Source organism: Pan paniscus, chromosome 20 (assembly GCF_029289425.2).
Source record: "Pan paniscus chromosome 20, NHGRI_mPanPan1-v2.0_pri, whole genome shotgun sequence".
Taxonomy (NCBI): domain Eukaryota; kingdom Metazoa; phylum Chordata; class Mammalia; order Primates; family Hominidae; genus Pan; species Pan paniscus.
Genome location: NC_073269.2, coordinates 8266719 through 8379292, shown reverse-complemented (window position 1 = coordinate 8379292; position 112574 = coordinate 8266719). Strand labels below are relative to the sequence as shown.

The 112574-nt window shown below is 54.3% G+C and overlaps 4 protein-coding genes across 9 annotated transcripts in view; 2 read left to right on the top strand and 2 right to left on the bottom strand.

Moving 5' to 3' along the window:
- The window catches only part of EEF2 (eukaryotic translation elongation factor 2), a 9509-nt gene extending 3531 nt beyond the window's left edge, over positions 1–5978 (top strand). The window contains exons 6-15 of the mRNA XM_003819267.6: positions 1–82; positions 587–700; positions 1060–1198; positions 1330–1525; positions 1973–2231; positions 2605–2712; positions 3861–4214; positions 4424–4606; positions 4687–4819; positions 5287–5978. The exon at positions 1–82 is cut by the window's left edge and continues 24 nt beyond it. Coding sequence (XP_003819315.1) covers positions 1–82; positions 587–700; positions 1060–1198; positions 1330–1525; positions 1973–2231; positions 2605–2712; positions 3861–4214; positions 4424–4606; positions 4687–4819; positions 5287–5480 — 1762 coding nt within the window. The 3' untranslated portion in view covers positions 5481–5978. The remainder of the gene's footprint in view (positions 83–586; positions 701–1059; positions 1199–1329; positions 1526–1972; positions 2232–2604; positions 2713–3860; positions 4215–4423; positions 4607–4686; positions 4820–5286) is intronic.
- A 3810-nt stretch (positions 5979–9788) lies between these two features.
- DAPK3 (death associated protein kinase 3) lies at positions 9789–21775 on the top strand. Of its 3 annotated transcripts, none has more exons than XM_034944589.3 (9): positions 9789–9915; positions 11109–11264; positions 15225–15585; positions 15847–15976; positions 16299–16347; positions 16549–16575; positions 19068–19220; positions 20108–20153; positions 20576–21775. In XM_034944589.3, the coding sequence occupies exons 2-9, from the start codon at positions 11203–11205 to the stop codon at positions 21110–21112; spliced, it is 1365 nt and encodes a 454-aa protein (XP_034800480.1). In that variant the 5' UTR covers positions 9789–9915; positions 11109–11202; the 3' UTR covers positions 21113–21775. The 3 variants fall into 3 exon arrangements, with proteins under 3 accessions (XP_034800480.1, XP_034800481.1, XP_003819316.1); XM_003819268.4 differs by having other exon boundaries at positions 9837–10016; XM_034944590.2 differs by lacking the exon at positions 16549–16575 and having other exon boundaries at positions 9800–9915.
- Positions 21776–38148: 16373 nt separating this feature from the next.
- On the bottom strand, positions 38149–48406 carry NMRK2 (nicotinamide riboside kinase 2). Of its 4 annotated transcripts, none has more exons than XM_034945597.3 (7): positions 48085–48404; positions 45091–45181; positions 44468–44516; positions 43504–43660; positions 42316–42387; positions 41127–41233; positions 38149–40225 (listed from the first exon to the last, which is right to left on the bottom strand). In XM_034945597.3, the coding sequence occupies exons 1-7, from the start codon at positions 48108–48110 to the stop codon at positions 40035–40037; spliced, it is 693 nt and encodes a 230-aa protein (XP_034801488.1). In that variant the 5' UTR covers positions 48111–48404; the 3' UTR covers positions 38149–40034. The 4 variants fall into 4 exon arrangements, with proteins under 4 accessions (XP_034801488.1, XP_034801489.1, XP_034801490.1 ...); XM_034945598.3 differs by having other exon boundaries at positions 47962–48090; XM_034945599.3 differs by lacking the exon at positions 42316–42387 and having other exon boundaries at positions 48085–48406.
- Positions 48407–53829: 5423 nt separating this feature from the next.
- On the bottom strand, positions 53830–101566 carry ATCAY (ATCAY kinesin light chain interacting caytaxin). Its single transcript, XM_008972621.5, has 13 exons — positions 101204–101566; positions 96355–96472; positions 79645–79703; positions 76517–76738; positions 74252–74437; positions 73801–73903; positions 72291–72422; positions 71038–71124; positions 68076–68174; positions 64164–64199; positions 63072–63143; positions 61155–61187; positions 53830–57332 (listed from the first exon to the last, which is right to left on the bottom strand). The coding sequence occupies exons 2-13, from the start codon at positions 96429–96431 to the stop codon at positions 57323–57325; spliced, it is 1116 nt and encodes a 371-aa protein (XP_008970869.3). The 5' UTR covers positions 96432–96472; positions 101204–101566; the 3' UTR covers positions 53830–57322.
- Between the last annotated feature and the right edge of the window lie 11008 nt (positions 101567–112574).

Genomic DNA, 112574 nt, shown 5'->3' with positions numbered 1-112574 from the left:
GTTCAGCAAGTCAGCCACCAGCCCCGAAGGGAAGAAGCTGCCACGCACCTTCTGCCAGCTGATCCTGGACCCCATCTTCAAGGTGAGTGAGGGCTGCGCCAGGCACCCCGCCGATGCGACTATTGGCCCTTGGCCCTGTGGGCTCCGGCCGGTAGCCTGTCAGCTGACTGGGCCCATCTCCTTGTGGGGCAGATGCGAAATGGGAGGAGGCACAGCTCCTAACTGAGGTGGAGTCAGGGCTCCTCTCTTAAGATCTGGACTGCATAGCCAGAGCCTTGGGACCTCTCCTGCATTGAGGGGGTTGAATAACTTGTGGCTTTGGTGACAGGTGGCGGTTCAGTGCTTTTAAGTCAGAACTTGGGTCCTTGTCTGAGTCAGAGTGGGCTTTTTCCTCTGCTCCACCACGAGGTTTCCTCCAGCTCCCGATCCGCTCAGCTGGCTGGGCCCGTGGTAGGCAGGCCAGGCCTGCTCCTGCTCCCGTGATGCGTACCCCTGCGCTGACCTGAGTCTCCCAAGCAGGAAGCAGTGCCAGGCTTCCTCCTGCTGTTCCCAAATGGGCTTTCTTGTTTCTTGGTGGGGAATGTAGGTGTTTGATGCGATCATGAATTTCAAGAAAGAGGAGACAGCAAAACTGATAGAGAAACTGGACATCAAACTGGACAGTGAGGACAAGGACAAAGAAGGCAAACCCCTGCTGAAGGTGCGGCCTGGGCCCAGCCCTCGGGGTGGAGGGAACACAGGCTGCTGCTTCCGGATGCTCTGACAGCCCAGGCCTGGGGGCTGAAGTCCTCAGCTGGGCAGGGACAGCTGCTGCCCCTTTCGCTTTAGACTCTGGGTGCTGCTGGAGACACATCCCAGCAGCCAGCCCCATCCGGGACAGGTGTGGGTGAGGGCCTTGGCAGGAGTGTGCATGGCCTTTGCCGCCTTCCAGAAGGGACTGTGCTTTGGAGAACGTTAGTCCTGACTTTGGTTTCCTTGGCTTCAAGAGAGGAAGCGTGTACGGGGCGGGGCCATCCTGGGCTCCCCAGGTGTCTTATGCGCCGCTCTCTGCCCCCGCAGGCTGTGATGCGCCGCTGGCTGCCCGCCGGAGACGCCTTGTTGCAGATGATCACCATCCACCTGCCCTCCCCTGTGACGGCCCAGAAGTACCGCTGCGAGCTCCTGTACGAGGGGCCCCCGGACGACGAGGCTGCCATGGGTACGTGGTCCCGGCGGCCGGGCCCTGAGTTGCAGCCGGATGACTTCCTGTTCCCCAAGGTTGTGGGTTGCAGGGTTCCAGAAGGCTGAGCTGCACTGGAATAAAGCTTGCGGGTTTTCTCTGTCCCTCAGGCATTAAAAGCTGTGACCCCAAAGGCCCTCTTATGATGTATATTTCCAAAATGGTGCCAACCTCCGACAAAGGTCGGTTCTACGCCTTTGGACGAGTCTTCTCGGGGCTGGTCTCCACTGGCCTGAAGGTCAGGATCATGGGGCCCAACTATACCCCTGGGAAGAAGGAGGACCTCTACCTGAAGCCAATCCAGAGGTGAGCAGCTGGGTGATGGGCAGGCCCCTTGGCACTGCTGCGGGCTCTGTCCTGCTCCAAGTCTTGGGCTCCTCAGTCAGGAGCTAGAAGTAAGGAGCATAGAAGGAATATAGGGTGACACTTGTGCCAGCCACAACTTTTGTTCTTAGCCCAGTGAGGGCGTTCCTGGAGAAGCTCCAAGCCCCAGGGCACAGCAGACCCCCGCTCATCTGTGTCCCTGGGCACAGGTGGGTGGCGGCTGTCGACCCATACCCAGGGAGGAGGGCAGTGATTCCGAAGAGGATGTTTCCTGGCAGCCCCGACGCGGCAGTCAGGGCCTCGTGGAAGCCACCAGTCTGCCCTGGGACCTGGCAGGAGGGCCACCAACTCCGGGAGGGACCTGCCCTGGCCCTCCAGGGTCCAGCACAACCATCCCTGCGGCCTGCTGCCGCCTTCTGCTTCTTCCAGAACGATCTTGATGATGGGCCGCTACGTGGAGCCCATCGAGGATGTGCCTTGTGGGAACATTGTGGGCCTGGTGGGCGTGGACCAGTTCCTGGTGAAGACGGGCACCATCACCACCTTCGAGCATGCGCACAACATGCGGGTGATGAAGTTCAGCGTCAGCCCTGTTGTCAGAGTGGCCGTGGAGGCCAAGAACCCGGCTGACCTGCCCAAGCTGGTGGAGGGGCTGAAGCGGCTGGCCAAGTCCGACCCCATGGTGCAGGTGGGCACGGAGTGCACCTGCTGGGAGCAGACACCCTGAGGGGGGACGGCTTGTGTCCTCCTGAGTTGTGGCTGTGTGGGTTGCTGTGGTTGTTGGATTGGGGTGACTGGTCATGAAAGGAGGGGTTCTTGGCTGTGGCCGTAAATGGAGACTCCCGCCCAGGCAGCCACCACCCTCTCCTAGGCTGCTCTGCGCGTGTTCACTGTAGCTTGTGGGACTTACATTTCTTCAGGAGTTTGTGCTGGTCCCAGTTTCCTGGCACCTTACCTGAAATCTTGTTCTGGCGGGGTCCCTAGCTAAAGGGAAGCTGGGAGCCTGGTCCTGCCTGTTCCGAGCTGCCTACCCCTTTGGTGCTGACCCGCGTCCCTTTCAGTGCATCATCGAGGAGTCGGGAGAGCACATCATCGCGGGCGCCGGCGAGCTGCACCTGGAGATCTGCCTGAAGGACCTGGAGGAGGACCACGCCTGCATCCCCATCAAGGTGAGGCGCCAGTGACCAGCCGTCCCCACGCCCCACCCCCGACACCTGCCCTCTGCTTTAAAGCTGAGCTGTGCTAGGCTCTGCAGGCGCCTAGACTTGATCTTGGTCTTGGTCTCAGTTTCTTCAAATTTCTTCTTTGCAGTCTTCCACAGGCATGCGGGGCTGTTTTTTTGTTGTTGTTTTTCTGAGATAGTCTCGCTGTGTCATCCAGACTGGAGTGCAGTGGCGTGATCTCGGCTCGCTAGAACCTCCACCTCCTGGGTTCAAGCGATTCTCTTGCCTCACTCAGCTTCCTGAGTAACTGGGACTACAGGCGCCTGCTACCACGCCCGGCTAATTTTTTTTTGTATTTTTAGTAGAGGCGGGGTTTCACTGTGTTAGTAAGTCAAGATGGTCTCGATCTCCTGACCTCGTGATCCCCCTGCCTCGGCCTCCCAAAGTGCTGGGATTACAGGTGTGAGCCACCATGCCTGGCCCAAGGCTATTTTTTTTTTTTTTGAGACAAGAGTCTTGCTCTGTTGCTCAGGCTGGATGGAGTGCAATGGCGTGATCTTGGCTCACTGCAAGCTCTGCCTCCCAGGTTCACGCCGTTCTCCTGCCTCAGCCTCCCGAGTAGCTGGGACTTCAGGCGCCTGCCATCGTGCCCGGCTAATTTTTTGTATTTTTAGTAGAGATGGGGTTTCACCATGTTAGCCAGGATGGTCTGGATCTCCTGACCTCGTGATCCACCTGCCTCGGCCCCCCAAAGTGCTGGGATTACAGGCGTGAGCCACCATGCCCGGCCTCCGGGGCAGTTTTTGAGTTACTCGAGACAGCTCATCCTGCTGTCTTCTGTCCACAAACACACAAATGCTCTGGAGGGGTGGGGACAGGCCTGCTCCAGACCTTGTTTCTTTCCTGTTAATGCTTAAAATTCCACAAGCCCGTGGTTTCTGCACCGGAGAGCTCAGTGGAGCCCCTGCTCCTTGTCCTTGTCTGGAGTGAGATGCGCTTGGCGCTGCAACACTGACTCCGTTTCGTTCTGATTGACGTGGCTCTACCAGGCTGTATGAGGTCCGCCTTGCTAGGAAAAGCTTTTAAGGATGCCTCTGTGTGTAAGGTCACCTCTTTCTCCAGGCAAGAGTGGGACTTACCTCTTCTTTTTGCAGAAATCTGACCCGGTCGTCTCGTACCGCGAGACGGTCAGTGAAGAGTCGAACGTGCTCTGCCTCTCCAAGTCCCCCAACAAGCACAACCGGCTGTACATGAAGGCGCGGCCCTTCCCCGACGGCCTGGCCGAGGACATCGATAAAGGCGAGGTGTCCGCCCGTCAGGAGCTCAAGCAGCGGGCGCGCTACCTGGCCGAGAAGTACGAGTGGGACGTGGCTGAGGCCCGCAAGATCTGGTGCTTTGGGCCCGACGGCACCGGCCCCAACATCCTCACCGACATCACCAAGGGTGTGCAGTACCTCAACGAGATCAAGGACAGTGTGGTGGCCGGCTTCCAGTGGGCCACCAAGGAGGTGAGGCACGGCTCAGCATGTGCAGACCACACCCGTTTCCAGGCTCTAGAGGGACCTCATGGTCCTGCCTCCCGAGACAGAAACCCTAATGGGGCCAAGGCGGGCAAGGCCCCAGGTCCCCCTGGTGGAGACCTGCAGGACTTGGCAGGTGGAGGGCAAGCAGCCGAGGTGCGTCCGGCCCTTGACAGTGGCTCTTCCCCCTCCCCCAGGGCGCGCTGTGTGAGGAGAACATGCGGGGTGTGCGCTTCGACGTCCATGACGTCACCCTGCACGCCGACGCCATCCACCGCGGAGGGGGCCAGATCATCCCCACAGCGCGGCGCTGCCTCTACGCCAGTGTGCTGACCGCCCAGCCACGCCTCATGGAGCCCATCTACCTTGTGGAGATCCAGGTGAGGTCTACCCGCCCACCGCTGACCCTGCCACCGTCCTGCCCAGCGGCCACTGACAGGTTTTCTTTCCCTTCTGGCAGTGTCCGGAGCAGGTGGTCGGTGGCATCTACGGGGTTTTGAACAGGAAGCGGGGCCACGTGTTCGAGGAGTCCCAGGTGGCCGGCACCCCCATGTTTGTTGTCAAGGCCTATCTGCCCGTCAACGAGTCCTTTGGTGAGTGCCTGCCCGGTGTGGCCTGCAGAGCCTGGCAGGCTGGTTTGGGGGACAGAAGCCCAGTTAAGCTTAGCAGGGTGTTAAAGGAGGCGTCCTGATGGGAGCAGGTGATGGATTTAGCAGGTGGCCCAGTTTCTGAGAGCTTGTGGAGCCCCTAAATCACTGAATTCCTAGGGGAGGGGCTCTCCTATCCCCAGTGTGAGAAGGGCTCTGGGCCTGGAGCTCTGAAGGCCTACGCCCTGGGCCAGTAGAGCAGCCAAGCTGTAGCACAGGGTTGTCCCAAATGAGCATCGGCATGAGGCCCATGAGTGGCCTGCTAGGCCCTTCGTGAAGTGCTGGGCACCAGGCCGAGTGTCTGGTCTGCAGGGTGACTCAGGCTGAGGAACTAGCCTGAGCTCCTGACAGGACTTTCCTTCTGCCCTGCCACCTTCTTGATGGCCCAGTGAGCGTCTCGCTTCCCTCTGTAGGCTTCACCGCTGACCTGAGGTCCAACACCGGCGGCCAGGCGTTCCCCCAGTGTGTGTTTGACCACTGGCAGATCCTGCCCGGAGACCCCTTCGACAACAGCAGCCGCCCCAGCCAGGTGGTGGCGGAGACCCGCAAGCGCAAGGGCCTGAAAGAAGGCATCCCTGCCCTGGACAACTTCCTGGACAAATTGTAGGCGGCCCTTCCTGCAGCGCCTGCCGCCCCGGGGACTCGCAGCACCCACAGTACCACGTCCTCGAATTCTCAGACGACACCTGGAGACTGTCCCGACACAGCGACGCTCCCCTGAGAGGTTTCTGGGGCCCGCTGCGTGCCATCACTCAACCATAACACTTGATGCCGTTTCTTTCGATATTTATTTCCAGAGTTCAGAGGCAGCAGACACGCCCTCTTAGTAGGGACTTACTGGGCCGGTCGGGGAGGGGGAGGCGGGATGGGACACCCAACACTTTTTCCATTTCTTCAGAGGGAAACTCAGATGTCCAAACTAATTTTAACAAACGCATTAAGAGGTTTATTTGGGTACATGGCCCGCAGTGGCTTTTGCCCCAGAAAGGGGAAAGGAACACGCGGGTAGATGATTTCTAGCAGGCAGGAAGTCCTGTGCGGTGTCACCATGAGCACCTCCAGCTGTACTAGTGCCATTGGAATAATAAATTTGATAAGGTGGTGACTCTGTTCTGCATTTTTCACGGTGTCTTCGCAGGGGAGCCGGGCTGCCCAGTACTGGGCTCCCTGGAGCCTAGAAGGGGACCCGGGCCCTAGTTAGGTGCAGCCTGGGGCTGCCTCAGTGTTAGGTGGAATGTTCTGGAGTGGTGGGAATGCCCTACCCCTGTGTCATTCAGAGAAGCAGCTGCCAGCTGCGCGGGTCTGCAGAGCATTTGAAGTAGGATCAGTGCGGCAAGGAATTACGAGATGTCACTTTGAACGCATTTGGATGGCCCTGTGGAGCGAGGGGCTCCGGATTGAACTTCGCAGGTTTCAGCAACTTTCCGAATTGCTGACGAGCTCACAAGTTCTATCTGCCATCAGGATTTTCTGTGGTCACCCCAGTCCTGACTAGTTTGCTAGAAACCCATTTGCTTGCTGTTAAACTTTTTTTTTTTTTTTTTGAGATGGAGTCTCACTGTTTGCTAGGCTGGAGTGGAATGGCACCATCTCTGCTCGCTGCAACCTCCACCTCCCGGGTTCAAGCAATTCTGCCTCGGGCTCCTGGGTAGCTGGGATTACATGCGTGTGTTACCACGCCTAGCTAATTTTTATATTTTTAGTAGAGATGAGGTTTCACCATGTTGGCCTGGATGATCTTGATCACTCGACCTTGTGATCCGCCCGCCTTGGCCTCCCAAAGCGTTGGGATTGTACCACTGTGCCCGGCCTTGTAAACACTTTTTTAGAGGCAGAGTCTTGCTGTCTCCCAGATGAGTGTAGTCAGCTCACTGCATCTTCCACCTCCTGGACTCTCCTGCCTCAGCCTGCCAGGTAGCTGGGACTCCAGGCATGTGCCACCGTGCCCAGCTAATTTTTATTTTGAGACAGAATTTTGCTTGGCCTGGTTGGTCTCGAACTCCTGACCTCAAGTGATCTGCCCGCCTCGGCCTCCCAAAGTGCTGGGAATTATAGGCGTGAGCCACTGTGCTGACCTAATTTTTACTTTTTTTGTAGTAATGGGGTCTCATTATGTTGCCCAGGCTGGTCTCCTTCCCGGGCTCAAGCGATCCTTCTGCCTCAGCCTCCCAAAGTGCTGGGGTTTCAGGTGTGAGCGCCACACCCAGCCTCATTTGTTTTTCTAAATAGTGCCTAAGATGTGAGGAGGCCTAATCTTGTCAGTGCTGATAAGGTTAACATGATCATTTTCCGCCTTTTTGTCTGTCCTCAGGAGGCAGGTGGGGACTGTGAAGTAGAGCTGTGGGGTTCTTGGCAAAGGTGGGGGCCACTCTGGCCCTGCATTGTCAAGGCCAAGCCTCAGCTGAGGTTTTGCCCACATGTAGGTATGCCTGAGGTTTGGTTTGGCTGTCGCATTTGAATTGGGGCTGTAACTGACGCTGTTTCCAGCAGTCAGGGTAACGGATTACTGTGTTTCGAGAATCTCACTCTATCGCCCAGGATGGAGTGCAGTGTTGTGATCTCGGCTCACTATAGCCTCTGCCTCCGGGTTCAAGTGCTCAAGCAATTCTTGTGCTTCAGCCTCCCGAGTAGCTGGAATTACAGGCGCCTATCACCATGTCTGTGTAATTTTTGTATATTTAGGTGAGATGGGGTTTCACCATGTTGGCCAGGCTGGTCTCAAGCTCTTGACTGTAAGAGATCAGCCCGCCTCAGCCTCCCAAAGTGCTGGGGTTGCAGGTGTGAGCCACCATACCGGGTCCTATTCTTTTTTAGTAGTGCAAACGTTAAGATGGTATGTGGAAGCTGAATTTTTTTTTTTTTTTGAGACAGAGTCTTTGCTCTGTCACCCAGGCTGGAGTGCAGTGGCTCAATCTTGGCTCACTGCAAGCTCCGCCTCCCGGGTTCACGCCATTCTCCTGCCTCAGCCTCCCGAGTAGCCGGGACTACAGGCACCCGCCACCACGCCCGGCTAATTTTTTGTATTTATTAGTAGAGACAGGGTTTCACCGTGTTAGCCAGGATGGTCTTGATCTCCTGACCTCGTGATCTGCCCACCGTGGCCTCCCAAAATGCTGGAATTACAGGCGTTAGCCACCATGCCCTGCCACTTTTTTTTCTTTGAGACGGAGTCTCCCTCCGTCACTCCGGCTGTAGTATAGTGGCATGATCTCGGCTCGCTGCAACCTCCACCTCCTGGGTTCAAGCAATTCTCCTGCGCCAGCCTCCCGAGTAGCTGGGATTACAGGCATGTGCCACCAGGCCTGGCTAACTTTTGTATTTTTAGTACAGACAGGGTTTCACCATGTTGAGCAGGCTGGTCTCAAACTCCTACCTCAAGTGATCTGCCCGCCTTGGCTGCCCAAGCTGTTGGGATTACGGGCGTGAGTCACCACACCTGGCCAACCCATTGTACGTTGAAAATGTAAATAAAAAATATAAAGGCCGGCTTGTGGCTCACGTCTGTAATGAGAGGCCGAGGCCGGCGGATCACAGATATTGAGACCATCCTGGCCAACATGGTGAAACCCTGCGTCTACTAAAAATACAAAAATCAGCTGGGAGTGGTGGCGTGCACCTGTAGTCCCAGCTACTCGGGAGGCTGAGGCAGGAGAATCGCTTGAACCCAGGAGGCAGAGATTGCAGCGAGCCCAGATCTCACCACTGCGCTCCAGCCTGGACGATAGGAGGAGACTGTCTCAAAAAAAAAAAAAAAAAAAGGCTGGGCAAGGTGGCTCATGCCTGTAATTCCTGCACTTTGGGAGGCCGAGGCGGGCGGATCAGGAGGTCAGGAGATCGAGACCATCCTGGCTAACACGGTGAAACCCTGTCTCTACTAATAAATACAAAAAATTAGCTGGGCGTGGTGACGGGCGCCTGTAGTCCCAGCTATTCGGGAGGCTGAGGCAGGATAATGGCGTGAACCTGGGAGGTGGAGCTTGCAGTGAGCCGAGATTGTGCCAGTGTACTCCAGCCTGGGTGACAGAGCGAGACTCCGTCTCAAAATAATAAATGAATTTAGGCCAGGCGCAATGGCTCACGCCTGTAATCCCAGCACTTTGGAAAGCTGAGGTGCCGGATCACCTGAGCTTAGGAGTTCGAGACCAGCCTGGGCAACATGGTGAAACCCCGTCTCTACTAAAAATACAAAAATTAGCTGGGCGTGGTGATGGGCACCTGTAATCCCAGCTACTTGGGAGGCTGAGGCACGAGAATCGTTTGAACCCGGGAGGTGGAGGTTGCAGTGAGCTGGATACCGCCGCTGCACTCCCGCCTGGGTGACAGTGAGACCCTGTCTCAAAAAATAAAATTAAAAAAAAACAAACCTGATACCTCCCAGTGTTGTCAGTTGGCACATACTATGTCTCAATAAAATGCTTGCTGTTATCCTCTATTTTGAGACGAAGAGGGACCCTGTGAATGACAACCCCAGATTGACCTCATTTGCATTTTAAGTATTTAGAATGTGGGTAACAATTTTTAGTGGAGGAAACTGCCACATAGGGACTAAAGCAGTCCCAGGGTCCACTCCAGGAGCTGCCATGCGCGCTCAGCCACAGGTGAGCCATCCACTCGCCCAACCGGTGCTCCAGGAAGGCAGGAAGCGGGATGCAGGGCTTCAGCCTCGCTTCTCGCAGCTTCAGCACCAGGGTCAGAGGAGAGGCGGGCGGGGCGATGAAGGGACCGGAAGTCGGCCTTTTTTCCGTCCGCTTGACCAGCGTCGACTGCAGCCAATGAAATTAGGGATGGCGAGTGTTCAGCCAATGGTGAGGCTGCATCCGGGTGTGGGTGCCGAAAAGGCAGCTGGGGGCGGGACGTCGAGGTGCGGCACGAGCGGCGGGCGGACCGGCCAATAGGCGGAGGGGTTCGTTTCCCGGGGGTGGGCACTGGCGGGCGCGGTGACGTCGGCGCAGGCGCGTCGCGGCGGCAGGGGCGCGGGGCTTCTGGAGGAGGCGGCGTTGGCCAGCGCGGCGGCGCCGGCCGTAGGCTCCGGGCTGCGGAGGGTAAAGAGCGGGCTCGGGCCGAGGCTGGAGGGCTGGGTGGGGCCAGGGCGGCGCTTCGGGGGCCCGCGGAGGACGAGGGAGGGAGAGAATCTGAGGAGCTGGTAGGTTTGGGGACCCATCTGGGTGACCGGGCCGGGGAAAGGGCTCGGCCGGGCGTGCGAGGGGCGTAGCGGCCCCAGGGATGCTGGAGCGGAGCCTTAGGGATGGGCAAGGCCTTGGGGGCGGGGGGAGGTTCTGCAAAGGGAGCCACTGGGGTCTGCCTAGGGGCTTGTGCGGAGATTGCGGGCGAGAAGGGGCAGAGGACGGTGGAGGAGACTCAGATGGGACCCTTTTTGGAGGCCCGTTTTGGGGGGTAGGGGAGACGGCGGTTGGGGGACTTTGATACATGGAGCGTGGAGGAAGAGGTTAATCTTGCGAGGACAGTGGAGGTCAGCGGGGGAGGGAGGCAAAGTGGGCTTTCAGGAGCGTGGAAGGCGTCGTCCGGTTCCTGGAAAATTCAGAATTGGAGGGAGTCAGAGATGGTTGGGGGTGGGCGGGGGTGTTCCATCGATGAGGGTCTTAAGAGACCTGCCGAGGGCAAGGACCAGCAGGGGTTAAGGTAGTAACTTGGGAATTTTGATCGGCATGGCAGCACTTTGGGAGGCCTGGGACGATCGCTTGAGCCTTGGAGTTCCAGGCTGCAGTGAGCCATGATTGCACCACTGCACTCCAGCCAGGGCGACAGAGCGAGACTCCTTCTCAAAACAACAACAACAACAACAACAAAAGAAGTAGACTTGAGAACTTCGTTAAGACATTGGCCAGGGAGTAAGGTAGCCCTGGGATTTGAGGTTGAGGAGAACGTGCAGGAATGGTGGGGGATTTTGGCTGAGCAGGTTGAGAGAAGTCTAGGAGTGAGAGGCAAAAAAAGACGCAGGCAGCGTCAGGGAAATCAGAATTATGTGTCTGGAGAGAGTTTTGCGGGGTAAAGGTGGCCCAGTGGGGCTGTTACCAACCTTTTGAGTGGTTATGGGGCTCTAAGAGGTGACATGACAGGACCCAGCCCAGTAAACACAGCACCTCTTTTTGTCGAGTTTGGAGCTTCAGAGTGGAGAGGTGGGAGGCTTGTGTTTGCTGGACAGGTCTGTCCATTAATCTAGGAGAAAAAGGTGGTGTCTCAGTTCCTCACTTCTGTCTTTCCCTGTCTTCTCCAGGGTTGCCATTAGGGGACTCCTGAGGTCCTATCTCCAGGCTGCGGTGACTGCACTTTCCCTGGAGTGGAAGCTGCTGGAAGGCGGACCGGCCGCCATGTCCACGTTCAGGCAGGAGAACGTGGAGGACCATTATGAGATGGGGGAGGAGCTGGGCAGGTGAGCTGTCTGCCCGCACGGCTGGGCTCCAGGGATAGGAGAGAGGCGCTGTGGGGTTTTCTGAACAGCACCTCTCCTTTCCTGTTCTTTATCCTGTATGCCGAGAAGGAATGAGTCAGTATCATGCGGTGGGGGAACGAATTTGGGCCGTGGAGTCAGACAGCCCCGGCTGTGAATTCCTGCTTGGGAATCCTCTGTGTGTTTCCTGTGGGGAGAAAAGTAATTGAGCCGTTACAGCAGCCAAGACCGTGCCTGGCATGGGGCACCAGAGCAACAGATGCCAGCTGCTTTTGTTATTAAAAGATCTGTCTTCTGCCTGGGCAACATAGCAAGACTCCATCTCTACAAAAAATAAAAATGAAAAAAAATTAACCAGGTGTGGTAGCTCATGCCTGTAGTCCCAGCTACTAGGGAAGCTGAGACGGGAGGATGGCTTGAGCCCAGGAGTTGCAGGAGGCTGCAGTGAGCTATGATCGTGCCACTGCACTGTAGCCTGGGCAACAGAGTGAAACCCCATTTATTTAAAAAAAAAAAATCTCCCTGTGTTAATTCTCTTTTGTGGGAGGCACTTTAGTTTTTTTGCCCAGCTCTTGGATGTTTAAAGTGGGGGGAGGGAGGGGCGTATCTCCCAGCTGGGCCCAAACCTCGGTCAATTGTTTAACACGCTTGTGGGAAAAAGCAGAGGTTTCCTCTTCCAGGGAGGCAGCTGATTTCCTGCCTGTCTGGGCCTTGGAGGGTCCCCCTGGGGCCCCACCCCCTCCAGACTAGCCAGGCATCACTAGGCCCTGCCTCCTTTTGTAGAGCCTCCAGCCTTATTTGGTGAGTTTGCTACTGGCCAGCCTCCCTGGAGCCGCCCCGTGATGTCACCAGAAGGGAATGTAAATAAGTGAGCTCTGTGTCAGGCTAGGGAGAGTGCTGCAGGCTCTTTTGGGATCCTGAGGTCCCTCCTTCAGGAATTTCCTCGTTAGTGGCAGAGAAGGCATGCTCCCTCCTCCCCCTTCTCATGCTTCAGTGTTGACCCCTCCTGCTAGGGGTCGTTTGGCAAAAGTCAGCAAAATTCAGCCAAATTGATTATGTCTATTTCTTTTAACTCGCCGATTTCACCTCTAGGAATTAATTCATTGGAAAACTGTACATACATGGATGGAATGACTTAAGACTGGGGTAGTTGCTAGAACGTTTACCAGAATAACAGCCTTTTTTTTTTTCCTTGACACTATCTCATTCTGTCGCCCAGGCTGGAGTGCAGTGATGCGATCTCGACTCACTGCAGCCTCGGCCTCCAGCCTAGCCTCCCGAGTAGCTGGGATTACAGGAGCCCGCCACCACCCCTGGCTAATTTTTGTATTTTTAGTAGAGACAGGATTTCACCATGTTGGCCAGGCTGGATGTGAACTCCTGACCTCAAATGATCTGCCTGCCTCTGCCTCCCAAAGTGCTGGGATTACAGGTGTGAGCCACTGTGCCTGGCCCCAGCCCACACTTTTTTTTTGAGACGGAGTCTTGTAGTGTCGCCCGGGCTGGAGTGCAATGGCGCAATCTCAGCTCACTGCAACCTCCATCTCCCAGGTTCAAGCGATTCTCCTTGCCTCAGCCTCCCGAGTAGCTGGGATTATAGATGCCTGCCAGCACGCCCGGCTAATGTTTTTGTATTTTTAGTAGAGACGTGGCTTTCACTATGTTGGCCAGGCTAGTCTTGAACTCCTGACATCGTGATCTGCGCGCTTTTGCCTCCCAAAGTGCTGGGATTACAGGCGTGAGCCACTGTGCCCGGCTTCCCAGCCCGCATTTTTAAACATCATGAACCCTATCAGTAGAAATCGTCGGTGTGTAGGCCACGCTTGGGTCGTGTCTGGGTTGTGGCAGGCACTTAGGAAGTGGTTTGGGAGTGACACCTGAGACCATCACTGAGGAGGGCTTGCTGTGCCCCCACCTGCGCTGGGGGCTGGGGAAGTTACAGAGAAGCGAAGAGGGTAGGCTCGGCTCTTGGGGAGTTTCTTTCCCGGCTGGGGAGATGAGGCACCTTTTACGTGTCCCGTAGAGGAACTGAGAGCCTGCCAGTGGCCTTGCCTCTAAGGAGCAAGTCTGTGGCCAGCGAGACCGGGGGCTGTCTGGAGGTGGGCGGCTGTGGTCTGCTGTTGCTGTAGGAGGACTCAGTGGTAGAACCTGAAATCCTGTTGGCAACAGCAAAACAGGGAAAGGCATGGTTTACAGAACCAGGTTGTCCGGGTGTGCAGCGGCCGCAGGTGTGACTGGGTGCTGGTGCATATGGTGCCCTGTGTCCCCGGGGCCGAAGTCCACTCCAGCATGGAGGAGGCGCCCTGGCAGAGTGAATGACGGGGCTTATGTGCCACCCGCAGCGCCCAGTGGCTCCCCTCTCCTGGCCTGGTCTGTTCTTAGGCAGCCTTCTTAGGTAGCCTTCTACGTGGTGGCCCCTGCCGCGAGCCCGGATCCAAGCCCAGCAGAGGGAGAGAGAGATCTTCTCTTCCCAGCAGGCGTTCAGAGCCCTGTGGACTGGACCGGTCTCTTTGGTCTGGAAGGCGTGGTTTTCTGCTTGCCCAGGTCCAGTCATGTCCCCTTCCACCCCTTTCCTGGGCCACTGAGTCCCACAGACTGAGAGTGAGCGGTGAAGGCTGCCCTGGGACAGCTGGGTCTGTTAGCAGGAGACAGGGTGGAGCCGGGAGGTAGGCACGCAGGAACCCGGTACCCAGCACCAGGTGTCCGCTTCCTGTTAGAGCACCTGGGCTCTGGAGCCTGCAGCACCTGCTTTGAAGGTTTGAATCCTCCCGCCACTGACTGACTGCATGACCTCGGGCTAGTTGCTTTCCTTTTCTCAGCCTTGGTTTCTTTAAAATGCGGATACTGGCCAGATGTAGCGGCTCCACCTGTACTGCCAACACTTGGGGAGGGGGAGTGGGAGGATCTCTTGAGGCCAGGAGTTCCAAAGCAGCCTGGGCAATACGGCAAGACCCTGTCTCTACAAAAAATAAATAAATTAGGTGTGGTAGTGTGTTCCTGTAGTCCCACCTACTTGGGAGGGATCGCTTGAGCCCAGGAGTTCGAGACCAGCGTGGGCAACATAGTGAGACCTCATCCTTACAAAAAGAAAAAAAAAATTAACTGGGTGTGGTGGTGTGTGCCTGTAGTCCCAGCTGCTTGAGAGGCTGAGGCAGGAGGATTGCCCGAGCCCAGGAGGTCAAGGCTGCAGTGAGCCATGATTGAACCACTGCACTCCAGCCTGAGCAACAGAGCCAGACCCTGTCTCAAGACAAAACAAAACAAAAACAAACAAAAAAAGCGGGTCTGGCACTTGCCTTGCATTTTTTATTTTTTTGAGGCAGGATCTTGCTACATTGCCCAGGCTAGAGTACAGTGGCACGATCTCAGTTCACTGCAACCTCTGCCTCCTGGGTTCAAGCGATTCTCCTGCCTCAGCCTCCCAAGTAGCTGGGATTACAGGCACCCGCCACCACGCCCAGCTAATTTTTTGTATTTTTGGTAGAGACAGGGTTTCACCATGTCGGCCAGGCTGCTCTTGAACTCCTCAGCTCAAGTTATCTGCCCTCCTCGAACTCCCAAAGTGCTGGGATTACAGGCGTGAGCCACCGCGCCTGGCCCCCTCAGTTCCCTCTTGATATGCATTGAACTGTTCATTCTTTCACTTTTCAAAAATACGCCGGTGCCATGGTGTTAACGTGTGGCTCTGCACTTGCCTCCACACACCTGCTGGGCATAGCCCTGGGAGGGGTGGGAACGCTGCGTCTGATGGTGCGGGGCGCTAAGGAATTGCTCTCTGAGAAGGCGCAGAGTCTGCACCCCCGCAGTGGCTGGCTCATGTCCTTCAAGTGCCTGGTGCAGGGCCGCGCCCAAGAGGAGCAAGTGGAGGTGACGGGGAGCCAGCCACCCCCACTTACTCCCTCCGCCTCCTCCACCCCCACTCACTCCCTCCCCCTCCTCCAGCGGCCAGTTTGCCATCGTGCGGAAGTGCCGGCAGAAGGGCACGGGCAAGGAGTACGCAGCCAAGTTCATCAAGAAGCGCCGCCTGTCATCCAGCCGGCGTGGGGTGAGCCGGGAGGAGATCGAGCGGGAGGTGAACATCCTGCGGGAGATCCGGCACCCCAACATCATCACCCTGCACGACATCTTCGAGAACAAGACGGACGTGGTCCTCATCCTGGAGCTGGTCTCTGGCGGGGAGCTCTTTGACTTCCTGGCAGAGAAGGAGTCGCTGACGGAGGACGAGGCCACCCAGTTCCTCAAGCAGATCCTGGACGGCGTTCACTACCTGCATTCTAAGCGCATCGCACACTTTGACCTGAAGGTGAGCCCTGTAGGGCCCTGTGGGGCCGGCCTGGCCAGTGTGGGGGTGGGGATGGGGCGGGGAAGAGCCTGGAAGGCACCTCCTGCGCGTGGGGGTGAGGTTGAGGGAGCGTGAGGGTGAGGTTGGGGGGAGCGTGAGGGTGAGGTTTGGGGAGCGTGGGGGTGAGGGTGGGGGGAGCGTGAGGGTGGTGAGGTTTGGGGAGCGTGGGGGTGAGGGTGGGGGAGGCCCGTGCTTTCCCTGCTGAGCCTCCTCCCACCCCAGCCGGAAAACATCATGCTGCTGGACAAGAACGTGCCCAACCCACGAATCAAGCTCATCGACTTCGGCATCGCGCACAAGATCGAGGCGGGGAACGAGTTCAAGAACATCTTTGGCACCCCAGAGTTTGTGGGTGAGGCCCTGCCCAGTGGGCAGCCCCGGCCTGGGGAGGGTGGTCTGGGGCTGCCTGCTGGGCGTGGGGTGGGTCATGCCCGGTGCTGGGTGCCGCGTCCTTGGCCCTGAAGCCACCCCTCTTGGGCCGGGCATTGCAGGAGGTCTGGGCCTCCATTTGGTGCGGCCCCGCCATCCTACCCGTCAGGCCCTGAGGGCCAGCTCTGCCGCATTCATGCCCCCAAGGGCTGCGACGTGAGAACCTTGACCCCATGCCTGTGTCTTGAGCCTCTTCCTTGGCCAGCATGTCCCCAGTGCCTGACCCACATCTCCCTGTTCTGCAGCCCCAGAGATTGTGAACTATGAGCCGCTGGGCCTGGAGGCGGACATGTGGTGAGTGTACCACCTGCTCCCGCCGGGCCTCCCTGCTGTCCTGGAGCACAGGCCAGTGCTGCAGCTGGGGATGAAGCGGGGCCTTGCTGCTGTTGGGGTATGGGGGGACCGTTGCCCTAGAACAGGGGCGCTGGACGCCATGGTCCTGGGAGGGTGGGCGGCCCCACGCTGCGCTGACCCTTGCCTCTTGTCTGTCCCCAGGAGCATCGGTGTCATCACCTACATCCTGTGAGTACCTGGCGGGGGCCCCCTCGGCTGTGCAACACAGCTGGCGTGGGTCCCCGGCTCCGTGTGTCTCATGCGGACACCAGGGGTCCCCAGCCTGGCTGTGACCCATCGTGGGTGCTCAGGGGATACCGGGTGAACGGATGAGTGATTCTCTGTGGCTGCTGTCACAGAGGCTTCTGGAGAGTTCTGAAGGCAGGACACTCACAGAGCGGCTGAGCAGGCCCTGGGTTGGGGGTCGTGTGTGCTCCCGTCCCTCTGGCTGCTAGGGAGCCCAGCCTCCTCTCGAAGTGCAAGGAAGGGGTCCGACCCCACGCTGGGTTTTGGCTCCTGTCCCTGGGCCACACGTGGGCCTGCTGTTGTTTATTATTTTTATTTGTTGAGACGGGGTCTTACTCTCTTGCCCAGGCTGGAGTGCTGTCCTAGCTCACTGCAGCCTCCACCTCCCAGACTTAAGCAATCCTCCCACCTCAGCCTCCTGAGTACCTGGGACTACATGTGCACACAACCATGCTCTCATGCTCAGCTTTTTTTTTTTTTTTTGGATGGAGTTTCGCTCTTGTCCAGGTTGGAGTGCAGTGGTGCGATCGCGGCTGCTCACTGCAACCCCCACCTCCCAGGTTCAAGCGATTCTCCTGCCTCAGTCTCCTGAGTAGCTGGGATTACAGGCGCTCACCACCACGCCCGGCTAATTTTTGTATTTTTAGTAGAGACGGGGTTTCACCATGTTGATCAAGGCTGGTTTTGAACTCCTGACCTCAGGTGATCTGCCTGCCTCGGCTTCCCAAAGTGCTGGGATTACAGGCGTGGGCCGCTGCACCCAGCTGGCTAATTTTTTTTTTTTTTTTTTTTTGAGACAGAGTTTCGCTCTTGTTGCCCAGGCTGGATGGAGTGCCAAGGCCCCGTCTCAGCTCAGGCTCACTGCAACCTCTGCCTCCCGGGTTCAAGTGATTCCCATGCCTCAGCCTCCCAAGTAGCTGGGATTACAGGTGCCTGCCACCATGCCTGGCTAATTATTTGTATTTTTAGTAGAGACGATGTTTCACCATATCGGTCAGGCTGGTCTTGAACTCCAGACCTCAAGTGATCCGGCCACCTTGGCCTCCCAGAATGCTGGGATGACGGGTGTGAGCCACCGTGCCCAGCTGGCTAATTTTTAAAAGTTTTTGTAGAGGTGGAGTTTCACTATATTGCCCAGCCATATTGAATGGGCATAGCTCATTCAGTAAGCAAGGAAATAAACAATGGCGTGGGCCCAGCCCGCTGTAGCGCATGAGCGGACCCAAAGGCTTCAGGAGATGGGCTAGACCGTTTGTATTCTTTTTAAATGTTCAGATAATTCAGACTTACAAAGGAGCAACAGAAACAGCACAGACGCCCCCTGCGGCTTCCTCCTCCTTCAGTTTACATTTTTCATGAACACGAACGTTATGAACACCAAGACGTTAGCCTTGGTGCTACGCTAATCACAAAAGTGCTAGATGGGCCGGGCGCGGTGGCTCACGCCTGTAATCTCAGCACTTTGGGAGGCTGAGGAGGGCAGATCACGAGGTCAGGGGATTGAGACCATCCTGGCTAACACGATGAAACCACGTCTCTACTAAAAATACAAAAATTAGCTGGGTGTGGCAGCGGGTGCCTGTAGTCCCAGCTACTCAGGAGGCTGAGGCAGGAGAATGGCGTGAACCCAGGAGATGGAGTTTGCAGTGAGCCGAGATCGCGCCACTGCACTCCATCCTGGGTGACAGAGCGAGACTCCGTCTCTAAAAAATTTAAAAAATTTTAAAAAGTGCCAGAGGTGGTTAGACACCCCCGTTTTCCACTCCTGTCCTCTCTGAGGTCCCCACACGGCATTTAGCCGTTCAGCTCCTTCGCCGCCTCCAGTCTGAGGCTGTTCCTCTGTCTGGCTTTCGTGACCTTGACCCTGACGAGCGCTCACGGGTCAGGTGTTTTGCAGAAGGCGTCTGAGTCCATGTTTAGTCTCGTGCGCTGTCACGATCAGACGATCAGACGGGGCTTCAGTGTCTGCTCAAAACCCCAGGGATGATGCTGTGTCACCCTCCCAGCGTCAGGCTGGGAGGAGACGCTGTTGGGGCCTCTCGCTGCCGGGCTGTTGACCTTGATCCTTTGGCTAAGGTGTTGGCTCGGGCTCCCCACTGCAGTTACCCTCCCCTCGGCGTTACTGAGCACTGGGGGCTTTCGGGCTCTGCGTCTGCACAGATACTTCGAGTCTCCAAGGAGACTTCTGCCTGTTCATTTCTGCTGCTGTCAGTGGTGGGGTGGGGGGGTGGATTTTGAATGCCTCTTGGGTGGTGGCTGGGATCGTTGCAGGAAGGTTCTAAGGGCTCAGGAGTGTGAGTGGCCCAGGCACCTGCCGTCAGCCTGTCTTCTGTGCTCCGCCTGTCGTGGGCAGGACAGAGTTGGGGGCAGCTGGAGAGGTGGCGCGGTCGTGGTGGGAGCCCAGGACCCCACTGAGCCCCATGCCTGTCTCGCAGCCTGAGCGGTGCATCCCCGTTCCTGGGCGAGACCAAGCAGGAGACGCTCACCAACATCTCAGCCGTGAACTACGACTTCGACGAGGAGTACTTCAGCAACACCAGCGAGCTGGCCAAGGACTTCATTCGCCGGCTGCTCGTCAAAGATCCCAAGTACGAGGGGTCGGCAGGGGGCACGGGGTGGGACATGGGACACAGGCCCACTCCACCCACAGAGGCTCCAGAGGACTCTCCTCCCAGCGCCACCTCCCTGCGGCTGGGGATCAGACATTGCTTACCCCTTGGGCTGGAGAGAGTAAACTGATAAACTGATGGCCCAAGTTGGCTATTGCCATGGTTTTTTTTTTTTTTTTTTTTTTTTTTGAGACGGAGTCTTGCTCTGTCTCCCAGGCTGGAGTGCAGTGCAGTGGCGTGATCTCGGCTCACTGCAGCCTCTGCCTCCCGGGTTCAGGCTATTCTCCTGAGTTAGCCTCCCGAGTAGCTGGGATTATAGACGCCTGCCACCACGCCTGGCTAATTTTTGTATTTTTAGTAGAGACAGGGCTTCATTCACCATGTTGCCCAGGCTTGTCTTGAACTCCTGACCTCCAGTGATTTGCCTGCCTTGGTCTCCCAAAGTGCTGGGATTGCGGGCGTGAGACACCGTGTCTGGCTGCTTGCTGTGTTTTTAGCAAACTTTTAATTAGTTGCCGGTGTGTAAAGTAAGGATCCATGTAAAATTCCAGGTCACTTGTTTTCCTGTAAACACTTAGAATTCTGGCAGTGCTGAGCCCTCACTCGTAGGCCTCCCCGGGCCTCCCTGGCCGCCCAGTCCCTCTCTCGGGCGCCTGGGTTTGCGACTCCAGCCTGAGGTCTCAGCTCTCTCCACCACCCCTCAGAAAACCCCACGCTCCCTGCAGTACCCTTGTTCAGCTTCTGTGGTTGGCTGAGCAGAGGCTGGGGGGCGACTTTAGGGCTTTTGGGGGTCCCGGGAGTCAGTTGTTTACGGGAGGACGGGACAGATGGTGCAGGTGAAACTAACCAGAGCGGGGGTCTTCCAGACGGAGAATGACCATTGCCCAGAGCCTGGAACATTCCTGGATTAAGGTAAGTGGGGAGGTGGGGGAGCTCCCTGGGCTTCCCGCCTTGGCCTTCTCGCTGGGGTCCGGGGGGTCTTCAGCATTTAAGGCTTGTGGATGTGACAACCCCCAGTGGCTGGGGAGGGTCCCCAGAGGAGTGAGCCTGGGTGGCGGGGGTTGGGTCCTGGGCGTGGGATGTCCAGCACCCGACAGACCTGGTGGCATCCTTGGCTGATGTGTGTCCAACGGGGCTGAGACTCCCCGGGCCAAGGCCGCAGCGTTTTTCTCGAGTGAGCACTCTCGGCTTTGCGTCGGGCTGGGCAGTCTCCGTCACGAGGCGTTGCCTCTGCTGCCGGATGAGCCCCTGAACCTCAGTTCACACTGGCAGGTGGGGGCTGGCGGGGCTGGGTGGCATCGCGGGGACCCCGCTCAGGCTTCCCTCCCTCCTAGGCGATCCGGCGGCGGAACGTGCGTGGTGAGGACAGCGGCCGCAAGCCCGAGCGGCGGCGCCTGAAGACCACGCGTCTGAAGGAGTACACCATCAAGTCGCACTCCAGCTTGCCGCCCAACAACAGCTACGCCGACTTCGAGCGCTTCTCCAAGGTGCTGGAGGAGGCGGCGGCCGCCGAGGAGGGCCTGCGCGAGCTGCAGCGCAGCCGGCGGCTCTGCCACGAGGACGTGGAGGCGCTGGCCGCCATCTACGAGGAGAAGGAGGCCTGGTACCGCGAGGAGAGCGACAGCCTGGGCCAGGACCTGCGGAGGCTACGGCAGGAGCTGCTCAAGACCGAGGCGCTCAAGCGGCAGGCGCAGGAGGAGGCCAAGGGCGCGCTGCTGGGGACCAGCGGCCTCAAGCGCCGCTTCAGCCGCCTGGAGAACCGCTACGAGGCGCTGGCCAAGCAAGTAGCCTCCGAGATGCGCTTCGTGCAGGACCTCGTGCGCGCCCTGGAGCAGGAGAAGCTGCAGGGCGTGGAGTGCGGGCTGCGCTAGGCGCAGTGGGGTGGGCCAGGCCCCAGGACAACCGGAGCTCGGCCTGCGGTGGGGGCGCTTCCTGTGGACGCTGCGCCTCCCATCGCCCCGGTGCCTGTCCTTGCCCAGCGCCACCAGGCTGGAGGCGGAGTGGGAGGAGCTGGAGCCAGGCCCGTAAGTTCGCAGGCAGGGGTGGGTGTGGGACGGGGCTGCTTCTCTACACAGCCTCCACGCTGGTCTTCACCTTCACCCCTGCATCGTCGGTGACCCTGGGACCCTCCAGGCAGCGTGGCCTGTGGCACCGTGAGGGTTGGGACCCAGAATGGGACCGGCCACCGAGGCGCAGAGGCGGCCCGAATGCAGCCCTGGTTCAGGCCCGGAGGAGGGTTTGCGGGCAGTTCCACGGGCAATTCGGCGGGGTGCTGCCTGTTGATGCCATTAGCCCAGAAGGAGGTCGTGGGATGGGGAGGGTGGGATGGACGGCGGACAGGCAGTCCCCACGCTGCTGGGTGGCGCCGGGCTTGGTGGGGTCTTCCACTGTGTGCCCTTCTCGCCGAGGCCGGTCCCCCGGGTGTGGGGTCCCCTGCTGCGGACTCCTCCGCGAGCCCCATCGTCGCGCCTGTGCACGCCTAGGCAAGAGCGGCCCTCTGCAGCCAAGAGAAATAAAATACTGGCTTCCAGATACGCGGGTGTTGTGTGCCTCAGGCCTTGGCAGGGGACAGCCAGCCCTTGGCCACGGGGGATATGCCCTCCGGGGCGTTCATGTTTCTCTCTGTGTTCCCTGCCTGCCGCTGTGCTCAGGAAGGAGGGGACAAACCGGGGGTCCTCGCAGACCTTCACGGTGTCCTGGGAGCTGCCGGATCTTGGTCTCAGCTGCCCCGAGTGTTTTGATTGCAATGAGGTGGAAGCTCTGGGCAGCTGAGGTGGATCAGAAGCGTTTCCTGTCCCCTTGCGCCTTACGGGATGCTGCTGTGTCCCACGTGGGAGCCCCTGCCCCGTCTGGAGCCACATGCAGGTGGCCCTGGAGGGGGAGCGGCTTAGCTCAGCTGCTAGGGCTCACAGGTGGTTTCAGAGAGGGGCCCCGACCCTGCCCATCCTCCCTGGAGGAAGTTTTTTTGCTTTTTTTTTTTTTTTTTTTTGAGACCGAGTCTGGCCCTGTTGCCCAGGCTGGAGTGCAGTGGTGCGATCTTGGCTCGCTGTAACCTCGGTCTCCTGGACTCAAGCGGGTCTCCTGTCTCAGCCTCCCAGGTGTCTGGGATTACAGGCATACACCACCACACGTGGCTAATTTTTTTTGAGGTGGAGTTTTGCTCTTGTTGCCCAGGCTGGAGTGCAGTGGTGCGATCTAAACTCACTACAACCTCTGCCTCCCAGGTTCAAGCGATTCTCCTCCCTCAGCCTCCTGAGTAGCTGGAATTACAGGCACCTGCCACCACACCCAGCTGATTTTTTGTATTTTTAGTAGAGACGGGGTTTCGCCACGTTGGCCAGGCTGGTCTCGAACTCCTGACTTCAGGTGATCCACCCGTCTCGGCCACCCAAAGTGTTGGGATTACAGGCGTGAGCCACTGCACCTGGCCTGCTATGTGTACTTTAACCATAATAAAAACATATTTCAAGCTGGGCATGGTGGCTCATGCCTGTAATCCCAGTGCTTTGGGAGGTGGAGGCAGAGAATCACTTGAGCCCAGGAGTTCGAGACCAGCCTGGCAAACATAGCGAGACCTTATCTCTACAAATAACAATAATAATAATAATAATAATACATCTAGTATATCCAATCTGGTTAATCGTCGCAGCCTTCAGTACTCCCTACCAGACCCCCTAGGGCTTCTCATCCCCTAGTACACAAAGCATCAAGCCTTGGCCTCTCGGAGGCCTCTGGGATCCCACCGGAGGCCAGGACCATCACCCCCTCAGCCCCCAGAAGACCAGGAGGCCCCTCAGGTCAGCCCCTCTGGTCAGTCAAGGAAATTGAGGTCCACGGAAGCACAGCAGGGCCCAAACTCACACTCCCAGCCCTTTTCCTGGAACCAGCAGAACATGAACCCTGCTGGGGAGGGGCGGACCAGCTACACCAGGAGACCAGGACCCCCGGCGGCTCCCATTGCTGGGAGCATGCAACCACACTCTGGCCCAGCCTTCCTCAGTGGGGTGACCCCGAGCCCCGAGTCCCCAGCCCCGTCTCTGGCCTTCTTCTGGGCATCTGAGATGGGGCTGGTACCCGTGGAGTGCTCAGTCTTGTCAAGGACACCCCAGAATCCACGTTGGGTGGCAGTGGTGTGCAGCAGCTTCAGGGGCTCACAATTCTACCGGATTCCCACTCCACAGCAGTGTGAGGCTGAGTTCCACTGGCAGAGGGTCAGATGGGGGCACCCTGTCCCCCACTCAGGGTGTCCGGTGAGAGCTCAATTGGTGTCCTCCACAAAAATACTGAATTCCTAACACCTGGTACCAGGGAATAGGACCTTATTTGGAAATAGGGTAGATGTAATTAGGATGCAGATGTGGAGGTAGTTAGAATGACATCATGCTGAAGTAGGGTGGGCCCTAGTCCTTATAAAATGACTGCATGGGGGCTGGGTATGTACGGTGGCTCACGGCTGTAATCCCAGCACTTTGGGAGGCCGAAGTAGGTGGATCACCTGAGGTCAGGAGTTCGAGACCAGCCTCACCAATATAGTGAAACCCCGTCACTACTAAAAATACAAAAATTAGCTGGGCGTGGTGGCAGGTGCTTGTAATCCCAGCTACTCAGGAGGCCAAGGCAGGAGAATTGCTTGAACCTGGGAGGGGGAGGTTGCAGTGATCCGAGATCATGCCACTGCACTCCAGCCTGGGCGACAGTGAGACTCTGTCTCAAAAAAGAAAGAAAAGACTATGTGGGGGCTGGGCGCGGTATGTTGGCTCACAGCTGTAATCCCAGCACTTTGGGAGACTGAGACAGAAAGATCACTTGAGCCCGGGAGTTCAAGACCAGCCTGGGCAACATAGTGAGACCCCCGTTTCTACAAAAAAATACAAAAATTAGCTGGGCGTGGTGGCACACGTCTGTAGTCCCAGTTATTTGGGAAGCTGAGGTGGGAGGATCGCTTGAGCCTGGGAGGTTGAGGCTGCTGTGAGCTATGATCGTGCCACTGCACTCCAGCCTGGACAACAAAGTGAATCCCTGTCCCCCCACCCCCTGAGAAAGGCCATGTGAAGATGGAGGTAGAGGCCGGGCGTGGTGGCTCACACGTGTAATCCCAGCATTTTGGGAGGCCAAGCTGGGTGGCTCACAAGGTCAGGAGTTCGAGACCAGCCTGGCCAATATGGTGAAACCTCGTCCCTACTAAAAATACAAAAATTAGCCGGGTGTGATGGCAGGCTACTTGGGAGACTGAGGCAGGAGAATCACTTGAACCCGGGAGGTGGAGGTTGCAGTGAGTTGAGATCGTGCCACTGCACTCCAGCCTGGGTGACAAAGCGAGCCTCTGTCTCAAAAAAAAAAAAAAAAAAAGATGGAGGCAGAGATTGGAGCGGTGCGGCCAAGGAGCCAAGGACCACTGGCCACCACCGGAATCTGGAGGGGTAGGAGGGAGCCTGGCTCTGCTGGCACCTTCCTTCTGGCCTCCTTACCTCTGGAGCTCTGAGAGCCTCTTGAGTAGCGTGGTGTCTGGCTCACACGGGCATATCATGACCTGCCCTGTGACTATACCTGGCACTGGCAGGTCCCTGGCAGTTTCCAGCCCTCAGCTCCCACAGGCTGGGATGGTCACTGGTCTGATTTCTAGGTCAAGAAAACACCCATGGCCCGCCCTGGGGCAAGCCGTGGTCTCACCGCCCCTGCAGAATCTGGCCTGTTGAATTCAGCTTTCAGGAGGGGCGGCAGCTGGAAGCCCTGCCGGGAGGCTCCGTGTATGGGCAGACAGCCTCTTGGTCATGCCAGTAGCCAAGGAGTGGCTGGGATGGAGTGAGGCAGAGAGGAGTGGGGGGGCTCGGGGTCCGTCTGGTGGGAGCAAGTTTTCTTCTTTTTTTTTTTTTGAGACAGAACGAGTCTCCTGCCTCAGCCTCCTGAGTAGCGCTGGGATTACAGGCGCCCGCCATGACGCCCGGCTACTTTTTGTATTTTTAGTAGAGATGGGGTTTCACCATGTTGGCCAGGCTGGTCTCGAACTCCTGACCTCAGGTGATCTGCCCGCCTCAGCCTCCTAAAGTGCTGGGATTACAGGCGTGAGCCACTGCATCCAGCCGGTGGGAGCAAGTTTTCAAAGACATCCCTGGGACAGGGCTCAGCGCCAGGGAGAGCCAGTGAGGGCTTGGTGTGTTTCTTGCCTGGTGCCCATCCCTGTGCATCCAGCGATGACTGCAGCTGCCTGCGTCCTGGGCGTCCGTGCTGCTGCTCTTGGGCAGGGTTGTAGCGTGCGGGTCCCCCCTCGCCTCCCCCCACCCCCGCAGCTGCTGGGCCAGGCGTGACCTCCAGGACAAGGCAAGCTGGGTTCAGGCCATAGCTTGGCTGTGACTCAACCCTGGGGCATCAGAGAAAGGTCATGGGGCTGGTTGAACACAGAGCCTCAGGTGCTGGACAGGTAAGATAGACGTCGCGGGGGAGGGAACACCCCACACCACGCAGGGTCCCCCGCAACTCCGGGCTGCGCTCAGGAACACAGCACACAGCCAGGGACCGTGGGAGGCAGGCTTTGCAGTAATGAGAGGGTGAGGGGGCCTCCGCTTCCCCAGAGAAGAGGTGATCGGCCTGTTGAGAAAATTTCAGGCCGGGTGCGGTGGCTCACGCCTGTCATCTCAGCACTGTGGGAGGCTGAGGCGGGAGGATTGCTTGGGCCCGAGAGTTGCAGGCCAGACTGGGCAACCTGGGGAGACCCTGTGTCTACAAAAAATTAGAACATTAGCTGGGTGTGGTGGCTCATGCCTGCAATCCCAGCTACTCAGGAAGCTGAGGCAGGAGGATCACTTGAGCCCAGGCGGTCAAGGCTGCAGTGAGCTGTGATTATATCACTGCACTGCAGCCTGGGTGACAGAGTGAGACCTTGTCAGAAAAGAAAAGAAAAGAAAGAAAAGAAGAGAAGAGAAAAAGAGGAGGCGAGGGGAAGAGAGGGGAGGAGAGGGCAAGGGAGGGGTGGAAGAAAAGAAAAAAGAAGGCTGGGCACAGTGCCTCATGCCTGTAATCCCAGCACTTTGGGAGGCCGAGGTGGGCAGATCACCTGAGGTCGGGAGTTTGAGACCAGCCTGACCAACATGGAGAAACCTTGTCTCTAGTAAAAATAAAAAATTTAGCTGGGCATGGTGGTGCATGCCTGTAACCCCAGCTATTCGGGAGGCTGAGGCAGGAGAATCGCTTGAACCCGGGAAGTGGAGGTTGTGGTAAGCTGCAATTGCACCACTGCACTATAGCCTGGGCAACAAGAGCAAAACTGTCTCAAAAAAAAAAAAAAAAAAAAAACCAGAACCGGCACTTTGGGAGGCCGAGGCGGGTGGATCACCTGAGGTCAGAAGTTCGAGACCAGCCTGAACAACATGGTGAAACTCTTGTCTCTAATAAAAATACAAAAAATTAGCCAGGTGTGGTGGCGGGCGCCTATAATCCCAGCTACTCCAGAGGCTGAGGCAGGAGAATCACTTGAATCCAGGAGGCGGAGGTTGTAGTGAGCCGAGGTTGCACCACTGCACTCTAGCCTGGGCGACAGAGCCAGACTCCATCAAAAAAAAAAGAAAGAGGCCGGGCGCGGTGGCTCACGCCTGCAATCCAAGAACATTGGGAGGTCGAGGCGGGTGGATCACAGGGTCAGGAGATTGGGACCGACCTGGCTAACAGGGTGAAATCCGGTTTCTACTAAAAATACAAAAAATTAGCCAGGCGTGGTGGTGGGCGCCTGAAGTCCCAGCTACTCAGGAGGCTGAGGTAGGAGAATCGTTCTGAACCCGGGAGGCAGAGGTTGCAGTGAGCCGCGGTTGTGCTGCTGCACTCCAGCCTGGGCAACAGAGTGAGACTCTCTCCAAAAGAAGAGAAAGGGAGAAGAGAAAAGCAGAAGAGTTCCAGGGTTAGCAGGGGACAGAAGTGACTCAAGGAGAAGCAGGACCCTGCCCAGCCCCCTCTGAGGATGGAGGACTCTTTGCCTAGGGGACGCACCTGCAGGAGCAGAGGAGGCCATTGGGGACCTCCCGGTTTCCCCAGGCTGAGCAAAGGCAGCACAGGACACAGAACACGCATTTGAGGCTTTGCGCCGCAGCTTGGATTTAGTTACACACTGTCTGCAAAATGTGTCCTGGGTTGAAGCACATCCTGGCTGCGCTCCTGGTAAATGGTGCTGCCTCTCTGCCATTTCCCCCTCCCCAGGGGACAGCGATTCCATCTGCCTCCCAAGATGGTGGTGAGGGCGGAAGGAAGGGCTGCAGCGGGGCCTGGCACCCTCTGGAGGGCCCCCAACTATGAGTCTTGTTTGATTCTAGGGTCTCAGACTTAGTCATTGCCAAGTCGAGTTGGGTGGGGCGAGCGCTGCCCGGGGCGCCTCCAGGTCAGGGCCCGGAGCAGGTGTTGGGAGGAGGCCTGTGTCCAGCAGAGCCCGCAGCTGCCGTGGCCTTGACCATACATGGGCATGAAACTGCGGTCACTATTAATAACCACGGTGCCTTTGCCCAGGTCTGGGATGACAACCGCTATAAAGCCAGGCCTGCCAGCCCCAAGCGGCTCCTTCAGCCCCCGAGAACCTTAACCCCCCTGTTGTGAGACAAAAAGAAAAGTAAGTACCAAAACCATCTCTCTCCCCCCGTCCCCCTGGTCAGCCTCGTGCAGAACACGGGCCCCCGCTCGGCGGCCGGAAGTCAGACACAGAACAGTGGTGAAATGAGATCCCCCCTCAAAGGACGTCCGAAGCACAGATCCGGGGTGGTACCTACTTGTCCCAGGCGGTTCGGTGGCCTCCAGGACAGCCCAGGCCCAGCCCTGCCTAAGGAGCAGGGAAGATGGCTGTGGGGAGGAGGAGGAGGCAGCGGCTGAGCTGTTTGGGGGCTGGGCCTGCTCACTGCTGCTCCTTATCCAAGGGGACAGAACCGGGGATCCCGCCGCAGGCCGGGTGACCCCAACAATGCATGTGTGTCTTGCGATGATGTGGCCACAGCCGTGGCTCCCTCAGTGGGGGGAGGCGAATGGCGAGGACGGAGGTGGGGGCTCCCTCCCTCCGGCCCCCTCCCCACCCCCACCCCTGGCTGTCCTGGGGTCTCCTGCCCCTCTCTGGGGTTTCATAGTTTGAAGGTCCCTTTAGGGGAGAACTTACAGGCCGTGTCCTCAATGAGCCCTGTTTGGATTGACTGCACCTCACGGGTTCCCTGCTTGGAGAGCTGCCGGACCCCCACCTTGTCACCCCCTCCCCTACCTTGGAGGGGGCTGGGCCCTCGTCCTCCCTGAAGCTCAGTGGTTTCTCAACCTCGTTGAATGCTGCAGAAGCTTAACGGGGGCAGAGAGGAGACAAGGCCATTTCTCGGGAGCCCGCAGCTCCCCCAGAATGTGCAGGGTGGATCCTGTCTGGCCTCTTCAGCCTGCTTCTCCCCCAGGCCCGAGCTGGGCCCACAGCTGGCCCCAAGGACACCCCCTTAAGGCCCTGGCAGCAGGGAGTCCGGGGCGCCCAAGCTCGGTGGCCTTGGAGGTGACAGCTTTGGCCCTGGTAGGGCCCTGGGGTGGGGGGCGGGGGGCGGCGCCAGTGGAGTAACTGCTGATTAAGGGGCCGGCTGACTGCTACTTGATGTGAGTGGCAGATGGTTGGGGGTGGGGTGGGGGTGCCTGAAATAGAGTTGGGGGGAGGCCGGCACTAAAGCCTCATCCCCCCCACCTCCCAGGGCCTCTCTGCTTCCATCCAGGTGGGTCTCAGCCTCTCTCTTCCCATGGCCGGCAGGACTTCTGGGGAAGGGCCTGAGGGCAGAGTCCCAGGGCTGGGCGGTCCCAGGGGAGCGGGCAGGGCAGGGCAGGGAGTTCAGGTTCTCCATGGAAGGGACTGTCCATCTGTCTGTGCACACACCCTCCAGTGCCTCCCAGGCAGGGAGGGGGCTGCAGACTGGCTTCCTGATGACCCAGGTGGTTCACGCCTATAATCGCAGCACTTTGGAAGGCTGAGTTGGGAGGCTTCCTTGAGCCCAGGAGTTCGAGACCGGCCTGGGAAACAGATCCCGTCTCTACATAAAATGAAAAAATTAGCTGGGCACGGTGGCACGCCCTGTAGTCCCAGCTACTTGGGAGGCTGAAGCAGGAGGATTGCTTGAGCTCAAGAGGTTGAGGCTGCAGTGAGCGATGAGGGTGCCTCTGCACTCCAGCCTGGGTGACAGAGTGAGACCCTGCCTCAAAAAAACCCCCCAAAGATTGCCTTCCCAGCTGGAGAAGCCACTGAGCCAGGGGCACAGCGGGGTCCTGCCTGTCTGTCCCAGGCCCCGGGAACCCTGAGACACCCCTCCCCAACCCCTCACAGGGAAAGGCCTCAGAAGCTGCGAAGCAAGGACCCCACCGTGGGCACGAGAATCCCGCCCTCGCACGGGAGCTCGGAAGGCCAGTTTCCAACGAGGTCCTCTGCCCTCCACAGACTCCATGGGCTGCCTGTCACCTGGGGTCCTGCAAGGGTCAAGGAGGGAGGCCCCCAGGCAGGGGACTTTCAGCAGAGCCAGGCTACCCTCAGCCAAGTTCCTCAAGCTCCGGGAATGACTTGGCCCAGAGAAGTGTCAGCCACGCGACAACATGGGGGCCTCTGTGTGATGGTTGGTGCCTGCCCTGGACTCTCAGTCCCTTCCTGGGCCCACGATAGGTACCTCAAGGGAGCGGGGCAGGATTTTTGTTTGTTTGTTTTTGAGACAGTCTGGCTCTGTCGCCCAGGCGGGAGTGCAGTGGTGTGATCTCGGCTCACCGCAACCTCTGCCTCCCAGGTTCAAGCAATTCTCCTGCCTCAGCCTCCTGAGTGGCTGGGATTACAGGTGTGCACCATCATGCCCGGCTAATTTTTGTATTTTTAGTAGAGATGGCGTTTCACCATGTTGGCCAGGCTGGTCTCGAACTCCTGACCGCAAGTGATCTGCCCGCCTCAGCCTCCCAAAGTGCTGGGATGACAGGTGTGAGCCACCATGCCCAGCCCAGGGTAGGATTGGAGCCCATTCTCTGCCCTTAGAAGAAGTTTCTTCCCTGGGACACTGTGTATATTTGGGGTTGGACTGTTCTCTGGGGTGGGGCTGTCCTGGGCACTGCAGGGGTCGAGCAGCATCCCTCGCCTCCACTCACCCCTTCCCAAGGCGTGAGGACCACAAATGTCTCCAGACATCGTCCAGTGTCCCCTGGTTGGCGGGCGCAGAATCACCCCCAGGTGAGAACTATTGGCCTGAGATTGCTCTTGGCCGGGAGCATGTCAGGAAGGTGAAGGCAAGGATGATTTTAGATGATACGAATTCTGTGGCTTTTTGCATTGTTTTTGAGACAGGGTCTTGCTCTGTTGTCCAGGTGGGAGTGCAGTGGCGTGATCATAGCTCACTGCAGCTTCCACGTCCTGGGCTCAAGAAATCCTCACACCAGCTGGGCATGGTGGTGCACGCCTGTAATCCCAGCACTTTGGGAGGCCAAGGCGGGCAGATCACGAGGTCAGGAGATCGAGACCATCCTGGCTAACACGGTGAAACCCCGTCTCTACTAAAAATACAAAAAATTAGCCGGGCGTTGTGGCGGGCGCCTGTAGTCCCAGCTACTCGGGAGGCTGAGGCAGGAGAATAGCGTGAACCCGGGAGGCGGAGCTTGCAGTGAGCCGAGATTGTGCCGCTGCACTCCAGCCTGGGCGACAGAGCGAGACTCCGTCTCAAAAAAAAAAAAAAAAAAAAAAAGTCCTCACACCTCAGCTTCCCCAGTAGCTGGGACCATAGGCATGTACCCCAAAGCCCAGCTAATTTTTAATATTTTTTGTAGAGACAGGGTCTTGCTATGTTGCCCAGGCTGGTCTTGAACTCCTGGGCTCAAGTGATCCTCCGGCTTCGACCTCCCAAAGTGCTGGGATTCCATGCATGAGCCACCCGAGCCGCTCTGTGGTTTAACATGTATCAGAAAATCCAGGTTTCCTCATGTTGTGTCAGAAAGTTTCCTCTTCAGAGGAATTTAGCTAAAAATCAATAAAATAAGTGGGACTTGTAAAGTAAACACAGGTCGGGCGTGGTGGCTCACGCCTGTAATCCCAGCACTTTGGGAGGCCGAGGCGGGAGGATCACCTGAGGTCAGGAGTTTGAGACCAGCCTGGCCAACATGGTGAAACCCCCATCTCTACTAAAAAATACAAAAATTAGCCGGGCGTGGTGGTGCACGCCTGTGATCCCAGCTACTCGGGTGGCTGAGGCAGGAGAATCACTTGAACCTAGGAGGCGGCGGTTGCAGGCAGGGAGCCAAGATTGCGCTACTGTACTCCAGCCTGGTCAACAGAGCAAGACTCTGTCAAGAAAGAAAGAGAGAAAGAGAGAGAGAAAGAAAAGAGAGGAAGGAAGGAAGAAGAGAGAGAGAGAGAAAGAACACAAGCTTGTGTGGGGGGGTGTCTGTGGCCCCCATTCTGAGTGCAGGAGGAGAATGAGGGACTTCAGAAGCATCCAGCCAAGGGGGTGGTTGCTGGGGACTAGGGCCTCCGCTGAGGGGACCAGAAAGCCCTGGGGGACTGGCGGGACCCTGAGGGGATTCCAGGAAGTTGGAGGTGATGGAGGGGGGTCCCACACAGGAGCAGGAGGGGTCTCCTCTGGGGGAATGAGGATTCCCGAGGTGACAGTACCCTGACACTGGGCCCAGGCACGGGACAGTGGACCTGGCTCAGGTTCCCAGGCTCGGCCACCTGGACTCGTGTCCTTATTCCCCCTTTTTTCCTTTTTCTTTTTCTTCTTCTTCTTTTTTTTTTTTTTTTTGAGATGGAGTTTCGCTCATGGTGCCCAGGCTGGAGTGCAATGGAGAGATCTCGGCTTACTGCAACTTCCGCCTCCTAGGTTCAAGCGATTCTCCTGCCTCAGCCTCCCGAGTAGCTGGGATTACAGGCATGCACCACCACGCCTGGCTAATTTTTGTGTTTTTAGTGGAGACGGGGTTTCACCATGTTGGCCAGGCTGGTCTCGAACTCCTGGCCTCAGGTGATCCACCCACCTTGGCCCCACAAAGTGCTGGGTTCCAGGTGTGAGCCACCTCACCTGGCCCTGATTCCACCTTTCACGTGTGGTGTTGGGCAAGCAAATCCACTTCCCGAGCCTCAGTTTCCCCATCTGCAAAAAGGAGTCAGTTGCATGCATCTCTCTCAGGGTGCTGGGGAGAATTCCAAGCCCTGCTAGACACCTGGCAGGTGGATCCTGCTGTGCCCATCGGGCTGGCCTGTGGGTCGGGGCCTGCCTCGGTTTGTCACTGTGGTGCATAGCGACACCAGCCATCAACCCAGCAGCTGTGATAACTCCAAGCGCCTGGTGCTACGCTACACTGAGCACACGAGGGAGGGAACTGAGGCACAGAGACGGCGTTTTACCTGCCTGGGGACAGCGGGCCAGGAAGTGGCAGAGGCTGCCTGGGTTTGGGCCGAGCAGGCTGGGTCCTGGAGCTGCCCACCTGCACCTGGGGCTGCCTGGTCTCGGTGCCCTGTCCCTGTCGCTGATGGACGGGTACTCCTAGGGGGACAAATTACAGGTGCATCTGCTGTGCATTTGGGGAGAATGAGTCACTGGTTCTGTTTGTGGAGGGCAGGAGCCGCGAGACAGGCAGAGGTTAACCGACACCATCACTGCACCCAGAATCCAGCTGTACTCGGGCAATGTTGGGGTGGGATTCTCTGGGCCCCTTAGATGGCTCTGGGAGGGGAGAGGGGGTCTTCCCAGCAGGCGAGTGTGAAGATGGAAGGCCACATGGGGCTGGAGAAGGTCAGGGGGTTGGCATTCAACAGAGCTGAGTTCAAATATCAGCTCTGCTGGGTGACCTTGGGCAAGTTTCTTTCTCTGAGCCCTATAAGAATGGGTCATGGAGTAATCTGACTTCTCAAGCTGATTGGCTCCCATAAGGGTGACTCATCCTCCTGTTTCTCCTGGGAACACAGGACTTTGAGTGCTAACACCAGGAACGTTCTGGGCAAACTGGGATGAACTAGCTACCCTAGTGCTCCTGTTCCTATTTTTTTAACTTTTAGCAAAACACACAAAGCAAAATTTGCCATCTTAATCATTATTATTTTTTCCCCCAAGACAGAGCCTTGCTCTGTCGCCCAGGATGGAGTGCAGTGGCGTGATCTCAGCTCACTGCAACCTCTGCCTCCCTGGCTCAAGCTAGACTCCTGCTTCAGCCTCCGAAGTAGCTAGGATTACAGGCGTGTGCCACCATGCCCGGCTAATTTTTGTATTTTTAGTAGAGATGGGGTTTCACCATGTTGGCCAGGCTGGTCTCAAACTCCTGACCTCATGATCCGCCTGCCTCAGCCTCCCAAAGTCCTGGGATTACAGGAGTGAGCCACTGCGCCCGGCCAAAAAAGTTGTTTTAATTAAAAATATTTTATTTTACTTTTTAAATTTAAATTTATTTTTTTGAGATGGAATCTCCCTCTGTCACCCCAGCTGGAGAGCAGTGGTGCAATCTTGACTCACTGCAATCTCCGCCTCCTGGGTTCAAGTGATTCTCCTGTCTCAGCCTCCCAAATAGCTGGGATTACAGGTGTGCACCACCACACCCAGCTAATTTTTGTATTTTTAGCAGAGACGGGGTTTCACCATGTTGGCCAGGTTGGTCTCGAACTCCTAACCTCAAGTGATCTGGGTGCCTCGGTCTCCCAAAGTGCTGAGATTACAGGCATGAGCCACTGTGCCTGGCCAAGAATAACATTTTAAATTAAAAAAAGAAACAGGGTCTCACTATGTTGCCTAGTCTGGTCTCAGACTCCTGGGCTCAAGCGATCCTCCTGCCTTGGCTTCTCAAAGTGCTGGGATTATAGGCGTGAGCCACTGCTCTAGCCCCCCAGTATTTTTTTTAAAAGTAGAGACAGGGTCTTGCTATATTGTCCAGGCTGATCTCAAACTCCTTGGCTCCTCCAGTCTCAGCCTCCCAAAGTGCTGGGATTCACAGGTGTGAGCAACTACGCCCAGCTTCCTCCCTCCCTCCCTTCCTCCCTCCCTCCCTCCCTCCCTTCCTCCCTCCCTCCCTCTCTCCCTTCCTCCCTCCCTCTCTCCCTTCCTCCCTCCCTCTCTCCCTTCCTCCCTCCCTCTCTCCCTTCCTCCCTCCCTCTCTCCCTTCCTCCCTCTCTCCCTTCCTCCCTCCCTCTCTCCCTTCCTCCCTCCCTCTCTCCCTTCCTCCCTCCCTCTCTCCCTCCCTCCCTCCCTCTCTCCCTCCCTCCCTGCCTCCCTTCCTCCCTCCCTCTCTCCCTTCCTCCCTCCCTCTCTCCCTTCCTCCCTCTCTCCCTTCCTCCCTCCCTCTCTCCCTTCCTCCCTCCCTCTCTCCCTTCCTCCCTCCCTCCCTTCCTCCCTCCCTCCCTCCCTCCCTCCCTCCCTCTCTCCCTCCCTCCCTCCCTCTCTCCCTCCCTCCCTCTCTCCCTCCCTCCCTCTCTCCCTTCCTCCCTCCCTCTCTCCCTTCCTCCCTCCCTCTCTCCCTTCCTCCCTCCCTCTCCCTTCCTCCCTCCCTCTCTCCCTTCCTCCCTCCCTCTCTCCCTTCCTCCCTCCCTCTCTCCCTTCCTCCCTCCCTCTCTCCCTTCCTCCCTCCCTCTCTCCCTTCCTCCCTCCCTCCCTCCCTCTCTCCCTCCCTCTCTCCCTCCCTCCCTGCCTCCCTTCCTCCCTCCCTCTCTCCCTTCCTCCCTCCCTCTCTCCCTTCCTCCCTCCCTCTCTCCCTCCCTCCCTCTCTCCCTCCCTCCCTCCCTCCCTCTCTCCCTCCCTCCCTCTCTCCCTTCCTCCCTCCCTCTCTCCCTTCCTCCCTCCCTCCCTTCCTCCCTCCCTCCCTCCCTCCTCTCTCTCCCTCCCTCCCTCCCTCCCTCTCTCCCTCCCTCCCTCCCTCTCTCCCTTCCTCCCTCCCTCTCTCCCTTCCTCCCTCCCTCCCTTCCTTCCTCCCTCCCTCCCTTCCTCCCTCCCTCCCTCCCTCCCTCTCTCCCTTCCTCCCTCCCTCTCTCCCTTCCTCCCTCCCTCTCTCCCTTCCTCCCTCCCTCTCTCCCTTCCTCCCTCCCTCCCTCTCTCCCTCCCTCCCTGCCTCCCTTCCTCCCTCCCTCTCTCCCTTCCTCCCTCCCTCCCTCCCTCTCTCCCTCCCTCCCTGCCTCCCTTCCTCCCTCCCTCTCTCCCTCCCTCCCTCCCTTCCTCCCTCCCTCTCTCCCTCCCTCTCTCCCTCTCTCCCTTCCTCCCTCCCTCTCCCTTCCTCCCTTCCTCCCTCCCTCTCTCCCTTCCTCCCTCCCTCCCTGCCTCCCTTCCTCCCTCCCTACCTCCCTTCCTCCCTCCCTCCCTCCCTGCCTCCCTCCCTCCCTTCTTCCCTCCCTTCCTCCCTTCTTCCCTCCCTTCCTCCCTCCTTCCCTCCCTTCCTCCCTCCTTCCCTCCCTTCCTCCCTCCTTCCCTCCCTTCCTCCCTCCTTCCCTCCCTTCCTCCCTTCTTCCCTCCCTTCCTCCCTCCCTTCCTCCCTTCCTCCCTTCCTCCCTTCCTTCCTCCCTTCCTCCCTCCCTGCCTCCCTCCCTCCCTGCCTCCCTCCCTCCCTCCCTCTCTCCCTTCCTCCCTCCCTCCCTCCCTCCCTCTCTCCCTTCCTCCCTCCCTCCCTCCCTTCCTCCCTCCCCCTCTCCCTCCCTCCCTCCCTTCCTCCCTCCCTCTCTCCCTTCCTCCCTCCCTCCCTCTCTCCCTTCCTCCCTCCCTCTCTCCCTTCCTCCCTCCCTCCCTCTCTCCCTTCCTCCCTCCCTCCCTCTCTCCCTTCCTCCCTCCCTCCCTTCCTCCCTCCCTGCCTCCCTCCCTCCCTTCTTCCCTCCCTTCCTCCCTTCTTCCCTTCCTCCCTCCCTCCCTCCCTCCCTCCCTGCCTCCCTGCCTGCCTTCCTCCCTGCCTCCCTTCCTCCCTCCCTCTCTCCCTTCCTCCCTCCCTCTCTCCCTTCCTCCCTCCCTCTCTCCCTTCCTCCCTCCCTCTCTCCCTTCCTCCCTCCCTCTCTCCCTTCCTCCCTCCCTCTCTCCCTTCCTCCCTCCCTCCCTCCCTCTCTCCCTTCCTCCCTCCCTCTCTCCCTTCCTCTCTCCCTTCCTCCCTCCCTCCCTCTCTCCCTTCCTCCCTCCCTCCCTCTCTCCCTTCCTCCCTCCCTCCCTCTCTCCCTTCCTCCCTCCCTCCTTCCCTCTCTCCCTCTCTCCCTTCCTCCCTCCCTCCCTCTCTCCCTTCCTCCCTCCCTCCCTCTCTCCCTTCCTCCCTCCCTCCCTCTCTCCCTTCCTCCCTCCCTCCCTCTCTCCCTTCCTCCCTCCCTCTCTCCCTTCCTCCCTCCCTCTCTCCCTTCCTCCCTCCCTCTCTCCCTTCCTCCCTCCCTCTCTCCCTTCCTCCCTCCCTCTCTCCCTTCCTCCCTCCCTCCCTCTCTCCCTTCCTCCCTCCCTCCCTTCCTCCCTCCCTTCCTCCCTCCCTCTCTCCCTTCCTCCCTCCCTCCCTCTCTCCCTTCCTTCCTCCCTCCCTCTCTCCCTTCCTCCCTCCCTCCCTCTCTCCCTTCCTCCCTCCCTCTCTCCCTTCCTCCCTCCCTCCCTCTCTCCCTTCCTCCCTCCCTCCCTCCCTTCCTCCCTCCCTTCCTCCCTTCCTCCCTTCCTCCCTCCCTCTCTCCCTTCCTCCCTCTCTCTCTCCCTCCCTCCCTGCCTCCCTTCCTCCCTCCCTCTCTCCCTCCCTCTCTCCCTTCCTCCCTCCCTCCCTCTCTCCCTCCCTCCCTGCCTCCCTTCCTCCCTCCCTCCCTGCCTCCCTTCCTCCCTCCCTCCCTGCCTCCCTTCCTCCCTCTCTCCCTTCCTCCCTCCCTGCCTCCCTTCCTCCCTCCCTCCCTCCCTCCCTCCCTCCCTCCCTCCCTTCCTCCCTCCCTCCCTGCCTCCCTGCCTCCCTCCCTGCCTCCCTTCCTCCCTCCCTCTCTCCCTTCCTCCCTCCCTCCCTTCCTCCCTCCCTCTCTCCCTCCCTCCCTCCCTGCCTCCCTTCCTCCCTCCCTCTCTCCCTTCCTCCCTCCCTCCCTGCCTCCCTCCCTGCCTCCCTCCCTCCCTGCCTCCCTCCCTCCCTCCCTTCCTCCCTCCCTCTCTCCCTTCCTCCCTCCCTCCCTCCCTTCCTCCCTCCCTCCCTTCCTCCCTCCCTTCCTCCCTCCCTTCCTCCCTTCCTTTCTCCCTTCCTCCCTTCTTCCCTTCTTCCCTTCCTCCCTTCCTTCCCTTTTTTTTTTTTTGAGATGGAGTCTTGTTCTGTTGCCCAGGCTGGAGTGCAATGGCGCAATCTTGGCTCACTGCAACCTTTACTTCCTGGGTTCAAGTGATTCTCCTGCCTCAGCCTCTCAAGTAGCTGGGACTACAGGCACGCCACCGCCATGCCCAGCTAATTTTTGTATTTTTAGTAGAGACGGGGTTTTGCCATGTTGACCAGGCTGGTCTTGAACTCCTGACCACAGGTGATCCACCCCTCTCCACTTCCCAAAGTGTTGGGATTACAAGGGTGAGCCACCATGCCCGGCTTTGGCTTATTTCACGGAGCGTGACATCTTCAAGGATCATCCTGTTGTGCCCTGTGTCCAGATTCCCTTCCTTTTCATGGCTGAGTAATATTCATGTATGGATGGAGTACATTGTGTTCATTCATTCGTCCGTCTGTGGACACTTGGGTTGCCTCTACCTTTTGGCTGTTGTGGGTTGTGCCCCCATGAACATGGCTGTGCAAGGATCTCTTTGAGTCCCTGCTGTGAATTCCTTGGGGCCTTGCCCAGGAGCAGGATTGCTAGGCTCTATGGTAATTCCATGTTTAATTCTGAGAAACGGCCAGACTGTTTCTCATCAGGCTCACTGTGTTCCATTTCCCACCGCAGAGCATAAGGGTTTTGCTCTCTCCACATCCTGGCCAACCCTTATCATCTTCCGTTTTTTGGTTGGTTACCCTGTGGCTACCGTTCCCCTTCTTGTTTTTTTTTTTTTTTTTTTTTGAGATAGGGTCTTGCTCTGTCGCCCAGCCTGGAGTGCAGTCATGCAATCATAACTCATTGCAGCCTCAACTTTCTGGGCTCAAGGGATCCTCCCACCTCAGCCTCCCGAGTAGCTGAGACTACAGACATGTGTCATCATGCCTGGCTAATTTTTTGTAGAAACGGGGTCTCACAGCCGGGCATGGTGTTTCACGTCTGTAATCCCAGCATTTTGGGGGGCCTAGGCGGGTGGATCACCTGAAGTCAGGAGTTCGAGACCAGCCTGGCCAACAGGGTGAAACCCTGTCTTTACTAAACATACAAAAATTAGCTGGGCGTGGTGGTGCATGCCTGTGATCCCAGCTACTTGGGAGGCTGAGGCAGGAGAATTGCTTGAACCTGGGAGGTGGAGATTGCCGTGAGCCGAGATCACGCCACTGCACTCCAGCCTGGGCGACAGACCGAGACTCCATCTCAAAAATAAATAACTAAGTAAAAATAAATACAGAAAAATAAAAACAGAAACGGGGTCTCACTCTGTTGCCCAGGCTGGTTTCAAACTCCTGGGCTCAAGCAATTCACCTGCCTTGGCCTCCCAAAGTGCTGGGATTACAGGCATGGGCTACCACGCCTTGCTAATATTTTATCATTTTTTGTAGAGATGGGGGTCTCACTATGTTGCCCAGGCTGGACTGGAACTCCGGGGCTTAAGTGATCCTCCCCCCTCAACCTCCCAAAGTGCTGGGATTACAGGCATGAACCTTTCTTTTTTTTTTTTAAAAACAATAATGCCCAAGGTATCTGGGCTGCCAGGCAGGGCTTCTGCTGTCCTGGAACCACCTCCCTCATGTCTCTGTCCTGTCCTGGACTATTTTGGGCACAGTGACCGGCAGATCATCCTTACCACACTCTGTGCTTATGGGGAAGGAGAAGCCTTGGCAAGCCACCTCTTCCACGCCATCCTCCCATTCCATATCCACTCCTGCTTCCCCTCCAGCACGGAGACCTCAGACCCTCCCTGTGGCCCTGGACTCGACCTGGCATACACCACACCGTTCAGCACACATTTTGCACAGAGGGGCAAATAGTAAATATTTTTGGCTTTGCAGACAGACCACCTCTGTCAGGGTGACTCAACATGCTATTGTAGTACTAAAGCAGCCACAGGGCTAACGTACAAATGGCAGGGGCCGGGTGCCAATAAAACTTTATTTATAGGCATTGAGAAAAAAAATTTTTTTGAGACAGGTTATCACATTGTCACCCAGGCTGGAGTGCAGTGGCCTGATCATAGCTCACTGCAGCCTCAACCTCTTGGGCTCAAGCAATCCTCCTGTCTCAGCCTCCTGTGTAGCTGAGGCTACACAGGTGTACCACCATGCCCAGCTAATTTTTAATTTTTTTTTTTTTTTTTTTTTTGAGACAGATTTCACTCTGTCACCCAGGCTGGAGTGCAGTGGTGCGATCTTGGCTCACTGCAACCTCTGCCTCCCGGGTTCAAGCGATTCTCCTGCCTCGGCCTCCCAAGTAGCTGGGATTACAGGCATGCACCACCATGCCTGGCTAATTTTTGTATTTTTAGTAGAGACAGGGTTTCGCCATCTTGGCCTGGCTGGTCTTGAACTCCTGACCTCAGGCAATCCACCCTCCTCGGCCTCCCAAACTGCTGGGATTACAGGCGTGAGCCACTGCACCTGGCCTGACGGATCTTAGACAGAACACGGTAGACACCAACAGTTAAAAAAACAGGACCCAGTTTACTATTGAAGCTGCAGCGAGGTTACAGAGGCATCTTGGGGCTCAGTCCCTGAGCTCCGGGACGCCCAACTGGGAGTGGGGCCTCCACTCTCCTACGTACAGACACCCCCATAGGGAAACGCTCACATGCTGTCCTGCTGGGACGCCGCAGGCCTGGCCGTTCTGTGGCCGCATCCGCGTCCGGGTCCCTGTGGCCCGGCTGGGCGAGCCGGGGAGGGGGCTGATTCCTGGGAGCGGTTCAGCAGCGAGTTCTGAATGTCTTCCAGGACTTCACGGGAGAGCTGCTCTCGGGACTTCATGCCGTCCAGGTAGACTGAAATCAGAAAGGCTGCGTCAGGGCCGCCGGGAGGAAGGGGGCCAGAGCACAGGGGGACGAGTGGACGGCTGGGTCAGGAGCAAGGAGATCTGCAGAGTCGGGCTGCTGGAGTCAGTTTCCTGGACCAACAGCAAGAGGGGGCCGGGTGCGGTGGCTCACACCTGTAATCCTAGCACTTTGGGAGGCCGAGGCAGGCGGATCACGAGGTCAGGAGTTCGAAACCAGCCTGGCCAACATGGTGAATCCCCATCTCTACTAAAAATACAAAAATTAGATGGGTGTGGTGACGCACGCCTGTAATCCCAGCTATTCAGGAGGCTGAGGCAGGGGAATGGCTTGAACCCGGGAGGCGGAGATTGCCGTGAGCCAAGATCGCGCCATTGCACTCCAGCCTGAGCGACAGAACAAGACTCCGTCTAAACAACAACAACAAAAATAGCAAGAGGGACTGGGGGCGAGGCTCACGGAAGAATGTCCAGGTTTCCAAAGGTCCTGAGTGGGGAGTACTGAAGGGCGTTTAGAATGGTGGCCAGCTGCAGTGGCTCATGCCTGTAATCCCAGCACGTTGGGAGACCAAGGAGGGCAGATCACCTAAGGTCAGGAGTTCGAGACCAGCCTGGCCAACATGGTGAAACCCTGTCTCTATTAATAATACACAAATTAGGGGCCGGGTGTGGTGGCTCACGCTTGTAATCCCAGCTACTTGGGAGGCTGAGGCAGGAGAATGGCTTGAACCTGGGAGGCGGAGGTTGCAGTGAGCCAAGATCGTGCCACTGCACTCCAGCCTGGGTGACAGAGTGAGACTCTGTCTTAAAAAAAAAAAAAAAAGATGGAGAGGGGCTGGGCCCAGGGTCCCCCCGACCCCCGGGGCAAGGCCTGGTCATGCTCAGGGGCTTACCCACTTCCACACCGTTGGCCTCCATCTCCTGCCTATACTTCTGGTACATGGGCCACACGTGGCCATCGAAGAGGCCGGGGGGATCAGGGACTGTGTAGTTGCGGGTACTGCAGAGGGAGAAGGCAAGGATGGCTTAGAGCACAGAAGGGTGATGCCAAGAATCTACCTCCGGTGGGGGGCCTGAAAGCTGTCATAGTCAGGGACAGAACCTCTGAGCAAGGGGACCCTCGGTCAGAAGCCTTGGGCTGGAGGCTCCAACCTCCGGCATGTTCACCCTGTGGGTCCGGGAGATGCCCTAGACAGGGTTGGGGTGGGCCGTGCTATCCAGGCCTCGGGCTCTGGGCACCTGGTACAGAGCTCCAGCCAGCTAAGTGGCCAGTGCCTGTGGCGTTGGGATGTGGTCCGTGTCCAGTGGCGTTTTCTCTTTTTTTTGGTGATGGAATCTCGCTCTGTTGCCCAGGTTGGAGTATAGTAGCCTGATCTTGGCTCACTGCAACCTCCACCTCCCGGGTTCAAGCCATTCTCTTGCCTCAGCCTCCTGAGTAGCTGGGATTACAGGAGCCTGCTACCATGCCTGGCTAATTTTTAAATTTTTAGTAGAGATAGGTTTTACCATGTTGGCCAGGCTGGTCTCAAACTCCTGACCTCAGGTGATCCGCCCATCTCGGCCTCCCTAATTTTTGTATTTTTTGGTAGAGATGGGGCTTCACCATGTTGGCCAGGCTGGTCTCGAACTGACTTCAGGTGATCCGCCCAAGCCTCCCAAAGTGCTGGGAGTGCATGTGAGCCACCGCGCCTGGCCGCCTTTTTTTTTTTTTTTTTTTTGAGACAGAGTCTCCCTCTGTCACCCAGTCTAAAGTGCAGTGTCCCAGTCTCAGCTCTGCCTCCCAGGTTCAAGCGATTCTCCTGCCTCAGCCTCCCAAGTAGCTGGGATTACAGGTGCGCGCCACTACGCCCGACTAATTTTTGTATTTTTAGTAGAGATGGGGTTTCACCATGTTGGCCAGGCTGGTCTCGAACTCCTGACCTCAGGTGATCCACCCGCCTCAGCCTCCGGAAGTGCTGAGATTACAGCCCAGAGACACTGCGCCCGGCCCCCAGTGGCATTTTCTAGGTTACCGCTGGTTCCACCCGGTAATTCAAGACAGGGCCCTCAGGAGCCCACCGCACCCCCAGACACCAAGTGCACCTTCTCCTCCACTTGCACTCTTCATACGGGACAGTCAGGAAGTACCGGCGGCTGTACAAGTCCACCAGGGGCCTGGGCGGAGTGGGGGAGACACGGTCAGCACCTGTGAGCTTTCCTTCAACCGCAGTCAAAATATCCAACCCCCCAGCCTTGGCTTTCAGAGGGTGGCGAGCACATGGGGTGGTCTGGGCCAGTGAGTTTAGGGGTCAGGGAGGGAAGCTGAATTGGCCAACATCCCTGCAGCAGCCCCCCACAAAATTGAATCATGCTTCTTCTCCAACTTGGACGGGCACAGAGAGACAGAATGTCTTGCTCAGGGCCACACAGTGAAGCCAGAGGGCGCAGCCTAGGTTACTGGTCTGCCCGAGAAGTCTGAGGTTCCAGAAGAAAGACTCAGTCTCCCCAAGAAGGGTGGCTGTTTGTCCCAGACTTGAGTTTTTAGTTTTAATTTTTTTTTGAGATGGAGTCTCTCTCTGTTGCCCAGGCTGGAGTGCAGTGGTGCGATCTCGGCTTACTGCAACCTCCACTTCCCGGGTTCAAGCGATTCTCTTGCCTCAGCCTCCTGAGTAGCTGGGATTACAGGCACACGCCACCACACCTGGCTAATTTTTTGTATTTTTAGTAGAGACAGGGTTTCGCCATGTTGGCCAGGCTGGTCTCGAACTCCTGACCTCAGGTGATCCATCCATCTTGGCCTCCCAAAGTGCTGGTGAGCCACCACGCCTGGCTCCAGACTTGGGTTGATCCCAGCTCTGCCCCCAACTCCTGACTTCCCGTGGTGGCTCTACTCCTGGGTCTCCTGACTATTAAAATGGAGATGTGAGCCAGGCGTGGTGGCTCACGCCTGTAATCCCAGCACTTTGGGAGGCCGAGGCGGGCAGATGGCTTGAGGTCAGGAGTTTGAGAACATCCTGGTCCAAGAGGGTGAAACCCAGTCTCTACTAAAAATACAAAAGTTAGCCGGGTGTGATGGCGCAGGCCTGTAATCCCAGCTACTTGGGAGGCTGAGGCAGGAAAATTGCTTGGACTGGGAGGCAGAGGTTGCAGTGAGTCAGGATCTCACCACTGCACTCCAGCCTGGGCAACAAGAGCAAAACTCTCTCTCAAAAAAAAAAAAAAAAAAAACAAGAGATGGCTATACCCGCCCAGAGAGGGCCATGCCTGGGGCCAGAGCCTGCAGATGTTTACTTGTAGCTGTAGAGCAGGAAGCCTTCCAGGAGGAGAATGTGGGTGTCCGAGGCCTCTGGCTGGACGCTGACCCCGTGGGCACGGGCAAACTTCTGCGGGCTGCTCAGCCAGGCCTGCACGGTGTCCAGCATGGCCTCCATGTCCAGGGACTCCAGCACTGGGGAAAGGGGAGCAGGCATTGCAGGAGGGCAGACCCCGGGGGATAGTGGACGGGGAGCGGGTACTGCAGGAAGGCGGACCCCAGGGGACGGTGGAGGGGGAGCAGGCATTGCAGGAGGGTGGACCCTGGGGGGACAGTGGACGGGGAGCGGGCATTGCAGGAGGGCGGACCCCGGGGGGACAGTGGACGGGGAGCAGGTATTGCAGGAGCGCGGACCCCGGGGGGACAGTGGACGGGGAGCGGGTATTGCAGGAGGGCGGACCCCAGGGGGACAGTGGAGGGGGAGTGGGTATTGCAGGAGGGCGGACGCCGGGGGAATAGTGGAGGGGGAGCGGGTATTGCAGGAGGGAGGACCCCAGGGGATAGTGGAGGGGGAGCGGGTATTGCAGGAGGGCGGACCCCGGGGGACAGTGGATGGGGGAGCGGGTATTACAGGAGGGCGGACCCCGGGGGAATAGTGGAGGGGGAGCGGGTATTGCAGGAGGGAGGACCCCAGGGGATAGTGGAGGGGGAGCGGGTATTGCAGGAGGGCGGACCCCGGGGGACAGTGGAGGGAGAGTGGGTATTGCAGGAGGGCGGACCCCGGGGGAATAGTGGAGGGGGAGCGGGTATTGCAGGAGGGTGGACCCCGGGGGATAGTGGACGGGGAGCGGGTATTGCAGGAGGGTGGACCCCGGGGGAATAGTGGAGGGGGAGCGGGTATTGCAGGAGGGCGGACCCCGGGGGACAGTGGAGGGGGAGCGGGCATTGCAGGAGGGCAGACCCTGGGGGATAGTGGGGCTTGGAGGTGATCCTTGTCCTTACCGTCCCACTGTTTGAAGCCGTCTTCCCCAACTGCTATTTGGTCTTGGGGCTGAAACAGAGGAGCCTGAACCTCGGGCTCAGTGCCCGGTCCTGCCTCACCCCCGCCCTGGGTGATGGAGTCTTAGGGGGTCCCTTGCTGGAGCTGCTGAGGTCCCTGAGGGGTGGGGGCTCTGCCTGACCCTCAGATTTTCCCCAGACCATCAATCATCTCATTAGCCCTCACCCCCACCCACACCCACACAGCGAGCTGGGCTCGGAGTCTATTTTGCAGATGGGAAAGGGGAGGTGGAGAGGAATAAAGGGTATTCGCCCAGAAAGCCACAGCCGGCTGGCCATGTTGAGGAATGGTGGCTTTCCCATCCGTCTAATTGGGGTCCCCACTGTAGGGATGTCCAGTGAGAATGGGCTGGGCATGAAATAGGTGCTCAGGAAATGGGAACACGACACCCGTCCCTCACTTTCCTGGCCCAGTTTATCCCAGAGACCCCGGGAGGGGTCAGGCAGGGAGCGGAGCCAGTGCCCAGCCCACACGGGCACTGGGCAGTGGAGGGCGGGGCTGGCCGGGCCTGGCTGCCCACCCTGCATCCCCTCTGAGCTCCACCTCCCCGGGCAAGGGCGGGCACCTTGAAGAAGTCATCCTGATGGATCACGCAGCAGTTGGGCAGGGCTCTGAGCAGGCTGTTGGTCAGCGTGGTCTTGCCGCCGTTAGTCATGCTGGGGAGACAGCGTGTGCGTGAGACTGCCTGGGCTCCCCCCCAAGAAGGTCAGGGTGCTCAGAAGGGGGCCTGAGGTGCAGCCTGGGCTCCCCGGGGCCTGTCCATGTCTCAGGGTCTTCCTGCAAATCAGCTCCGGATTTTTCTGTTTCTTTTTCTTTTTTTTTTGAGACCAAGTCTTGCTCTGCGCCCAGGCTGGAGTGCAGTGGCGCGATCTCAGCTCACTGCAAGCTCTACCTCCCGGGTTCAAGCAATTCTCCTGCCTCAGCCTCCTGAGTAGCTGGGACTACAGGCACACGCCACCACGCCTGGCTAATTTTTGTATTTTTAGTAGAGACAGGGTTTCTTTCTTTTTTTTTTTTTCCCGAGACGTAGTTTCACTCTGTTGCCCAGGCTGGAGTACAATGGCACAATCTTGGCTCACTGCAATCTCTGCCTCCCAGGTTCAAGCAATTCTTTTGCCTCAGCCTCCCAGGTAGCTGGGATTACAGGCGTGCGCCACCACACCCAGCTAATTTTTGTGTTTTTAGTAGAGATGGGGTTTTGCCATGTCGGCCAGGCTGGTCTCGAACTCCTAACCTCTGGTGATCCGCCTGCCTTGGCCTCCCAAAGTGCTGGGATTACAGGTGTGAGCCCGGCCCACCTATCTTTACAGATAAGGAAACTGATTTAGTCTCAGCAGGGCTTAAAAAAAAATAAAACAGCACCGGCCATGCACGGTGGCTCATGCCTGTAATCCCAGCACTTTGGGAGGCCGAAGCAGGTGGATCGCTTGAGCTCAGGACTAGCCTGGGCAACATAGTAAGACCCCATCTTAACAAAAAATTAAAAACTAGCCAGGTGTGGTGGTGCATGCCTGTAGTCCTAGCTACTTGGGAGGCTGAGATGGGAGGATGGCCTGAGCCTGGGAGTTCGAGGCTGCAGTGAGCTGTGATCACCTCACTGCAGTTCAGTCTAGGTGAGAGTGAAACCCTGTCTTTAAATAAATAAATAAATACATAAATAGATAATATAAACAATTTTAGCTGGTGGCGGTGGGTCATGCCTGTAATCTCAGCACTTTGGGAGGCAGAGGCAGGCAGATCACCTGAGGTCAGGAGTTTGCGATCAGACTGGCCAACCTGGTGAAACCCTGTCTCTAGTAAAAATACAAAAATTAGCTGGGCGTAGTGGTGGGTGCCTATAATCCAAGCTACTGGGGAGGCTGAGGCAAGATAATTGCTTGAACTCAGGTGTCAGAGGTTGCAGTGAGCTGAGATTGTGCCACTCCACTCCAGCCTTGGTGACAGAACGAGATTTTGTCTCAAAAAAAAAAAAAAAAAAGACTGACGGAAAAAGAGGACCCCTATATCATATCCAGAAGAGGCAGGTTAGAAAAATGCCTAATGTTGGTCAGGTGTGGCGGCTCCCACCTGTAATCCCAGCATTTGGAGAGGCTGAGGCAGGAGGATTACTTGATCCTGGGAGTTTCAGACCAGCCTAGGCAACATAGTGAGACTCCCATCTGTATTATAAAATTTAAAACCCAATTTTTAAAATGTAAGCCCCCAGGTATTAATAATTTTTTAAATAAAAATAAAAAGAAAGTGCCTGACATGAATCCAAGTTATTTTGTGCCCCGGGTGGGCTGTGACATTTGCAGCGCTGAGTGCAAAATGAAAATTCGAGGCTTCTTACTCGAAAAATATTAGGGGCAGGGCACGGTGGCTCACGCCTGTAATCCCAGCACTTTGGGAGGCTGAGACGGTTGGATCACTTGAGGTCAGGAGTTCGAGACCAGCCTGGCCAACATGGTGAAACCCCCCCCCCCATCTCTACTAAAAACACAAAGTTTAGACAGGCATGTGGTTCACGCCTGTAATCCTAGCTACTTGGGAGGCTGAGGCAGGAGAATTGCTTGAACCCGGGAGGCGGAGCTTGCAGTGAGCCGAGATCACACCACTGCACTCCAGCCTGGGGCAACAGAGCAAGACTCCATCTCAAACTATGACGGCAACAACAACACCCCCCCCCCACCAAAAAAAACCCCAAAAAACAAAAAATACGAAATTCAAGAGGGAGTCTGGCTAGCGTTAGACCAAGCTCCCTAGCGTTAGACCAAGCTCCCGTCCCTTCTGAGGCGGGGGTGTGAGCCCCACAAAGCCAGCCGTGCTGGTTACAGAGAGTTTGAATCTCCTCTAGCCTGAGGTCGCCTGAGAGAGGCTCCAAAGGCACAGTCATGTGGAATGACATTTTGGGGACCCCGTCCCACCTGCCCACGTGTCAGTCCCCGATTTAGCCAGGACAGCCATGAGGCGGGAGGAGGGTTCACTGGAGCTTTAGTTAATTTTCTGTCCCTACCGATTTTTTTTTTTTGAGACACAGCCTCACTCTGTCGCCCAGGCTGGAGTGAAGTGGCATGATCGTGCTCACTGCAACCTCCATCTCCCGGATTCAAGCGATTCTCCCACCTCAGACTCCCCAGTAGCTGGGATTACAGGTATGCACCACCGTGCCCGGCTAATTTTTGTATTTTTAGTAGAAACGGGGTTTCACCGTGTTGGCCAGGCTGGTCTCAAATTCCTGACCTCAGGTGATCCACCCGCCTCGGCCTCCCAAAGTGCCAGGATTCCAGGCCTGAGCCACCGTGTCTGGTCTATTTTTTCTTTATGCTGAGTATAATTGGAAGGTGGCGGGAATCATTTCCATTTAAAAAATGAAACACTGGGCTCAGTGTCCAGCCCGCCTTCCCACTGGGGACACCGAGACCCCCAGGGCAGAAAATCCTCCCTGCACTCTGACCTCGGGCGGCGTGTAGGTGACCTCAGGCGCCAGGCATCTCTCCATTCATTCCCGGGCCTCCCCCTCTGCGCGCACAGGGGGCTTTGCCCCGCAGGGCCGCCCACCAGGTCCCCCGGCGCTCACCCTCCGATGCCCACGATGAGCTTCATGCCGGTGCGGAGGGGCGGCGGGGACGACTTCCAAGGCAGCCCGGGTAGGGTGCGACCACGCAGTGCGCTCCGGAGTGCGTCCCGGCTTCATTGAGAAAACCTGGCGCCTTTATAGGTCTCGGCAGCCTGGAGGCCACCCCGGGGGAGGCGGCCCCTGGGGGTGGGGCGGAGGCGCCGGCACCTGTTCCCGCCGCCGAATGGAAATAGCTCCAGGCTGCCTTTTGCCTAAATTAGTCACGAGCTGGCCGGGCAGGGGGCTGCCTCTTCCCTCCTGCCACCTCCCTGCCCTCTCTCCACTCCCTCCTCCCCTCTCCTCCCCTTCTTACCCCCTCCTCCCTCCTCTCCACCCCCACCCCCTTCCCTCCTCCTGGCCAGAGAGCTCAGATCAGCAGCCCCACACTTTTCCCTCCCTAAAAATATCCCGCTCTCTGTGTCCTGTGGCCTGACCCTGACATTAAGACTGGTTCTCGTGGCGTCAAGGAAGCGAACTCACCCACCCCCGCCCGCACAGCAGCCCTAGAGGCCGGGACCCTGCGGGGAGCTTCCTTTTCCAACGAGGTCAGGGCCGAGGTGGGCTTAAGATCCTTAGCAGTGAATCACAAGATAGCCTTGCCCAGGTGACCGGGGGCCCAGCCACAGGATCTCAGCGTGACACCAGGGACCATTCATCCCGTGCCTGCCTTGTGGGTGGAGTCATTTGACTGGGGGCCGGCGGGGCGGGGAGGGGGTAATGGGGAGGAATGACACTCTGCTGCTCCTCTCTTCTACTGGTAAAGGGAAAAAGTATTCTCTTATTAAATGTTTTAATTTTTTTTTTTTAAATTTGAGATGGAGCCGGGCGCAGTGGCTCACGCCTGTAATGCCAGCACTTTGGGAGGCCGAGGCAGGCGGATGGCGAGGTCAGGAGTTCAAGACCAGCCTGGCCAGCATGGTGAAACCCCGTCTCTACTAAAAATACAAAAAAATTAGCTGGGCATGGTGGCACACGCCTGTAGTCCCAGCTACTTGGGAGGCTGAGGCAGGAGAATTGTTTGAACCTGGCAGGTAGAGGTTGCAGTGAGCTGAGATTGCGCCACTGCACTCCAACCTGGGCGACAGAGCAAGACTCCGTCTCAAAAAAATAAAATAAAATAAAATAAAAATAAATAAATTTGAAACAGAGTTTTGCTCTGTCACCCAGGCTGGAGTGCAGTGGTACCATCTCGGCTCACTGTAACCTCTGCCTTCCAGGTTCAAGCAATTCTCCTGCCTCAACCTCCCCAATAGCTGGGATTACAGGCGAGCACCAACACGCCCAGATAATTTTTGTATTTTTAGTAGAGACTGGGTTTCACCATGTTGGCCAGGCTGGTCTCAAACTCCTGACCTCAGGTGATCTGCCTGCCTCAGGCCTCCCAAAGTGCTGGGATTACAGGTGTGAGCCACCATGCCCAGCCTATATTTTTGAATTTTTTGAGACAGGGTCTCGCTCCGTGGCCCAGGCTGGAGTGTGGTGATGTGGTCACGGCTCACTGCAGCCTCAGCTTCTCAGACTGGAGCGATCTTTCTGCTTCAGCCTCCCAAGCAGCTGAGACTACAGGTTCGCACCACCACACCTAACTTTTTAATTTTTTGTAGAGATGGGGTCTTGCTATGTTGCCCAGGTTGGTCTTGAACTCCTGGCCTCAGGTGATGATTCCTGCAACTCGGCCTCCCAAAGTGCTAGGATTACAGGCATGTGACGCCTCTCCCCACCAGAAAATAATTTTTCTGATGCTTCTTAAAACAGTAAGGCTGACTTTGTTGAGGGGGGTGGGGGACTACTACCATGGGGTTTTGTAGTATGGGAGGGAGATTGAATTCAATCTTCTCCCTTTCCACCAATACAGGGAAAAGTGGGAAATTATAGCCCAGGAGCAGGGGGGTGATCAGAGGATGGGAAGTGACTAGGAAGGTGGGGTGATAGGAAGGCCAAGTTTGTATGTCTGTATGCAGTAAGAGATCAATACACCAAAGAGAGAGAGAATTTTTAAGAGATGAGGTCTTGTTACATTGCCTAGGCGGGTCTCTAACTCCTGGCCTCAAGTGATCCTTCCTCCTTGGCCTCCCAAAGTACTGGGATTACAGGCTTAAGCCACCACGCCCGACCAATGATGTACTTTATGAGTCCTGTTAACAGAATTGTGACCTTGGACTTCAAGAGCTTTTGCAAAATGGACTGGAAATCTTGGGGTATTCATGAGGAAAGCTCAGAAAAGCAGTCAGCCACAGGATCTGTGGCAGTGCAGCGGGGTGGCTGTGTCTGTGGCCAGAGCTCCTCCAGGTGCTCAAGCAGGCACCCAGGAAAGCCCGGCTCCTGGGCTTCACCTCTGGCCCAGTTTCGGTGGCAAGAATTTCCTGGCAGCCTCTTGGTGGGGCACGTGGCCCAGGGCCTCAGGTGACAGTGACATGCCCAGATAAAGGCCCTGGCAGGGCACCTCTGGGAGGCCTCCCTGTGCCAGCCCACCCTGGCGGGAAGGAGAGGGAGAAGCCACAGGGGCTACAAATGCCTGCCAGTCCCCAAGCAGTCCCAGGTCCCAGGGTATTGATTAGCGACCTCACTGCCCCACGGTGCAGTGATCCCATTTACATGAAATGCCCAGGACACGTCAATCCACGAGGACAGGAAGGGGAGGCGTGGGTGCCAGGGGCTGGGGGAGGTGGGTGGGGATGACTGTGGCTGCTGGGGACAGATTTACTTTTGGGGTAATGGAATGTTCTGGAATTTGATAGAGGTGGTATTTGCAAAACTTTGTGAAGGTACTGAGTACCGCAGAATGTCCTCTTAAAAATGGTTAATTTTAGGCCGGGTATGGTACGGAGGCTCACGCCTGTAATCCCAGCACTTTGGGAGGCCGAGGTGGGCGGATCATGATGTCAGGAGATCGAGACCACGGTGAAACCCCGTCTCTACTAAAAATACAAAAAAAAAATTAGCTGGGCGCAGTGGCGGGCGCCTGTAGTCCCAGCTACTCGGGAGGCTGAGGCAGGAGAATGGGGTGAACCCGGAAGGCGGAGCTTGCAGTGAGCTGAGATCGCGCCACTACACTCCAGCCTGGGCGACAGAGTGAGACTACATCTCAAAAAAAATGAAAAAACAAAAAAATGGTTAATTTTATATTAAGTGACTCTCATCTTGATTTATTAAAAAAGTGTCTGTTTGGCCAGGCACGGTGGCTCACGCCTGTAACCCCAGCACTTTGGGAGGCCGAGGCAGGTGGATCACGAGGTCAGGAGATTGAGACCATCCTGGCTAACACGGTGAAACCCTGTCTCTACTAAAAATACAAAAAATTAGCTGGGCACGATGGCAGGCGCCTGTAGTCCCAGCTACTCAGGAGGCTGAGGCAGGAGAATGGTGTGAACCCGGGAGGTGGAGCTTGCAGTGAGCCCAGATGGCGCCACTGCACTCCAGCCTGGGCAACAGAGCCAGACTCCGTCTCAAAAAAAGAAAAAAAGAAATGTTTGCAGTGGCTCACTACTGTAATCCCCGCACTTTAGGAGGCCAAGGTGGGAGGATCGCTTGAGGCCAGGAGTTCAAGACCAGTCTGGGCAACGTTGTGAGACCGCCGCCTCCTCGCCCCCCACCATCTCTACCAAAAAAAAAAAAAAATTAGCTGGGTGTGGTGGCCTGCTTCTGTAGCACCAGCTACTTGGGAGGCTGAGGCAGAAGGATCCCTTGAGCTCAGGAGGTTGAGGCTGCAGTGAGCTGAGATTGCATCACTGCACTCTAGCCTGAGCAACAGAGGAAAACCCTGATTAAAAAAAAAAAAAAAAGCCTGGGCACGGTGGCTCACGCCTGTAATCCCAGCACTTTGGGAAGCCAAAGCAGGAGAACCACCTGAGGTCAGGAGTTCGAGACCAGCCTGGCCAACATGGCGAAACCCCATCTCTACTTAATACAAAAATTAGCCGGGCGTGGTAGCGCGCGCCTGTAATCCCGGCTACTCGGGAGGCTGAGGCAGGAGAATTGCTCGAACCCGGGAGGCAGAAGTTGCAGTGAGCTGAGATTGTGCCACTGCACTCCAGCTTGGGTGACAGAGTGAGACTCCGTCTCAAAAAAAAAAAAAAAGTAATTATGATAATAAAAAGAAAGTGACCAAATGATGAAGACTTTAATTTAGTCCTGGGTTTTTCTGAAACACTGGTGGCGCTGATCCGGCCCTCAGGCCCCTCTCTGGCTGCCCCAGCTCTGCCTGCCCCAGGCCTTGGTCCCCGTGGGTCACTCTGCTGGGGACACCCCTCCTCCTGCTGGCTTGGCTGACGGCTGCTTGTGTATTGGTTCTCTGATCAGAAAGGTCCCTTCCTCCTGGTCCCCAGGAAGGCCTCAGGTCCCTGGGTTGAGCCCGCCCCTTGGGCTGGGAGTGGTGTGAGGGACTGGACCCCCTGTGCCCCGAAATGAATGAAAGAGTGAGTGAGGTTTTCTTTACTGGTTTTTTTTTTTTTTTGAGACGGAGTCTTGCTCTGTCACCCAGGCTGGAGTGCAGTGGCGCGATCTCGGCTCACTGCAAGTTCCGCCTCCCGGGTTCATGCCATTCTCCTGCCCCAGCCTCCTGAGTAGCTGGGACTACAGGTGCCCACCACCACGCCAGGCTAATTTTTGTATTTTTAGTAGAGACGGGGTTTCACCGTGTTAACCAGGATGGCCTCGATCTCCTGACCTTGTGATCTGCCCGCCTCGGCCTCCCAAAGTGCTGGGATTACAGGCGTGAGCCACCGCGCCCGGCCTTCTTTTCTGTTTCTTTTTTGGTGGGGGGTTCGGAGTCTCTTTTGCCCAGGCTGGAGTGAAGTGGCACGATCTTGGCTCACTGCAACCTACGCCCCCTGGGTTCAAGTAATTCTCCTGGCTCAGCCTCCCGAGTAGCTGGGATTACAGGCACGCAACACCATGCCTGGCTAATTTTAGTATTTTTAGTAGAGACGGGGTTTCACCACGTTGGCCAGGCTGGCCTCAAACTCCTGACCTCAAGTGATTCACCTGCCTCGGCCTTCCAAAGTGTTGGGATTACAGGCGTGAGCCACCGTGCCTGGCCGTGAATGGGGTTTTCAAGAAACCTCTCAGGGTAATCAGAGACCCCGTGCAGTGGGATAAAGGAGGGGGCTGTCACCTCCAAACTGGGAGCGGCTCCCCAGGATCCCAGCACCAGCTCCACCCTCTTTGTCCCCTCCATCCACCCACAAAGACCCCACCTTTTCCCCTAAAGGGCACCTGCTGGCATAAACACAACTGGAGCACAGTAGCATGACTTTGGGACCTGCTGGTGACAGAGACATCAAGGTGGGTATGACATGGCCACCGCACAGTGTCCCCACTGGGTGGACGGAGAGAACTGGCAGGCGTGATTGTGGCTCACTGCAGCCTCTGCCTCCAGGGTTCAAGTGATTCTCCTGCCTCAGCCTCCCGAGTAGCTTGGACTACAGGCGTGCACCACCACGCCCGGCTGATTTTTGTATTTTTAGTACAGACGATGTTTCACCATGTTGGCCAGGTCCCGAGTAGCTTGGACTACAGGCACCTGCCACCACGCCCGGCTAATTTTTGTATTTTTAGTAGAGACGGGGTTTCACCATGTTGGCCAGGTTGGTCTGGAACTCCTGACCTCAGGTGATCCTCCCGCCTCCGCATCCCAAAGTGCTGGGATGGCAGGCGTGAGCCACTGGACCCTGCCTGTTACTCGTATTGAAAAGGAACAAACCTCCCTTCTCAGTGATAGTTTCTTTATTCCACATAAAAGTCCCCCCAAAGCTCATGGAGATGACGTCTTAACATCACGACTGTCGTCAATCGTAGTGATCATTTCTGTTCTGAAAAACCGCAAAACTCATCGTTGGAAGGATGGGCTGCTGACCAGGACTTTGGGGGAGGGTTTATGACGCATCCCATGTGTCACCAGAGGGAAACCCAACATCCTTTTACGAGGAGGGGTCGGGGTCCATTGCATTTTGGCCAAACCACACCCCCCACCCTGATACAAATCCATCTCAAAGCCCATCTGTGGACGGTGCAGGTCGCGGCCCAGCTGGGAACGGTGGCCCCGGCTGTTTGACCTCGGCATGCCTGCCGACAGGTGGCCTCGCCGGGGGCCTCTTTTGCTCTGGAGGGTCCGCTGGGGCTGAGTTGGGGTCTTCAGTTTCGCCTGCCTGTTGTCTGTGACTGCTGGTGATCCAAAGGGGCGTGGGTAGGCCACGGCATAACGGGCGGACCCCCTGGCGTTTCTGGTGGGGGCAGAATGTTTAGCCGGCAGGCACCTTCTGGGTCAGGTAGGGCCTCACTTGTCACTTGGTTGCTGCTGTAGACACTCAATTATTAGGTGTCCGATTGGGTGGAATGAGTTCTTTCCTGTCCCCGTCTCCTGTCTGTGACTTGGAAGCGGCCCCAGTCTTCCATGACGGTTAAGGCCCAGCAGTTCTTGTCACTGTTGGGTTAGAACGATTCATGCTGGAGCCACGTGCCTTTGGTCACCTGGGACAAATCGTGGCAGCTGGGCCTGGCTGGCATCTATCTGCTGGAGCCTGTCTCCTCCGGGCAGTCTGATAATCAGGCTTCTGTCATTTTTTTTTTTTTTTTTTGAGTCAGTCTTGCTCTGTCTCCCAGGCTGGAGTGCAGTGGCGCAATCTCGGCTGACTGCAATCTCTGCCTCCTGGGTTCCAGCTATTCTTCTACCTCAGCCTCCTGAGTAGCTGGGACTACAGGTGCGCGCCACCACACCCAGCTAATTTTTGTATTTTTAGTAGAGGTGGGGTTTCACCAAGTTGGCCAGCCTGGTCTTGAACTCCTGACCTCAGGTGATCCACCTGTCTCGGTCTCCCAAAGTGCTGGGATTATAGGCGTGAGCCACCGTGCCCAGCCACTTTTGTCATCTTGTGTTGGCTTTGGCAGCGACACCATTCACTGGGGTGGGAATTCGGGACAGGGTCTTGCCCCTGTGCCCGGGATTTGACATTTGGGAAACAAATGTTAAAACCCTACCATGTCCCTAAATGTCCCAGCCTCCCCAGGGCAATGCTGAGACCCAGAGGTGTCCCGTCACAGCCGGTGGCTCCACAGGAACCTGCAGGCATAAGCCTGCTCAGAAACCCCGTCTTCCTCATGGCAGGAGCTGCTGGCTTTTGGGGATGGGACTCGCGCAGGACCCTGTCCCACAGGGCAAATCTTTCTGTATCACTGCCCCTCAGCACTAAATACCACCAGTTCCCTGCCATCATCGTTGGAATAACCCCAAATGCAATTCCTTGCTGTCTCAGGTCAAGATGCACTGGACGCTTTCACTGAGGCTCAGTTAATTGTGGGTCTGGTTGGCCCAGCCTGGATAGCACTTGCTGAGAGGCCAACCACAGAGCTAGGAAGAAGGGCCTGGAGAATGTGCCCGCCCTACTCACCGTCTGCTCAGACTGATAGACATGAAGACATTTAGGATTAGAGGGAACCTCTTGAGCAACTCTCTGCAAACACTGTCCATTCTTTTCTTTTCTTTTTATTTTGAGACGGAGTTTTGCTCTTGTTGCCCAGGCTGGAGTGCAGTGGCGTGATCTTGGATCACTGCAACCTCTGCCTCCTGGGTTCAAGCAATTCTCCTGCCTCAGCCTCCCGAGTAGCTGGGATTACAGGCGTGCACCACCATGCCCGGCTAATTTTTGTCTTTTTATTAGAGACGGGGTTTCGCCATGTTCACCAGGCTGGTCTTGAACTCCTGACCTCAGGTGATCCACCCACCTCAGCCTCCCAGAGTGCTGGGATTACAGGCATGAGCCACTGTGCCCTGATTATTTTTTATTTTTTTTGAGACAGAGTCTTGCTCTGTCGCCCAGGCTGGAGTGCAGTGGCACGATCTTGGCTCACTGTAACCTCTGCCTCTCAGGTTTAAGTGATTCTCATGCCTCAGCCTCCCAAGTAGCTGGGATTACAGGCACCTGCCACCACGCCTGGCTAATTTTTGTATTTTTAGTAGAGATGAGGTTTCACCATGTTGGCCAGGCTGTTCTCAAACTCCTCACCTCAGGTGATCCGCCTGCCTCGGCCTCCCAAAGTCTGGGATTACAGGCGTGAGCCATCGTGTCTGGCCCAGCCTTTTCTTAAATACTTCCAGAGACAGGGAGCTCAGTGCTTCTAGAGTCCATCTGACCAGTGACCAGCATTTGGACCACATTAGAAAAGTCTGTCTTCTTTTTCCTAGGGAAATTTGCCTCCCGAACAAGAACCCGCTGGTCCAAGCTTTGAATGCAGGTGGCTGCGGCCAGCGCACTGGTTTTATCTTCCCGAATGACTTCTGAAACACTCAAACGCCCGATACCCTGTATCTTCCTCTTGCTAGGTCTGCCTATTTCAGAGCCAGTTTCTGAGCCTCTGCTGTTCCAACCCGGAACAGCGTTGGCGTGTCCCAGCCTGACGCTGGGTTGGGGGAGCAGTGAGGTCCACATATCTCATTCCTTGGTGGGAGGTATTGACAGGGTTTGCCCGGTGGCTTGACATCTGAGTTAAAGGGGCTTGAGAATGTTCTGGATTACTGGGGTGTCATTTTGCAATCGGAGGACAAGGATGGTTGGCAGCGGCTCTTCTTGTGCAATGGGCTCTGATCCTCTCAAAGGAGCTGGGTGTCATTATGAGCGAGAAGGGGGCGGGTCAAATGAAAAACCATGGGTGTGAAATTTGGACATAAGGTCGGAGGTCAGGAGCTACCCCAGGACGTGGCCCTCATAGGGGGGTTGAGCTTCTAGGTCTGAGGCCGCATTCTGGAGGGAAAGGCACAGGAAAGGACGCAGACCCAGCCGGGGTGGCGGTGGGTGTCTGTGGCTCCAACCTGGAGCAGGTGACAAGCAAGAGAAGGGTCTTGAATCTTGTATCCAGCTCTGACCACAGGGGCTGCGAGCAGGAGCGGAGGCCACCGACGCCACGCGGGCCACCCCCTGCGCTTCTTGCCTTCCTCGGCTGAGAGTTCGTGAGTGTGGAAGGGTGAGGGGCTCAGAGCTGGGCCCTTTTCTGGAACGCACAAATACTGCATCGTTAAAAAAAAAATACAATGTTTTCAAGCAGCTGAAAAGGATGCTGGGTTTCAGAGATGAACGGAGGGGCGGGCACCCTTGGAAGATTGGGACTCAGGATGAGGCAGGATGAGATCTGGGGCCAGTGGGCGTCTGACAGAGGTTTTCTGGCATCTGGAATCTTCTTCCATGTCCTTTGTTATGCTCACGTCGCCTCAGGACATGCTAGGGAGGGAAAGATACAGGCCAAGTTATTGCTGTTAATGTTAAAAGTGCAAAATGCGCTTCCACATGTACGTAATCCAAAACAATGATCCCACCCAGCGTGGGTGAACTCCCAGCAGCAAGAGTGGCACATGCCCTTCAGGGCCCGGCTCCTGCCACCCACTTTCTAAGTGTGGCTCTGAGGGCCTCCTTCCTGGTGCCTCAGCAGAACAGGCCCTGGAGACTGGCAACCTCAATCAGCCTGGAGGGAGGCTTCAACCCACCCCCCCACTAACCAACCATACAACCACCCACACATCCATCCATCCATCCATCCATCCATCCATCCATCCATCCATCCACACACTCACTCACCCATCCATTCACTCAATGGAGGGATCCATTCATCCCTCTGCCCACCCATCCAGCCACTCACTCATCCGTCCATCCACCCATCCACCCATCCACCCACCCACACATCCATCCATCCACCCATCCACCCACCCACACATCCATCCATTCATCCATCCATCCCTCCACTCATCCATCTATTCAACCATCCATCCATCCATCCACCCATCTATCCATTGATCCATCTGCCCACCCATCCATCCACCCACTCATCCATCTGTCCATCCATCCATCCATCCATCCATCCATCCACCCACCCACTCATCCATCTAGCCATCCATCCATGCATCCAACCAACCATACAACCACCCACACATCTAGCCATCCACCCATCCATGCACCCATCCATCCACCTATCTATCCATCCATCCATCCATCCATCCATCCATCCACCCACCCACCCATCCATTCATCTATCTGCCGACCCATCCAGTCACTCACTCATCCACCCACCCACCCACTCACCCATCCATCTACCCATCCATCCATCCACCCACCCATTCATCTACCCAACCATTCATCCAACCAACCATTCATCTACCATTTACCCATCCATATGCCTACCCATCCATCTCTCCATCAGTCCATCTTTCCATCCCTCCACCCATCCATTCATCCACCCATCCATCCATACAGTCAACCTTCACCCATCTATCCATCCATCCATTTATCCATCCATCCATCCACCTATCATCCATCTATCCTCCCATCCCTCCACTCATTCATTCATCTATCTATCCACCCATCATCCAAACATCCTTCCATCCATCCACTCATCCATCCATCCATCCATTTATCCACCTATCCATTCATCCATTCATCTACTGCTTCTTACAATTCCTTCTTTTGTGTTTTTAATTGTTAAAACATGCTTATTATATCTTATCCACCTAAGGATCTCCAGGCAAGATCTAATTCTGCTGTTTGTTGTCTCTGCTGTCTTTTGCTCATAGTGGATGATTTCCTTGTGTTTCCTGTCTGTGTATGTGAACTCATCTCCAGAGAGCTTGGGTTGAGGTGGTCTTTTCAGAAATACATTGAGAACTTACTTTTACTCAGTGCCCCTTAAGCAGCACTGGTCTAAGGCCATTTTTGATGTTTATTTCTTAGCTTGGAGCTTCCTGGGTCACATGGGTAGTAAGGCATGTGGCCAGGCCATCTTATAGACTTGTATAAAACTGTGTGGTCAGCTGGGCATGGTGGCTCACGCCTGTAATCTCAGCACTTTGGGAGGCCGAAGCGGGTGGATCACGAGGTCAGGAGATCGAGACCATCCCGGCTAACATGGTGAAACCCCGTCTCTACTAAAAAATACAAAAAATTAGCTGGGTGTGGTGGCAGACGCCTGTAGTCCCAGCTACTTGGGAGGCTGAGGCAAGAGACTGGAGTGACCCTGGGAGGCGGAGCTTGCAGTGAGCCGAGATCACGCCACTGCACTCCAGCCTGGGCGACAGAGCGAGACTCCATCTCAAAAACAACAACAACAACAGAAACAAAACAAAACAAAAAAACTGTGTGGTCAAGGATAAATCCCACACATTCTAAAGAAAAGTTTGGTCCTTCCCTGGCTCCTGGGATTAACTTCTAAACTCTTGGAGCATCCTGGCTGGAGTGTCTATGTGGGTCATGCCAGATAGTCTATGCTAACTGATATGGTTGGGCTGTGTCCCCACCCAAATCTCATCTTGAATTGTAGTTCCCATAACCCCACTTGTCGTGGGCGGTACTCAGTGGGAGGTAACTGAACCATGGGGGCGGCTACCTCCATGCTGTTCTTGTGGTAGTGAGTTCTCACGAGATCTGATGGTTTTATAAGGGGCTTTCCCCCCTTTGCTCAGCACTTCTCACTCCTGCTGCCCGGTGAAGAGGTGGCTTCCGCCAGGATTATAAATTTCCTGGGGACTCCCCAGCCATGCAGAACTGTGAGTCAATTAAACCTCTTTTCTTTAGAATTTACCCAGTCTTGGGTATTTCTTCATAGCAGCATGAGAATGGACTAATAACACTCACAACGTGACTTAGGGTTGGAACTTGGGCCACGTGGCATCAGCTTGATCTGTGCAGGGGCTGGAGGCTCAGAAAAGCCATGCAGACAGTCAGCCAGGTGTATGTCGTTGACTCTCTATAAACACCCTGGCTACAAAGGCTTGGGTCAGCTTCTCTAATTGGCAGCACTTTGTGTGTTTTGCCACACATCCCTGCTGGGAGAAATAAAGGCTGTCCACACAACCCCACTGGGAGAGGACACTTGCAGGCTTCCACCCGATCTCTCCTGGATCCAGCCCTATGCACCTCTTCCTTTTGTTAAGTTTTTTGTTTTTTGTTGTTTTTTTTTAAACAGAGTCTTGCTCTGTTCCCCAGGCTGGAATGCAATGGTGCAATCTCAGCTCACTGCAACCTCTGCCTCCCAGGTTCAAGCAATTCTCTTGCCTCAGCCTCCTGAGTAGCTGGGACTACAGGTGTGTGCCACCACACCCAGCTAATTTTATAGTTTTAGTAGAGATGGGGTTTCACCATATTGGCCAGGCTGGTCTTGAATTCCTGATTTCAAGTGATCCACCTGCCTCGGCCTCCCAAAGTGCTGGGATTACAGGCATGAGCCACCACACCCAACTCTTTGCTGATTTTTAACTGTACCGTTCTACTGTAATAAACCATGCCACTGTGATAAACCATAACTGTGAGTATGACAGCTTTGCTGAGCTCTGTGATCCTTCTGGCAAACCATTGTGCCTGAGGATACCCTTGGACATCAACACACGGGGAGGCTTTTCTTTTCTTTCCTTTTTTTTTCTTTTTTTGAGACAAAGTCTAGCCCTATTGCCCAGGCTGTGGAGTGCAGTGGTACGATCTTGGCTCACCTGGCTAATTTTTGTATTTTTTTTAGGGACGGGGTCTTGCCATGTTGCCTAGGCTGGTCTTGAACTCCTGACCTCAAATGATCCGCCTGCCTCGGCCTCCCAAAGTGCTGGGATTACAGGTGTGAGACGCTGCGCCCAGCCACAGGGAGGCTTTTCTTGGCATCCAGAACCAGGTGGAGAATCGGAGGCAGAGCGTGGACAGTCTACCCTTTTGTGGTATCATATCCTGGGCTTCAGGGAGCTTGGCTCTGTGTGGGTTTTTCCCTGAGGGCCGCTCCACTGCATAATTCTGGGGCCTCATTTGCATCCTGGTCTAGGTAATGGTGCCCCCCTGGAGTTGTGCAAGGATGGCCTGACTGGTTAAGGGAACCACTACCTCCCTGCCTTCCTGGTGCCGTATCCCCCACTCCCAATAAGTCATGGGGCAGTTTTCCTGGGATTAGGATCCCTGCCTGCTTTATATTTGCTGGCAGCTGGTTCGATTTTCTGTCCTTCTAGAGAACCCTGACTAATACAGGTCCATGAAGGACATTTTGAAAACAGCACGAAGACCACTCTGCATCACACCCACCTTGTTTCCTGATCTTCTGAGACCAGAGCAGGCCTGTGGAGGAGAGATGGAGACTGGGCGTTATTTGCTTATTTTTGGGAGCCTGGGCATTTTCCCTTTTTTTTCTTTAACTTATTTTATTTTTATTTATTTATTATTATTAAGATATAGGGTCTTGGCTGGGTGCAGTGGCTCATGCCTGTAATCCCAGCACTTTGGGAGGCTGAGGTGGGTGGATCACTTGAGGTCAGGAGTTCGAGACTAGCCTGGCCAACATGGTAAAACCCTGTCTCAACTAAAAATACAAAAATTAGCCGGGTGTTGTGGTGGGTGCCTGTAATCCCAGCTACTCGGGAGGCTGAGACAGGAGAATCGCTTGAACCCGGGAGGTGGAGGTTGCAGTGAGCCAAGATCGCACCATTGCACTCTGGCCCCTGGGCGACAAGAGTGAAAATCTGTCTTTAAAAAAAAAAAAAAGATACAGGGTCTTGTTATGTTGCCCAGGCTGGAGGGCAGTGGTGCAATCATGGCTCGCTGCAGCTTCCAGCTCTGGGCTCAAGTGATCCTCCCACCTCAGCCTCCCAAGTAGCTGGGACTACAAGGTATACACCATCATGCCTGGCTAACTTTTAAACTTTTTGTAGAGATGGAGTCTCAATATGTTGCCCAAGCTGGTCTCAAACTCCTGACCTCAAATGGTCCTCCTGCTTTGGCCTCCCAAAGTGCTGGGATTACAGGCGTGAGCCACAGTGCCCATTCTTGGGCATTTTCTACCTGTTCGTGGAGGCTGTAAGCCCTATGAGGACCGACACTGCTGTATCTGGTACAAAACAGATGTCAGCCTGCATCTGCTGCGTAACAAATGAGCCCAAACAGACAGTTTTGAGGAAATTGGCCAAGGCCCTTCACTAACATAAAATGAAGCCAATAATGTTGCTCAGGGTCTACTGGATTGGGGGAGTCAGAATCTACCTGCTGGGACCTGGACAAAGGTCACCTTTCATCATTATGATAACATTGAGATTGCGATAATGTGAGAACATCATGATAACTTTTTTTTTTTTTTGAGACAGGGTCTTGCTCTGTTGCCCAGGCTGGAGTGCAGTCATAGCTTGCTGTAGCCTTGACCTCCTGGGCTCCAGCCATCTGCCTGCCTCACCCTTCTGAGTAGCTGGACTAGAGGTGTACATCACCACACCTGGATGATATTTATTTATTTATTTATTTTTGAGACAGAATCTCATTCTGTCGCCAGGCTGGAGTGCAGTGGTCTGATCTCGGCTCACTGCAACCTCCGCCTCCCAGGTTCAAGTGATTCTCCTGCCTCAGCCTTCCAAGTAGGTGGGACTACAGGCACGAGCCACCACGCCCAGCTAATTTTTGTATTTTTAGAAGAGATGGGGTTTCACCATGTTGGCCAGGCTGGTCTCGATCTCTTGGCCTTGTGATCGGCCCACCTCAGCCTCCCAAAGTACTGGGATTACAGGCGTGAGCCACCACACCCGGCCGATAATTTTTATTTTTATTTTGTTTATTTATTTTTTTGAGATGGAGTCTCACTTTGTCGCCGAGTGTAGTGGTACTATCTTGGCTCACTGCAACCTCTGCCCCCTGGGTTCAAGCGAATCTCCTGCCTCGGCCTCCCAAGTAGCTGGGATTACAGATGTGAGCCACCATGTCCAGCTAATTTTTGTATTTTTAGTAGAGATGAGGTTTCACCATGCTGGCCAGGCTGGTCTCGAACTCCTGACCTCATGTCATCTGCCCACCTCGGCCTCCCAAAGTGCTGGGATTACAGGCGTGAGCCACCACGGCCAGCCACTTAGTTCCATTTTCTGTCCCTGAACAAGGACCCATCTTCCTCTCTAGCCTCCCCCAAGGGAGTAGGCAGCCTCCCGTGACTGTCAGCTCTCTGCCCATGGTCCCCTGCACACCTACCTGTTTTCCACTGGTGCCACCTCTGGCTTCTCTTCAGACCTGGGCAGCACAAACTCCGGCTGGGGCCTCGCGCTGTGGACAGAGAGAACGAGGTGACAAGGGTGACTAGCCCAGCCAGGCCAAGGGGTGGGCTCTCGGCTAGTACTGGCCTCTCTGGCTTTCCTGTCCCCTGGGTCCTGTTTTCCAAACCAGTGAGATGTTCCCTGCCTTTGCTATTTGAGAAAACTTCTGGGACCAAGACTCTGTCTTATTTGCCTCTGTTTCCCTCAAAGCTGGCATTGGACCTGGCATGATAAAGGTTGTTTTTTTTGTTTTTTTTGAGACAGGATCTTGCTCTGTTGCCCAGGCTGGAGTGCAATGGTACAATCATGGCTCACTGCAGCCTCAACTTCCTGGGCTCAAGCAGTCGTCCCGATTCAGTCTCCCTGCAAGTAGCTGAACTACAGGCGCATGCCACCACACCTGGCTAATTTTTTTTTTTTTTTTGAGACAGAGTCTTGCTCTGTCACCCACGCTGGAGTGCAGTGGCATGATCTCGGCTCACTGCAACCTCCGCCTCCCAGGTTCAAGTGATTCTCCTGGCTCAGCCTCCCAAGTAGCTGGGATTACAGGCACGCACCACCACGCCTGGCTAATTTTTGTATTTTTGGTAGAGACGGAGTTACGCCATGTTGCCCAGGCTGTTCTCCAACTCCTGACCTCACACAATCCTCCTGCCTCAGCCTCCCAAAGTGCTGGGATTACAGCCTCTCAAAGTGCTGGGTGAGCCACCGCGCCCGTCTTGACTTTGATGCTTTATGGAGCGTAAGTCTGTGCTCAACCTTTTTTGCCAAGGGTGCCTCATCTTGCACAATAACCTCCAAGGTGGTTGTTAGCTTTTTATTTGCTTAATGTTATCTTGCGGCTCAATGCGGGAGCCAGTATTTGAACCCAGGTCTGAGTTTAAAGTCCTTGCCAGAAGGGCAGCGTCTTGAGCCCTGCACAGGACAATGGTCCCTGCTGCCCGGAAGTCACCGGGTTGCCCTAACTGAGAGTTCAGCTCAGCCCCCCGCTGCCCCGACCCAGCCCCAGCAGAAACCACTCTGCACACACCTCTCCCTCCTGGCCTTCAGTCTTTCCTCTTCGTATCTGAAAGAAAGAAAAAGATGTCAGACACCACCTTCCTTTCCCCTGAGATATACTTTTTGGGGAAATCCCTTTCCTTTTCAAGCAGAGAAACAAGCTCTCTTTTTTCTTTCTTTTCTTCTTCTTCTTCTTTTTTTTTTTTTTTTGAGATGGAGTCTTGCGCTGTCACCCAAGCTGGAGTGCAGTGGTGCGATCTTGGCTCACTGCAACCTCCACCTCCCCGGTTTGAGTGAGTCTGCTGCCTCAGCCTCCGGAGTAGCTGGGACTTACAGGCACCTGCTACCACGCCCAGCTAATTTTTTGTATTTTTAGTAGAGACGGGGTTTCCCTATGTTGGCCTGGCTGGTCTCAAACTCCTGACCTCATGATCCACCCACCTCGGCCTCCCAAAGTGCTGGGATTACAGGCGCGAACCACCGCGCCCGGCCTCTTCTCTGTTTTTTAGACAGGTTCTCATTCTGTCATAGCCCAGACTGGAGTGCAGTGGCATGAACTCACTTGTAGCCTCCAACTCCTGGGCTCAAGCGATCCTCTGGCCTCAGCCTCCCAAAGTGCTGGGATTACAGGCATGAGCCACCACACCTGGCCCATAGATGCATTTTTGATTATAAATGTTTATGTGTTGGCTGAGCACGGTGGCTCACGCCTATCATCCCAGAACTTTGGGAGGCCGAGGCGGGCAGATCACTGAGTTCAGGAGACTGAGACCATCCTGGCCAACATGGTGAAACCCTATCTCTACTAAAAATACAAAAATTAGCTGGGCGTGGTGGCAGGTGCCTGTAATCCCAGCTATTCGGGAGGCTGAGGCACGAGAATCCCTTGAACGTAGAAGCTGGAGGATATGGTGAGCCGAGATTGCGCCATTGCGTTCCAGCCTAGGCAACAGAGTGAGACTCTGTCTAAAAAAAAAAAAACAGAAAACCCCAACAAAACAACAACAACAAAAAACAGGCTGGGCGCGGTGGCTCACGCCTGTAATCCCAGCACTTTGGGAGGCTGAGGTGGGGAGTTTGAGACCAGCCAGGCCAACATGGTGAAACCCCATCTCTACTAAAAACACAAAAAAATTAGCCGGGCATGGTGGTGGGCGCCTGTAGTCCCAGCTACTCAGGAGGCTGAGGCAGGAGAATTGCTTGAACCCGGGAGGTGGAGCTTGCAGTGAGCCAAGATAGCGCCACTGCACTCCAGCCTGGGTGACAGAGTGAGACTCCATCTCAAAAAAGCAAAGCAAAGCAAAAGAAAACAAAACAGTATGGTGGTTCCTCAAAAAAACAGAATTATCAGCAATTCCACTTGTGGGTATATACTCATTAGAATTGAAAGTAGGGTCTTACAGAGATATTTGTACATCTACGGTCAGAGGTGAGTAGCATGAATATTCACAAGAGCCAAAAGGTGGAAACAACCCAATTGTCCATTGATGGACAAATGGATTAACAAAATGTGGTCCATTCACGCAATGGAATATTATTCAGCCATGAAAAGGAAGGACATTCTGACACAGGCTACAACGTGGATGCACCTTGAGGACGTCATGCTCAGTGAGAGACGTCAGACACAAAAGGACAAATCCTGTGTGGATCCATTCCTAGGAGGTCCCTAGAGTTGTCAGACTCCCAGAGGCAGAAAGTAGGATGGGGGCTGCCAGGGGTTGGGATGTGGAATGGGGAGTGAGTGTTTCATGGAGACAGAGTTTCAGTTTGGGAAGATGAGAACATTCTGGAGAGGGCCGGGTGCAGTGGCTCATGCCTGTAATCCCAGCACTTTGTGAGGCCAAGCCAGGCAGATCAACTGAGGTCAGGAGTTCAAGACCAGCCTGGCCAACATGGCAAAACTCCGTCTCTACTAAAAATACAAAAATTGGCCAGGTGTGGTGGCTCACGCCTGTAATCCCAGCACTTTGGGAGGCTGAGGTGGGCGGATCACCTGAGGTCGGGAGTTCGAGACCAGCCTGGGCAACAAGAGTTAAACTCCATCTCAAAAAAAAAAAAAAAAAAATTAGCTGGGCATGGTGGCGGGTGCCTTAATCCCAGCTACTGGGGAGGCTGAGGCAGGAGAATCACTTGAACCCAGGAGGTGGAGGTTGCAGTGACCCGAGATCGTGCCACTGCCCTCCAGCCTGGGCAACAGAGCAAGACTCCATCTCAAAAAAAAAAAAAAAAAAGGTCTGGAGAGGATGGTGGTGATGGCTGCACAAATATGTGAATGTGCTTTTAGAAATGGCTAAGATAGGCCGGGCGCAGTGGCTCACGCCTGTAATCCCAGCACTTTGGGAGGCCGAGGCCGGTAGATCATCTGAGGTCAGGGGTTTGAGACCAGCTTGACGAACATGGAGAAACCCTGTCTCTACTAAAAATACAAAAAAAAAAAAAAAAAAAAATTAGCCAGGCATGGCGGCTCATGCCTGTAATCCCAGCTAGTTGGGAGGCTGAGGCAGGAGAATCACTTGAACCCGGGAGGCGGAGGTTGTGGTGAGCCGAGATGGCGCCATTGCACTCCAGCCTGGGCAACAAGAGTGAAACTCCTTCTCAAAAAATAAATAAATAAATAAAATTTAAAAAGGAATGGCTAAGATGGCAAGTTCTATGTTACGTGTATTTTACCACAATAAAAAATGTACGTTTAAGGAGATTTTTGCAGCATGAACCTAGGGGAGGTGCCGATGATATGACATTCAGTGAAAAACAACAGGACTTGAAGCTGCCCATCCCTTCCCCAAGCTCCGGGGGGTCCCTGAGGGGCTCCAGGAAATAAAATGGGTGGGTTCTAGTTCCTCCCTTCCAAGTCTGCGTTTCCCCTCATTGCTGGCTCCTGGCAGCCAGGGGGACCCGGTGGGGGGGTGTTGGGGGTGACAGAGTTTGACTGTATCTCCACCCAAATCTTTTTTTTTTTTTCTTGAGACGGAGTTTCACTCTTGTTGCCCAGGCTGGAGTGCAGTGGTGCGATCTCGGCTCACCACAACCTCTGCCTCCCAGATTCAAGCGATTCTCCTGCCTCAGCCTCCTCAGTATCTGGGATTACAGGCATGCACCACCACACCTGGCTAATTTTTGTATTTTTAGGAGAGACAGGGTTTCACCATCTTGGCCAGGCTAGTCTCGAACTCCTGACCTCAAGTGATCTGCCTGTCTCAGTCTCTCAAAATGCTGGGATTACAGTGCTGGGATTATAGGTGTGAGCCACCTTGCCTGGTCTCTTCACCCAAATCTCATCTTGAATTGTAGCTCTCATAATTCCCTCCTGTTGTGGGAGTGACCTGGTGGGAGGTCACCGAATCATAGGGGCAGGTCTTTCCTGTGCTATTCTCGCGACAGTGAGTAAGTCTCACGAGATCTGATGGTTTTATAAAGGGGAATTTGCCTGTACAAATTTACTTCTCTTCTCTGCCGCCATGGGAGACGTGCCTTTTGCACCATGATTGGGAGGCGTTGCCAGCCATATGGAATTGTGAGTCCGTTAGCCCTTTTTTTTTTTTTTTTTTTTTTTTTTTTTTGCGACGGAGTCTCGCTCTGTGGCCCAGGCTGGAGTGCAGTGGCGCGATCTCGGCTCACTGCAAGCAAGCTCTGCCTCCGGGGTTCACGCCATTCTCCTGCCTCAGCCTCCCGAGTAGCTGGGACTACAGGCGCCCGCCACCATGCCCGGCTAATTTTTTGTATTTTTAGTAGAGACGGGGTTTCACCATGTTAGCCAGGATGGTCTCGATCCCCTGACCTCGTGATCCGCCCGCCTCAGCCTCCCAAAGTGCTGGGATTATAGGCAGGAGCCACCGCGCCCGGCCCCTTAAACCTCTTTTGTAAATTGCCCTGTCTCAGGTGTGTCTTTATCAGCAGCACGAAAACAGACTAATACGGCGGGGTGGACTGTGGGGCCACTCACTGCAGGACGCAGTCTGGGATCTGGACGTGTTCCATAGGGATGAGTTGCTCCAGGTCTTCCAAGCTGTGCACGTACTGGATCTTGTTGATGAACTTGACGCTGGCGGGGGGAGAAGGAGGGAGAGGTCTGAAATGCAACCCATGGGGTGGGGGTTACCTAGGTCCAGACAGAGCCATGGCGACAGGGATGCCCACAGGACCCCACTCCAGGATGCCCCAGTGCAGACGACGACACCTCCCTCCCGCCTGATGACAGCCTTAATTCTCCTGCACCCCATGCATGGAGTGGAGACCCCGGGTCTGCGCCGAGGCCCTTGCAAGCAGGGCCATGCACCTGACATGGGTCCCTGCAATGAGGATCTTGTTGGAAGGAAGTCAGGAGGTAGGGAGATTGTCTTAGGCTCTACAGGCTGTTTTCCCATCATCTCTAAAAGTTGCTCGTCTGTGTTAATTTTTCCCAGGGATGCTTTCTCTCCATGTCACCGCACAGGACGGCACAGCCAACACTCAGCTGGGCACAAGAAGGGGGCACACGGGGCTGCCCATTGATTCTCTGTTATTGTTATTTTTTGACACAGAGTCTTGCTCTTCACCCAGGCTGGAGTGCAGTGGTGTGATCTCGGCTCACTGCCACCTCTGCCTCCCCGGTTCAAGCGATTTTCCCTGCCTCAGCCTCCCGAGTAGCTGGGACTACAGGCATGCACCACCACTCTCGGCTAATTTTGTATTTTTAATGGAGATCGGGTTTCATCATGTTGGCCAGGCTAGTCTCCAACTCCTGACCTCATGTGATCTGCCTGCCTCTAACTCCCAAAGTGCTGGGATTACAGTCATGAGCTACCCTGCCTGGCCCAATTCTCTGTTTTTCAGGGATGAATGGTTCTTTCCCTTCTTTCCCTTCCAACCCTGAATTCTGGCCATCTGATACCATGTGGTGTTTCATCACCAGCACGTCATGGTATTTTTTTTTTTTTAAGAGACAGAGTCTCACTCTGTCACCCAGGCTGGAGTGCAGTGGTGTAATCATGGCTCACTACAGCCTCGACCTCCTGGGCTCAAGTGATCCTCCTCCCTCAGCCTCTGAGTAGCTGGGATCACAGGTGCGCGCCACCAGGCCTGGCTAATTAAAAAAAAAATTTTTTTGTAGAGATGGAGGTCTTGCTATGTTGCCCAGACTGGTCTTCAACTCCTGGCCTCAAGCGATCCTCCTGCCTCGGTCTCCCAAAGTGTGGGATTACAAGCCTGAGTCACCACACCTGGCCGTATTTAAAAAAAATTTTTTTTCACTTTGGGAGGCCAAGGCAGGCGGATCACGAAGTCAGGAGATCGAGACCATCCTGGCTAACACGATGAAACCCCATCTCTACTAAAAATACAAAAAGTTAGCTGGGCCTGGTGGCGGGCGCCTGTAGTCCCAGCTGCTCGGGAGGCTGAGGCAGAATAGCGTGAACCCAGGAGGCGGAGCTTGCAGTGAGCTGAGATCACGCCACTGCACTCCAGCCTGGGCGACAGAGTGAGACACCGTCTGAAAAAAAAAAAAAATTTTTTTTGTAGAGACAGGGTCTTGCTATGTCACCCAGGCTGGTCTCGAACTCCCGGGCTCAAGCGATCCTCTCATCTCGACCTTCCAAAGTGTTGGGCGTGAGCCATGGCGCCCGGTGAAGAGTGACAGAATTACTGGGTTCGTGCAAGAGTGATTGCAGTTTTTGTAATGAAAATATGGCAAGAACCTCAATTATTTTTGCACCATCCTAATATCTACATTAAAGGCAAAGGTAGTCTATGTTACTGAATTCTGGAATATAGAGGAGCAAATGCAATTATCTTAGACTGAAATGCGTGTTTACCGTTTTGCCTGTTGATTCATTATTAGCTAAAATGATCCATAATTAGTGTATTCCTCATCTCATTTCGCTAATATGCAAATAAGCCCCTTCAGGGTACTTAGCAGTCCTTGAAAACAGCATGTTTAAAGAGTCTTCCTTGAAAATCGGGCCTGCTGTGAATGTGTCCTGTTGTTCAAGGGAAAGTGAAGCCCTCGTCTCTTTCGCTCATCCCAGATTTGTAACTGGGAACGTGAACATTAGGAATCTTTATTCAATTCAATGTTTTGCATTAGATTAAATTAAATTTGCATGACATTTTATTGGATTGAATAGGGCATTTAACATGCCTAATTTTATTTCACTTGTTCTGTTTTACTATATGTTTAATATAGTAACTATATATGATATACATTATAGAATATATGTAGTTTTAAATTTTAAATTTGTTATTAGTCATATTATTTATTTATTTATACATACATATATATATTTTTTATTTTTAGAGACAGGGTTGTTTTGCTCTGTCTCCCAGGCTGGAGTGCAGTGGAGTGATCATAGCTCACTGCAGCCTCTACCTCCTGGGCTCAAGTGATCCTCCTGCCTCAGCCTCCTGAGTAGCTGGGACTACAGGCATGTGATGCCATGCATGACTGATTTTCTTTTGAGACAGGGTCTCACTCTGTCATCCAGGCTGGAGTACAGTGGCTCGATCACGGCTCATTGCAGCCTTGATCTCCTGGGCTCAAGCCATCCTCCCACTTGAGCCTCCCAAGTAGCTGAAGCTACAGGTGTGCACCACCACGTCCTGCTAATTTTTGTATTTTTTGTAGAGATGGGGGTTTTGCTATGTTGCTCAGGCCGGCCTCAAACGATCCTCCCACCTCAGCCTTCTGAGTAGCTGGGATTACAGGTGTCAGCCACTGTGCCTGGCTGTGTGCAATTTAAAACTGTTTAAAGCAATAATATGTATTCATCACAGAGAAGCTGGAACATGCACATCAAACACACACATGGATGCACACACACAGATGCACACACGCACACATGTGCATACATGCACACACAAATGCATGCATACACACACACACACATGCACACTGAGGCCACTGGACTCGGGTTGCAGCCTCCCCGTCTCACCTGATGAAAGGGCGAGAGATGGCCAGCACCGTCCGAATGAACCACGAGGGGTGGACGATGATCAAGGACTTCAGGTTTTTCCGCAACCTGTGTGGGGCCGCAAAGGAAGCAAGATGGGCTCCTGGGGCGAGCCCTGGGGAGGGAGGAGCTGGGTGGGACGGGAGAGCCACAAGCAAGCATTCGTCTCTCTGCTCATTCCACATGTGGTCTCCAGGTACCTGTCAAATCCCTGCCCCCATCCAAGACATGGAGGTCCTATGGTGGGATAGAGACACACCCTTTGAGTCCCTAAGACCCTCAGGTGGATGAGGTAGGTAGAGACCCCATGGTGCAGAGCAGGTGAACCAGGTTGGTAGTTATTTGAGCAGCCAAGATGCCCTAGGAGGGACCAGCCTGTCCTTGGAGCCTCCCTCCACTAACCTGGGTGCAAGGATGGATTGGCTGGCTCAATTTTAATGTCACTCTGAGGCTATTTACAATAACTCAGGGGTGGAAGCAACCCATGTGCATCAAGAGATGAATGGAATGGACAAACCAAATGTGGTATGTCCATACAGTGGAATATTATGCAGCCATGAAAAGGAAGGAGGCTCTGACACAGGCTACAATGTGGATGCACCCTGAGGGCATCACACTCAGTGAGGAAAGCCAGACACAAAAGGACAAATCCTGTGTGATTCCAGTCCTAGGAGGTCCCTAGAGTCATCAGATTTACAGAGACAGGAAGTAGGATGGGGGGTGCCGGAGCCTGGGGAGAAGGAATAGGGAGTGAGTGTTTCATGGGGACAGAGTCTCGCTCTGTTGCCCAGGCTGGAGTGCAGTGGCATGATCTTGGCTCACTGCAACCTCCACCTCCTGGGTTCAAGTCATTCTCCTGCCTCAGCTTCCCAAGTAGCTGGGACTACAGGCATGCGCCACCACACCCAGCTAATTTTTGAATTTTTTTAGTAGAGATGGGGTTTCCCTATATGTTGGCCAGGCTGGTCTTGAACTCCTGACCTCAGGTGATCCACCCACCTTGGCCTCCCAAAGTGCTGGGATTAGAGGTGTGAGCCCCCTTGCCCGGCCTAAAAGTTTTTCTGTAGAGACAGGGTCTTGCTGCATTGCCCAGGCTGGTCTCAAACTCCTGGGCTCAAGGGACCTTCCCACCTCAGCCTCCCAAAGTGCTGGGATTCCAGGTGTGAGCCACCATGTCCGGCCCCCTGGGTGACTTTCATGCCCCCACTGTGCTTCCTGAGGCATCCCCACTTCACCTCCGGTCGATCATCTGGTAGCACTTCTTCAGCCAGCCGATTCCAGGCATCCTCCGCCGGGGCGTGGCACCGTTCAGGTACACGATCATGTAGTCCTCAGCCACCAGGAGCTCTAAGCTGCTGATGACGTACCTGCTCACGGGGCACAGAAGGCAGGGACCCAACATGGAGGGGTCCAGGGTCAGGACACCTGCGGTGCCGACCCTGCCTGCCTTCACTCCTACCCCTGGCTGGGTCAGCCCCACCGGTCCAGGTGTTGTCTGCTGTCCTGGCAGACTGCAGGGTGGGAGAGGACGTGGATGATCCCAGCACACTCCACATGAGTGTCAGCGGGCATCCTCATAGGGCGGTTACTCTTTTATTGAGTCGTTTTTTTTTTTTTTGAGACGGAGTCTCGCTGTCGCCCAGGCTGGAGTACAGTGGTGAGATCTCGGCTCCCTGCAAGCTCCGCCTCCCGGGTTCACGCCATTCTCCTGCCTCAGCCTCCCGAGTAGCTGGGACTACAGGCGCCCGCCACACACCCGGCTAATTTTTTGTACTTTTAGCAGAGACGGGGTTTCACTGTGTTAGCCAGGATGGTCTCGATCTCCTGACCTCGTGATCCGCCCGCCTTGGCCTCCCAAAGTGCTGGGATTACAGGCGTGAGCCACTGCGCCCGGCTAGTCTTTTTTTTTTTTTTTTTTGAGATGGAGTTTCGTTCTTGTCGCCCAGGCTGGAGTGCAGTGGGGCGATCTTGGCTCACTGCAACCTCCGCCTCCTGGGTTCAAGCGATTCTCCTGCCACAGCCTCCCTAGTAGCTGGGATTACAGGCGCCTGCCACCGAGCCCGGCTAAGTTGTAGTTTTAGTAGAGGCAGGATTTCACTATGTTGGCCAGGCTGGTCTCTAGGCCTTGCTTTATTTTTATTTTTATTTTTTTTTGAGACAGGGTCTCACTCTGTCACCCAGGCTGGAGTGCAGTGGTGCCATCGCAGAGGGGGAAGAGGAGGAGGAAGGGGAAGAGGATGGGGAGGAGGAGGATGGGGGGGGGAGGAGAGGGAAGCAGAGGAAGACGAGGGAAGGAGGAGAAGGAGGAGGAAGGGGGGAGAAAGGGGAGGAAGAGGAGGAGAAGGAAGAGGAGGGGGGAGGAGGAGAGGGAAGGGGAGGAGGAGGGGGAGGAGGAAGGGGAGGAGGAGGGGGGAGGGGGAAGGGGAGGAGGAGGGGGGAGGGGGAAGGGGAGGAGAAGGAGGAGAAGAAAGGGGAAGGGGGAGGAAGGGGAGGAGGAGGAGGACAGTGAGGAGGAGGGGAAGGAGGAGGAGGAGGACGGGGAGGAGAACAGGGTGGCCCAGAGGGAAGGCCACTGTGAGCCTCAGGGCCAGCAGGGACTCAGATCAAGGTCTGTGGCCGCGACGCCCTTCCCTGGTGCCAGGCAGGCTTCCTAGGGCCACAGTGCAATCCTTGCAGCCTGGTGCCCCTGTGGCCAGGGAGGCATCAGAGCTGGCCCGAGGCTGCTCGCCGCGGGCGGGGACTCACAGGAAGAGGTTCTCCATGATGTAGTGGTAGTCGGCGAGGCTGCTGTCTGGAAGGAAGCAGGCTGCGAAGACGATGATGGCGTTGAGGCCTTCGCCGTAGTACCCTGAGGAGAGGCAGCCAATCGGCAACGTCAGAGTCCTCTCCCAGCCCTGAGCTGCCTCCCGCGCACCACCCACCACGTCCCGGTGCCCACACGCTCGGGAGGGCATGGCTCCGAGCCACAGCAGCCAGCGACCCCTTAGCCAGTCTCTGCCTTCGCTGGGGAGTGACAACGACCATCAGGGGCCCCCAATGCGCCTGCCTGACCATGCACGCCTTGCCCACAGTCCGTCCACCCCAAGCGAGTTGACGGCTTAACATCCCCGTGCATCAGACAGGGGCACTGACGAACCCCCTGTTGCCCAGTGGGCCGGGCTGGAGCCCCAAGGGGGCACCGAGGGGCGGGTCTCACCTCCGTGGGTGACCACTTTCATGTAAGGCCGGATCATGTGCAGGTCTATACGGTGCTCTTGCTCCCCAATGATCACTGTCCGCCACAGGCGTCCGTTGGCGGCACTGCCGTCCTCCGTCGTGCCGTCTCCAAATAGATCCGCGCTGTCCCCGGGCATGTTCTTGGCGGTGGCCACGGGGGTGTCGTCTAGAAGCAGGTGGTGGAGAGTCGCATGGATGCCAGAGTCCAGATATCTCCTGCCCTCCTGCTCCGCCTTCCTTCCCCTCTCCCGCCTCCCTTGCTGCCGGGACCCACAAGTCCTTCGCTTCTCCCCACCTGGCTGCCCTGCTGACCCATTTTCCTCTCCTACTCCCCTTTCAAGGCCTGGCTCAAATGCCGCCTCCTCCAGGAAGCCTTTCTGGACATTCCCTTTGCTGGCCTCCCAGAGCACTCTGTTGGTTAAGGACCTGTGTCCTGGAGCTTCTCAGAGCTGGCGAATGCATCTGCTTCATCAAACCACGAGGATACTCGGGGCATGCATGCTTGGTTTTTACTCTCCCAGGAGCCTGGCACACAGAGAGCAGTCCTCCTGCCTCAGCCTCCCAGATACATGGGACTACAGTTGTGCACCACCACACCCAGCTAATTTTTATATTTTTGTAGAGATGGGGTTTCAATATGTTGCCCAGGCTGGTCTCAAACTCCTGGCCTTAAGCGATCCTCCTACCCTGGCCTCCCGAAGCTCTGGGATTACAGGAATGAGCCACTACATTGTCCTTAATTTTTTTCTTTTCTTTCTTTTTTTTTTTTTTTGAGAGAGTCTCGTTCCATCGCCCAGGCTGGAGTGGAGTGGTGCGATCTCTGCTCACTGCAGCCTCTGCCTCCAGAGTTCAAGCGATTCTCCTGCCTCAGCCTCCCGAGTAGCTGGGACTACGCACGCCACCACGCCCGGCTAATTTCTGTATTTTTAGTAGAGATGGAGCTTCACCATGTTGGCCAGGCTGGTCTCAAACTCCTGACCTCAGGTGATCTGCCCACCTCAGCCTCCCAAAGTGCTGGGATTACAGGCGTGAGCCACTGCGCCTGGCCTTTCGTGGTCTGTCTTTCTGATGATCTGTGTGTGCAGGTAGGGACCAGGACCATCTCTTCTTATCATAGCCCTGCCATATACCCCACGCCTGAATCAGGACTTGCCCTGGAGTAAATGGTCAAAAAGTATTTGTTGCATACATCGAAGGCAGTTTGTTGGGATCTTGGTCGCCTTTGAGATTCTGATGAAAGCCACGTTCTGCAGAAAAATTCACAAGCCCACAAGAAAAATATGCATCAAATTGCAGGGGCAGGCTGGGCGCCGTGGCTCACACCTGTGATCCCAGCACTTTGGGAGGCCGAGGTGGGTGTATCACTTGAAGTCAGGAGTTTGAGACCAGCCTGGGCAACATGGGAAAACCCCATCTCTACTAAAAATATAAACATCAGCCGGGAGTGGTAGTGCATGCCTGTAATCCCAGCTACTCGGGAGGCTGAGGCAAAAGAATCGCTTGAACCCGGGAGGTGGAGGATGCAGTGAGCTGAGATCACACCACTGCACTCCAGCCTGGGCGACAGAGTGAGACTCTGTCTCAAAAAAAAAAAACAGTTGCAGGAGCGGGTGGACCCTCCTCCTAGCACCCCTCCTATTCTGCTATCGAACAATAGAACTTATTCCTTCTGTCTAACTGTATGTTGGTACCCATTCACCAACCTCTCTCTCTCTTTTTTTTTTTTTTTGAGACGGAGTCTCGCTCTGTCGCCCAGGCTGGAGTGCAGTGGCGCGATCTCAGCTCACTGCAAGCTCCGCCTCCCGGGTTCACACCATTCTCCTGCCTCAGCCTCCTGAGTAGCTGGGACTTCAGGTGCCCGCCACCATGGCCGGCTAATTTTTTGTATTTTAGTAGAGACGGGGTTTCACTGTGTCAGCCAGGATGGTCTCGATCTCCTGACCTCGTGATCTGCCCGCCTCGGCCTCCCAAAGTGCTAGGATTACAGGCATGAGCCACTGCGCCCAGCCACCTCTCTCTTTTTTAAAAATTTTATTTTTGAGACAGGGTCTCACTCTGTTGTCCAGGCTGGAGTGCAGTGGCATGATCACGTCTCACTGCAGTCTTGATCTCCTGGGTTTAAGGCTAGACAGCTTAGAGCCCCTGCCCCACTTGTGACTCTCTGAGCCTATGGGAATCCAGAGACGGAAAGGTGGGGTGGCGGGGGGTGGGCTCCAGCAGGCCCCAGAGAGACCCCGAACTTTACCTTCCCACTCCAGTTCGTTGCCATTCCCCAGGAACTCCAGCGAGTCAGTCTCATCGGGGGTCTCGATGTCATCCACGTTAATATCCAGGTCATCAGGGGTATCCAAGAAGTCATCGGACAGCAGGGACCCCTCACTCTGATCCAGAGAAATGTTGATCTCTGGGGCCACCAGCGTCTTCCTCTTACGATGCGCTCCGTTGAAATTTAGCGTGTTGGGAGGAGCTGCAGGGAAATGAGAAAAATGGAAAACATCTTTGCTTTCTCTCTTTTACCTTCCCCCCATTTTCCTACCTGGTGGAAGCTGTTTCATCATGCAGGAATGGGAAGAGAGGGTGGGCTCCCTTCTGTATCCATGCCATTGGCGGGGGTGGGCAGAATTAAACAGACATCATCCTGACAGGGGTGAATGTTATAACCTCTGTCCTGTGGGCAAGCCTCAGAGATTAAGGGGATGGATGCTTGGACATTGGGCAGACATGAGTTCAAAGCCTGACTTTGGGCCGGGTGCGGTGGCTCACGCCTGTAATCCCAGCACTTTGGAGGCCGAGGCGGGCAGATCACCTGAGGTCAGGAGTTCGAGACCAGCCTGGCCAACATGGCGAAACCCCATCTCTACTAAAAATATAAAAATTAGCCGGGCACGGTGGCGGCGCCTGTAATCCCAGCTGCTTGGGAGTCTGAGGCAGGAGAATCACTTGAGCCCAGGAGGCGGAGGTTACAGTGAGCCAAGATCGTACCATTGCACTCCAGCCTGGGTGACAGAGTGAAACTCTATCTCAAAAATAAATAAATAAATAAATAAAGGAGAAGAGACATATCTCTTGTGCAGACAAATTGTGAAAGCAGCCCATCTTCTTCTAGGCTTTCTGTGACTCTCACCCTCCTGTCTCCACTCATGAGGATCCTGTAAGGAGGTCAGGCCACCTGGATAATATAGGATCCAGGATAGTCTCCTATTTTAATCAGAGTGCTCCAGGGAAACAAATCCAATAGGACGTGTGCGTGTGTGTGTGTGTGTGTGTATACATATTTTTTTCCTATATATATGGAAAAAAAAAGAGAGAGGGAGAAATTTATTTTAAGGAATTAGCTCGTGTGGTCACAGAGACTGACAAGTCCTCGATCGGCAGGGCAGGCCAGCAGGCGGGACGCCTAGGGAAGAGTTGATGTTGCAAAACCGTCCGCAGGCAGAATTGTCTCTGCCGGGGGGAACCTCAGTCTGTTTCTCTTAAAACCTTCAACTGATTAGACGAGGCCCACCCACATCACAGACGGCTGCCTGCTTTAATCCAAAGTCTGCTAATTTATTTTGTTTTATTTATTTGTTTATTTATGTATTTATTTTTTTGAGATGGAGTCTCACTCCGTTACCCAGGCTGGAGTACAATGGTATGATCTCAGCTCACTGCAACCTCCGCCTCCCAGGTTCAAGTGATTCTCCCACCTCAGCCTCCCAAGTAGCTGGGATTACAGGCATGCGCCACCAAGCCTGACTAATCTTTTTTTGTTTTGTTTTGTTTAGACAGAGTCTCGCCTTGTCACCCAGGCTGGAGTGCAATGGCACAATCTCAGCTTGCTGCAACCTCTGTCTCCTGGGTTCAAGTGATCCTCATGCCTCAGCCTCCCGAGTGACTGGGATTACAGGCAAGTGCCACAATGCCCGGCTAATTTTTTTTTTTTTGTGTGTGTGTCTTTAGTAGAGATGGGGCTTCACCATGTTGGCCAGGTTGGTCACAAACTCCTGACCTCGTGATCTGCCCGCCTCGGCCTCCCAAAGTGCTGGGATTACAGGCGTGAGCCACTGCGACCTGCCTTTTTTTTTTCTTTTCTTTTTAAATAGAGACAGGCGGCTGGGCGCAGTGGCTCACGCCCGTAATCCCAACACTTTGGGAGGCCAAGGTGGGAAGATGGCTTGAGCCCAGGAGTTCAAGAGCAGCCTGGGCAACATAGTGAGACACCATCTCTACAAAAAACTACAAAAATTAACCAGCCGTGGTGGTGTGCATCTGTAGTCCCAGCTACTCAGGAGGCTGAGGCAGGAGGATCTCTTGAGCCCAGGAGGCTGAGGCTGCAGTGAGCCATGATCACGCTACTGCACTCCAGCGTGGGCGATACAGTGAGGATCTGTCTCCAAAAAAATTTTGTTTGGCCCTCACAGGTTTATTTTCCATATTCTGCTTAACTGAATGTCGTTAAGTGGGGCTGGCTGCCAGATCCTCCCCAGACCCCACCTCTCCCCACGGTGCCAACCTGGGCCCTTTCCGTGCCTCCGGAGGCACGTTGCAATTGCCAGGTTATGGCTAAAACTCTCCTGTGGCCGCCCAGGACTCCCATCCCCGGGATCTGGGGCTTCAGAGCCTGATACATTATGATTTTTTTCCTCTGCTGAAGAAAAAACATGCCAGGCGTGGTGGCTCACGCCCGTAATCCCAGCACTTTGGGAGGCTGAGGCAAGAAGATGGCTTGAGCCCAGGAGTTCAAGAGCAGCCTGGGCAACATAGCTAGATCCCATTTCTACAAAAACTACCAAAATTAGCCAGCCATGGTGGTGTGCACCTGTAGTCCCAGCTACTCAGAAGGCTGAGGCAGGAGGATCTCTTGAGCCCTGGAGGTTGAGGCTGCAGTGAGCCATGATCATGCCACTGCACTCCAGCCTGGATGACAGAGTGTGACCCGGTCTCCCAAAAAATGTATATATTTGGGTCCAATATAATGTATTACACATTAAAATGTATATGTTTAGAGCTCCAGATAGCAGAGCCTCCCAGTGCACCCTTGGCTGTGCTGACTTTGTGCCTCCAGGGCATTTGGCATCACCTCATTTAATCCTTACATGCCCCCTCTGCGAGAAGCTTGCTACCTACATTTAGTAGACGAGGCATTGGAGGCACAGAGAGGCTGAGTGACTAGCACAGGGACACACAGCAACACAGCGTGCTGGCTTCATGACAGCGCCATCATCCACTGTGTCTCTCACCCACCACGGCCACTTCCACCATAGACCCCAGGAGAGAACATTCTACCCACGGTGTGTGGCCTCTGACATTTCTACAGTTACAGCCCCAGGCAGGGCTGAAACCCGGCAACACTGAGCCTGTTTCCGCCCTTCTGTGGACGTGGAAACTTACAGGATGTGTCTTCCACCGGGCTGCCAAGCAGTTCCACCCCCGTCTCTTCTGGGAGTGGCCTGCGGACCCATCCAGGAACGGGCATCAGTCGCCGGGCACCAGAGATTCAGGCAGAGGACAGTGGAGTGGCCCAGACAGGTCCAGCCAGGCGAGTCAGACAAGAACAAAAGCAAAACACATTTAGTTCTGGAGAATCACTGGACCTAAATATATACATTTTTTTGGAGACAGAGCCTCACTGTATCGCCCAGGCTGGAGTGCAGTAGCGTGATCATGGCTCACTGCAGCCTCAACCTCCTGGGCTCAAAAGATCCTCCTGCCTCAGCCTCCTGAGTAGCTGGGACTACAGGTGCACACCACCACGGCTGGCTAATTTTTGTAGTTTTTTGGTTTTTTTAGAGATGGGGTCTCACTATGTTGCCCAGGTTGCTCTTGAACTCCTGGGCTCAAGCCATCTTCCCACCTCGGCCTCCCAAAGTGTTGGGATTACGGGCGTGAGCCACCACAAGCGCATGTTTTTTCTTTTTCTTCTATTTTTTTCTTTTGAGACAGAGTCTCGCTCTGTCGCCCAGGCTGGATGGAGTAGAGTGGCATGATCTCGTCTCACGGCAACCTCCGCCTCCCGGGTTCAAGCAATTCTTCTGCCTCAGCCTCCCAAGTAACTGGGACTACAGGTGCCCGCTACCATGCCCGGCTAATTTTTGTATTTTTAGTAGAGACGGGGTTTCACCATATTGGCCAGGCTGGTCTGGAACTCCTGACCTTGCGATCTGCCCACCTCGGCCTCTCAAAGTGCTGGGATTACAGGCATGAGCCACCGCGCCCGCCCAGCATGTTTTTTCTTTAGCAGAGGAAGAAAATTATAACGCATCAGGTCTGAAGGGCTTCTTTTAGATCATCAAATTTATATTAAGCCTTTTGGAGATTTTTGCACGGCTTGAGGAGAATGAAGGTTTTTCCCCAGCATCACATGACTTCAAAAACTTTGAAATAAGTTAATAAGTTGAATTCTCTCTAGGGCGACCCTGCGGGATTTGGTCTCTGATGAGTTGTTGACTCTCAAATGCAGCAAAAAGTATTAAAAATAAATAAATAGATAAAAACCCCCACAAAAACCTGAGTCAACCAGAAGAGATCTCTATGTCAATGCTGGAACAGTTTGTGCAACCAAATAATGAAATATTGAATTATAACCCAAGATGTAAAATAAATGTCTATGAGTCCATACGGATATAAATAAGTCACTGAACAAATAAACAGGAGAGAAGAGACACATTTCTTGTGCAGAAGAATTGGAAATAGTTTATGTACAGGTCTGCCCTCAAGAAGATGAAGGATAGGCCGGGCGCGGTGGCTCACGCCTGTAATCCCAGCACTTTGGGAGGCCGAGGCGTGCGGATCACGAGGTCAGGAGATCAAGACCATCCTGGCTAACATGGTGAAACCCCGTCTCTACTAAAAATACAAAAAAAATAGCGGGGCGTGGTGGCAGGTGCCTGTAGTCCTAGCTACTTGGGAGGCTGAGGCAGGAGAATGGCGTGAACCCGGGAGGCGGAGCTTGCAGTGAGCCGAGATCGTGCCACTGCACTCCAGCCTGGGCCACAGAGCGAGACTCTGTCTCAAAAAAAAAAAAAAAAAGAAGATGAAGGATAACTCTGTGTAGGCTGTGTATAGTGATGTCATTCCAAAAAATACAGGATGGGCCGGGTGCAGCAGCTCACGCCTATAATCCCAGCACTTTGGGAGGCTGAGGCAGGAGGATCACTTGAGCTCAGGAATTCGAGACCAGCCTGGACAACATGGTGAAACGCCATCTCTACTAAAAATACAAAAATTGGGCAGGCATGGTGGAGGACACCTGTAATCCCAGCTATCAGGAGGCTGAGGCAGGAGAATCGCTTGAACCCGGGAGGCGGAGGTTGCAGTGAGCCGAGATCGTGCCACTGCTCTCCAGCCTGGGTGACAGAGTGAGACTCCGTCTCAAAACAAACAAACAAACAAAACTATCAAGGGCATCAAAACAAGAAAGACAGGGAGACTGCCACAGTCCAGAGGAGTGTCAGGAGATGTGATAACTAAATGTCATCTGGGATCCTGGATGGGGTTGTGGGGCAGAGGGAAAAGGACATTAGGCCAGCCTGGGCAACATGGCGTAACTCTGTCTCTACAAAAAATACAAAGATTAGCTGGATGTGGTGGCGCCTGTAGTCCCAGCTACTCTGGAGGCTGAGGTGGGAGGACTGCTTGAGCCTGGGAGGTGGAGGCTGCAGTGAGGTATGATGGCACCACTGCACTCCAGCCTGGATGACAGAATGAAACCCTGTCTCTTAAAAAAAAAAAAGAGAGAGAAAAGAAAAAAAAAAGAGGGCATTAGGAAAAACTTTGAAAATCTAAAAAAGCATGGACTTTGGTAACTAATAACCAATATTGATCAATACTGTTATTGATCAATGTTGATTATCAATAACCAATAGTATCAATATTGATTCATCAATTGTGACAAATATAAAATATACACAGCTAATATAAGATGTTAATTATGGGAGAAACTAGGTGCCCAGTCTACAGGAATTCTCTGTACTAACTTTGCAACTTTTTCTTTCTTTTTGAGACAGAAATGCTGGGATTACAGCACGAGCCACCGCACCCGGCCCCGGATCACTTCTTGAAGCCGCAGCCCGTGCTGCCCGAGTTTGACTCAGGAGCACTGGCTCCTTGGCTACCCTGGGAAATATTCCATTCCGGGCAGAACATTTTGCAAGGGGCTGCCAGAGGTCCTAGCGGCAGGGCGTGCTGACTCAGGAAAGCCAGGCTACAGCTTAATTCGTCTCTGTAACTCAGCATTCCTGGTTCAGCTGCAAGGCAAGCTGTTTAGATGGAAGGGCGGTGGAATGCATGTTCCTTTCCTTTAAAAAAAATGATTTATTGGCCGGGCGTGGTGGCTCGTGCCTGTAATCCTGGCACTTAGGGAGGCCGAGGCGGGCGGATCACCTGAGGTCAGGAGTTCAAGACTAGCCTGGCCAAAATGGTGAAACCCAGTCTCTACTAAAAAATACAAAAATTATCCGGGCGTGGTGGTGCGTGCTTGCAGTCTCAGCTACTGGGGAGGCTGAGGCAGGAGAATCACTTGAACCGTGCAGGCGGAGGTTGCGGTGAGCCGAGATCGTGCCATTGCACTCCAGCCTGGGCAACAAAGTGAGACTCTCTCTCAAAAAAAAAAAAAAAAAAAAAGATTTATTCCCTCATTTCTGTTCCACTTAGGGCATGAGCTGTTAACCTTTTTGGGGCGGAATCTATTTATGCTTTTTCCCTCTCCCTTTCCCTCCCTCTCTTTTCTCTATTCATCAAATGTTTTTGCATAACCACTGCGTCTCCAGTGCATCTATGGGGCTTGGAGGTAAAGGAGGAATCAGATGTCACCCTCCTCCTGTTCATGGCAAAGATCAAAATGGAGCGGATTCCCAAAGGAAATGAAAACATCTGTTCACACGAAAACTCATACTTGAATGAACATAATTCATAAAAACCAAAAAGTGGAAACAATTCAAGAGTCCATTGACGGCCAGGCACGGTGGCTCACGCCTGTCATCCTGGCACTTTGGGAGGCCGAGGAGGGCACATCATGAGGCCAAGAGATTCAGACCATCCTGGCCAACACGACGAAACCCTGTCTGTACTAAAAATACAAAAATTAGCTGGACATGGTGGCGCATGCCTATAATCCTAGCTACTTGGGAGGCTGAGGCAAGAGGATCACTTGAACCTGGGAGGTGGAAGTTGCAGTGAGCTGAAATCACGCCACTACACTCCAGCCTGGGGACAGAGTGAGACTCTGTCTCAAAAACAAACAAACAAACAACACCAGTCCATTAACAGCTGACTGGATCAACAAATGTGGTATATCCATTCAATGGAATACTATTTAGCCCTGAAAAGGAACAGGGCTCTGACACAGACCACAGCATGGATGCACCTTGAGGACATCATGCTCAGTGAGAGATGCCAGACACAAAAGGCCACACAGTGTGTGATTCCAATTACATGAAATGTTGGCTGAGTGTGGTGGCTTATGCCTGTAATCCCAGCACTTTGAAAGGCTGATGCGGGCGGGTTCATTGAGCCCAGGAGTTCAAGACCAGTCTGGGCAACATGGCGAAAGCCCGTCTCTACTAAAAATACAAAACAATTAGCTGGGTGTGGTGGTACACGTCTAGTTCCAAGTACTCAGGAGGCTGAGGCAGGAGGATTGCTCTAACTTGGGAGGTCGAGGCTGCAGTGAGCTATGATTGCACCACTGCACTCCAGCCTAGGTGAAAGAGTGACACCCTGCTCAAAAAAGAAAAGAAAAGAAAAAAAAAGAGATGTTTAGAACACGTAAATTCTCACAGGAAGTAGATGTGTGGTCACCGGGGTTGGGGGAGAGGGATGAAAATGGGGCTGACTTAGTAGATAGGATTTCCTCTCACGGTGATGAAAATGTCTTCAAATTAGATAGATGTGGGGTTGCAGAACATTATGAATGGACTCTGCCACTGAATCATGAACTTTAAAATGATGAATTCATGTTATGAGAATTCCACCTCAATTTTTTATATTTTTTAAATTTTATTTTACTTATTTAATTTTTGAGACGGAGTTTCACTCTTTTGCCCAGGCTGGAGTGCAGTGGCACAATCTTGGCTCACTGCAACCTCCATCTCCCGGGTTTAGGTGATTCTTGTGCCTCAGCCTCCAGAGTAGCTGTGATTATAGGCGCCCACGACCACGCTCAGCTGATTTTTGTGTTTTTAGTAGAGATGGGGTTTCACCACGTTGGCCAGGCTGGTCTCGAACTCCTGAGCTCAGGAGATCCACCTGCCTCGGCCTCCCAAAGTGCTGAGATTACATGCGTGAGCCACTGTACTTGGCCTCACCTCAATTTTTTAAAAAGCAAGCTTTGGCTGGGCATGAGGTGGCACACGCTTGTAATCCCAGCACTTTGGGAGGCTGAGGTGGGAGGATCCCTTGAGCCCAGGAGTTTGAGATCAGCCTGGGCAACACAGTGAGACTCCATCTCTATAAAAAATAAAAAGCCAGGCATGGTGGCATGTCCCTGTAGTCCCAGCTATTTGGGAAGCAAAGGTGGGAGGATCAGCTGAGCCCAGGAGGTCAAGGCTGCAGTGAGCCATGATCGAGCCACTGCACTCCAGCCTGGATGACAGAGCGAGGCGATATAGATAGATATAGATATAGATATAGATATAGATATAGATTTTGCTATATATATATATAGATTTTGCTATATATATATATATAGCAAACTTCAAAGAAAGGACTGAAGAATGAACTGACCTGCTCATTCAGAAGGTTAACCCAAACCAGGGCTGCAAAATTGCAGGCTGATGGCTGATGCACCAAGCCCAGTTATGTCCCACCCATATAGCATTTAAAAACATTTTCCATTTGCTGTCAAAGAAGAGATGCAAAAAGTCTAGATTTCTGGCTGGGCGTGGTGGCTCATGCCTCAGTAATCCCAGCGCTTTGGGAGGCTGAGGCGGGTGGATCATCTGAGGTCAGGAGTTCGAGACCAGCCTGGTCAGCATGGCAAAACCCTGTCTCTAATAAAAACACAAAAATTAGCCGGGCATGGTGGCGGGCGCCTGTAATCCCAGCTATTGGGGAGGCTGAGGCAGGAGAATCACTTGAACCTGGGAGGTGGAGGTTGCAGTGAGCCAAGATCATGACACTGCACTCCAGCCTGGGCAACAGAGCGAGACTCCGTCTCAAAACAAACAAACAAACAAACAACCACTTGCCCAGCCAGGGTCCCTGTCCAGCCACCATCTCCTCCCGCCAGAGGAAAGCCCCATCGCTTTGCAGCCGGCACTGCCTTCGATTCTCAAGATGTGATTTAGCCTCATAACCTTGGATGGTCCACACAGACTCTACGTAGGCTGTGAACTGAGTGGACCATTGCTGGGCTGCAGCTGAAATATGAAGCTGTAGAAAGCATCTCAGGCCGGGCGCAGGGCCTCATGCCTGTAATCCCCGCACTTTGGGAGGCCGAGGCAGGTGGATCTTCTGAGGCCAAGAGTTCAAGACCAGCCTGGCCAACATGGTGAAACCCCGTCTCTACTAAAAACACAAAATTAGCTGGGTGTGGTGGCACGTGCCTGTAATCTCAGCTACTCGGGAGGCTGAGGCAAGAGAATCGCTTGAACCCGGGAGGTGGAGGTTGCAGTGAGCTGAGACCGTGCCACTGCACTCCAGCCTGAGTGACAGAGTGAGACTCTGTCTCGAGAAAAAAAAAAAAAAAAAGAAGGATGTGATTCAGCCTCACAATGTTGGATGGTCCACACAGATTCTACATCGGCCGTGAACTGGGTGGACCACTGCTGGGCTGCAGCTGAAATGTGAAGCTGTAGAAAGCATCTCAGACTGGGCCCAGGGGCTCATGCCGGTAATCACAGCACTTTGGGAGGCTGAGGAGGGAGGATCACTTAAGCCCAAGAGTTGAAGACAAGCCTGGCCCACACAGCAAGACCCCATCACTACTAAAAATTTAAAAATCAGCCCAGCATGATGGCTCATGCCTGTAATCCCAGCTACTCAGCAGGCTGAGGTGGGAGGATCTCTTGAGCCTAAGAGTTCAAGACTAGCCTGGGCAACATAGTGAGACCCCATCTCTACAAAAAAATACAACATAATAGCCAGGCATGGTGGCATGCACTTGTAATCCCAGCTACTAAGGAGGCTGAGGCAGGAGGATCGTTTGAGTCCAGGAGTTTGAGGCTGCAGTGAGCTGTGATTGGCACCACTGCACTCCCGCCTGAGCAACAGAGCAAGAGTCTATCAAAAAAAAAAAAAAGAAAGAAAGAAAGAAAAGAAAAAAAGGAAGCATCTCAGCGGCACATACTGGGAAAGTGAGGAAAGCAGGAGAAAGGGTGGGAATGCCTAAGAGAGTCTCAGAGAGTCTGAGCACAACCCCCAGCCCTGCCACTCCATCCAGCGCTATGAGTCTGGGTGGTGCCTTCTCCTCCCTGAGCCTCTCTTTTCCTCATCACTAAAATGGGGGCCGGGCGCGGTGGCTCACGCCTGCAATCCCAGCACTTTGGGAGGCCGAGGCGGGCAGATCACCTGAGGTCAGGAGTTCGAGACCAGCCTGGCCAACGTGGTGAAACCCCATCTCTACTAAAAATACAAAAATTAGCTGGGTGTGGTGGTGCATGCCTGTAACCCCAGCTACTCAGGAGGCTGAGGCAAGAGAATGGCTTGAACCCAGGAAGCGGAGGTTGCAGTGAGCTGAGATCGTGCCATTGCACTCCAGCCTGGCGACAGAGTGAGACTCCGTCTCAAAAACAAAAACAAAAACAAAAACAAAAACTGCAGCATTAGCTCTTACCTGACAGTTTCCAGCCTGCCCTATGGATTTTGGACTTGGTGGTTCCCAGGATTGTGCAAAGCAATTCCTGGCTTGAGACCATGTATATAAAGGAAGACAATAAGCAAATAAGTGAACAAGGCAGATAGTGATGCTTGCGGCAAAGAAAATGAATGAAATAAAGGAGAGGAGAGAGAGAGAGAAAAATCTGTGGGGTGGTCAGGGAAGGCCTCATTGAGGAGGCAGCTTTTTTTTTTTTTTTTTTTGAGACAGGGTCTTGCTCTGTTGCCCAGCCTGGAGCACAGTAGTGAAATCATAGCTCACTGCAGCCTCAAATTCCTGGGCTCAAGGGATCCTCCTCTTTCAGTCTTCTGAGTAGCTGGGACCCTAGGTGTGCACCACCACACCCGGCTAATTATAAAATTTTTTGTAGAGACAGGGTCTTACTATGGTGCCTAGGCTGGTCTTGAATTTCACGTTTCAAGCAATTCTCCTGCCTCAGCTTCCTAAAGTGATGGGATTACAGGAGTGAGCTGCCACACCTGGTTAATTTTTCAGGTTTTTTCAGTTTTTTTTTTTTTTGCAGACACAGGGTCTCGCCATGTTGCCCAGGCTGGTCTCAAATTCTTGGGCTCAAGCCATCCTCCTACCTCAGCCTCTCAAGTAGCTGGGACTACCAGCACACACTACTATGTCCAGCTAATTTTTTTTTTTTTGAGTCTCACTCTCACCCAGGCTGGAGTGCAGTGGCGCGATCTCAGGTCACTGCAAGCTCCGCCTCCCGGGTTCACGCCATTCTCCTGCCTCAGCCTCCCGAGTAGCTGGGACTGCAGGCGCACGCCGCCACGCCCGGCTGATTTTTTGTATTTTTAGTAGAGACGGGGTTTCACCGTGTTAGCCAGGATGTTCTCGATCTCCTGACCTCGTGATCTGCCCGCCTCGGCCTCCCAAAGTGCTGGGATTGCAGGCGTGAGCCACCGCGCCCGGCCGCCCAGCTAATTTTTATATTTTTCTGCAGATGGGGTCTTGCAGGCTGGTCTTGAACTCCTGGGCTCAAGTGATCCTCCCGCCTTGGCCTCCCAAAGCGCTGGGATTACAGGAGTGAGCCACTGTGCCTGGCTGGAAGCGACTTTTAAGTGTAGACTTTTAAGCATGATGTTGGCGTCCTGCAGAGACCAGGCAAGAGCACTCCAGATGGAAGGCACTGCAGAGGCCCAGGCTCCGGGACTGGAATAAGCTTGCCAAGTTCAAGGGCAGATCAGAAAGCAGACTCAGGGTGCCTGGCGCAGAGAGAGCAGTGGGGGAGGAGGGAGTGGTTGGAGGATGGAGGGTAGGGAGGGAGGGAGGGCCAGGGAGAGGCAGTGCCTCGGGGATGGGATGAGGTCCTGAGGCTGAGCTGCCAGTTGCAGTGGATGTTCAGGAAAGGTTTAAGATCATGCAGAACTGGAGAAGCCGACATGGCAGGGCTCCAGGCTCCCTGAAGGAAGACCCACTGCTCTGGAACATGGGTGGAGCAAGCTCTCCCCGCCTGTTCACGGAGCTACAGTTTCCAAGGTCAGGTGAGATCCTGTTACTTCCGCAAGCTCCAGGAGAACCGCAGACTCTCCAGACTTGGAGATCCCCTCCGTGGCCCTGGGGTATAATATATCCACTTAGCCCTCTGCAGAGCCGGCTCTCAAAGTCCATGATGGGCAATCCAGGTAAAAAGTGGAAATCCTAGCCGGGCATGGTGGCTCACACCTGTAATCCCAGCACTTTGGGAGGCCGAGGCAGGTGGATCACAAGGTCAAGCGATCAAGACCAGCCTGGCCAACATGGTGAAACCCCGTCTCTACTAAAAATACTAAAATTAGCCTGGCATGGTGGCACATGCCTGTGGTCCCAGCTATAGCTACTTGGGAGGCTGAGGCAGGAGAATCGCTTGAACCCAGGAGGCGGAGGTTGCAGTGAGCTGAGATCATGCTACTGCACTCCAGCCTGGGCGACAGAGCAAGTCTCCGTCTCAAAAAAAAAAAAAAAAAAAGAAAAGTGGGGGTCCCCCCCACATGCAAGATGCACAGCGTGGCTTCGTCCTGCTGAGGTGGGTTGGAACGTGTTCCCCCAAAAGAGATAAGTTTAAGTCCCAGTGCCTGGTGAGACACATGCCCCAGTAAACACACAACCCAGTATACTCAACCTGATGCAATGAGTGGTCCCAGATTGGGTCTTGGACCCAGGGTTTGGGGCAGGGGCTTTAGCTAAATAGGGACATGGGACATTATTGGTACAATTGAGGGTAAATTTTTTTTTTTGGAGACAGAGTCTTGCTGTGTTGCTCAGGCTAGAGTGTGGCGGCACAATCTCGGCTCATTCCAACTTCTGCCTCCTGGGTTAAAGCAATTCTCTTGCTTCAGCCTCCCCAGTAGCTGGGATTACAGGTGCCCGCCACCACACCCAGTTGATTTTTGTATTTTTAGTAGAGACGGAGTTTCACCATGTTGGCCTAGGCTGGTCTTGAACTCCTGACCTCAGGTGATCCACCTGCCTTGGCCTCCCAAAGTGCTGGGATTACAGATGTGAGTCACCGCACCCAGCCCTGAGGGCTGACTTTGATATAAAAGGAGCAAAATGTTAACAATTGTATAATCCTACTAAAGGTATGCAGATATTCTTTATATCATTCTTGTAATTTTTTTCCAAGTTTGGAAGTATATCAAATAGGCCAGGCGCAGTGGCTCATGCCTGTAATCCCAGCATTTTGGGAGGCTGAGGTGGGAGGATCATTTGAACCCAGGAGTTTGAGACCAACCTGGGCAACACAGTGAGACCCTGTCTCTACAGAAAATAAAACATAGCTGGGTGTGGTGGCATATGCCTGTGGTCCCAGGTATTCAGGGGGCTGCAGTGGGAGGATCGCCTCAGCCTGGGATGTGGAGGCTGTAGTGAGCTATGATCGCACCACTGCACTCCAGCCTGGGTGACAGAGCAAGACCCCGTCTGGAAAAAAAAAAAAAATTAAAAAGTTACAAGCAGCTGGGCATGGTGGCTCACGCCTGTAATCCCAGCACTTTGGGAAGCTGAGGCGGGTGGATCACTTGAGGTCAGTAGTTCGAGACCAGCCTGACCAATATGGTGAAACCCCATCTCTGCTAAAAATACAAAAATTAGCTGGGCGTGGTGGTGGGCGCCTGTAAACTCAGCTATTTGGGAGGCGGAGGCAGGAGAATTGCTTGAACCTGGGAAGTGGAGGTTGCAGCGAGCCGAGGTCATGTCATTGCACTCCAGCCTGGGCGTTGCAGCGAGACTCTGTCTCAAATAAATAAATAAATAAATAAACCCCCCCAAAAAACCCAAAACAAACAAAGAAAAAGTTACAAGCAAGCAAACAAAACTGGCAGCCACTCAGCTGTGAGGAGAAGAGAGTAGAGGGAGTTATGGGGCAGCTCACCCTGCATCTGACCCTTCTTGGCTAGGATGCCCTGGGTAAGCTCCTCCCCCAAGTCCTCAGTTTCCCCATGCAGCCTTCCTCAGTCCCTCAACCTGCTTCCACTGAGCCCAGGGCCTTTGCACATGCTGTCCTCTCTGCTTGGAATGCAGGGCCCCTACACCCCACTTCCTTCCCCGGCTCATCCCTCCTCACCCTTCACAGACAAGAATCACAGCTCCCCTTCCCTCCCTGGCCTGGTCAGAAGTGCCATGAACCCAGCTGCCACCTTGTATTGGGTTGTGAGGCTATAAGGGACTGGTATACAGTTGGCGCATAGCATCAGAATGAATGAATGGAGAAATTGAGGCAGCAATCTCCGGGCTGCCTTCAGCTCTAGCTCCGTAGTAGGCTGCAGAAGGGTGAGAGTGAAGGAAAATGCTAGGAGGCCGGGCGCGTGGCTCACGCCTGTAATCCCAGCACTTTGGGAGGCCGAGGCAGGCGAATCACTTGAGGTTAGGAGTTCAAGACCAGCCTGGCCAACATGGTGAAACCCTGTCTCTAACGAAAATACAAAAATGAGCCGGGCATGGTGGTGCGTACCTGTAATCCCAGCTACTTGGGAGGCTGAGGCAAGAGAATTGCTCGAAACCAGGAAGTGGAGGTTGCAGTGAGCTGAGATTGCACCACTGCACTCCAGCCTGGGTGATACACTGAGACTCTGTCTCCAAAAAAAAAAAAAAAAGTGCTAGAAGGGCAGAGGCCATGCAGGGCTCTGTCTGACACCCTTAAGGCCAGTACAAAGACCACTTCTGCAGTCCCCAGGGGAGGGGATGGCTGGGCTGGAAGAAACAGAATTGTGAGCTGTTTTGCGGCAGACAGAGGTGGTTATGTGTGGCCGCAGCTGGACCCGCACCGAGAAGCCGACTCGGTTCTTCCAGAGACGAGGAAGACAGAAGCCTCGTGGAGGAAGTGTCCTGTTGGCAAAGGCGTAGCTCGTGGGGGCCAGGCTGGCACAGCGAGGCCACTGTCCTGCAAACACAAAGCTGCTGCAGCGGGTGGGCGAGCAGCCTTGCAGCTGTAAGAAATCCACCAGAAACACCCTCCTCCCGCTCCCGCTGGCCTCGCGCCTTCCAGAAAGGGCCTCCAGCTCGCATTTGCAGGTGTGCCCGGCCTTGGTTTTTGTCTCAAGAAGGCTTGGGTGAGATGAGAGCTTTTAAAATTATCGGTGGAGGCCGGGTGTGGTGGCTTGCGCCTGTAATCCCAGCACTTTGGGAGACCGAGGTGGGCGGATCACTTGAGGTTGGGAGTTCGAGACCAGCCTGGCCAACATGGTGAAACCCCGTCTCTACCAAAAATACAAAAATTAGCTGGGTGTGGTGGTGTGTGCCTGTAATCCCAGCTACTCGGGAGGCTGAGGTGGGAGAATTGCTTGAACCCGGGAGGTGGAGTTTGCAGTGAGCCGAACTCGCGCCACTGCACTCCAGCTTAGGTGACAGAGTGAGACTTTGTCTGCAAAAAAAAAAAAAAAAATTATCGGTGAAGCTGGGCCCAAAGGCTCACACCTATAATCCCAGCACTTTGGGAGGTGGGCAGATCACCTGAGGTTGAGAGTTCGAGACCAGCCTGGCCAACACGGTGAAACCTCGTCTCTACTAAAAATACAAAGATGAGCTGGGTGTGGTGGCAGATGCCTGTAATCCAGCTACTTGGGAGGCTGAAGCAGGAGAATCACTTGAACCCAGGAGGTGGAGGTTGCAGTGAGCTGAGATCGCGCCACTGCACCCCAGCCTGGGTGACAGAGCGAGACTCTGTCTCAAAAAAAAAAAAAAAAGAAAAGAAAAGTAAAGAAATAAAAAAAAAATCAGTAGGGAGAAAGGGAGCTAAGCTAATAATAATAATAACGCTGGAGATGATTATTTATTTGTGCTGCCTTCGCCATTTGCACAGCCCATCTCGGCTGTTTCATCGAAATTTCACGACCACCTGGTGCGCGAGAGATTATTGTCCTATTTTACAGATCAGAAAACAGAGGCACTGAGATGCCGAAAGAGGTAGCCCAGGTGGCAGAGCAAACCTGCTGGGGAATTGGGATTTGAACCATGGGCGTCCGATTCCAAAGCTTATGCGCCTTTGTTTATGCTGTGCTGCTTGAAATGACATTATTTTAAAATTATTATTATTTTTCTTAGATATGCAGTCTTGCTCTGTTGTCCAGGCTGGAGTGCAGTGGTGTGATCATAGCTCACTGCTGCGATGTCCCAAGTCCAAACAATCCTCCTGCCTCAGCCTCCTGAGTAGCTGAAACTACAGGTGCACACCAGCATACCTGACTAATTTTTTTTTATTTTTTATTTTTATTTATTTATTTTGAGACGGAGTCTCACTCTGTCGCCCAGGCTGGAGTTCAGTGGTGCGATCTTGGCTCACTGCAACCTCTGCCTCCCGCGTTCAAGCGATTCTCCTTCCTCAGTTTCCCGAGTAGCTGGTATTACAGGCATGGGCCACCACGCCCGGCTAATTTTGTATTTTTAGTAGAGACGGGGTTTCTCCATGTTGGTCAGGCTGGTCTCAAACTCCTGACCTCAGGTGATCTGCCCGCCTTGGCTTCCCAAAGTGCTAGGATTATAGGTGTGAGCCACTAGGCCCAGCCAGTTTTTGTTTGTTTTTTGTTTTTTTAAGAGACGAGGTCTTGCTATGTTGCCCAGGCTAATCTCAAACTCCTGGGCTCAAGCGATCCTCCCGCCTTGGCCTCCCAAAGAGCTGGGATTACAGACATCAGCCTCCGCTCCCAGCCGTGATTTTCTGATTCTCGGCTATTCTGAGAACAGGGACCTCCTGCTGCAAAGAAACACAGACAGGTGCATGGGCCTTAGAGGCCTGGCAATGACTGGATTCGGGAGAGGGCTGAAGTTCTTGAATATCAAGATGCCGTCTTCAACAGTCCTCCTTCTGCCTGGACATGAATGGGAAGGAAGCTCTCGGCCTCCCACACCAGCCTGACTCATTTTGAAGGAGACCGATTACTTCAAGGCATTCTTCTGTATCTCCTTCAAACCCCATTCTCTTTTAAGTTCGTTCTTTCGGCCTCGTTCTGCCCTCCGGAACCCTCTCAGATTGAGATTTTCCTGGAACTGGAGATTCTGTTTTTTTTGAGACACTCTCACTCACTCCACTGCCCAGGCTGGAGTACAGTGGCACGATCTTGGCTCACTGCAACCTTCGCCTCCCGAGTTCAAGCAGTTTTCCTGCCTCAGCCTCCTGAGTAGCTGGGATTACAGGTGCCCACCACCACGCCCGACTAATTTTTGTATTTTTAGTAGAGATGGGGTTTCACCATGTTGTCCAGGCTGGCCTCGAACTCCTGACCTCAAGTGATTTGCCCGCCTCGGCCTCCCAAACTGTTGGGACTGCAGACGTGAGCCACTGTGCGCGGCCTGGAGATTCTTCTCAAATTCTCTTTTTCAGGCGGAACACACCTGGTCTTTTTGACTGAACCTCACCCAATAGTTTCTATAACTGACCCCTGGGCATTGTGTTTGGGGGATGGATGAATTCCTGGTTCTGAAAGGGAAGAGGGATGAGCAGCTATCTTTAGCCAGCAAATCAGAGTCACACGTCTCAACAGCAAATTCGCACAGCTTCCTTTCCATGTAGTATTTTTTTTTTTTTTTTTTGAGACGGAGTCTCACACTGTCACCCGGGCTGGAGTGCGGTGGCACATCTCGGCTCACTGCAACCTCTGCCTCCCGGGTTCAAGTGATTCTCCTGCCTCAGCCTCCCGAGTACTGGGGATTACAGGCGTGCACCACCATGCCCAGCTAATTTATTTTTATTTTTATTTTTAGTAGAGACAGGGTTTCGCTATGTCGGCCAGGCTGGTCTCAAATTCCTGACCTTGTGATCTGCCCACCTTGGCCTCCCAAAGTGCTGGGATTACACACCTGAGCCACAGCGACCGGCCTTTTTTTTTTTCCTCTCTTTTTAAATAGAGACCGGTGGTAGGGCGCGATGGCTCACGCCTGTAATCCCAGCACTTTGGGAGGCCGAGGTGGGCGGATCACGAGGTCAGACGATCGAGACCATCCTGGCTAACATGGTGAAATCCCATCTCTACTAAAAATACAAAAAATTAGCCGGGTGTGGTGGCGGGTGCCTGTAGTCCCAGCTACTTGGGAGGCTGAGGCAGGAGAATGGCGTGAACCCGGGAGGCGGAGCTTGCAGTGAGCCAAGATCGCGCCACTGCACTCCAGCCTCGGCGACAGAGCGACACTCTGTCTCAAAAATAAATAAATAAATAAATAAAATTTAAAAAATAAAATAAAATAGAGGCAGAGTCTCGCTCTGTCACCCAGACTGGAGTGCAGGGCTGCAATCATGGCTCGCTGCAACCTCCACCTTCTGGGCTCAAGGGATCCTCCTATCTCAGCCTGCCAAGTAGCTAAGACTGCAGGTGCACACCACCATGCCCAGCTAATTTTTTTTTTTTTGGTAGAAATGGGGTCTCACTATCTTGCCCAGGCTGGTTTCGAACTCTTGAGCTCTATCAATCCCCCCAGCCTGAGCCTCTGTAAGTGCTGGGATCATAGGCGTGAGCCACCGTGCCCAGCCCCTGTGATTTCTTATTCTGACCAGTGATCAGCACCTGTCACCCAATATTTGTTAAGCGCCGACTGTATGCCAGGCACTATCCTTAGGTTGGGATACAGCAATGAGCTAAACAAAGACCCCTGCTCTTGTGGCGCTCCGTGTGGTGGGGAGACAGAGTGTAGACAAGATGTCCCTGCAAAATGTCAGCGTAGGGGCCGGGCATGGTGGCTCTTGCCTGGAATCCAAGCACTTTCAGAGTTCGAGACTGGCCTGGCCAACATGGTGAAATCCGGTCTCTACTAAAAATAGAAAAATCAGCCAGATGTGGTGGCGGGTGCCTGTAATCCAAGCTACTCGGGGGCATGAGGAAGGAGAATCACTGGAACCCAGGAGCTGGAGGTTGCAGTGACCTGAGATCGTGCCACTGCACTCCAGCCTGTGGGACAGAGTGAGACTCAAAAAAAAAAAAAAGTTCAGCATGTTAGGGGAGGTAAGTGTCTCTAAAGGCTGCTAAATCACCATGGTGCCTCAGCCTCCCGAGTAGCTGGAATTATAGGCGCATGACACCATATCCAGCTATTTTTTTTTTTTCTTTTGAGATGGAGTCTCACCTGTCGCTCAGGCTGGAGTGCAGTGGCGCGATCTCGGCTCACTGCAAGCTCCGCCTCCTGGGTTCACGCCATTCTCCTGCCTCAGCCTCCCGAGTAGCTGGGACTACAGGCACCTGCCACACACCCGGCTAATTTTTGTATTTTTAGTAGAGATGGAGTTTCACCATGTTAGCCAGGATAGTCTCGATCTGCTGACCTCATGATCCGCCCGCCTCGGCCTCCCAAAGTGCTGGGATTACAGGCATGAGCCACTGCGCCCAGCATGCCCAGCTAATTTTTGTAGTTTTAGTAGAGATGCGGTTTTGCCATGTTGGCCAGGCTGGTCTCGAACTCCTGACCTCAAGTGATCCGCCCACCTCGGCCTCCCAAAGTGCTGGGATTGCAGGCGTGAACCACCGTGCCCAGCCAGAATGTTAAGAACTCTTAAAATGCTGTAGGGGTGGGGGCTCCTTTGGAGCTTTGGGGCAGGGAAGACAGAAATGAATCTTAAATCATTGAGCAAATACCCATTATGTGCCTGGCCAGGACTACCCCACTGTGAGGCCACAGAGAAGACTCGCACACAGGGCCTCAGGCCTCCCAGAGTGTGCGGGAGATGAGGACGCGGAGATGGAACCAGGCCAGCCCCGGGCCGTTCCCACTTAGAGACGGTGGGCTCCCACTTAGAGACCCGGGCCGCTCCTGTGTCCCACCTGGGAGAGACGCCTGCTCCCCCAACGGTTGACTCAGGGATGTGGAAGTCCTACCTGGGAAGATCTTCGTCCTGCCATTCCTCCTTCACGTCCACGTTTTCCATCCGGAGCGTGGCTTCGGTGGTCCCCATGGGAGCTGGGAAGAGGCACCGGCTTGAAGCAGGGATGACCCCTGAAAGGAAGCCGCAGAGGAATGGGTTTTACTGGACAATAATCCTAATGACAATCCTCTACCCCATGCAGCTCTTCCCCCTCCCACTCCCCCTCCGTCTCCCCCTCCCCCTTCCCCTCCCCCTCTCTCCTTTCTCCTCTCCTCTCTCCTCTCTCCTTCTTCTTCTTCTTTTTTGAGACAGAGTCTTGTTCTGTTGCCCAGGCTGTAGTGCAATGGTGCCATCTCAGCTCACTGCAACATCCACCTTCCAGGCTCAAGCGATTCTCCCGCCTCAGCCTCCCAAGTAGCTGGGGTTACAGGCACCCATCACCATGCCTGGTTAATTCTTGTATTTTTAGTAGAGACAGGGTTTCGCCATGTTGGCCAGGCTGGTCTCAAACTCCTGACCTCAGGTGATCCTCCTGCCTTGGCCTCCCAAAGTGCTGGGATTACAGGCTTGAGCCATCACACCCGGCTAATTTTTGTATTTTTAATAGAGACGGGGTTTCACTGTGTTGGCCAGGCTGGTCTCAAACTCCTGAGCTCAAGCAGTCTATCCACCTCAGCCTCCCAAAGTGCTGAGATTACAGGGGTGAGCCACTGAGCTTGGCTGTTTTTTTTTTTTTTTTTTTTTTTTTTTTAAAAAAACATGATCTTGCTCTGTTGCCCGGGCTGGAGTGCAGGGGCACAATCATAGCTCATGGCAGCCTTGAACTCCTGGGCTTAAGCAATCCTCCTGCCTCAGCCCCCCACCAGTAGCTGTGACCACAGGTGTGTACCATCATGCCTGGGTAATTTTTTAAAATCTTTTTTTAAGAGATTGGGTCTTGCTATGTTGCCCAGGCTGGTCTCAAACTCTTGGGCTCAAGCAATCCTCCTGCCTCGGCCTCCCTAAGCGCTGAGATTACAAGGGTAAAGCACTGTGCCCGGCCAGCACTTCTTATTGAACCATCACCCAGTCCCATGAGGTTCCCCTGTTTCACAGATGAGAAAACAGAGGCACAGAGAGCTTAGGATGCACAGTGGGGTTCAGAGTTTGAACGTGGGCGAGAGGCTGAGCCTTCAGATACAAGTCCTGCTCCCTTGGAAACTTCGAAATCTACCTTCTCCAGGGTGAGCCATGACCCAGATAGACTTACCCTCCCTCTTGTGCCTTGGACCTCAACTAGAAAGCAAGAAATCCAAACAGTCATTCATACTAAAGTGTGAATGGCTGATATACTTCAGCTTCCGTGCTGGGAATGCCAAGTTCAAAGAGAATCCAGTAGGCTCTAACCCATCGCTATCTGCCATATGTACCAGGCCACCTGTCCTGCCTCTCTGTCCTGCCTCAAGCAAGTCCTAGTGACTTTCTGACTCCAGGGCTCACTAAGGCAGTGTGGAAAGAGACTGGGGTTAGAAAGGAGACCCTCGTCTTTACTACCACAAAATGCCACTTTATTTATTTATTTATTTATTTATTTATTTAGAGACGGGGTCTTGCTCTGTCGCCCAGGCTGGAGTGCAGTGGTGTGATCCCAGCTCACTACAGCCTCCGACTCCTGGGCTCAAGCAATCCTCCTGCCTCAGCCTCCCAAGTATCTGGGACCACGAGTGTGTGCCATCATGCCTGGCTAATTTCTCTGATCTTGGTATGTCACCCAGGCTGGTCTTGAACTTTCGGGCTCAGGTGATCCTCTTGCCTCAGCCTCCCAGAGCGCTGGGATTACAGGTGTGAGCCACTGTGCCACCCACCCCCCACACCAGTTTTGTTTTTCTTGTTCTGAGGAGCTCACTGGGGGCAGGGGCAGGGCAGGGGGGAGCAGTCTGGGTGGGGGCCAGGATCAGAGCTGCCAGGTGAGACTGAGTTGTGGTCTGCTCTGGGGCATGGCAGACTCTCAGACCATCTCCCTCTCTGGGTCTCAGTTTCCCTTTCTGTAAACAAAAGAGTTGAATTAGAGATGACCTCTAAGATACCTTTTGGACATAACATACCAGCATCTTATGACTCAAACAACCCCATCTGTTTTGGGCTTTGAAACCAGTGCTTTGCACCTGTGGACAATTCTGCCTCCCCTGCTGCAAGGGGACACCTGGCATTGTCTAGAGGCACTTTTGTCACAACTGAGGGGAAGGAGTGCCCCCTGGGGCAGGCCAGGGGTGCTGCTCAGCACCTTACAGTGCCCAGGATGGCCGCCCATGACCAAGAATGACTGGGTCCCAAATATCCATAGATCCAAGGTGGAGAAACCTTGTCTTAAAGGCAATAGTCATTTCTGTGTGCATTCCCGTGTTTGCGAAAGGATTTCAGGCCTGTGTCCGGCAGTCATTATAGAGTATTGTACACTCTGTCCTTCCATTACCTCTGTCTGTCTCTCAACAGCTTCCGAGTAGCTAGATCCACTTTGTTGTCATTTTTTTTTTGAGACAGAGTCTCGCTCTGTCGCCCAGGCTAGAGTGCAATGGTGCGATCTCGGCTCACTGCAACCTCCACCTCTTGAGTAGCTTGGACTACAGGCGCGTGCCACCACGCCCAGCTAATTTTTGTATTTTTAGTAGAGATGGGGTTTCACTATATTGGCCAGGCTGGTCTCGAACTCCTGACCTCATGATCCACCTGCCTCCCAAAGTGCTGGGATTACAGGTGTGAGCCACCGTGCCGGGTCACTAGATCCACTTTTTAAAGCGTCTAGGGGCTGGGTGCAGTGGTGCATGCCTGGAATTCCAGCACTTTGGGCAGATCACTTGAGACCAGGGGTTCGAGACCAGCCTGGGCAACACAGCAAGACCCCATCTCTCAAAAAAAAAACAAAACAAAAACTAACCAAGCATAATGGTGGGTGCCTGAGGTCTTAGCTATTCAGGAGGCTGAGGTGGGAGGATTGAGCCCAGAAGGTCAAGACCAGCCTGGGCAACATAGCAAGACGCCATCTTGACGAAAAGCAAAAACAAAAACAAAAATTAATTAAATTTGGTGGGTGCCTGAAGTCATAGCTGTTCAGGAGGCTGAGGTGGGAGGATTGCCTGAGCCCAGGAGGTGGAGGCTGCAGTGAGGTATGATTGTGCCACCACATTCCAGCCTGAGCAACAGAGTGAGGTTCTATTTCAGAAAATAAAATAAAATAAAATAAGGCATCTGGCTGGTGCAGTGGCTCACACCTGTAATCCCCAGCACTTTGGGAGGCTGAGATAGGAGGATCGCTTGAGCCTGGAAGGTCAAGACCAGCCTGGGCAACATAGCAAGTCCCCATCTCTTAAAAAAAAATACAAAAATTAACCAAACATGGTGATGGGTGCCTGGTGCCTGAAGTCCCAGCTATTCAGGAGGCTGAAGTTGGAGGATCGCTTGAGCCCAGGAGGTCGAGACTGCAGTGAGCTATGATCATGCCACTGCTTTCCAGCCTGAGCAACAGAAACCCTACTTCAAAAAATAAAATAAAAGATAAAGCATCTGGCTGGGGGCAGTGGCTCACACGTGTAATCCCAGCACTTTGCGAGGATCGCCTGAGCACAGGAGGTCAAGACCAGCCGGGGCAAGATAGCAAGACCCTGTCTCAAAAAAACCAAATACATGAAGCATGTAAGGCCCCCAACTCTCATGGCATCCAGGCTGCCTCTCTGTGGAGTAGGTTACCTGCAGCCCCCCAGCATAGATATCGGGTTTGCATCGGGGACAGGGGACTGTGGCTTAGCAAGGAAGGACCCAGAGGCAGCCTCAGCCAGATGAGGAAGTGGGGGGAGGGGACGGCTAAAACTAGACCCTCCCCCGTACAGGGTGAGCGTTTCTCACTCGATTCTCTGTCCTCAATGTCGTCATTCATGCTTGGAGGAGGGACAGTAACACGCAGCATGGAAAAAAAAAAAATCCCTCCTGGATGCTATGGGGTGGGGGGTGGGGGTGGCAGCAGCCAGCCAGGCCCTTCCCGCGAGGGTAAGTTCTCCTCGGCAGTAGAAACGCATTTGCTCTCCGGAGGAAGGGGTCTTCGCCTCTCCCTTCCTTATACTGAGCTGGGTGTGACCTCAGCCCCCAGGAACACTCCCACCAGCCCCGCCCCCGACCCCCACCCCCTGCCAGCTGCAGCCACAGGCGTTGACTCCACAGTCTTCTAAGGATGGGGTGGGGTGGGTCCTCCTCAGTGGGCCCCGGACACTCCTGCACTCAGATCCTGGCTTCGCATTTGGGGACGGCCAAAAGAAGACAGTGACATCAAGGAACGGGAGTGAAGCGCTCATTTGAGCCCTGATGTCTGATTATTAACAAATCACATACGAGTTCCAATAAGGAGGAGGCATCTGTGTCTTAAACCATAAACCACCCGCTTCCTCCCCACCCCACAGGACAGCCTTTATCGACACACTTAGATTTTTTTTTTTTTTTTTTTTTTTTTTCCGAAATCGTCGGCTGGTGGCCTTCCCAGCGTTATAAATAGGAAATACATAGGGCTAGGATGGGTCTATTTCAGCGTCCCAGAGAGAAGCTGAGGTTTTCATCCGCCCGAGCTCTCAGCGTGTCCTGAAAATGGTGCACTTATCTGCCTGCCAGGGGAACGGTGCGCGCGGAAGGTAAACTGTGTTGCTGGGCGCAGCTCTGGGAACGGTTTTCCCTGGTACCGGGAACAGGGATGTGAGGGCCTTCACGGAGTCACAAGACCGTGGCTCTCTGCTCCCACCCGCCCCATCTGCTGGAAAGGGATTTAGAGGCGGCAAAGGCTGCCGGATAAACCTTCCAGGGAGACGGTTTATCCTGGGAGAAGGGGAGATGCGCGCACTCACCTCTGCAGCTGAGACAGCCTCTCCTCCTTACTGGCAAACAAAGGCGAGCCCTGCCCGGGTGCAGCTGGGCATCGCTCACGCTCCCCGGGCCTTCAGAGCCTGGGAGGAAGAGGATGCTCGCAGGGGCGGATTCTGCATCCGAGGAAGGTCACCCAGGGCGACGTGGCCAGCGCCCGCCAGCTCTTTTGTGCAGGGGTGGGTGGGGTGCAGGGTTAGCGGTGGGCTCCCCAGCGCGGGGCTGCGGCTGCGCCCCCTCTCATCGCCGCCCGCCTGCGCGTCCTGCCTCAGAGGTAGCTGCTTCTTCCCAGCTCAGGGCTGGCAGAGGCTCGGCTTCCCGAAGACGGTTAATTTATGCTGCTTTTGTGTGCAGGGAGGAGGGGGTGGGGGGTGGCGGCCTGACGGAAAAGCACAGCCCCCTGCCAGAATCCGGTCCTCTCCATTGGCTGACAGACAAGCATCTCCGAAAGCCACGCCGGGGCAGAGGCAGAAATAATTTTCTGATGGCGCATCAGAGATTTAACAACAAAACAACGGACAAATAAATAAATAAATGGCAAGATGGCCTCATTCCTTAGAGAATGGGGGGTGGGGGGGTTGGGAAAGGTCTTCTTGGCACTTCTCCTTGCAAAGGGAGCAGGGGTGAGGGGTGGCATCCCCCAAAAAGTCTGTGCAGGCAAAGAAATGACTGTCCCCAGGCCGGATGCCATGGCTCACGCCTGTAATCCCAGCACTTTGGGAGGCCGAGGCGGGAGGATCACCTGAAGTCAGGAGTTCGATACCAGCCTGGCCACATGGTGAAACCCCGTCTCTACTGAAAATACAAAAATTAGTCAGGCGTGGTGGCGTGCGCCTGTAATCCCAGCTACTCGGGAGGCTGAGGCAGGAGAATCGCTTGAACCTGGGAGGCGGAGGTTGCAGTGAGCCGAGATGGCGCCACTGCACTGCAGCCTGGGCGGCAGAGGGAGACTCTGTCTCAAAGAAAAGAAAAAAAAAAGAAATGACTGTCCCCAGGTCACCGTGTTGTGGGTCCATTAGATGGTCACTTACCGTTGATGCAGCCTCGTGCCCTAAACAGGGCTGGGTGCAGGGGAGGCAGAAGTTTCTCAGGCACACTCGCTTTGCAGGGCTGCTGTGGGAACGGCGCCCCCTGCAGTTGTGCGCTGGCGTGGCCTCGCCCTGGAGGAATTCAAGGAGACTGTGGAAGATGGTAGGGTGGAGAGTGCAGGCCGTACAGTCGGACTGGAAGTGGGTTTGAACTCTAGCCCAGCCACTCCCCAGGTGGCAGACCAGTGGGCATGAGTGATCTCACCTGCGGGCCTCAGTTTTTCTCATCTGTGAAATGGAGCCGCTATGGCTTTTCCACATTATGAGATAATGCATAGACAGCACTAAACACAGTGCTGGGGCACAAGAAAAGCTCCCTATGTGTTTCTTTCTTTCTTTCTTTCTCTCTTTTTTTGAGGTGGAGTCTCGCTCTGTTGCCCAGGCTGGAGTACAGTGGTGCGATCTCGGCTCACTGCAACCTCCGACTCCCAGGTTCAAGTGATTCTCCTCCCTCAGCCTCCCAAGTAGCTGGGATTATAGGCACACACCACCACACCTGGCTAATTTTTTTTTGTATTTTTAGTAGAGGCGGGGTTTCAACATGTTGGCCAGGCTGGTCTCGAACTCCTGACTTCGGGTGATCCGCCCACCTTGGCCTCCCAAAGTGCTGGGATTAGAGGTGTGAATCACTGTGCCCGGCCTATATGTATTTCTTGCTATTGCTGTTTTTAATGTTTATTTTATTTACTTATTTTTTTAAGAAACAGGAGTTTTCCCTGTCATCCAGGCTGGAGTGCAATGGCACAATCACAGCTCGCTGCAGTCTTGAACTCCCGGGCTCAAGTGATCCTTACACCTCTTTCTCTCCAGTGGCTGAGACTACAGGCTCCTACCACCACGCCCTGCTAATCTGTGTAATTTTTGTGGAAATAGGGTATCTCTCTATTGCCCAGGCTGGTCTTGAATTCTTGGGCTCAAGTGAGCCTCTCATCTCAGCCTCGAAAAATGTTGGGATTATAGGTGTGAGCCACCGTGCCTAGCCCACAGCACTTACTATTAATTGAAATTATTTACACTTTTTTTTGTTGTTGTTGTTGATTCTCTGCTCCTCCTTATTAGAATATACTGTTTTTGTTTTGTTTTGTTTTGAGACCGAGACTTGCTCTGTTTCCCAGGCTGGAGTGCAGTGGTGTGATCTCAGCTCACTGCAACCTCCGCCTCCTCTCAGGTTCAAGCGATTCTCATGCCTCAGCCTCCCAAGCATCTGGGACTACAGGCATGCACCACCACACCCAGCTATTTTTTTTATTTTTGGTAGAAACGGGGTTTCACCATGTTGGCCAGGCTGGTCTTAAACTCCTGACCTCAGGCAACCTGCCCACCTTGGCCTCCCAAAGTGTTGGGATTACAGGCGTGAGCCACCGCACCTGGCCAGAATATACATTTTCGAAGAGCAGAGGCTCAGTTGGTCTTACGCACCACGCGTTCTCCGCACAAGGTAGCAACTCCTGGTGCAAAGCTGTTCGGGAAACGCAGGCAGAGTGCATGAAGGCTGGCTTCCTTCATGACATTCAATGACACCCCACCTAGGCTGGCAGCCTCACCCGCTGCATGGAGGTCTGCACTCTTCCGAGGCATAAAGGTAACCTGCCCACAGCAGAGGCAGAAAGCCCCGATGGGGAAGCAGAGACCCCAGAGACTTTAGCACAAGGTTGGGACTTCCCATCTCCTGGCTGGAGAAAATGGAGGTCTTGTAAGAGACACTTGTGTTAACTGAGGGGTGGATTCGGTGAGTCCCTGTGCTGGGCACTGGGCACAAGATATGAGTAATTCCCATTACTGGCAAACAAAGGCGAGCCCTGCCTGGGTGCAGCGGGCATCTCTCAGGCTCCCCAGGCCTTCAGAGCATCGGAGGAAGAGGATGCCTGAAGGAGTGGATTCTGCATCCGAGGAAGGTTGCAAGGCGATATGGCTAGTGCCCACCAGCTCTTTTGTGCAGGGGTGGAGGTGCAGGGTTAGTGGTGGGCTCCCCTGCGTGGGGCTGCGGCTGTGGCCCCTCTCATCATCACCCGCCTGCGCTCCCTGCCTCTGAGGTATCTGCTTCTTCCCAGCTCACGGCTGGCAGAGGCGTGGCTTCCCTAATTCAGTTAATTCATGCTGTTTTTGTGTGCAGGATTGGGAATTCTCTTAGAATTACCATTCAGTTGAGGCCAGGCATGTAATCCCAGCACTTTGGGAGGCTGCTCACACCTGTAATCTCAGCACTTTGGGAGGCTGAGGCGGGCAGATAACTTGAGGTTGGGAGTTTGAGACCAGCCTGGACAGCATGGTGAAACCCCGCCTCTACTAAAAATACAAAAATTGGTCAGACGTGGTGGTGGGCACCTGTAATTCCAGCTACTCGGGAGACTGAGGCAGGAGAATCGCTTGAACCCGGGAGGTGGAGGTTGCAGTGAGCCCAGATTGAGCCACTGCATTCCAGGTGGGGTGACAGAGTGAGACTCCATCTCAAAAAAAAAAAATAAGTAATTCCCATTCCGTTGAGAGAAACAGGTGGACAACAGAGTCTGGGCTGATCTAGAGACATCTTTGGAGTGGTGCGGGTTGGGGGACCGTTGGGGAGGTTTCCTGGTGGGGCACAGAGGTGGCGACTGTATGAGTGAGACCCCTGAGGAGTGAATGGAGTTAGATGAATAAAAAAGAGGGAGGAAGGGATATTCTGGACAGACAGGCCTGCCCAGACTGGCATTTAAAGAGCAACAGCTTCTCCCCAGTCCACCAAAGCCTGGGAGCTGTCCATGGTGCTACAGCCACCACCGAGGAGCCACAGCATGTGACCTAAGCTTGGTTCCCTGTTTTTTTTTTTTTTTTCCCTTTGAGACAGAGTCTCGCTCTGTCACCCAGGCTGGTGCGATCTCGGCTCACTGCAACCTCCACCTCCCAGGTTCAGGCGATTCTTCCGCCTCAGCCTCCCGAGTAGCTGGGATTACAGGCACCCACCACCATGCCAGGCTAATTTTTGTATTTTTAGTAGAGATGGGGTTTCACCATGTTGGCCAGGCTGGTCTCAAACTCCTGACCTCAGGTGATCCACTCACCTCGGCCTCCCAAAGTGCTGGGATCACAGGTGTGAGCCACTGCAGCTGGCCTCTGTCTGTTTTCATTTTGTTTTGTTTTAATTTTAAAATGGAAAAATTTTAATTTAATTTATTTTTTTTGAGACAGGTTCTTGCTCTGTAGCCCAGGCTGGAGTGCGGGGGTGTGATCATGGCTCACTGCAGCCTCAACCTCCTGGGCTCAAGCGATCCTCCTATCTCAGCCTCCCTGGCAGCTGGGACTACAGGTGTATGCCATCACACTTGGTTAATTTGACAATTCTTTGTAGAGATGGGGTCTCACTATTTTTCCCAGGCAAACATACCACACCCAGTGGGTGTGGATATCTTTAGGGGCCATTATTCTGCCGGCCATCCCTGAGGAATTCGTTTGGAAATGCACAAAAGGGCTAGATTTTGTAGGACCTTGAAACTTTTCTGAAGGTGAGCTTGTAGAAAATTTTCTTGTGGGCTGGGTGCAGTGGCTCACACCTGTAATCCCAGCACTTTGGGAGTCTGAGGCGGGTGGATCACTTGAGGCCAGGAGTGCTGGGCTCAGTGCTGGGATTACAGGTGTAATCCCGGCCTGTCACTCTGTATCTTTAACCCCTACACCAGTGGCTCTCACCTGGGGGGGTGGTGATCCTGCCCACAGCAGACACCGGACGATTTCTGGGGACATTTGTGGTTGTTGCGACTGAGGGATACTCCTGTTATGGAGTGGATGGAGGCCAGGGACGCTGCTCAGCACCCTGCAGTGCCCAGGATGGCTCCGCCCCAGAGAACAATCTGGTCCCAATGTCCACGGTACTGAGCAAGAAGAATTCTGCCCTAAAAGAATGCTTGATACAGGCCAGGCAGTGTGGCTCACGCCTATAATCCCAGCACTTTGGGAGGCCAAAGTGGATGGTCAGGAGGTCAGAAGTTCAAGACCAGCCTGGCCAACATGGTGAAACCCCGTCTGTACTAAAAATACAAAAATTAGCCGGGCGTGGTGGCACGCGCCTGCAATCTCAGCTATTCAGGAGGCTGAGGCAGGAAAATCGCTTGAACCCGGGAGGCGAACGTTGCAGTGAGCTGAGATTGCGTCACTGCACTCCAGCCTGGGTGACAGAGCAAGACTCTGTCTCAAAAATAAATAAATAAATCCATAAAATAAAATGACTTCCAAGCTTCGTGCTGAATCACTGTCTAGTGTTCCTAAGTGCAAGAAAGCTCCAAGGAGAGGCCAGGCGCGGTGGCTCACGCCTGTAATCCCAGCACTTTGGGAGGCCGAGGCGGGCGGATCACAAGGTCAGGAGATCGAGACCAGCCTGGCTAACACGGCAATACCCCGTCTCTACTAAAAATACAAAAAATTAGCCGGGCGTGGTGGCGGGCGCCTGTGGTCCCAGCTACTCAGGAGGCTGAGGCAGGAGAATGGCGTGAACCCGGGAGGCGGAGCTTGCAGTGAGCCGAGATCGCGCCACTGCAGTCTGGCCTGGGCGACAGAGCAAGACTCCATCTCAAAAAAAAAGAGAAAGCTCCAAGAAGAAAAACAGTGTGTTAGAGAACTTCAGATATGAGTAAAAGTGCTATGAGTTCAATGTGAATGAATCAACCATGTCTATTTGTTGGGAATAACGCTCAAAATCCTAAGGAGATTGAATACACAAACAAAGGGATTTTAGCAAAGCAATTTTACTTCTGCGCAGAGAGGTGTTTTCCTTTGTCCAGTCGTCATGAGAGTGCACCTGAACAAAGGGGCACGAGAGCCTTTATTCCTGAGGCAAGTCCTGCCCCTGTGCCCTTTCCCCATTGGCCGGGGTCGGGTCACACAATCTGAACTAATCCCGGTTGGCTAGACATTTGAACTTTCTTTTTTTTCTTTTCTTTTCTTTTTTTTTTTTTTGAGACGGAGTTTCGCTCTTATTGCCCAGGTTGGAGTGCAATGATGCAATCTCAGCTCACTGCAACCTCCACCTCCTGGGTTAAAGTGATTCTCCTGCCTCAGCCTCCTGAGTAACTGGGATTATAGGCATGCACCACCACTCCTGGCGAATTTTGTGTTTTTAGTAGAGATGTTGGTCAGGCGGGTCTCAAACTCCTGACCTCAGTTGATCCGCCCTCCTCATCCTCTCAAAGTGCTGGGATTACAGGCGTGAGCCACTGCACTGGCCGAGGTCACGTATTGATGGTTGATGCAAACACTGTGACTAGAGGCTCACAGGAACCCAACCTCGTGTTTCTCTTAGGAGCGATGGTCAGTATTAGTGAGCTTGGTATTGACTTTAGAGAACAGAATTAATGAGAATCGACTGTGTCTACTTCTTTTTTTTTTTTTTGAGACGGAGTCTTGCTCTGTCGCCCAGGCTGGAGTGCAGTGGTGCAATCTCAGCTCACTGCAAGCTCCGCCTCCCGGGTTCATGCCATTCTCCTGCCTCAGCCTCCCGAGTAGCTGGGACTACAGGTGCCTGCCACCATGCCTGGCTAATTTTTTTGTATTTTTAGTAGAGACAGGGTTTCACTGTGTTAGCCAGGATGGTCTCGATCTCCTGACCTCATGATCTGCCTGCCTTGGCCTCCCAAAGTGCTGGGATTATAGGTGTGAGCCACCACGCCTGGCCTCTTTTTTCTTTTCTTTTCTTTCTTTCTTTTTTTTTAGACTGGGTCTTGCTCTGTCACCCAGACTGGAATGCAGTGGTACACTTATGGCTCACTGCAGCCTCCACCTCCTGGGCTCAAGCGATCCTCCCACCTCAGCCTCCTAAGTGGCTAGGACTACAGGCACACACAACCACATCCAGCTAATTTTTGTATTTTGTAGAGATGGGGTCTCCCTATGTTGCCCAGACTGGTTTCAAACTCCTGGGCTCAAGCAATCTTCCTGCCTTGGCCTCCGAAGTAGCTGGGGTTACTGGTGTGAGCCACTATGCCTGTTTCTACTTCTGAAGGCTGTTTTTTTTTTGTTTTGTTTTGTTTTTTGTTTTGAGACAGAGTTTCACTCTTTCACCCAGGCTGGAGTGCAGTGGTGTGATCTCAACTCACTGCAATCTCTGCCCTCCAGGTTCAAGCAGTTCTCCTGCCTCAGCCTCCTGAGTAGCTGGGATTATAGGCAACTACCACCACGCCCAGCTAATTTTTTTGTATTTTTAATAGAGACAGGGTTTCACTATGTTAGCCAGGCTGGTCTTGAACTCTCGACCTCGGCCTCCCAAAGTGCTGGGATTACAGGTGTAAGCCACCATGCCCGGCCTTCTGAAGGCTGTTGTGGGAACTAGATCACATTTTGCATGTAAAGCATTTAGCACAATCCTTGCAGTAAATAATAGAAAAAATGCAACCCAGAGAAAACACTACAACAGATCCTTTGTAAAGAGACACAGCCTTCGTTACCTAATTAGAACGGCAGGGACTTGGAGAGAGGCCGTGTGCAATTAATTACCTTGTTGGACTTTAGCCAGGGCATGGCAGGGGGAGCTGCACTGGCCAGACCCACCAGACCATTCCTGGTGGCCACACATGGTCATAGAGTTACAGATGGAAGAGTGCCATCCGCTAAATCACCAAATGTGGCTTCCCTCAGCACCCTGGGCTCTCCATGGAGCCTGTCCAAGAATTAGTAGCCCTGTATCTGCTGAATGCACTTCTTACTTTAATGCTCTCGTAATACTCCATTGTCAAAAAGCCAACTGATTTGAAAGACTTTAGCAAAGCAAAAGTTCATAGATGCCCAAGACCCAAGACTTCCTTTTTTGTTTGTTTTGTTTTGTTTTGAGACTGAGTCTCACTCCGTCACCTGGGCTGGAGTGCAGTGGCGCGATCTTGGCTCACTGCAACATCTGCCTCCCAGGTTCAAGCAATTCTCCTGCCTTGGCCTCCCGAGTAGCTGGGACTACAGTCACCCGCCACCTCGCCTGGCTAATTTTTGTATTTTTTAGTAGAGACAGGGTTTCACCATGTTGACCAGGCTCGTATTGAACTCGTGACCTCAGGTGATCCGCCCGCCTCAGCCTCCCCAAGTGCTGGAATTACAGGCATGAGCCACTGCGCCCTGCCCCTTTTATGTTTTTTGTTTGTTTGTTTGTTTGTTTGTTTGTTTTGAGACGGGGGTCTGGCTCTGTCACCCAGGCTGGAGTGCAATGGTGCGATCTTGGCTCACTGCAACCTCTGCCTCCTGGGCTCAAGGGATCCTCCCGCCTCAGCCTCCTGAGTAGCTGGGACCACAGGCACCTGCCACCATGCCTATCTAACAGAAGCCCAAGACTTCTATGATGCTTTTTGGAGTCTAGTGTTCAAAGTGGGCGTCTTAGTCTGTTCAGGGTGCTATAACAAAGCCAGGCGCAGTGGCTCACGCCTATAATCCCAGCACTTTGGGAGACCGAGGCGGGTGGATTACCTGAGCTCAGGAGTTTGATACCAGCCTGGCCAACATGGTGAAACCCCATCTCTACTAAAAATACAAAAATTAGCCGGGTGTGGTGGCGCATGCCAGTAATCCCAGCTACTCGGGAGGCTGAGGTTGGAGGATCGCCAAAGCCTGGGAGGCGGAGGTTTCAGTGAGCTGAAATTGTGCTATTGCACTCCAGCGACAGAGCGAGATTCCGTCTCAAAACAAAACAAAACAAACAAACAAATAAACAAAAAAGCTTCCTAGTGAATGGAGGGAAAGGCTTAGGCAGAAGCCCCGTTACTTTACGTGGGGCCCTTCAGAAGTCGCTGGGCTCAGTAGGTTCCTAGCCGTGTTTGAGAGTCGGCTTTTCTAAGAGATACTCATGCAGCCCAGCCTCTGGGCCGCCCAGCTTCCGGCCGGCCAGCCTGTGGAGGTTGGTCAGGTGGTCACCCATCTTCTTCTTTTTTTTTTTGAGAGCCTCACTCTATTCCCCAGGCTGGAGTGCAGTAGCGTGATCTCGGCTCACTGCATCCCCTGCCTCTTGGGTTCAAGCGATTCTCATGCCTCAGCCTCTTGAGTAGCTGGGATTACAGGCGTGCACCACCACGCCCGGCTAATTTTTGTATTTTTAGTAGAACTGGGGTTTTGCCATGTTGGCCAGGCTGGTCTCAAACTCCTGACCTCAGGTGATCTGCCTGCCTCGGCCTCCCAAAGTGCAGGGATTACAGGTGTGAGCCACCGCGTGCGGCCCACTTCCTCATCTAGGAAGTGACTCTCCAGGAAGTCACAGAGATGGGGGTCTGTAGGGGCGGAACCCAGGGCATGAAGATCCAAAAGACCCTGGTTGAGATTTTTCCCCGGGGCCATGGCGGCTTCCATGGCTTCCAGGGTTTTACCCCACTCATCTTGACCTGGCTTCAGGATGTCCTGGAAGACAGCAGGGCCACCACGCTGGTTTTGCATCTTCAGGAGACGCTCAACACCCTTGCACTTCTCCTTGGCCAATTCATGGAAGAAGTAACCCCCGCATTCCGGAGCCACATCATGGTGATCGAAATAGAAGCGCAGACGGTGGCTCATGCCTGTAATCCCAGCATTTTGGGAGGCCGAGGCGGGCGGATCATGAGGTCGGGAGATCGAGACCATCCTGGCTAACACGGTGAAACCCCGTCTCTACTAAAGATACAAAAAATTAGCTAGGCGTGGTGGCGGGAGCCTGTAGTCCCAGCTACTCGGGAGGCTGAGGCAGGAGAATGGCGTGAACCCAGGAGGCGGAGCTTGCAGTGAGCCGAGATGGCGCCACTGCACTCCAGCCTGGGTGACAGAGCCAAAGTCCGTCTCAAAAAACAAAACAAAACAAAACAAAAAAAACCCTCAGAGGGAGGAGGTGTAGGAGGCCCGCAGGTGCAAACTGACCAGGCGGTTGACGGCTGCCTCCACCGCGGTGGAATAATTCTGACGAATCTGGGAGCTCATGGTTGGTCGGCAGGAAGGAGCTAACCACAAAAACGGCGTTGGTTGGTCCGAGAAGCAGGAGATGGCTGAGCCGATGCTCCTGGAGTTTGCAAGGAGAGAGGAAATCAGATGGTGGTCGGAGGCTGGAAGTGAGTTCCCGGATCTGTTCCGTCCAAACACTGTGGAAGCAAGAGACAGATCCGCGGGACCGCCAAACACGCTGCTGCTTGTCAGGTTTCAATACTGTCAAGTGACTCTCCCTCCCCCTCCTTCCAGGCTGCAGTCTTGGGAAGGAAGTCACTATGCACAACCCACACTCAAAAGGTGTAGAGTTACTCTCTATCTCCTTAAGCGCAGTGTAGCTACACAAATTAGGAATTCTTCTACATAAGAGATTTGTCTGTTTGCCTCCATTTATTTGTTTATTCATTCAATTCTTTCTCTCTCTCTCTCTTTTGTTTCCTTCCCTTCCCTCCCTCCCTGCTCCTCTCCCTCTCCTTTTTAAAATTATTTATTTATTTATTTGAGACGGTGTGTTGCTCTGTTGCCCAGGCTGGAGTACAGTGGTGTGATCTCGGCTCACTGCATCCTCCACCTCCTGGGTTAGGTGATTCTCCTGCCTCAGCCTCCCGAGTAGCTGGGATTACAGGTGTGCACCACCACTACTGGCTAATTTTTTTTTTGTAGTTTTTGTAGAGACAGGGTTTCGCCATGTTGGCTAGGCTGGTCTTGAACTCCTGACCTTGGGTGAGCTGCCCACCTCGCCTTCCCAAAGTGCTGGGATTACAGGCATGAGCCACCACGCCCAGCCCTTTCTTTCTTCTCTCTTTTTTGAGACAGGGTCTCACTCTGGAGTGCAGTGGTACAATCACAGCTCACTGCAGCCTTGACAGCCCAGGCTCAAGTGATCCTCCCACCTTAGCCTCCTGAGTAGCTGGGACCACAGGCATGTACCACCATGACCAGCTAATTAAAAAAAAATTGTAGAAACAGGATCTTGCTATGTTGCCCAGGCTAGTCTCAAAGTCCTAGGGCTCAAGATCCTTCTGCCTCCGCCTCTCAAAATGTTGGGATTACAGACGTGAGCCACTGTGCCTGGCCTATCATTTATTTATATCACGTTGTGAACACAGGAGGCAGAGACCATGGGGGCCTTCTGAAGAGTCATTCTGAGGCTAGATGCAGTGGCTCACGTCTGTAATCCCAGCACTTTTGGAGGCCAAGGCAAGATTATTTGAGGCCAGCAGTTCAACATCAGCCTGGGCAACATAGCAAGACACTGTCTCTACAAAAAATTTAAAAATTAGCTGGCTGTGGTGGTGGTGGGGCTTGAGCAGAGACCTCCACATCTGAGTGGTTAAAGGGAAGGTGGGCCTCGGAGACAGAGGTAGGGCTTGTGCAGAGA

Coding starts and splice junctions, on each gene's coding strand:
- ATCAY (XM_008972621.5), bottom strand. CDS start 96,431: ATGGGGACCACCGAAGCCACGCTCCGGATGGAAAACGTGGACGTGAAG. Junction 68,175..71,037: donor ATCTCTCGCCCTTTCATCAG/GTGAGACGGGGA, acceptor TCCCCCCGCCAG/CGTCAAGTTCATCAACAAGA. Junction 64,200..68,075: donor ATCCCAGACTGCGTCCTGCA/GTGAGTGGCCCC, acceptor TCTTTCTTTCAG/ATACGAAGAGGAAAGACTGA.
- DAPK3 (XM_034944589.3), top strand. CDS start 11,203: ATGTCCACGTTCAGGCAGGAGAACGTGGAGGACCATTATGAGATGGGG. Junction 15,977..16,298: donor TGGCACCCCAGAGTTTGTGG/GTGAGGCCCTGC, acceptor CCTGTTCTGCAG/CCCCAGAGATTGTGAACTAT. Junction 16,348..16,548: donor GGCCTGGAGGCGGACATGTG/GTGAGTGTACCA, acceptor GTCTGTCCCCAG/GAGCATCGGTGTCATCACCT.
- NMRK2 (XM_034945597.3), bottom strand. CDS start 48,110: ATGAAGCTCATCGTGGGCATCGGAGG. Junction 44,517..45,090: donor ATCAGGATGACTTCTTCAAG/GTGCCCGCCCTT, acceptor CCTCTGTTTCAG/CCCCAAGACCAAATAGCAGT. Junction 43,661..44,467: donor CGGCTTCAAACAGTGGGACG/GTAAGGACAAGG, acceptor CCCTTTCCCCAG/TGCTGGAGTCCCTGGACATG.